Source organism: Cornus florida, unplaced genomic scaffold (assembly GCF_030987335.1).
Source record: "Cornus florida cultivar Cherokee Brave unplaced genomic scaffold, ASM3098733v1 CherokeeBrave_3.0.0_Hap2_Chr03, whole genome shotgun sequence".
Lineage (NCBI taxonomy): Eukaryota > Viridiplantae > Streptophyta > Magnoliopsida > Cornales > Cornaceae > Cornus > Cornus florida.
Window position 1 is genome coordinate 50,758,396 of NW_026775573.1, and position 144,179 is coordinate 50,902,574.

Below are 144,179 nucleotides of genomic sequence, written 5' to 3' on the forward strand. Positions count from 1 at the left end.
TATAAATGAGCCAATAAATATGTCATTATTTATTTAGCATACTAATAGACATTATTTTCATTTAAATTATCCTTAAATTAATATAATTTTGAATTTTAAAATGCCATGAACTACAAGTTCGATTCAAATCAACACCAAGACGTACTTAATTTTTTTGAATTTTCATATATTATCTAGACACTATATAAATATCTATTCTACTTTTTTTTTAGTTGATACTCACACACTTGCTTCAGCGAAATTGTTTACACCTAACCGGAATCGATCATGAGACCTAATACTTCATGAGCCACTAGAACCCAAAATTTTTCCAACTAAGCCAAGCCCCTTGGAGTTCTATTATACCATTAGAATGTGTAGTTTTTTTTGTTTTTTTTTTGTTTTTTTAATTTTTTATATACATTTTCCATGCACATTTTGATCAAATAATATTTTTGGTTTTTAATTGAAGAAATTGGATTAGCCCAACAATTTGAATGGGTCAATAATTATTGTAATAGTTACGCGTCTTGTAGTTGCTCACTAACCTCTAGGAATTGCGTACTAAATATAATATATTAAAAATAAGATGAAATTGAATTTGCAAAAAATTCAATGTATGATACATGTACAGATGTACTCAGTACTCTCATATTTCAGACTTTACTCCCGTTTCATTTGATAAGAAGAATGAGAGGTCAAATGGTAAAAAAATGAATAAGACATTCTCAAGAAAAGTAAGATATTCTTTACTTATCTTATTTACTTGAGTGAAAGGTAAGAAAAAGAGTTAAAACACCTTCCATTGTGTGAGAATGAGATGACAAATTTTATATCCTTTTACACCACTATATCCTCATTATTTTAGTTAATACATATATTATGTAAAATATTGAAGAGTGATAATGACACTTTTGGTAGATAGTATAGTTATTCTTGCCCTCTCATCTCTCCCGTCCAATTTTTGACCAAATAATGAAAGTATACTTTTGTATTGATGCATTGTGCGCGATCAGAAACCACGTTGTATATGGAAAAAACAAGGGTAATTAGAGGGGGTACTGGTGTGATACTGATCGAGGGTTTCTGACGATCGAGTTCTAGATCAATAAAGAAGAAAAAAAAAAAAAAAAAACAAATGTAAATGATTTTTTTAAAGAATTTGTGTCATACCTTTTGAATTATTCTGAAACGAATCATACCATGTGGTGGAGTGGGTCGTTACAAATGGTATCAGAGCCTGACCCAGCCGGAAGTGTGCCGACGGGGACGTCGGGCCTCCAATGGGGGTGGATTGTGATGACCTTGTGGGCGGGTGTGCCGTGGGCGGGTGCGAGAGACACTGTCAGGCTACCACACTGGCGAGCGGCGGGTGCACAAGTCCCACATCGCCTAAGTAGAGGAAAGGTGAAGTGCTTATATGTAAGTGCATTATCTCCAATTGGTATGACGCCTTTTGGGATAAAGCCCAAGAGTAAAACCGTGCGGGCTCAGGCCCAAAGCGGACAATATCATACCATGTGGTGGAGTGGGTCGTTACAAATGGTATCAGAGCCTGACCCAGCCGGGAGTGTGCCGACGAGGACGTCGGGCCTCCAAGGGGGATGGATTGTGATGACCTTGTGGGCGGGTGTGCCGTGGGCGGGTGCGAGAGACACTGTCAGGCTACCACATTGGCGAGCTACGGGTGCACAATCCCACATCGCCTGTCAGGCTACCACACTGGCGAGCTACGGGTGCACAATCTCACATCGCCTGGGTAGAGGAAAGGTGAAGTGCTTATATGTAAGTATGTCACCTCCAATTGGTATGAGGCCTTTTGGGGTGAAACCCAAGAGCAAAACCGTGCGGGCTCAGGCCCAAAGCGAACAATATCATACCATGTGGTGGAGTGGGTCGTTACATATTCACTTTTCATGAATACTCCAATAAATAATAATACGATATTAAATACAATAATAAATTTTACTCATTTTATCCATAAATTCATAAATGAAATCATTAATTCAAATTTTATAATATATAACCGATTACAATAAAATATATTCTGTATACTATACTTAAAATTTATAAGGGTAAAGTACAGTCACACCCCTGAAATTTGGCAAAAGAATACTAATAAAAAATTTACCTATTTTTTGAACAAAGACACTCCTTCAAGGTTTAAAAATGGACAAAGACACCCCTTTACATGAGAAATTGATCAAATTACCCTTTGACCGTATAGGACACTTTTTTAATTTTACAATTTAATAAATGGGACCAATCTACCCTCATCAACAATTTATGCATAAAAAAAAAAAAGGGAAAAGTGCAAAAATAAAAAAACCTAAACTATGGTGGTGGGTGAAATCGAAGGCAGTGGTGAATGGTGGTGGGTGAAATCGAAGGGGGTGGGTTTTTTCTTGGGTTGTCTTCAATTAGGTGGCAGGTAGAGGTTGGGGAATTGGGTGTGGCTGCGTCGATGAGGGTGGTGGCGGCTGTAGTATAAAGTTGTTGCTGAAAGCAGTGGTGAGTGGGTGAAATTAAAAGCAGTGGTGAGTGGGTGAAATTAAAAGCAGTGGTGAGAGTAGTGATGGGTGAAATCGAGGGCAGTGGTGAGTGGTGGTAGGTGAAATCGAGGGCAGTGGTGAGTGGTGGTAGGTGAAGTTGAAGGCAGTAGTGAGTGGTGGTGGGTGAAATTGAAGGTAGTGGTGAGTAGTGGTGGGTGAACTGTTGCTGTAGTATGAAGCTCTCCGTATTAATGAAGATACCTGTGTCTTCTCTTGCTCGTCGGCCACTGTCCGAAGCCCCCTTGCTCGCCGACCACGACAGAGCTCTCCACCATCTGAGCCGCTGCAGCCGAGCCTATCACCCACCGCTGCGCCAACCATGCTGCTGTGAACCGCCATCAGTTCTGTCCTCGCTACCTTGCCCGCTGCCTATTCCACCAACCACATGACCCAGTTCTATCCAGCGAGCCCCAAGTCTGGCAAAGCCTAGTTCAGACCGATGAACCCGAAGCACGAACAGTTTTCGCGACCCATATGCTTACCCATCATCTCCGGCGAATATGAGAAGGAAGAGATTGAAGAACCAACACAATCATGCTTCGATCCGTGTTCAGACCATCATCATGCTTTGACGGGTGCTTCGCCGGAGTTTGGTCTCTGTTGTAGAGCTCGTCATTGCTCGAACCTTGTGGTTCAGTTCACTAAAGCCTCTCGAAATGTCCCTACCATCATTAACCTCATCGATGCCTCTCACCTTACCAAGAAATCCCCAATTTGCATCTACTTCCTCCACCTCGTCGAACTCACCGGTCATGCCTCTGCCATGCTCATTGTCCATAACACTTGTAAATCCGGCCACCCCACCTAGTTGCCCAAGCCCAGCCGACCACATCATCAACCTTCGATGACTTCGAGCATCACGTCGGATGCATCTCCATTCAGCCCCTCATAGTGGGATTTTGCCTCTGATTCGTGATTCTCATCTTCGTACATAATCGGTAGTTTTAGATCGGTGGTGTAGGGGAACATGGGTGGCAGTGGTGTAGGGGAACATGGGTGGCGGCGGCAGAGTGAACGTCGTCTGTATGTGTATATATATATATATATATACTTAGAAAAAGTCACTTGCAAATGCACATAAATAAAATTTTGTAAACATTATGAAATATTTTATTTATATATATCACATTATTAATAAATTTATAAAATCATAACAACCTTCAAGATTTAGTTAAAAAAAATAACTTTGAAGAGATAAAAGAGAGTTTGTGTTTGTTTGCTTATACATATCAAAGAAAAGTGTAAAAAAATTGCCTTTAAAAATAAAAAATTATGATATAAATATATTAGAATCAACTTTATAAAATTTCAAAGACATTAAAATCTAAGTAAAAGGACAACTATTTGGATTGTAAGGTCAAACTCATGTTACTCCACTTGATTGGTAAATATTATATATAAAATATTAAATATTGAAACTTTGAAGAGATAGAGAGTTATGGTTGATATGCGTCAAAGGAAAAAAAAAAAATATATATATATATATATATATAGAGAGAGAGAGAGAGAGAGATATATATATATATATATATTTCCTTGAAAATAGGAAATTAAAATGAAAAAAAAAAAAAAAATGAAGTTTTGGAGAATAAGAGTAAAAATGCTACACACATTTGAAACAACACAGTCCATTTATTAATTTGCAACAGAACAAACAAAGGAAAATTGCAATAAAGAATGATACCTAAAGTGGAGATGTTTTTCTTAGCGAATGAGGATTTGCAAGTCGTGGTCTGGTGGACTTATAAAAACATAAGATTTGATGATAATTTAAATATAATTTTAAAATTTTGATCAAATAACATATCACAATAATAAGCCATTCTTTAATATATATAATTTATAAGTGGGTCAAATTTACAAATTTATAAAATCCTTTTAATACTTATCGTTAGAAAAGGAAATAAAAATTAATAAGAAAAAAAAAAAAAAAAAAAAAAAAAACCAGACTTGAGAGAGAGGTTGATTAATTTTGCACCCAAATGTCTAGGTTTCAAGAACTATAGTATATTGTATTAAGAGATGTTGGAACGAATGATTTGATTAAATACTAATTAAAAAGAGATTTATAAAAGACACAACTCCTCAATTGTAACAGATTTGGTATTACGAATGTACAACTCTTAAATAGCATTTAGTATCAAACTATTGAGAAATAACAATAACAATTGTACTTAAATACTAATTAGGAACAAATTTTTAAAAGTCACCACTCTTCAATATTAAGATATTTGAAAACACACAACTCTTATAGCAATTAATACCCAAACTATTGGTGACTCTTAAAACATGAAAATTAAGTTACAAAAATAATTATTTATTAAAATAACTGCTTTAAATTCTAAATAATCATATTAATTCAAATAACCAATAGAATGAAATCTAAAAAAACACAACTCTTAAATAATAGTTAGTTAGCAGTTGTAATAGACAACTAATAACCTAATTTTAAAATGTATATAAATTTTATAAATCCAATAAAGCTATAGATTTATAATAATAAAAAAAATAGTTTAAATGTGTATAAATATTAAAAATTTATGCAACATTGGTATTGATCAATAAGATTGGCAAAGAGAGAAAAATGATTCACCGTTCACTTTCGAAACTATTTATATAATTAATAATTCATAAAATATTTATATAATTTATTCTCATAGGATTTACAACATAAAATAACTAAAAAAATTATAAAAATAGTAGAACAATAAACATTACACAATCGTTTCTTTGTTTCAATACTTTAAAGATCTCATTTGCATACTCTGCCATTGCATCTCCTTTTGTAATGTGAGCAATTTAAAATTTTAAAAAGAAATAAAAAAAAAACTGCCATATAAATTTTATACGCAATAAAAGTACGAAATAATAAAAAATTAAAGATCTTATGTCATGAGAAACTCATCTTCATCTGTGACTCAATAGTGTTATCTATTTTCTTAAGATGGATAAGGATCTATTTTCTTAAGATGGATAATGTTAATATATATTGTGTATCATCAAAAATCATCTGAAACACACAACGTAAAATTCTAGTAACACATGAGAAACAAATTTCTTTATTAAAAAGATTGGAAGAGAAATAAAATAATGAATATAAATAAATATTCTACATATATATTAACAAGAAACATACCTTCCAAAAAATAAGGCTATGAGTTGCAACTTGCAATTGATGCATATGAACCAAATTATCACTCTCGTGTTTCAAAGTTGTAGTTTGAACATTAGAAAAAACCTCTGACAAGAACTTTTTACGTAGACAAATAGAAAGGGACATATAGTTTGCAACATGAGTTCAACTTAGACATCATATATATATATATATATATACACACACACACACACAAAGAGAGATATACAAATATATGAAAAATCTGAATGTAAAACTGACATTGCATGAGTTGTAACCAGCAAAGTTCTACCGTCATGAAGTTCTTCAAACAACAACTTAAAACTGAAACAACGCTAATAAAATATTAAAATTGAGTATTGTATATAAAAATTACAAATAAATTTAACAATTGTAAAGTTTCAAACAACATCTTTAAATTGAAACGACGCTTCTAAATATTAAAATCTAGTATATAATATTATTACAAAAAGTGTATATAAAAAATACAAATAAAATACACTTTTATAGGGTAAATAAATAAATATATATATATATATATAGAGAGAGAGAGAGAGAGGGGAAGAGGGTGGTGGCGGTGGGGTAGTGAACGTTGAGAGAGTGGGGGAAGAACTAAGAAAGTGGTTTTTTTTTTTTTTTAATTTTTTTTTATGCATAAATTGTTCATGATGGTAGATTGGTCTAATTTATTAAATGATAAAGTAAAAAAAGTCTCCTGAATGTTTAAAGGGTAATTTGGTCAATTTCTCATGTAAAGGGGGGTGTTTGTGTCCATTTTTGAACTTTTAAGGGGTGTCTTGGTAAAAAAAAGAGGTAAGTTTTATCTGGGTATCCATTTGCCAAACCTTAGGGGTGTGACTGTACTTTACCCAATTTATAATTACAAAACTACCCAAGGGTTCCTAAGAGAGTTCCAAACGTAGTCTTTTCAGAAAATAAAATATTTAGATTTTTACAAAAATAATTATTTATTAAAATAATTGCTTTAAATTCTAATTAATCATATTAATTCAGAAAAGAATGATTGATAACCATTAGAATGAAATCTAAAAAGACACAACTCTTAAATAATAGTTAGTTAGCAGTTATAATAGACAACTAATAACCTAATTTTAAAATGTATATAAATTTTATAAATCCAATATCGCTATAGATTTATAATAAAAAAATAATAGTTTAAATGTGTATAAATATTAAAAATTTATGCAACATTGGTACTGATCATTAAGATTGGCAAAGAGAGAAAAATGGTTCATCGTTCACTTTCGAAACTATTTATATAATTAATAATTCATAAAATATTTATATAATTTATTCTCATAGGATTTACAACATAAAATAACCAAAAATTATAAAAATAGTAGAACAATAAACATTACACAATCGTTTCTTTGTTTTAATATTTTAAAGATCTCATCTGCAGTGCTCTGCCATTGCATCTCCTTTTGTAATGCGAGCAATTTAAAATTTTAAAAAGAAATAAAAAAAAACTACCATATAAATTTTATACGCAATAAAAGTACGAAATAATAAAAAATTAAAGATCTCATGTCACTCATCTTCATCTGTGACTCGCTAGTGTTAACTATTTTCTTAAGATGAATGATCTATTTTCTTAAGATGGATAATGTTAATATATATTGTGTATTATCAAAAATCATCTGAAATACACAACGTAAAATTCTAGTAACACATGAGAAACAAATTTCTTTATTAAAGAGATTGGAAAAGAAATAAAATAATGAATATAAATAAATATTCTACATATATATTAACAAGAAACATACCTTCCAAAAAATAAGGCTGTGAGTTGCAACTTGCAATTGATGCATATGAACCAAATTATCACTCTCGTGTTTCAAAGTTGTAGTTTAAACATTAGAAAAAACCTCTGACAAGAACTTTTTACGTAGACAAGTAGACAGGGAGATGTAGTTTGCAACATGAGTTCAACTTAGACATCATATATATATATAAGAGATATACAGATATATAAAAAATCTGAATGTAAAATTGACATTGTATATGTTGTAACCAGCAAAGTTCTACCGTCATGAAGTTCTTCAAACAACAACTTAAAACTGAAACAATGCTTATAAAATATTAAAATTGAGTATTGTATATAAAAATTACAAATATATTTAACAATTGTAAAGTTTCAAACAACATCTTAAAACTGAAATGACGCTTATAAATATTAAAATCTAGTATATAATATTATTACAAAAAGTGTATATAAAAAATACAAATAAAATACAATTTTATAGGGTAAATAAATATATATATATATATATATAGAGAGAGAGAGAGAGATAGAGAAAGAGAGATAGAGGGGAAGAGGGTGGTGGCGGCGGTGCTGCGGTGGGGTAGTGAATGCCGAGAGAGTGGGGGAAGAACTAAGAAGGTGGTTTATTTATTTATTTTTATTATTTATTATTATTTTTTTTTATGCATAAATTGTTCATGAGGGTAGATTGGTCCAATTTATTAAATGGTAAAGTAAAAAAAGTCTCCTGAATGTTTAAAGGGTAATTTGGTCAATTTTTCATATAAAGGGGGTGTCTTTGTCCGTTTTTGAACTTTCAAAGAATGTGTTTGTCAAAAAAAGATGTAAGTGTCCTTTGGGTGTTCATTTGCCAAACCTCACGGGAGTGATTGTACTTTACCCACTTTGTAATTACAAAACTACCTGAGGGTTCCTAAGAGAGTTCCAAACGCGTCTTTTCAGAAAATAAAATATTTAGATTTTTTTATTATGTTCGGGATTATATTTAGATTTTTTTTTTTATTGGAGTGTCCCTTCCTTCTTACGGAACCGACCAACCAAGGGTGACACCCATATATCATTCTGGCCCGAACCTGATTGCTTGAGCCGACATATCCCACACCCGCCCTTTCCCCGTTTCAATTCATACCGTACCCGTCCCATTAGGGTGAGACCGGAATCACGGACCCAACCCTCCGACAGGCGGCATCTCTCTCTAGTATTCCGCCCGTTCTAGTCTTTTGTTGTGGCTGTACCAAAACGTATAAGAAGCACTGAAAACGCTCTGCAACTGAGAGGTACACTACCTTCATCTATTTTTGCTTCGACTAAATTAGGGTTTTCTAATTGTTTCCTTTGTTAACTTGCGTGATTGGTAGGATAACTGTTGTTCAATACGTTCAATCTTTCGATTTATGTTCGTCAATACAATTCGCTCCCTTTGCATAATTTTTTTGTTTATTTTTCTTGAAATTATGCTATTTTTAGGTTTTTTTTTTTTTTTTTTTTTTTTTTTTTTTTTTTTTTTTTTTTTTTTGTGTTTGGCTGATTCTTGGAGTGTTCAAATTTGTTTCCCTTAGAAGTAGGTAAAGGTATTTAACCAAGAAGTTGCAAAGAGATATATCCCAATTCCCAAGAATTAAGCATTGATTTGTAATATAGTGATATCTGTTTCGGGAAAGCTAACTGTTCTGTTGGCAGTTCAACAATATTTTGTTTTCTCTGAGGTAAGAAGTAAAAATATAATGTAAAATCATGTTTTATAATTGATTTTGAAATTGGGTTATTGTGAGCAAAAAATTTGCATTTGAGTCTTGGCATAATATGTGTATACACATTGGGCTCAAAACACTGGTACCAAGTTCCAAGTACTATAATCAGTGAAAACGTTTACAACTTGAAACACAATGTTCTAACATGCTTTTATGGTTTCATTGAAGTTCAATTTGAGTTTCACGTTACAAGACCCATCCAAATTGTTCCAATAGCTTCATGGTAAAATCGCCACAGTTGTAAACAGAGTTTAGGTATATGAGAAATTCATATTTGAAATAATTTTTGTTAAACCCTTGAAAGGATAGAATTCAATGGCTGGTTCAAACATCTATTATTGAATTGATCACGTGCTTCTTTTTTATATTAGACAGAAACAAGGTGTTGGAAACTTCTTCCACCCACTGAGGTTACTAATTTGATGATCGCTAAAAACTTTGCCTCATTAGGAAGTAATTTTTTTATTTTAACTTACATGCCATTTTGTATTAATCAAGAGTAAACATTTCTTAAAAATAATTGGTTGAATTGTTTCTGTAACTCTTTTCCGGCATAAAGAGAAGCAACTCTTTTTCATTTTGCTACCCTGTCTCCCTTCCCCTTGCCCCTCACATCAAGTCAACTTATTTTGACAGGAAATATTCTTGGAGAAATTTCTAGTGAGAAAAAAAGAATGAAATAAATAAATTTAGTTGTATCAGTACAATCCTTTCTGAAGCTAATAGAACTGACATGAAATATTTTCTCTAAGATTTATATTAGGTTTATGTGTAGTCCACTCTACCCAATACAAGGCAGGACCAAATGGATTTTCTTTGAAATTAACCTTCTTTCTCAAAGTATAATAAACAGCAAGAAGAAGTTCCTTGCACAAACAAGAGCCTTGGCTGAACAAAAATTGGCTCAGATGCAGAGGACAACAATTATGCTGATGCATGTACTTCTCTTTGTCATGGGCGAAACATCTAAAATCAACTTTCCTCAATTTTATGTAAGAATTTACCCAATAAGTTAACCGGGAGCATAACCATCAGATATGACTACCGACAAATACTTTAAGTTACTAATCAGATGAATTTTATTTATGCTTGTTTAACGAGTTAGTTATATAATAGACACACCATTTTTATCTGAGAAATGACTTCAACAAACAGCCAAGCCTTAGGAAAATGATTTATACCACTTTCCTTAGTTCCACTGGTCCGTAACTCTATAACCAAATGGAAAGCGTTGATGGTGGAGGTCCTTTCTGACTTCCAAGGGACACTAATCATCTTCTGCTCCTCTTTTGATCATATATCAATTTTCAATACTTCATTGGTGTTTCTTCAAGGGCACTAGTATGCAGCTTTATGTAATTTTACTTACTAGTTTATTTACTTCCTTGCTTGTTGCAGTGTTTGCTGCAGGCTGAAGTTGTTTGCATTCGTTGTGAACTCTTGGAGGCCAAGTATCTGAACAAAGTTGGCTGTATCTGCTGCTTTAGGATGCTTCTGTGACAGAAGAAAGTTTATCAATCAAGTTTGTTAGTAGTAAAGCATGAAGCGCAAACGTGGGAATAAGAAAGGCAAACCAAAAAGGCCCACTGTGGTGGCTGCGAATGAGGCAATTTTAAATGTTGTCAGTATAAACACAGATGATAATTCTGGTTTGGATGGTTTTGAAAATGATGAATGTGACTCTAGAATAGAGGTTGATAAACCAACTACAGTAGGAACTAATAAGCCAGAAAAACTTGCAAGTATTAATTCTGATGGACAAATTGATAAGACAGCTGGAAAGTTGGTTTATGGGCGTGTTAAAGTGAAAATTAAGACTTCAAAAGCATTGGACTCTCAGCTTACTTCTTCAGATGCACCTACACAAAGTGATACTGATAAAAGCAGTCAGCAAGTGGGTTTAGAAAAGCCTGGTGTAATTAGTGAGAAAATGGAAGACAGTGCCAACTCATTGTCTGAAATAAATACAACTGTTTCAGGGAATCCTTCTAAGAAAGCCGGGAGCATAAAGATTAAGTCGTCAAGAGGTTTTGGTTCTTCAAGCAAAAGTCTAAGTAGTGATGCTGCACTGGTGCAAGGTGAGAGGACACAGCGAAAGGAACCTGAGTTACTTCGTCAGGATCCTCAGCACAAGAAGCAAGAATTAAGTGCTTCCCTGTCGGTGTGTTTGATGTTTATAATACATTCTGTTACACTTCTTAAATGATGTAAACCTGAACTTTCTGTTGCTGATATTTGTTTGAAACATGCTTATTGTGTACTTATTTATCCTCCTATTCCCTTAACATAGGTTATCAAGAAGGTTATGAAAATGGATGCAGCTGAGCCTTTTAATGTACCCGTAAATCCTATTGCACTTGGAATACCTGTAAGTCTGAATTGCTCTATACATTCTATGGAAGTGTGTGTGTGTATTTTATTTATTTATTTACTTCTTTTTTCGTTTTTTTTTTTTTTTTTTTTACTTTTTATGGTGTTTCATTTTATGGTTTCATCTAGAGCTCTCCTTAAACTAAGCCTGCAATTCAAATGGGTTGAGGGGTTGAATCAGGCTTGGGATGAAGGTTGGCTCAATTGAAGGTGTGAAACCTTCAACCCAAGCCCAATCCAACAAGATTTCAACTCTAGCTCCCCAACCAAGCCCAATCTGCACTCCAATGGTTGAAAATCAGGTTGAAAGTCGGTTTGGATTTATTTCCCCTTCTACATCATTGTGCTTTTATCATTACACCAAGCAATGACACCTTAGGCATATATGAGCATATGTATAGATATTCATGTTAGAAGTGGATTGGGTTTGGATCATGCAGTATATCAGCCCATCTCCAACCCAAGTTTGGGTTGGGATCATCCAAGGCCTAACCTAAGCTTTAAAAAAATTGCTGTTCCCTGTGGAAAATTGGGCTGGATTCAAGTAAGCCTGCCCAAGTCACCCATACTATTTTTTTTTTTTTTAAAAAGAAAGATAAATAAAGCTCCTGAAAGTTATTAGGCTTTTTATCTTTCAGGTATTACGGTTCATCAATAAGTTGTGAAGTATTGTATTCTACTACCTACGCTGGCCTATGTCTGTTAAACTATTTTTGCATAAAACGGGCCTATCTATACTTTGGATATTTCTTCTCTTCTCTTTCTGTTTTTATTTATTTTTTTAATATATTTTTAAATTCATTATGAATTGGGTTTGTTTTAAATAAAGGAATGATTTGTTTGCTTATTTAAGTCTCCTAACATTTATTACGCTGCCTACAATCATGAGGTAGTCCACAATGCTTTATTATACTTTTCCTGTTATGTTAAACTAATATTATTGAACTCTTTTTTGTGCCTGAGACCAGGACTATTTTGATGTCATTGATACACCAATGGATTTTGGCACAATATGCAGCAATCTTGAAAATGGTGTTAAATACATGAATTCAGAGGATGTGTATAGGGATGTGCAATATATCTGGGAGAACTGTTACAAGTATAACAATAAAGGTGATTATATTATGGATCTCATGAAAAGGGTGAAGAAGAACTTCATGAAGTATTGGACAGCAGCTGGGTTGTACAATGAACAACCACATGGTGTTATTGGTGAGGGTTTCACGGTTTTGGTCTTCCTTAGTTATTGCATCTTTTTACGATATCCAGTATTTGGCTAATGGAAGACATTGACTTATTCATTTATTATTATGGATAAATTTTTGTAGGGCAACATAATATGAGTCTTTTGATTCGCGTTTGGTCATTGGGCAAGAAATTTACCTTTTCCAGATCTTTTACACTTTCTTCCTCGTGTAGTTTTATGTTTTCAAAGTTCTTGTGTTTTGTATCCATTACTGATAAATGATATTATGAAATATGAATATGAATATGCTTATTGATATACATAAACATTTATTTTTTACTTATAAAAAAAAAAAAAAAAAAAAAAAAAAAAAATAGACATAAACATCATTTAATATCATTGATGTCATTCGCCCAAGTTCGTTCAAGTTCTTATGAATTAAAATTTACAGTAGAAAGTATATGAATTCTCTTGGGATGAGATCAGATATAATAAAAGGGACTTTTTGTAACTTATAAATACCTTTATCCATTATTGGCCCCATTAATCAAAGGAGTTGGGACGTACAGACTAGGTGCGGACCTAATTTTGGGCATCCCTTTGCACAAAGCAATCACCCCTGTTTTTTTTTTAAATTTATTTATTAATATACAAACTTTAATTATTTTCTTGTGCTTTGTGCTTGTATAGAGAAATAATGTACAAAGCAATCACCGCTGATTTTTGTAATCTACAAACTTTAATTATTTTCTTGGTGCTTTGTGCTTGTATAGAGAAATAATGTTTGAATAACACTGCATCGAACAAAATAGTGTCAAACTGTCAATAATGTTGATATATCTGTAGGTACACCTTGTATCATGACCATGAATCAGTACCTTTTTGCTGATCTACTAGAAGTTTGACAATTGTAATATTGGAAAAAATATTTGATAATGGCAATTCTCATCCATTGATGGTATGAGTTACAATGTATAGTTTTTACCATAGCTTGAATAGATTCTGAAGAAGTGATGTATGTATAATGATTCCCATATAGGTGCAAGGATTATACTTTTGAAGTCCGTAGGAACTCTAGGTTACATTGATGGATTGAAGTAGTGAAATGGGCATCACTTGCTTATACATGTTGTTCTTGTGTTGTATTTGGACACGAGGATGTATATATGCATAAGATTCTACTGAGATGGATGTATTTGATATGTGCACTGATGCCTCTTTTTTGTCCTAATACATCTCCCCCCAACAAGTAATCCACACGGGCATATTCCAAGTGGAATTTGCACTTCCCCTCTCGGGGATGGCAGGAGATACCACAAAAACTAATAGTTGGTGGTAGCAGTCTGAATTTAATTTATAATTCTTTCAACAATTTCAGATATTTTCATCTTGAATTCCATTTTACTAATATGCACGTTTTTTTTGCTATATTTTAGAACATTAATCTCAATTCTGGTATCTCCATCAGTTATCTGGGTTGTTTTTGAATCTTGATCTCTCTGTTGACTCTAATAACCTCTTTGATAGTTGCCTGTTTTGTTGTTTACCTCCGTCAACACCCTTTACAGAAGCATGTTCACCCTCCAAATTGCTTCTGGTGTCCACAGTAATAATTTGTAAAGTTAGACGTTTTGCTCACCCAATTTTTGTTTGAACATGAATGCTACTAGGATTGTTATAATTGCCTGTTGTGGTAACAATATGCTATTCTCACCTTACATGCTTGTCTTCATCTTCGTGATAGCAGTATTCTCTTCTTACTAGGTGTTGAAACCATTCAAGCAAGAGACATTGCAGCTTCCAGTCATGTGAAGATGCAGGTGAATAGTGGTTACTTAAAACAGAAGACACGGAAGCGCCATGGGTATGCATCTGTAGGTTCTTTTAAATAAATTAGTTTTCCATTTTGATAATTTATTGCTCTTATTTTATGAGGTTACTTGTGGTTGAAGCATTCATGATGATTGAATTAACACTACTTCTTGATCACTGTAAATTTCTTTTCTTTTTTCGAGTTTGACGTAAGAATAGGTTCTTATTAGATTCCTTCTATATTAACTTTTCTTTCATAAAATGTATTCGGGAGAAAGAGAACAACAAAGTGGATTTGCTTAAGGTGGAAATGTTAGGGTTAATGGTTACCATGGCTTCTATGTTTCCTAGTGATAACAATTCAGTAAGAAAGCCTCTCTCTCTCCTCTTTAAATATGTGGTTGGATCATAGTGTATCTTAACTAATATTCAGGAAGATGGATCCTGTTATGGAATATTGCAGTATTGGGTTGTTGATATGGACATCCCTTGTTTTTAATGAAGATGACCTCCTCTTATGAAGTAAAACATGTCAACTAGGAATCAGGTAAATTATTATTACATTGATTTGGAGTTTTTGTTGCCTTACTAAAGAGGGATGCTCTCTATAAAAAATTTGACTAATCTATATCACTGTACAATATAAACTCTCAAACTAATTCCTGGATACTTTTATAATGTTTGGTTCCGATACTACCTTTGAAGTGTTAGTGCACTGTCGTAGAACCATATTTCTAGTATTTAATAATTCATCAGTGGTTTTGTTCCTCAATAACTTGAGTCATTTTCAGTTCTGTTTTTTATTGTTCTGTACTGTATATTGCAAAATTATAAATTTGTACTATAGTTAAGCTTTGGTCACTTGAGTAGTTGATTATTTTGTGGAGTTTTAAGGAATCTGTAATTATTGAATCTGCTGTAGTTATGCATGTGTATATTTCAAGTTTGCATTTAGTTCAGTGAAAAATCACTTTTAACCTATTTAGGAAAAAAAAAAAAATCACTTTAACCTACTGATATATTTATCAAAGTTTGTGGAAGTTCAAAGCTGTTGTAGAAAGTAGTAAACTGCTGGCATGGGATCAGCAAAGGTGGTACATTAGATTATTTTTTTCAGTTTTCTATATGCTTGGTTGGATTTTTGTTTGTAAAATTTTCCTTCTTCCCTGAAACCATTGAATGCCTACTACATTTTTACCAATATTGTTTTCCGGCACAGGCAGTTAATTTATTTATTCATTAATATTTAGCTTCTCAAGTTGTCAACTTTTAACAGAGTTAAACGACACAAGGATGACTGCCTATGTGCTATATGTGTAATGATGCGCCGCAGGCAAGAGCGCGAAGAGAGTACTCAAACTGTTGAAGATCAAATTGGTGCCAGTAATAGTCATCTAGCTCAAGAGGTGATATATTTTAATCTTTTACCATGACTGTATTCACCCTATTTTGGTTGATTTTTAGGATTTTCTATTTGTAGATTTGCAAAGTGGGAACTGTCAGGAATACAAAATCATCATCATCATCCTTGCTTTTATTCCATACAAACGGGGTCGGGCACATGGATTCTCTTTTTCCGGTCTTTTCTATTATAGGCCATATCTTCTACTAGATTTATTTTTTTGAAATCATTTCTAATCACTTCATTCCATGTTAGTTTTGGTTGACCTCTTTGTCTCTTTCCCTCAATGCAAATCAATCTTCCTCTCCTCATGGGTGCAATCTATAGGTCAGCGTAAAATATGCCCATACCACAGTAGTCTACTCTCTTTTATTTTCTCACTTACAGGCGCCACGCGTACTCTCTCCCCAATCCTTTGAATAGCAATCCTATATTTCTTAGTTATTCCTAACGTCCATGTTAACATCCACATTCCTGTTTATCTCTTCATTTTACTTATCAAAAATAACATCCACATTTCTGCCGCATGGATGTGTTGTTCGTGTTTCTTTTTTAGTGCCCAACATTCCGCACCATAAACCAGTCTGATCATTGTCCTATATACTTTCCCTTTTAATTTAGTTGGCATTCGTTTACCGCATAGAACCCTGCTAGCATTCCTCCACGTTGTCCAACCTATTCCAATTATACTACTCACATCATCTAAGAAGCATGGACATGGACACGACTCGGCACGAATATATGCCAACATGTCAAATTCTAAAAAAGTAGGACATGGTCACAGCGTAGACACAACTAATATAAATATAAAAGTTCATCTGTATATGTATTGACTAAGACAATTAGAGAACTTCAATTAATTGATAATTTTTATACTAAAGTCACATAAGTTAGAAGGGGAAGCTATTTGAATATCAAAAAGAATATATTATATTAGATATGATATATCCTCTCTTGTCTTTGTAGTTATTTTTTTTGTTCATATTACATACTATGACATATGTTTAATGGTAATGTTTTTTTTTTATTTTTTATTTTTTATTTTTTATTAAAAAAAGAGGTTGAATGCTTTGATAACCCCCCCTCCCCTCTCGGAATTGTTTGCACTCAAGAGGATTCGAACCTTAGAACACTTTGTTATATGTTTATAATGTTGTTTCTAGGGCTGTCATATCTTTGTTTATAAAAGACAAAGAGAGGGATATGTTGTCGAGTGTCCGGAATGTGTCGACCAAGTGCTTGAAATAATAAAAATAATTTTTAAATTATGGACATGGTCATGAAGTGTTGGAGATGTATCCAGGAGTGTCCATTAAGTGTTGGTGTCCGACAAGGATATGGCACCTCATAGAAGTGTCCGTGCTTCTTAGTAGATCATCATCAATCTCTCCATTCTTTGGTACAATTGATCCTAAGTATCAAGAATAATTACTTTGATTTCAGAGTGTAGCGTTCTTGATGGATATATGTTTGACAGATCTGATCTGTTTAGTATTGTTAATCATTTACATGCTATATTGAGAAGAGGGTTTTAATCTGTCTTTTTCTTATAGAAGTTCACTTTTTCTATTTTTTTCTTTTACATTTTCTGTTTAAGGAAACTTCACCTGTGGAAAGTCCTTACGATGAGGACATTTCATCAAATATGGACAATTCACTAGGCCCGGATGCAGATGCTGACTCGGAAGGAAAAGGCGAGGAGGTGAAGATGGAAACCACTGAGCAGCTCTATAGCCCTTTACAGGACAAGCAGGAGATTGAGATGGAGATCCAAACAAAAGGAGAGGGTGAAATATCTGAGCATTCACAACTTGGTGATAGATCTGGAGAGGAGCATGATAGACAGTATCAGACACAAACGCCTGAATCAGGTGGATATATCCAGACTAGCAATCAGAAAGAAGAAATATTATTGCAGCATGACGAGAAAACTGTAGCAATTGAGCCACAGAAGGAAAAGGTATATCTTCTTTCAGCCGATCTTTTCCAGCACCACATTATATGTTTTTCAACTTAAAATAAAGATTACAGGTTGCTTAGCTTCTTATGATGTTGGGTGTAAGAAACAAACAGTTTAGTAAAGCGTATTATTCTATTGTATGTCTACAATTTACAACAGTACAAGCATATTTATATGCCCTAACAAAAGGCTGATAAAAGACAAAAGACTAAACTACCCATATAAAAGACAATAGACTAAAGTACCCATAAGAACTAAAATGTGCGAATATTTTAGCAACATGAGCAAAAGTTTCTTCATGGTCAATACCATACTCTTGGGTGAACCCCTTTGCAACAAGACGGGCCTTGTACCTCTCAATAGAACCATCAGACTTGGTCTTTATTTTATGGATCCACTTGCCACCAACTGTTTATCAGGGGGTAAAGGCACCAAGTCCCACATGCAACTCTTATTCAAAGCAAGGAGCTCTTCGTCCATAGCCTGTTGCCAATGAGAATCAAGGACAGCTTCGTTATAGGAATTAGGTTCAGAAAGAGAATGAATAGATGCCAAAAAGAAACAAATATATTCTCTAACACGCCCCCTCCTCCTCCTCTCAAACTCACGATGTGACACTGAGAAGCATCAAGAGTTTGTTAAGAAGAAAAGAAAACGCATATAGTGCGGGACTTCGTGAAGAAGTCAGCCAACTGCATAGTAGATGAGACATATGGTAGAGAAGTAGTGCCAAGTTGAAGATGATGGCACACGAAGTGACAATCAATCTTAATATGTTTTGTACGCTCATGAAAGACAGAGTTATGAGCAATCTGAATGGCGCTCTTGTTATCACTGTACATAGGAGTAGGACCAGAAAGAGGAACACCCATATCAGCAGGCACCCTTCTGAGCCAAACTAACTCTTCTAGGCACGATACTCAGCCTCAGCAGAAGAGCGAGCAACAATTGTCTGCTTCTTGCTTTTCCAGGAGATGAAAGAATCACTCAAAAAGACACTGAAGCCCGTAGTTGACTTACGATCAGTTGAGTCTCCAGCCCAGAGAAAGCTTGAAGTTCCAATGCAGATGTAGATGAAAATAATAAACTGTGATGTAAACTACACTGGAGATGGCGCAAAATGCGAAGAATAGCAGTCAGTGAATAGTAGTAGGAGAAGACACAAACTAACTTACAATGTGTACCACAAGGCAAAAGCATGTGGGGTTATGTCACTGGGATTTCGACTATCCCATTAGATACCAAAGCTGAAAAGTACTCTGAATTTCAATCACTTGGATAAATAATTCTGTGGATCACTTGGCCAAGCTTTCCACCGCTATCCTATAATTCTGTGAATAATGTGAAAACAATCACTTTTTAGCTGAGTCCCCATATCCTATAAATTGATAGATTGACGAATCCGACCCCTAAGCATGTACCCGTGCCCGACACCCGTACTCGAGTCCGGGTAACATAGCTAACTTGTAAGATTGAGGTGGAATAGTTTGAATTCCCTTCTCAATACTAGTTAGAAGAGGACGAAGTAGCTCCACCAAGATATAGTTGCTCTCTTAGAGCATCTCCAATGCATAAAGTTATTTGTGCATGCCAAATCTATATTTTGAGGAGTGCTACAGTATCAAAATGATATATTTTAGCAATTCTACTCCAATAGTGCGTTGCTATTTTTTGACACAACCACATTTTTTTTTCAACAATTATTCCCAATTTCCATTTTCAACCACCATTCTTTTTCCATTGCAAATATAGATAGAGATGGACAGAGGAAACATAGACAGACCCAACAATTCTTCCTACCCATCATTCCTCCAATTCTACACAAGAAATCTCAGGTTCATCTCATTTTCAACCCCAAAACCACTACTCATCATAGCCCTAACACAAGTTTCTCACATCCAAGCCTCAATAATCTGCTCCAAATTGCATAAATTGCAGATAAGAATCCGAAGTGGAGGCCACGATTTTGATGGCCTTTCCTATGTCTCAGATCATGAAAACATTGATAAAATTAGATGGACAGACTATGTAGCGACTAAATATGACAACAGTAGAAAGAAAATTCAATTAATATGATTATTGAAGTCAATATACATATGGGAATTTCTTTACCCCAGAGACCCAGAAACAAACAGATTGATGAGAGAGAAAGAAAGAAGCTAATCATCATCACCGGTCGAGGGAGCCACGATCGAGGGACCCAGAAACAAACAAACTCCGGTCGATTTTTGATCATCATCGCCGCCGCCTTCTTCACCGGAGTGCATGCCACGACCCAGAATGACGGCGACTGCAGAGGGAGCCACGATTGGACAACCCAGAACCACGATCGGACCACCCAGAACCACAGACCACCCAGAACCACGGCTGAGCAGCACCTTGGAGTCCTCCAGTGGGCCCAGATCGTCGAATCTGCCGCTGAAGTACAGAATCCGGTAACGGTAGAGGAAGAAACAAGTGTTGCAGATGAGAGGGAGAGAGAGACGACAGAGTTAGCGATATCGAGGAACAGAGAAAGCAACAGGGGATTGAGGGAGATAGGACGACGTTGCAGATGAGAGGGAGCGCGATATTGAGGGACAGAGATAGCGATATTTGAGGGATTGAGGGAGATAGGAAGAAACGGTGTCTTTGGGCCATTAAACAGACTTGCCAAAAAAATTTGGCAGCTCTCAAATGTGAGAAAATTTGAGATTTTCAAATTTTGAGAGGCCAAATGAAAGGCCATTGGAGAGCTTTTTTTTTGCCCATCTCTCAAATTATGAGTTTGAGAGCCCAAAATAGAAGAGCATTGGAGATGCTCTTACAATACAAGAGTCATAATTTTCTCCATGGATGAAAAGACACTATTTGAGTGGTAATACCATATTCCCCTTAAAAGTCTTCAAACATCCTAAAATAAAAACATTACTCTAATAATAATAAATAAATAAAAAATCTAATTCCATCTATCTTTCCCACACCTCCAATAATAGGTGCGGTTCATGTGTATTTCAAGCTCTCGGACCATGCTCCGTTCTCCATCACCAAGTCCTTAAGTAAATGCTGGGATGTGGTTTAAGATTAAGTATAGTGCAAGATTTGTTGGAATGTGATTCTTGTCGCCGAACTTAAATAGTTTGAAACAAGTTTTGTTGGTTTGAACTAACAGCAGCCAGCCTAAAATTGTTGATAGTCACTGACATAATCAAGCACTAATATGCTGTGAATAGATTGGCGTATGGGAATGATTACTAAGACTGGTGGGAGCTGTCCCAGTTAGTGGAAAGGAAATTTTCTTGGCCACCCTGTGGGTGACACTGAGTGAGCATGCATAAAGAATACTGCACTAGTGGTTTATAATAATGATTGGAACTAGCCTCACTATATCTGATATTTGGGGTTAATTACCCATTCCTCAACCTAAAACCGATGGAATGCTATTGCTTTCATAATTTTTTTATGACTTAAGAGTGACTGAACAAAGAACCCAATCTGGTTATGGTTAAAAGGTTGACCGGTCCCTCTGATATCAGCCAACACGCACCAGCTGTTGTAACAGTTTGGGTTTCAAAAGAACCTAATTGTTTGTGAATAGCTTGGGCTTGGGTCATTAAGAGCTCAACACAGGCTTGAGTCGTTAAGTAACCAAGCGGAACTCTAGCTCATTCTTTGGCTCCTTTAGTAAAGGAGTCAAGTATGAAAAATATGCGGTTAGCTTGTTTGAACTTGTGAACATCATAGCCTATTACGCTAATTTTTGGTTTTCACTAGCATGATATTTAAATGCTCGTCACACATCAGTTTTTTGTCCAGAAGTAAAGTGGAATGCTTAAATTCCAGTGCTGTCCTCTGTTAACATGGCATGAGATAGTATCTCTATATTCCCACAGCATGAAGCATTATTTTTTCAAAATTTGAGACATTACCAATATGTTTGTATTTTGTAACTGCAGAATGTATTGATTTTATGATTTGTTCTGGTTACAGAAGTTATCAGAGAAGAGTCAAAAAGCAAAATTGTACGAAAACTTCCGCTGTTTGGAAAATCCTATGCTTCTGAAGGTGTGTGGAACCCTCTTTCCTGACGATCGTAAATCTGTCTGGACTGGACATCATTCATTGGCTCGAAATTCTGGTCCTGATTCTGGTAGTCGAATTCATGCAGCTGTCACAGCTTTAATGAAGTAGGTGTTAATATTATGACCATTCTTGGCAGCGTTTGTTGAGTGGATCCTAGATAGATCATATATAACTACATTCAGCGGTGGATAAAATCTGGGAAGAACTTGATAGTATGATTTTGGATGTGTGCTATAGGAGATTGATGCAAATTACAATCCTGTGAACTGTATGATTCTAATTTAAACTTGATTTATACTCTTTTCTCGGGTGATTCCTGTTGAGGGTTTGAATGGAATGTTGTAATTTACATGTTTCATTAAAGAAAAATGCTTGAATATGATTCATAGAAGATCTTTACTAACTGATTTTGTGGGTGTGTAACTGCAAGTGTTAAATTGAACCACCAAATTTATGTCCTCCCCCGTTTGGGGAGGTTGATGACTTGATGCCTAACTGAGAAATTGTGATGATATAGCCGATGGCTCTTTTTCATTTTTTTATGGTTTTACTGCAGAGCATGGTCTACATTAGAAAAAGTCTCGACTATAAATCCTAATTTTCTCCTTGGAGTTCCAATATGATAGCATTGGATCTTGAGGTTTCCTAGGGGTTTATATATCAAGATTTCACTCCTACAATTACTTATTCGTTGAGAAAATAATCCATGGGAAGGGCTGATTTGAGGATGAGGAATTAGCATACCGATTCGCTTTTGGGGAAGCTTAATTCATATGACATTAGCTATCGCGAAGTCCAGGGCCGACTATCAAACGTCGTAAGCTATTCTTAAATTACTGGTAACAAATATGGACTATGTGCTGCATGGTTAGATTCCACTTGTATATTGGCGGCAGTTGAATCTAGATTATTTTTTAAATTTTTTGAATATTATTTATTTCAATATATATATATATATATATATATATATATATATAGAAACATGAACTTTCTTGCATAAATTATTTTCTAACTCTATATATTTTCCTAACATTCGTAAAACTCTCCTTCTATAAGAAAATATAATCTCTCTCTCTCAAAATTATTTCATTCTCTCTTAAACAGAGCACCCGAAATTAGTTAAGTCCCAAGAAATTTCAAGTATCAGAAGAGAGCACAACCTGGGAGATGCAACTTGACCAATTCCAATTTCTTCAAGAAGATCAAGAGAAAAAATTAAGAACCAGCGACAATTCGGTATAAATAAATAGAAATCATAAAAAATGAAATATGAAAAATATAAAGAAAATTAAATAAAAAATTACTTCGCGTATTTAGAGGAGGCCACGTCAAAGCAATATTAGGAAGTTTGGATCAATTCCATGAGCATTTTCATTTGTATGGACTTGTTTATTTTTTATATGTAAATTTTTACACTTATATATTCCTCCTTCGAATTTTAACTTTGTGTACATATATAACATGCCATTCCTTACTAGTTAAGTAATGTTGTCTGAATCTTTGTATAAATAGTTGGGTATATTTATGAAAATGGAATAAAAGATAAGGCTTGTGGGTGTAGGAATAAAGTGTACAGAATGGTGAGACATGAGAATCGAGATTGAAGAGAGATATATCGAAAAAGATACATGGTGTGTGTGTATATATATATATATATATATATATATATATAATTAATTAATTAATTATATAGAGTATTGTTATGTGGGCAGAGAAGGAAAATCATATATGAATTTAAGAATAATTTTGACATTTTGCATTTTGTTTTTTTTTTTGTTTTTTGTTTTTTTTTGTTAATGATAAAGTAAGGTTAATTTAGTAATTTTACTGCCAAAATTATGATTTAATTTTATTTGTACAAATTGAAAATAGTAAGGGGTAATGAGACATTTTGTATATTTATTTTTTTTTTTTTGAAAATTTAAGAAATATCATGCTAGAACATGAAAGAAAATATCAAGATTTGTTTTTCATTATGTGGTAGTCTAAAACTTGAGCGCTTGGCGTTAAAGAACTAGAGCATGAAAGAAAATATCTTTGATTTTCCTTTCTTATATCATAGTGTAGAACTCCCGCATGAAAGAAAATATCAAGACTTGCCTTCAGTAAATTAAAAAATTTATACCAGGTATTGACATTCCCACTTGTAACATCTACACTCACTCTTTGTACTAGAGCTTTACCACTTGTTGACTATACGTGATACCTCTTTTCCTTATACTTGTTTACTAACCTCTATTCCTTATATAGGCATCTTCCTCCCGAATGAGCCAGTAGAATGAATAACAATCAATGGCATCTGGATGTTTTACAATCAATTAAAATTTACAAAACTCTTTCTCTAGTCTTCTAAACTATTTTATAATCAACAAATTCCTACAAACTCTTTAATGCTCTAAAATCCTCCTTCACTCTACCATACTCGACAATGGAGACGTCATGCAAAGTCCTATTTGTTGGACTGTTAGGAAAAAAAAAATTGAAGGACAATTGAGAACACAAAAAATAATTAGATGATGAGATGAACTTAGTCGAGACGTGTGAACACACTGTCCTTAAGAATAGATCCGCCTCTCTAAGACCATGTCTCTTTGTAACAACGTTCCACCTTTAAGATATAACAATCAAATCCTCAAATGTACACTCATACTGCAGAGGTAGTCGGACAACTTCAATATGGTCTTTTGGTGAATGGAATTGCAGAACAAGAATAATTGTAGCAAAGAATGGTATTTGGGAAAACAATGGTAGCCAAAGCAATATTGAACACAACACTCAGCTGTGACATCTAGGTTATGAGCCTTGCGAGCTACCAAACTACTCTACCCCATTCTAGAGAGAAGAACTGAGAAGTAAAAGACAAACAAGGATTGAGTGTGCCCCTGTACCATATTTGTACAATTAGAACAAACCATTTATTCATAATGGTAGAGGGACCTCTATGATCGATGATCATAGAAAAGGGGTATTTTAATCCTTATCAATTTGATCTTCTTGTGCATGGCAATAAACATGCAAGAACCATATCACGAAGTATGTGTCCGGATAGTCCAAAGTCTCTGTTGGAAATCTTATCTATAAGTTGACTCAACGATTATGGCAGATTTATTGGGTCTTCAATATAGGCTAATTTTTAGGGATTTTATTTTTATTCTGATTTGATTTGATTTGATTTTATTTTATTCTCTTTATTTTGATTTGATTTTATTCTCTTTTCCATATTTGTAATTTTCCGCTGGTATATAATGATAGTCTGGTTCTCAAATTGAGTACTCCAATTTTACCAAGTTACTTTTTGGTATCAGAGCCTCAAACCTACGCCTCCCCCATCTCTCTCTCTTTCACCGCCTCTTTTAATATATCTCTCTATCTCGTTATAGCCCTTTCCCTATATATATATATTTTTTCACAGACCTTCTCTCTTTTTCAGGTCGCTGTTGCGACAGTCCTAGGGGGAGTCAATCTCCTCTAGGTTCGACCCCTGTAGGGGTATTCCCTTAATCTTTTTCATGCACTAAGGGTCAGAAGACGTGTTTGTAATTTTTTAGGGCTGCCGGGATATTCGGCAGCATTTTCGGATCAGACCGCCGTATCTCCGGCTTCTTGGTTTGATCAAAATCAGGTTTATTCCTCCTTTATTTGAAATTATTGGTAATATGTTGAATTGATCTATTTAATATTATGGCTGAATCAAGTAATAATAAATAAACTCTCTTTTCGGCGCAACACACACCGGCTCAACGAGTTACTAGTGTGCTGTTGAATGGCCGTAATTTTGCATCCTGGGCTCATTCCCTCCGCCTCTATATTGGTGGAAAAGGCAAATTAGGGTGGATTTTGGGTACTGAAAAGATGCCAGTTATTAAAGATCCTAAAGATGCTCAGTGGGATATGGACAATTGCACCATTTTAGGATGGATGTTTAATTCTATGGAGGAACGCATTTATAATATATTCATATTTTATGACTCTGTTAATGACTTGTGGACTGCTTTGAATTAAATGTATGCTCATTCTAGGAATGATGCTCGTATTTTTGAATTATATCAAGGTATTGCTAAGGCCTCGCGGAAGGCCTGAATTTGTCTGTAACTGATTATTTTGGGTATTTGAGATCTCGTTGGGAGGAACTAGCTCAATATGAGCCTCTCAGTGAATTTCCTTCTGAGGCAACCTCTCTTCTTGTCAAACGTCTTGATCGTCAGCATACCTATCATTTTTTGATGGACGCCTAGAATTTGAACCACTAAAGTCTCAGATCTTGAATGCATCACCAATGCCATCCCTGTTGGAAACCTTTGCTACTGTTGATGGTGAAGCACGCAGGCACCGTTTAATTCAGCCCTCAATTGTTCCTGTACCAGTGTTTGAGCCTGCTGAGGATAATATGGCTTTTGCAGCCAACTTTGGATCACGAGCTTCTGAAGGTCAGATTATTTGTCACCATTGTGGAGGGGTTGGACATGTTAAGGCTCGTTGTTTCAAACTTCATCCTGAACTGAAGCAAAAATTTTCTAGGAACAATTTATCTGGAACTGGTTCTTCTTGTACTGCGGCTGTTGCAGAAACTCCTGTTACTACCGGTGGGTCTACTGTATTTCCTGGATTGAGCCAGCTTTAGTCTTAGATTAGGCATATCTAGGACCAGCTTGGCTCCCTTGCTTCTAGAGTTAGTGCTCCTTCAACTGCTCCCACTGCAACTATTGCTACAGGTACTCCTACTGCATTTCATGTTAAGGCCAAGCAGCCCACTTGGGTTCTGGATTCTGGGGCCAATGATCACATGACTGGTGATTTATCAGTTTTTTCTTCTAATATCATACCTGTTACCCAATCTGTGTATCTTGCGGATGGCTCTACATCTTACATTCATAGTAAGGGTGATGTTTGTCTGTCTCCTGATATTACTCTTTCATCTGTCCTTTATGTACCTAAATTTGCCTTTAACCTTTTATCTGTTAGCCAGCTTGTAAAAAATCTCCAATATGCAGTTATATTCTTACCAGATCACTGTTTGTTGCAGGACCTTTGTTCGAAGAGGATTTTTGGCAGGGGTTATAAGCGTGATGGGCTTTACTACTTTGGGGAACCACCAGGAACGAGTCTTTAAGCTTCTGTCCTACCTACTTCTAGTGTTTATGATGTTTCTTTTCGCATTTTTTAGTCTGTGGCATGCACGTTTGGGGCATGTAAACTTTCAATATTTATGTCTATTGTTTCCTTCATTAAATAAAGCATGTAAGGACCATAAGTTTCAATGTGAAGTTTGTGAGCTTTCTAAACATACTAGAACTAGCTATATTTCTCATATGAGTCGTACTCCTAGTATGTTTGATCTTATTCATTCTGATGTCTGGGGCCCTTCCCCAGTTACTGCTTTCTCTGGACATCAATATTATGTGACATTTATTGATGATTATTCTCGTTGTACTTGGGTTTATTTATTGAAAAAGAAATCTGATATGTTTCTTTTATTTACCCAGCTTCTTCAAATGATTAAAACCCAGTATAACACTGTTGTCCGTAATATTCGTTCTGATAATGGACGAGAATATGTTTCGAATGAGTTCCGGTCTGAACTTAATAAAAATGGGATTTTACATCAACTCACTTGCCCCTATACTCCTGAGCAAAATGGTGTGGCTGAACGTAAAAATCGTCATTTTATGTCTGTGGTCCGATGTCTTCTGAGTGGTATGCATGTGCCTAAATTCTATTGGCACATGGCTGTTCTTACAGCTGCTTTTCTGATTAATCATACTCCTAGTCGAGTTTTGGGTGGTAAGGCACCACTTCAGATTCTCCAGCCTAATTAAACATCGTTTCACCTTCTGCCTCGAGTTTTTGGCTGTACTTGTTTTGTTCATAACCGTAGTCCTTCTCGTCATAAACTTGATGATAAATCTATTAGGTGTATTTTCTTGGGGTATTCTGCTATGTCAGAGGGCTATCGTTGTTATGATCCTGTGACCAAACATATGTATCATTCTCTTGATGTGACATTTCATGAAACTGTTCCTTTTTATAGTACTAATTCTGTGGTACATGATTCTCTCTCTTGTGATCTAGAGAAGGAGATTTCTCCTATTGCCTTTCCTGTTCCTCTCTTTGAAAATCACACTGTCTTGGAAACTCCTTCTCCATCCATACAGGGTTCCCCTCCACCTTTGCAGGTCTACTCTCGTCGTCATCGCACTCAACCTCCCCTGCCAGAATCATCTTCAGAACCAGATCCAGGTAACTCTCCTTCTCCTATTGCTCCTACAATTCCTGAGCGTACCTCTCGTTATCCTACCAGTGATCGTCATCCTCCTAATTGGTATGGTTTTTCTAGTAGCACTAACCACCCTATTTCCCAGTATGTCTCCTATGATAGTCTTTCAGGTTCATATAAATCCTTCCTGGGCAAGATTGGGACCGTTTCTATTCCTCGATCTGTGTCAGAGGCCCTCTAGGATCCCAATTGGGTGTCTGCCATAACAACAGATAAGGATGCTTTACACCATAATAATACATGGGAACTTGTTACTTTACCTTCTGGGGAGAAAACGGTTGGCTACAAATGGGTCTTTAATGTAAAGTACTTAGCCGATGGTTCTATTGATTGGTATAAGGCTCGGTTGGTGGCAAGGCTTTACTCAGATTCCGGGCAAAGACTTTAGTGCTACTTTTGCTCCTGTGGCTAAGTTGACGTCTGTGCGACTGCTTGTCTCCTTGTCTGCTGCCCATTCTTGGCCTCTGCATCAGTTAGATATCAAGAATGCATTTCTTAATGGGGATTACTATATATATGGATCCACCCCCTGGATTTCGGGCTGAGGGGGAGTATGCTGAGAAAGTCTATAGGCTACGGAAGTCTCTTTATGGTTTGAAGCAATCTCCTAGAGCTTGGTTTAGTCGTTTCAGCGATGTTGTTTTATCTATGAGCTTTGTGCGCTGCCACTCAGACCATACTTGTTTTATTCGACGTCGCTCTGATGGTCGTTGCATTATGTTATTGGTATATGTGGATGATCGTTGTGGAATTTCTTTAACTCAAAGGAAATATGTTTTGGATCTTCTTCAAGATACTGGCATGCTTGGGTGTCGACCCGCTTCCACTCCTATGGACCCCAATCTTAAACTCTCTGTTGAGTCAGGGGAATTACTTCCAGTTCTATCCGTGTATCAACGTTTAGTAGGTCGTCTTATCTACTTGACTAATATAAGGCCCGATTTGACATTTGCTGTTAGTGTGATTAGTCAATTCATGCATGCCCCTCGCTCAGCTCATATGGATGCAGTCTACCATATTTTGAGGTACCTTAAGTCGTGCCCTGGTCTTGGTCTGTTCTATGCCTCAGGAAATCAGTCTGGACTCTCATGCTTTACTGATGCAAACTATGCTGGATGTAAGACAGATAGACGTTCTACCTCTGGCTTATGTACTTTCTATGGTAATCATCTCATATCATAGAAGAGTAAGAAGCAGGCTGTTGTTTCTAGATCCTCTGCTGAAGCTGAATACCGAGCTATGGCTCAAGGTACTTGTGAGCTCCTTTGGCTTCAATCAATTTTGGGAGAGTTGGGTCTTGTACAGAAAGGTTCTTCAAGGCTGTTTTGTGACAATAAATCAGTCATTATGCTTGCTTCTGATTCTGTTTTACATGAAAGGTCGAAACATATTGAGGTAGACATTCACTTTATTCGAGAGAAGGTTCGATCGGGTATCATTAATCCTATTTTTGTTCCTTCTTCATAACAGACTGCAGATGTGTTCACAAAGTCTGTTGGGCTTTCTCTTCTCCAGTCTTCCATAGTCAAGCTGGGCTTAGTCAACATATTTGCTCCAGCTTGAGGGGGAGTGTTGGAAATCTTATCTATAAGTTGACTCAACGATTATGGCAGATTTATTGGGTCTTCAATATAGGCTAATTTTTAGGGATTTTTTTTTTATTCTGATTTTATTTTATTTGATTTGATTTTATTCTATTTATTTTGATTTGATTTTATTCTCTTTTCCATATTTGTAATTTTCCGCTTGTATATAATGATAGTCAGGCTCTCAAATTAAGTACGCCAATTTTACCAAGTTACTTTTGTCTCGATAGTTATCTCTTGGTATTTTGGTAAAAAAACCAACCTCGATGAAGGCATGTGAGTGCACTATTCCGTGTTGGGGATTGTAACTTAGTATTTTGAATGAACACAAAAAACTCTTTGGCTCTTTGGCATATATATTGTAAAAGATTGAAAGATAATGTTTTCATGTATATTTATAGCCAAAAGATACAAGGGCTATGTGCATGAAATTAGGACAAAACCAAACAAGAGCTTGGTCATACTCTCCTCCAGTGAGAGTGTGTGCGTATTGATTTTCTTTTGTTCTTTCGAGTCGTGTAAGTGGGTTTAGTGTTTGTTTTTCTCTGGTTTTATTAGTTGTGCAGCTTGGAGGTTTGTTTGTTTTGTTCTAGGAGCTGTTTGCCTGGGGGTTGTCTGCCGCTCCCTTGCACTTTGTTTTTTGCTGTTTTTGCTGGTTACTTTTTCAGATCTTGGTGGGTTTTCTTCCTATTTTCTGAGTTTGTTTTCTTGGGTTGGGTGTTTATGTTTTCTATGATCTAATTCTGGAGTGTGTTTCATCGCTGGCGATTTTACGTGTCTATGGTTCCGGGTTGGTCTCGGTGGTTTCCGGTCATGCGGTGGTGGTCTTCGGTGGTTTTGCGCTGGAAGATGGTTGCGTCTTTCAGATTGCTACCTCTTTGGTTCAGGTGGCCACGTGGGTGGCTGGGGTTGTGGATGAGCTTTGGCTGGGGTACGTGGTTGGTGGGTGGGTGGTGGGCCCTTTTGGGAATATTTCCTTTATGGTTGCAGATTTCCCATTGTTCTCCACCTCATTTGCTTTTAGTGGCACTGCGAATACACGTGGGTCTCTTTGTTCTTTGTGTCCAATTTGTGGTGGGGATCACTATGCTCTCTCTAGACGCTTTCTCTAAAGGCCTCGTCGTCCCACCTTGGGTTTGGAGTTGGTTGACATGTGTTTTGCTACGGTACTTTTTATCTCCAGTTCTAGATTGTGCTACGTGGATCTGTTATTCTTTTTTTGGGTGTTGTATATCTGTTTTTCCCGGCTGGTTTTTCCATTGTTCTTTGGTTACTGTCTTCTCTAGTAAGCATCGAGTGAGTGGTTTCGTGAGTTTCCTTTTTCTTGTTGCTTTCTTTGGGGCTATGGAGGTTCCGTTGATTGATCAAATGCGTGGGCTTACGCTTACCCGAGGAGACGGAACCTGTGCTTCTTTTGCAAGATGACACTGCCCAGGGAGTAGCTGTATGCTGCGATAGTCAGTTTGGTAAAGTTTAGGCTTCTAAGACTATTACTTTGGTTGGGGCTAAGTATACTTTTGGCCGCTTGTTTCACAAGTTGTGGACTAAGGCGACTTCTGACTCTTCTTCCGCCCGTCTGCCTGTTTATAAAGTGGCGCGCAATCTGTTTCAACTTTTTATTTCGGATCGGGCGAGTCGGCATCGGCTTCTTCAGGGTAGTCCGTGGCTGTTTGATGGGCATTTACTGGTTTTGCAGGAGTGAGGGGAAGGTTTATTGTCTTCTGAGGTGTCTTTTAACTTCTTCCCTTTTTGGATTCACTTGCTCGATGTTCCTGCCCATTATCTTTCGGCTAGTGTTGGGATGAGGATTGGGAATTTTATCGGTAGGTGTTTGTCTGTTGAACTTAGGGATAAGGGTATGCTGGAAAGTGTCGATACTTTGTTGATAGCTAGTAGGGTTCTTCGTCTCAAGGTGGTTTTGGATGTAACTAAACCTCTTCGTTGGTAGGTGCAATTACAGGGACCGTTTGATGCGGATTTATGGGTTTAAGTTCGTTATGAAAAACTCCTGTCTTTTTGTTTTGCATGTGGGGTCATTGGCCACAATTGGAAGTCTTATTCTCTTGGCACCTCTTCGACTACGCCCGAGAAGTAGGAGTATGAGCCTTGGTCAGGGGGTGGATGGGTATCTGGGAAAGGGTCTCTGGAATTTGGCCGGGGTTCGAGGTGGTTCGTTGGAAGCTGGGGTAGGGAAACGTTGGATTTATGTGGAGGGCGATAAGGCTGATCAAGGCGCAGGTCCAGGAGATGGCGGCTCTGTTCTTAGCTTTTGTCTGCTTCGGATACAGTAGCTTCTTTTCATGGTGTGCCGGGAATGCTTTCTAATGTTGGTGCGGTCGCTCAAGGGCCGACTGATGCTAGGAATGTGGCCTCTTTTTTTCATTTGGCTGGTGGGGATCGTGCTGGTGTTATAAGGAGTGTACCACTTCTATCGTCGTCTCCACGGTCTCCGGTCGATGCTGCTGCGCCTAGGCAGGGTTCCCCGCAGTGCAAGGGTCTCTTTCGCAAAGTTTTGTGGCTTCGGTGCATGTGGAAGAGCCTATCCAATGCGTGCCCTCTGTTTCACCTACTTGTCAAGCGTCGTCAACAACTGAACCGGGTTCGTCTTTGGTCCGGTCTACTCATAAGCGACGTCCATCGTTGGCTAGTTCTATTTCTAGGTCTCATAAGGTGGCGGGTAAGAAGCCAAAAATTTCGGTGGGCCATGTTCCGACTGGTATGTGTCATACTGTTACAGCGACTGAATTCCAGTGTGGTGCCCGTGGCGCTAATGACTTTTCTGCATATGCTCAATCGCTTTCTTTTACGAGACAGCTGGTGCTTTTGGATGGCGCTACCATGCCTCCTCCTTCTGTAACCCACTGATCGTTGTGGATCTGTTTTTGTGCTGTTTTGTGATGGGTTTTGCTGGGTTGTTGGTTTGTGTTTTGTTGGGTTGTTATGCATGGTTTGTTGCCTTTTGTAACTGCCGTTGGGCTTATGTTTACCAATAATAAAAAATAATAATAATAATAAAAAGGACAAAACCAGTTGTGGGAACGTTGACTTAGGATATTAGTAAAAATGCTGACTTAGGATATTAGTAAGAACGGCATATGTATGTTATATCCACATATTTGGGAAGACGCAACGATAAGAAGATTGAATAGTATTTGGTCTCTCAAATAAAAAATAAAAAATAGAAAGAAAACAAAATTGAGGTATTTTGAAATACCTAAAATATACAATCCCCTACATATTTCAAATTACAGAAGTAACTAAAGAATTAATCAGGGGACCATAAAAATCCAATGCATCAAAATTGGTGTCTTTTTGGATTATGAATTAGCCCTAATGTTAGTCATGATTTATAGAAAAATTGGTGAAACTATGTTGTCAGGATATTTCTCCATCAACTACAGAGCCCCACGTGCACATCTGATTAAAGAAGACGGCCCAAACGTTCAATCCAGAAAGTAAAAGCCCAACTTCGAAACTAGCCCAAAGGATAAGGAAACTCCACATGCCACAAAGACCCAAAGGCAATTATATAGCCCACATGACCTAAAGCAAAACCTTGACCAGCACGATGAAGAGTAACGCACAAACATGATAAAAAAGGCAAGATATCAGACTGTATTACAATCCAGAAAGGAAAGCCCTGAGAAGACTCCTTGACTTTTACAATATACAAATATAAGTATGAGCAAAAGACCCAAATATAGGATAAGCTGTTCACGGCCATCTGACTCTTCTGTTCTCTTTTGAATATTTCTTTTTAGCATTCGTTCTGAATTATCCAAGTGTTCTTGATTGAGTGTTCGTGTATTGAAGTTCTTAGATTGGACCTCGGCGTTCGGTCCGAGATTTTATGCACCCACATATGTTTCTGTGAATCAAGATTTCTTATTGTGTAAATTAAATAACTAACCACCCAGAACGTTATCTCTTTATATCGAAGATGTTAATAACGAGTTGGCGCGAATAGGCCTTGTGCCCTACTTGGATTTTCAAAAGAGCGGCCCCACCTTCAAACTTATATATTTGAATCCATCAAGTTTATACCGCAACTAGACACACCACCCAAGAATTAATTAAGAATTTCAATTTAACCTTTTACTTTACAATATTTCACTAACTACACAATAACAAAAGATTCTCAAGAAAATTTGCGCTCTTCCTAATCAACTAGTAACTTGTATTAACTCATATGAGCCTACTTCCCGGGATCTCCATTCACACTGGTTGGGTTACCATCATTGTTGACCTTTGTTATAGCCATAAGCCACATCCCCCTCAATGTTATTACTCACTAACTTCTGTCAAGTGGTTTTGTCACTGATCGACTAAATTCATCTCCAACCTTATAAAATCTAGGGATATAAGCCCAGTCTCAAACAACTGTCTCACAATATTATGTCATGGGCATATATTCTTGTTTTTCTCATTGTATATTTTATTCTTTGCTTTAGCTATTGCAGCATGGCAACACACAGGCGGAGCCAGTCTAATCTATATATGAGATTTCTAAGCCACTCAACCTCAAACCTAGCCTTTTCTAAGGCTATTAACTCAAATTCCATAAAGGATCAAGTTATGCATGTTTGTTTCGAATTTTTTCAAGATACTGCACCCGCATTGAGAGTAAATAAATACTCACTTGTGGATTTCATCTCATTTGAATCAGAGATCTAGTTAGCATTACTATACCCCTTGTACATCGAATACCTCTCAGATATCTGAGTACTCGAATACCTCTCAGATATCTGAGTACTCGGTAAGAGCTGCCTAGGGTTCCTTATTAGGATTCTGAGTGTCTACTCGATCTACAATCTGCATATGCTATATCAGCTCTACAAAAGTTCATTAAATACATCAAACTACCAACAATTGGAGTATACTTAGATTGTAACATACCCTATTTTAAATTTTTTTAATTAGGAGTTAGCATCATAAGGTATGGAAACATTTTTACATTCAAAATGATCAATTTTCCTTAGTAACTTTACAACAAAGTGCTCGAGATACCATGATACCATCAAATGTAGTATTTTTTTAATTCCTAGAATTATATATGTTTCTCCCAAATCTTTCATATCAAAGGGAGAGGCCAAAAATATTTTAATTTCATCAACTATCTCAATATTAGTTCCCATAATAAGCATGTCATCCACATATAAACATATAATCACACACATGTTATTCACAAATTTACAATATATACATTTTACCTGCCTCATTAATCAAGAAATCATTTGATACCAACACGTCAAATTTATCATGCCATTTTTTGGGAGCTTGTTTTAAGCCATATGATAGACTACTAATTTACACAATTTATGCCATTAGGCAATCTCCGTATATTGTTTTCGGCAACCCTGCACAAAATTTTGGTAGATTAAGACTAATAATTATTAAAAGATTTAACCCTGCAAAATCTAGTACTTATCATCAATAAAAGCGTAGGGAGTACCAAAAAAAAAAAAAAACGAATGCCAACTGAAATGATGCTAAATCTCGAGTCTATCTAAATGCACTTTGAAACATCGTCTACCTAACGAAGAATATCAACCAAGAGAATCAATTTTCCGGGACTGCATGAAACCTGGCCTTTTGCTGATTATATATAGCATAAATTGTAAACAGATTTAGATAATGTAAGAAAATGATTCTCCGAGACAAACGCCCTTGCCCTTTCATAAACAAAAAAAGAAGTCAAGTTCTCAAACTCCAAACAAACGAAGGTGATCCTTTCTTTTTTATGGTACATGCACATTATTACAAATCCAAATAAACAACCACATTTTTCGGTACCTATTTTATGTTTTGTGCTAACTTACTAATGCCATATCAAGTCATAATAGGGTTCACAAGTATCCATGCCTTTTTCTTCTTGAGAGATCTCTTTCTGTAACCATGTAAGTCCCAACCCAGTGTGTCGTCATAGGGTTCATACTCTGGACTGTTGAGAACTTGGGTCAATAATGCATCTTCCCACAGAAACTGTAAAATTGGTATAGATGCCAATGAATTCGTGATGGAACACAACTACAATCCACCATTCCGCCATTGAAGTAGATAAACTTATACTAAATAATTCACAACTTCTCTGAAGGCAGATCGAACTTCACATTGCCAAGGTACAATCTGCCATTTCTCCATTGAAGTCGATAAACTTTTACCAAGTAACCCACAACTTCTCTTTACATATCTGAAGGCAGATCGTATTTCACATTTCCAAGGTAAAGGCCACATGCGGGGGCCATGGGACTGGCAGCAGTCACTGTCTTTGCATTCAGGATGCGTTCAACTGAAAAGATTCGTTAAATTCAAAATGCAAAATTAGTCCAAAACAAGACTCAAATAATAATACTCTGTATATACACAGGATAACAAAGAAATATATATATATACATAATTTTATATATATATATATATAACCATACAAACCATCAGGAATAGTCAAATCTCCAGTGCCAACAGATTTGAGAACACCAACCAGCAATCTGACCTGGAAAAAAATTAACTGAAACCATAAAAACATACATATCCCAATAGATTTGAGAACACCAAGAAGCAATCTGACCTGCAAAAAAATTAACCGAAACCATAGAAACATATCCCGGGAGCCCAAACCTGGTAGGGGGGCCGGTATTAAGGCATAAAAAATAAATTAAAAAACAGCAAAAATTAATTTTTGAAGGGTTATTTCTCTTTTTTACGCAGCCAAATGGTTACATAGTACATCCTAGAAATTTTATTAGATATGCTAGCTGACACCTTCATTCATAATGGTGGGTTACATTGAATCTGAAACACATAACCACTCTATATGTCAATTGACCTAAAATGTATGTCCTTTTTTTTTTGGGTATTTTGTCTATGTATAACATAATCCAATTATAATTGAATCAGTGACCCATGAGCAACTATAAAAAAAAATCATTTAGAAGAAAGAAGCAGCTAACTGGTTTCAAAAATGTCTGACCTAAATATATGATCATATATGTCTTCCAAAATAAGAAAAATGGTTAAGATGGTTTCGACATGTGCAAAGAAGACCCTTAAGTGTGCCGGTTAGGAAAATTGACATAGTCCACATTGACGGTAATACTAGGGGAAGAAGAAAACCAACTTCTAAATGCTACATATCTGTTCTTAATCAAGAGAGAAACAGAGAGTGCAAAATTGTATTCTCTTTGTATATAAAAACAACTTACCAAATCTAATAAGCCTATGTAGGCTTATATATGTTACAAGGTTTACATAATAACACAAACAGCATATTAACTAAACATAATTACATAACGACCCACTATTATATATATAACTTCTAACACTCCCCCTCAAGCTGGAGAATATATATCAAATAATCCCAGCTTGGAACAGATAGTTCTTAATCGATTATGACCCAATGCTTTGGTAAACATATCAGCTAATTGATCTTCAGACTTCACGAATGGAGTAGAGATGCTCCCACGTAATATTTTTTCTCGAATAAAGTGACAATCAACTTCAATATGTTTGGTCCTCTCATGAAACACAGGATTTGATGCAATGTGAACTGCTGCTTGATTATCACAGAACAATGGAGTAGGAGCTTCAACTGTCAACCCAAGTTCTTTTAGAAAATGTTGTATCCATGTCAACTCACTAGTGGTATGGGCCATTGCCCTATACTCAGCTTCAGCACTAGATCGAGCTACCACCGTTTGCTTTTTACTTCGCCATATAACTAGATTTCCTCCTACAAATGTGCAGTAACCGGTAGTAGATCTCCTATCTGAAGGAGAACCGGCTCAGTCGGCATCTGTAAAACCTTCCACCCTGAGATGACCATTTGGCTTATATAGTAACCCAAAACCTGGAGCTTGCTTGAGATATCGGAGAATCCGAAGAACATCAATCCAGTGTGGCATTCTAGGGGCTCCCATGAACTGACTTACAACACTAACAACATATGAAATATCAGGTCGAGTGATAGTGAGATAAATTAATTTCCCAACAAGGCGACGAAATCTGCCCGAGTCACTAAATAGATCACCCACATCAGCTACAAGTTTTGTATTTGAATCCATAGGAGTATCAACCGGACGACCACCTAACATACCCGTTTCTTCTAATAAGTCCAACACATACTTTCGTTGGGATAAACTTATACCTGTCTTGGATCTAGCTACTTCAATACCCAAGAAATACCTAAGTTTACCCAAGTCTTTAGTGTGGAATCGATATTGCAGAAACAACTTCAACTTAGCAATGCCTTCAGAATCATCACCTGTGATCACAATATCATCAACATACACCACAAGAATTATGAAACCAGCTTTAATGCGCTGGTGAAATACCGAATGGTCAGTCTGACACCTCTAAAGACCAAACTTTAATGCCGCCTCAGAGAATTTTCCAAACCAAGCCCGTGGAGATTGTTTCAAGCCATATAGAGCCTTTTTAAAGCGACAAACAGTGTGAAGATACTCCCCCTGAGCAACAAACCCAGGTGGTTGCTCCATATAAACCTCTTCTGCTAAGTCACCATGCAAAAAGGCATTTTTAACGTCTAACTGAAATAGAGGCCAATGCCTATTAGCAGCAAGAGAAATCAAAACACGAATAGAGGAAATCTTAGCAACAGGTGCAAACGTCTCATCATAATCAATACCATAAGTCTGGGTATAACCTTTGGCAACAAGACGTGCTTTTAAACGCTCAACGGACCCATCCGGAAGATACTTCACAGTATATACCCAGCGACAACCAACAGGCTTGACACATGGAGGTAATGGAACAAGAGTCCACGTGCCATTCGTATGCAAAGCATCCATTTCATCCTGCATTGCTTTCCTCCAACCCGAATCAGACAAAGCATCCTGCACAGTCTTAGGAACAAATGTAGTAAACAACTGAGAGGAAAAACATGAGAATGATGGTGATAAGGAATTATAAGAAACATAATGAGCAATGGGATGTTTAGTAGCACACGAGCGAGGAGCTTTACGAAGTGCAATCGGCAAGGAATCAGACACAGTGGAATTTGTCGGATCCAAAGACTCTGAAGATGATGGAGGATGCACGACAGCAGATGGCTTTGGTCTTCGTTTGTACACCTGTAACGGGGCAGATGAAGGAACCAGAGATTGAGATTGAAGAGAAGGTGAGGCAAGAGGAACTGCAGAAGGAGGCGACTCAAGATTGATATCAAGAAGTGAATCAGTATCTGAAAAATACGGGATGGACTCAGAAAATGTGACATCCGCGCTAATAAAGTACCGTTAAGAAACAGGACTATAGTAGCGATAACCTTTATGAGAGCGAGAGTAGCCAAGAAATACACACTTTGTGGCACGTGGGTGTAGTTTATCAAAACCAGGACCAAGATTGTGGACATAACATACACATCCAAAAACCCTAGGAGGAAGAGAAAACAAGGGAGAATCAGGAAATAAAATAGAATGTGGAGATTTGCCATTTAATATAGATGACGGCATACGGTTAATAAGATGACAAGCTGTAAGAACAACATCACCCCAAAACCGTTTAGGCATACGCATATGAAACAAAAGAGCACGAGTTACTTCTAAGAGATGTCGATTCTCACGTTCTGCAACTCCATTTTGTTGTGGAGTATAAACACATGAATTTTGATGAATAATTCCTTTATCACTAAGATATGTATCAAAGGGAGTTGAAGAATATTCCTTAGCATTATCAGAACGTAGAATACGAATTGGACATCCAAATTGAGTTTTGATTTTTTTGCGAAATTTTTGAAAAATTAAAAATAACTCAGAACAATCTTTCATTAGAAACAACCAAGTCAAGCGAGACTAGTCATCCACAAATGTCACAAAATAATGAAATTTATTGATTAAAGAATGTTTTATTGGACCCTATACATCCGAATGAACCAAATGAAAAGGACTAGAAACACGATTATTAACCCTAGACTTGAAAGACACGCGATGGTGCTTACTAAGTTGACAAACTTCACATGACAAGAATTTCAAATAACTAAGACTAGGAACTTGACGCTTCAAAACTTGAAGTGACGGGTGACCAAGGCGACAGTGCCACTGGAATGGAGACAGAGAAGACTGAAGAGCCACAAGAGAAGGTTCGAAATCAAAATAATATAAGCCACCGGCTTCATGTCCCGTACCAATCTTCTTCTTCGTCTTGAGATCTTGAAACACACAAGAAGTAGGATCAAATATAACAGAGCACTGGAGAGATTTAATAAGCTTACTGATAGACATTAAGTTAAAAGGAAACTGCGGAACATGTAAAATAGACGAGAGAGACAATGAATCACTAAGTTGAGTTGTCCCCAAACCTGAAACCTGAATGGATGAACCACTAGCAAGAGTAACACTTTGAGAAGTAGGTACAGAATGAAAAATCAGATAGAAGAGAAGAACATTCGGTCATATGATCAGATGCTCCAATGTCTATGATCCAAGGACTGCGAGTGGAAGACAATAGACATGTGTATGCAGTACCTGACTGGGCAAAGGTAGCCGTGGAAGATGAATTAGATACTTGCTTATAAGAAAAAAACTGAGTATACTCATCCCGTGGAACATGAACTGTATCTGATTCAGCTACATTGTGCGATCCAGAAGCGACATCATTCGGAGAAGAGGAAACTTGATTTGCATAACTAGATGGTTTCCCATGAAGGTCCCAACAAAAGTTCACAGTATGATTAGAAAGACCACAATGAGTACACTTTCTTAATTCCTTGCCACGGCCACGTCCTCCACATGAATCACGACCACCACGGGCGGAGCGTCCCCTACGACCTCCACGGTAAGTATTATGTTCACCCTTTGAAACTACCAATGCTGAATGCTCACCACTCTGTCCAGTATTCAAATTTGAGGTATCACTTGCTAGTGTAGCACGCTGAAGTTGAGAAAACACCTCAGCAAGAGATGGAAGTGTTGGACTGCTCATAATCTGTGCACGAAAAGGCTCATATGCTGATGATAAACCAGTAAGAAAACGGACAACATTAAAGTCCGCACGCTGTTGTTGCATACTGCGAACATCAGCAGTGATGGGCTGATACATATTCAGCTCTTCACAGACTCCCATAACTTTGGAATAATACTCTTCTATACTTTGAGTACCTTGTTCAAGATTGAAGTACTGTTTACATAGCTCATAAACACGGGTGATATTACCTGTCCCAGAATATAACTGCTGCAATTTATCCCATATCTCCTTGGCTGTATCCAAATAAAGTAACGTTGAACTAATTTGGGGTTCAATACTGTTTATCATCACAGAGATGATCTGAGCATCTTCCTTTTCCCATGCATCAAAGGAAGTATCAGTTGCCTTGAGTTTCTCTTTAGTCAAATGAGAACCAAGACCTCTGCCTTTGAGAAAAATGGCAACAGATTTGGCCCACAATATGTAATTCTTCCCATTGAGCTTAACTGAAGTCATGGGAGAATTAAGACTATTCGTGGGTGAAAGCAAATCTGAACTTGAACTTGAGGCCATGTTGAATCCAACAAAACAGAGAAGAAAAAGGAGAGAAAACAAAAATTCTGTATTCCAGCCGAACCTGGAAGCAGGTCTGTAACGGGTCGGATTCTGAAACCTGGTCGGATCCTGGCACGGGTCGGATCCTGGTACGGGTCGGATCTTGGAACTGGACCGAATCTGGACTATCCCTGATTTAGTAAACCGGGATTGGAATAGCACAACCGTGTTGCCAAACACGGGTCTTCTTCTTCACTCTGTAACAAACTCCGGTAAACAATACGGCGGAGGCGACGGCAACCCAACCACGAGCAGCGGCCGAATCAACTTCCGGCCGAAAACCGATCTCACCTCTGCAAATCGAGACGAAGAAGCTTCTGCCGGCGACGACAAAGAAGCCAGAGATAACGACCACCAAAGAGGAGCTGCCGGTGACGATGAAGAAGGCAGAAACGACAAACACACTTCAGATCTGATTACGGTGAACAAGAAATTGCCGACAGAGACATCAAAACCACATTCACGATCTGAATCACGATTTGAATCACGATTGGAATCGTGATTCACCACCAACCCACCTACTAACTCTCACACTCATGATCATTGTGCTCTGATACCATGTTCTTAATCAAGAGAGAAACAGAGAGTGCAAAATCGTATTCTCTTCGTATATAAAAACAACTTACCAAACCTAATAAGCCTATGTAGGCTTATATATGTTACAAGGTTTACATAATAACACAAACAGCCTATTAACTAAACATAATTACATAACGACCCACTATTATATATATAACTTCTAGCAATATCCATGAATGAAAATATAAAACAAGTACCTATGGATCATGATTCACAATACGAATTTGTAGTCTTTAGCAAGTGTATGATGTAAATTTGTAGGTGGGCAACAATCACGCCACAGTAATTCCATGATAAATGTTGAAAAAAAATAAAATAAAATTCCATGCGTTGGTAAGAAGAGGTAAGTTAGTATATCTTTTCCACCTTGGTTCTATAGGAGCAAGTCAGACAGATTGAAAAACAGAACCATCTGATTTGATTTGTTCTCAATATCCATGTGGATTGTTGTTGCATATTCATCTCCTGTTGCAGCTGCTACTGCTCTTTTCTTGATTTACCCAATTGGTCAAGGAAGTTTTTCTGATGGTATGCCTCTGGGATTCTCAACATCTGTCGGTCCAATCAACTAGTAATCGTGATAGAAGCAAAGAACTGAGATTGCTCCATCTAGCAGACTTGGCCTAATAACTATCCTATAAAAATCCTAATTTAACCTATTTATTCAACCTGATCCAATTATACTACTTATATTCTTATCTATTTCTTCCTTTTATATTACTGATCTTAGATCATTATATAATCAACATTTGAATCTTTATTAAATGTACATTCATATACTTGGTTTTAATTATACAAATTTTCAATCCTTTTAATTCTAAATAACTCATTTCTCCACATTTCTAATTTTATTACTAAGTTTTCTTAATCCAACTTAGTTGACCAATCTAGACCAACCACATAAAATTTGGGTACCGAAGTTCCGGTCTTGCCAATGACTATAAAACCAGGCCATAATGCCTTCTGTTTCTAGCCCAAACTCAACTTTTTGCTACCTTCGATCCATCAGACCAAATGCTCATTCATATTGGCACATCAAATGACCGAGTGCACAAAAGTAAATTTACCTGAACAGTGACTTTGAAAACCAAAATGTAGACGGCATAAGATATAAACAGGATTAGATGGGGAAGAAGCATAAGACCAACCTGATGGTACAAAAAGGAGCGTGCTCTCACAGTTACCACATAGCAACGGTATCTTCTCCTTGTGCCAAATCCTCGAGTTGTTTCCCCATTTGAGCCATCTACCTTATCTTGATCGGAAATTGAGGAATTGCGAGGCAGATCAGTCTTTACCTTGTTATAGCTTGCAAAAGGACCTCCAGCATAACTGCTTTGTTCCCTCTCTGCGAATGATGGAAAATATGGAGTTGAAACTACCTCAGTAACATTGAGTTCATCTAAAGTTCTGATAGGTGACTTTGCCTGTTAACCACAAAGAATTGCAGTGTCATAACTCCTACATTGCAAGAAGATTCGCTGTACAAGTTTAAGCCAAACATCAAAGCCAGCAGACAGTAGCATAATCTTGTTAAGTCAGGTTTATTAATCAAATTTTACAGTAATACCCGAAATACAAAATTTTAATATTACTATATTGCTTTAGAAGGGGTGCTCGGTGCAGTGGTAAATCTTGGGCAGCCAATTGTGAGAATGTGGGAAGGCAGCCACATAGCATTTGAATGCCAAAGGTTAGGTCCATACCCAATCCGTCCCTCCCAACACCATAACAGCAACTGATATAAGGTAATGGCCTTTTTATCATATTGCTTCATAATTTTTTTCACAAAAATCCTGAAAGTATATTTAGGTAGATGAGAACTACAGCTGTTGAAAAAAAATCATTACTGTTGGGGTTTAGAGAGGCTTTGTGAAGGAGGCAACAAGATCAAGTGAAAATTGGGAAATAAAAACAGAATTGGCTTGAAGAACAAGATCGCTACTTCATCTGTTTCAATCACAGCTTAGGATAACGTAGGTGAGACCTAGGGCTTAGAATCTACGTAGGTTAGTTAATTGCATTGCCTTAGGCCTAGGTGGATGGTTATACAAGCTTGAAGTGTTTTTGGATGTTTTGGGAACTTCCGAAAAGTTAAAAGTTATTTTAGATTTGTAAATACAAGTTTTTTTGGAAGAAAAAAATGCATTTATGCACTGGTAAATTTATGAGTCATGCAATGTGATATGATATTGTTAGAGAGTTGGGTTATTGGGCTGTTAGAGTAGATGGGTTGTTAACATGGCATCAGAGCCAAATGTTTTGAGTTCAAACCTCACCGTCACCCTAATTAAAAAAAATTGAAAAACATATGTTGGACCCAAAAGAGGCCACACGTGTTGAAGGATTTATATATTTAAGTTACACCCTCTCTAACAGCTTAAGCTTTTAGAGTAGATGGTAGTTAACAGATATCTAATTCAAAATTTGAGTGAAATGGATCTAGGCGGATGAATAGTCCCCTTAATTTAATGCTTACATTGAACAATTATCATACACAATCACACAAAGAAAGCAAAATTAAGATTAAATAAGCAAGAACAAAGAGACAATTTTTATAAGGAAAACCCAGATGGAAAAAATCATGAAACACTGGTTCTGAGCTCATAACCCACTTGCTATGAAAGGAACAACCTTACCATGCTACTACAGACTCTGAACCCAAAAATCACTAGGCAATTGCCGCTAATGCACAGAGTTATCATAGCCAGTCCCTCACCCTAAAGATACATATCAGGGGTACCAAATAAATTTTTAACAAAAAAAACTAGTGGTGTCAGAGCTTTGAAAGGTTTCATGGACATGGGGTTTATATAACTAAATATATGAACATTACGTAATTGTTGGGAGGTTGAGATGATCAAATTTTTTTTTTTTTTTTTCCTTCCTTTTTTTCACAAATTCAAATAAATTATCATTATCTGATTATCAAGAATTTACATATATATATATATATATATATATATATATATATTATATCCATTTGGATTTCTTTTCCCTATATCGTTGGGGGAAAAAGTTCCTGGCAAGTATAGGGGGATGCCTCCTACCTATGTAGACGCATTTATCAAATCGTGAGCGCAAAGAGGGTGCAAAACAGACAAAATCGGAGCATAGGCTTAAGGGTTAACTGGCTAAAGAAAGTAGAATAAGTACAGAATTTAAGTGTTAATTAAGATAAGAATCTGTGATATGCATTAATTATCTGCTTTCTTACCATGCTCCAATTTAAGTATGATTATTAAGGCTAATGATAATGTGATTACTTATTGAAACAAGACATCTGGAGTTGGTAGATGCAGGGTAAAGGAGGTGGTGGACGTGTTGGCGCTGGTTGTGGCGAAGCAGGTTGTGGGATTGGTGAGATGGAGGAGGCTCTTTGATGCCTAATCCTGATGGGGACAGGGTCCCATCACCCATGTCATCTCTTATTAGAGAGAAGAGGAGATTGGGGACAATTGATTTTACGGGGGCTGCAGATCCACTTGGTGTGAGAAGTGGACTGAGGTGCAAAAGAGGAGGATAGCTGCTTTCTTTTTGTCTGGTGATGCGAGCTGATGGTGGCAATCAATGATTAGGACTAGTGGGGATGTCGCCAACATGAACTGGGAGGAGATCAAAAACAGATTTTACAATAAGTACTTCCTATGTGCTGTGAGAAAGAAGCCTATAAAAAAAAATAAAAAAAAAGTACATGGTGGTAGGGTTTCATTACTGTCAGCCAGTACGAGGCCAAGTTCACAGAGCTCTCTCGATTTGCCCCATATATGGTGAGATGAGATCAACCGAGTTAAGAAGTTGGAGCAAGGTTGATTCCTAACATTAGGGAGATGGTGGTTAGTCAGTGGTTGACCATTTACTCAGCTGTTGTAGAGCGCGTGATGGCAGTTGAGCAGGACTAGCTAAATTATCAGAGGCAGAGGGACCAGAAACTTGAACAGAGAGGCAAAGGGAATAGTAGTTCTCAGACAAAACAGGAAGATAGTTCTGACAGAGTCAGAGGAGCATGGTCAGCATTGGTACAGAGGGAATAACTTTCAGAGGCCAGAAAAACGACAGCGCTCAGTTGACTCAGAGCACACTACAGCCATTGTGCCAGCCGAACCAACCCAATGAGTGGAGCCTAATCGATTTGTGGGGCATTGCTACAATTGCAGAGGGAGATGACACATGGCCAGAGACTAGCACAAACCCTGCATGAACTATCTGCCACCTGGTTAGAACGTGGGTAGGAGCAAGGGAAGGCCATGGTATTTTCACTGGCTTGTGGTCTCTCAGTATGTAGACATGTTCCAGGTGATACCAGGATTGCCCCCAAGGAGGGTGGGTTGACTTCTGTATCAATCTTGTGCTTGTTACCTCACAAATTTCAAGGGTGACTCCTATGGAGTTAAAGGACTGAAAAGTCAAATTTAGGAGTTATTCGGGGTGTCATCAGACATAGTCATCACCTTGGGTTACGCCTATTTTGTTTGTAAAGGATGGGTCACACTGATTATGCATTGACAATCCTGGATTGAATAAGGTGACAATCAGGAATAAGTATCCTTTGCCTCACATCAATGATATGTTTGACCATCTCCGAGGAGCACAATTGTTCTCTAAGATTGATTTGAGAACAGAGTATTACCAGTTGAGGGTTAGGGAGGAGGATATCCTTAAGCCAGCATTTAGGACTCGTTATGGTCTGTACAAGTTTCTAGTCATGCCTTTTGGCCTACCAAATGCCCCAACTGCATTCATGAAACTGATGAATAGGGTGTTTCGGTCATTCCTATATCAGTTTGTGGTGGCGTTTGTAAATGATATCCTGATCTACTCCAAGACTTTAGATAAATATGAGCAGCACTTGGAGATAACACTAGAGACATTGCGTGAACATCGGCTTTACGCCAGATATTAGAAATGTGAGTTTTGACAGGAACAAATTCAATTCTTGGGACATGTGACCTCGAGTAGTGTAGCGTCAGTGGATCTTGCCAATGCAGAAGCCATGTTGAATTGGAAAGTCACTAAGATTTGGAATTTCTTTTGTCTGGCCGGATATTATCAACAATTTGTTAGGGTTTCTCGAAGATTGTAGCACCATTAAGTCGGTTGACACAAAAGTTTGTATGAAAGGACAGTTGTGAGCGAGCATTTAATGAGTTTACATCTAGGTTGACCACGACACTTGTTCTCATTATTCCCATCAGTGATGAGAGTTTTATTATCTATACTGATGCACCGCACCAGGGCCTGGGTTGTGTAGTAATGCAATAGGATAAGGTGGTGGCTTACGCATCCCAACAGCTTAAGCAACTTGAGTAAAACTATCCTATGCATGATTTTGAGTTAGCAGCCGTTGGCCTTCCATTGAAGTTGTGAAGGACTTATTGTATGGAGAGAAGTTTGACGACACCTTCTTGCCGTACAAATAATGGAGTTAGCAGCCATTGTCCTTGCATTGAGGTGTCCTAAAACATCTCATCGTACAAATAGTGCCTCCATATCTTCAATGCAAGGACAACGGCTGCTAACTCCAAATAATGTGTAGGGTAGTTCTACACATGTGGCTTAAGCTGTCGGGATGCGTAAGCCACCACCTTACCCTGCTACATTAGCAACAACCCAGGCCATGTGAATAAATGAGCAGCCGAGCCGAGCCAGCTCGAGCTCACTTGAGCACTGAAGAGATGAACTTGATCATGGGCAGTCAAAGCTTGATCAAGATTGAGCCGAGCTCAAGTATCCCCATGGCTTTGACAAGCCTAGCACAAACACTCCAAGGCTCGGCTGGGCTAGTTTGCAACCCTATTAACAAGGGATGAAATCATTTTGAAAAGTTAAATGTTATAGGTGAGTTGCATATAATAGAAAATAATGGGGAAAGAAAATTCATGTAGCCAATCCCATTCATATGGTATTAAGATAAGGAGGATGATAATGACAATGATTTATTATGTCAATGGAACTCTTGCTTATGGTTTAAGATATTTTATTGAGTTCAACTGTGACCATGCGAACTACATCAATGTGAATTTATACAACAAAAGGCAAAATTAAGCTTCATGTCTACAACAGAAATGGAGTATGATATTGTAAGAGGTTATTGCACGCTTCTTTAGATGAAATAAACGCTTGCAGACTACAGAATTGAACAAGTCACTATAGCTATGATAATAATAATGCTATAAATATCCAAAGACCACCTCTCCCTTATAAAGACTTCCTTAACTAGGGAACCTTCTACATATCCAGAGAAACTCCTGTCTTTCATGCGATGCCCACCATTAAGAAACATGAACCATAGCATTTTTTTTCCCTTTCAACAAGTTCACCCCAACTGCTACACCATTCAAAGGCAACTTGCACTACCACACCGGTTTTTTTTTTTTTTCCTTGAACTCAAGGCTAAAATTTGTTAACCCTAATATAGATCTGAAAGGTGTTGATGACGTCTAATCACTGTAATATATAAACCAAAACAATGACAAATTTGCTCAATCAGCACTTGCAAAAAAAGCTCACAACATTGCATATGTGGGCAGAAGTAGGTTTCTATCATATAGAGTTGTGGCTGCAACATGTCAATTTCACAATATGAAATTAAAGGAATTATATCAGTAGTTGACCAAGCCAAACCCAATATAGCAGGATCAGTTTCACTAAGCTGAACAACTTGGCCATAAGACCGAAACCAAATATGTATTTGAGGCCCAGGTGAGACTTCCGAGTGGAGTTGGGGCCTGGAAATTTATTTGGAAGGGGTGGGAAGAATTTTCCAAACATATTAGCTTTCAAGTTAGGGATGGTAGAGAAATCCGCTTTTGGAGGACACGACATTGTGGTGTGGTGACCGTTCTCTTGCGCTCACTTTCCCAAGACTCTTTCGGATTGCCTCTGATCGTCAGGCTCTAGTGGTCGACTGCTATCATCTTGATTGTAGGAGAATGGTATGGGATGTTCGTTTCTCGAGGCATTTTCAGGACTGGGAGCTTGAGGATGCTACTGATTTTTTGGAGTTTTTGTATCGCCAGGAGATTGTGGGAGATCTTTCTGACTCTTGGGTGTGCCTTCCCTCTTCTCAGGGTCGCTTTGATGTAAGGTCTCTATATAGGTGTCTTTCGGATACACCGGGCCCCTCCTTTCGGGATATTTGGGGTTTGAAGGCTCCTCTCGAATTGGTAGTTTTTGCATGGACATCCATCTTGGGGAAGATCTTGACCCAAACCTTAGGAGGAGGCGGCAAATTGTGGCTAATTGGTGCTATATGTGCAAGAATGATGAGGAAACGGTTGATAACCTTCTTTTGCATTGCCCAGTGGCACGGGATTGTTAGATTTTGCTGCTGGGATTGTTTGGGTTTAAGTGGTGTTGGTCCCAGCCTTTATCTAGGGTGTGTGCTCACAGGTCCATTACTATTGTATTCCATCATTCAGTTGATTTTTCTGCTATAAGCCCTTCAGATTATATACATGATTTTTCATTCATGTTGATATCTTGCTGTGAACATCACGTATATAATCTGAGCAAGTTTATATAGTTGATTTGAGACTGTTCAAGTTGAGTTTCACACAAAGAAAGGGTTATTTCTGGATTTGGCCTTATATACCTTAACAGTTAGGGTTTTCTGCAGAAACCAAGCCTGTATGTGTGTTAATATTGATAAACCTTGACATACTCATCATGGTTAACATCAGAGCAAGTGCATTTTGTTAAATCAAGGCTGTGGGAACCATGTTCAGGTCTGTATTGGTGCTGCATTCTATTTTGACATCTCAGACCTCAGATTCTGAAGAAACTTGTTGAGTACTAGTACTGTTTGATACTTTGAGCTCTATATTCCCTCTGATCTTGTGTAATAGCCATAGTATATTTGTTATACATCTTTTATAATGTATTTGAAGAGCTGCGAGAGCTTATTTGGTCCAAGTAGGGGTGCTTAGGACAGGGGGAGTTCTGTGTGCACATTGTGTGAGCTAAGGTGTGGCAGAGTGTGAGACAACTGAGTGTGTATCAACTTGCAACACAACAAGGGGATTTACATTGGGTGTGTACCCAAGAACCAAGGTTTTTGATCCCTATTGAGAGGGGTTTTCCTTGTAAAATCTGTGTGTCACTGTGACTGTGGAATACTATCAAATACCTGTGACAGATTAGGGTTTCATTACCTTGTGATATTTGTGTGCATTCTTAACAAGCTGCGGTGGTTTATTTGGTTGAGAAAAGTGATTAAAAGTTTAAAAAAGTGGAAGAACCAATTCACCCCCTCCCCTTCTTGGTTCATCAAGTGGATTATGCCCAAGTCTTCCAGAGGCTTGGAGAGGTTGTATAGTGAGGGTTCAAGTCCGTGATTTCTTAAGGGTTATACCTTTATGTGTTTGGTGGTGCTTATGGCTTGAGAGAAATAGGAGATCTTTCAAAGGAAAGGAGAATCCTATTGTGTCTTTGAAGTTCTCCATTATTAGCACCCTTTTTTGTTGGGTTCTAGGAAGAAATTATAAATCCATATAGGAGTTTGTAGATCTTTTGGGTTCGTTTACGGTTTAGAGGCCCTATTTGGCCTTGTATAGCTTTTGAGGGATGCGTTCTCATTTTGAAGATTAATATTTACTTATCACTAAAAAAAAAAAAAAAGGGCCCAGTGAGATAAAGCTGATAACTCACCCTTCAGATATATTTTATTTTATATATTTTTTAATAAGTAAGATTACCTTTCAGATAGAAATAGTCCAAGGAAGTTCCATATCTTCCTAAAATTGCGTCTAACGTATCAAATTGACCCCTTTTGGAGGGCACATTCTTCTAGAACTTGTCTATTATCTGTTGTACAATATAGTATGAGTTGTCACACGTGTATGTGTATTATTAGATGTCACAGTGTCACACTTACACCTGTACAGTTAGATTACATTGTATATTAGGGTTTAATAGGGTTGACTTGTTCTCCACTCACCTACTCCTGTAGCTTCTCCATCCCATTGTATTATTGTATTATTAACTCATGGGCGACGAGTGTATACGCGAATTTCAGGATGAGTCTTAGGCAGGATGCAGAAGAAAAAATTGGTGCAGGTCAAGCCGGAGGTGAGGAAGTCACCGGAGGACTGATCGGAGACATAGAAGAAGATGAACCCTATAAAACGGATGTGCCAAAGAATGAAACATCTTCGAAAAAAGTGACATCAAGAAGAGAGTGAAATATTCGACAAGTGCTAGGATAATGGCAGCGATACCCTTTCAACATAGTCGAATAACCTAAGAAAATGCAACGAATAGCTTTGTCATCAAGCTTCGTACGAGTAGGACGTCAGTCCGGAACAAAATAAGAACACCCGAAAACACGAGGAGTGATAGGGAAAAGGGTACTATCTGGTCACCAAAAATGCAATGGAACCTTACCCCCTAAAGCACGACTAGGGGTTCGGTTAATCAAAAAAGCTGCAGTGAGAACTGCCATAAACTCCAATAAGACTAAGGAACCTGCATACCACGTAAGAGGTACCGGACAACACTCATGAGATGACGGTTTTTACGTTCCGCCACCCATTTTGTTCCGGTGTACAAGGGCATGTCAACTTACGAAGAATACCCAGTTGATTAAGGTGAGACCGAATGCCATCAGAGATATACTCTTCCCCATTATCTGACTGGAGGTTTTAACAATAGTATTAAATTGGGTTTTAATCATTTGCAAGAAAGAAATAAAACTACCTAATACCCCAGAGCATGATTTAAGTAAATAAACCCAAGTACAACGAGAGTAATCACAATAAAACTCACATAATATTTATCACTAGACTAAGAAGTAACAGGGGAAGGTCCCAAACATCCGAATGAATAAGATTAAATAAACACGGACTATGATGCATGCGCAAAATATAAGAGGTGCGTGTGTGTTTAGAGAGCTCACACAAAACGCACCGAAACGGATGGGTTTTACAAGCAGTTTGCAATGCAGGAAATAAAGATACTAAATGCTGAAAATTAGCATGTACTAAATGAGCATGCCATAAATCAAATGTCTAGGTTGTAAAAGAATATCTTCCATGGTCACGTAATACGAAAGCATGTGCAAGTATTGAAGATGTACCAAAGATATACAACACATCCCTCTCATAACCCCCTGCCAAAAATCCTCTTTGTGAAAAACACAGTGATCAGGAAAGAAGTCTGAGCAGGCCAAATAACGAGTTAAGCGGCTAACAGATAATAAGTTAAGGGAAAGGTTAGATGTATGAAGAATAGATTGTAAAGATAAATCAGGTGATAAAGGGACAGTACCCTTACTAATGATCGGTGTAAAAGAATCATCGGCAAGGCGTACCTGCCCAGAGGATGCTTACATGTCTGAAAAATACCCGAGACTCACCAGTAATGTGATCGGAAGCACTAGAATCAATGACCCAAGTTGGAGAAACAATACTAGACTGAGAGGCATGCAATTTAGATGGGGTACCTGGGTGAGTTGCCACAGATGTAGCTGAAGGGGTACCTAAGTGAGCTGCAACAAACGTAGCTGAAGGGAGAGCTCTCTGTGATAAATGATCTCGGTTAATAGATTTAATTTGGGAGGCTCGATGGGTGGTGCGAGCTACATGTGCTCACAATTTCCACATCACCTAGGTGTGAAAGAGTGAAGTGTTATATGTAGGTTCATCATCTTTCTATGATATAACGCTTTTTAAAGCCATGATGGCTGTGAACCTATCAGAACTCCGAAGTTAAGTGTGCTTAACCTGAACTTTCACTTTTACAGAATATTACTGTTAGTAAACTCTCACTTTTATAGTATTTAACTATTACTAAACTTTCTTTGTTATAAAATCACTGTTAGTAAACTTTCACTTTTATAGAATTTCATTGTTAGTAAACTTTACTGTTACAAAATTACATTGTTAGTAAACTTCCACTTTTATAGAATTTCATTGTTAGTAAACTAGTAAACTAGTAAACTTCCACTTTTATACAATTTCATTGTTAGTAAACTTCCACTGCAATAGAATTTGAGTGCTAGAAGATACATACAAAAACCAAACAAGCAAGTTGGGAAATTAAAAAACAAATGACACTTCAATCAGGCGCGCTTTTGTTGTGCTTCGCGCACCTTATTGAAGTCAATAGCCCAGGCGCAAAAGGTGCACCTTGATACACCTCACGCCCCAGGCGCGCCTTTAACAACTATGCGCGTAAATAAAGTCAAACTCCATGATTCGTGGCTATCAAATCTCTATTACTACAATATGTCATTCCATAAATTATGGCTATCATATCTGCTAACACTTCCCCTCAAGTTGGTGCGTGGATATCTGAAATGCCCAACTTATTCAATGCATCCTCAAACACAATCCTGCTAATGCCCTTTGCAGAAATGTCTAAGAGCAAATATGACTAGAGATGATTTTCTCTCAAATGAAGTACCAATCAACAAATCAAAGTGTGTCCTCAGACCATAAACAATCAATGTCTCCTCACACCATATATAACCAACCATGTGTTTTGAGACCATAAACAACCAAAAAATGTCTCCTCAGACCATTTTCCTTCATACACATGTTTAAAATATGTAGAAGGAAGAATAAAAAATGTCTCCCTAGACCACAAATCATTAACAATGTCTCCTCAGATTATTTACGAATGGGTGGTGCCGAACTTGCAATGCCCTCATTGTAGTTAGACCACCCTGGCTCTGATACCAAAAAGAAAAAGAAAAATGAGAGAATTGTGTAAAGGCTTGAATAAGATTAAATCACTCACAACTCTAGTATTTATAGAGAAAAAGAGCACATGCTCATATTACAAGTAATAAAATTAAATCAAACCACAACATAATCTATGGCCAGACATATGCATAAATAAAGTCAAACTCCATGATTCGTGGCTATCGAATCATAGCTATCATATCTGCAAACAAATTGTGAGGCTCAGTGGTTGGGAGCAGGCCTGTGAGAGGCAAAGCACTGGTACGAACTACGTGTGCTCACAATTCCCACATTGCCTTAGTGTGGAAGAGTGAAGTGCTATATGTAGGTTCATAATCCTTCCATGACACAATGCATTTTAAAGCCGTAATAGCCGTGAACCTATCAGAACTATAGAGTTAATCGTGCTTAACCTGGAGTAGTACCAGGATAGGTGACCTCCTGGGAAGTCTCTGGTCCGTTGGAGCCAAAAGCAGGCAATATTGTGTCTGGTGGGGTGAAGCCCGTTACACAATTTGTGTATACAACTGACACATATCAATACATCCAGGCAGAGGAGCAGTTAGCTCATCAGTAGACTCGGAGATAGCAGTAGAAGAAGAATTTGTTATAGTGTTGCTAGCTCTGAGGAGTGGGTAGAGTTGGAAGCACCGGAACTTAGCACGACCAGTCTTCCCACAGTGTGCATAGATGGTGGAACTCCCCCGTCCATGATTACTACTGCCACGACCACGACCACGAGTGCCAGACAATCAAGAAGTAACGGCTACTGTCATGAGTGTCGGGCGTAGGAAGTGCAACAGGAGCTATCGAAGATGTAACTTGGCATCGATGATCATCCCCATCAATAATAGCAAAGGCCTCAAAAAGAGGGGGTAGTGGTGTAGTGTTCAGAATTTGAGTGCGAATGGACTTTGGACGAAGTCCCAAAAGGAATTGATAAGAGTGATGCCTCTCATCGCCATAATAAAATTTGTAGTCTTTCGGGTGCAACTCATAGATCCGGGCATCATTACAGGCATGGGCATAAGTCTTAGTAAGGGCAGTCCATAAAGGGTGTACAGCTTCGTGATACATGAACATATTATAAATGCGCTCCTTCATAGAGTTGAATAACCACCCAAGAATGGTACAATTAATCAATTATCAATGTCCCCCTGACTAAATGTGGGTTCAGTAGGTAATGGCTTTTTAACAATGCCCAATAGATATCCAGTTTTACCACGACTCACTAAATAGAGTCTAACTGATGTTGCCCAAGACGAAAAAACATTTCCATCTAATAAAGCTATAGTGATCCTTTTGGGCTTGGGAACTATGCCATATGATATGTTATCCTTAATCTCAACAGATGCCATACCATGTTGCAGATTCCCACCAAATCGAAGATCGCAAGCACTGCTATCCACAAGTCACAAGGCCTAGAACAGTCCTATGTGCAGGCCGCCAAAAAAAAAAAATATCAGTCTGTAGGTCTCAATGGTTAGAAAAGACCTGTCCAGCAAACTGCATGGGATATCGAAGTCTTCCAACTGAGCTACTCTATCTGCAAGAGTGAAAGTAAGCCAGATAATTCGTCAATCGCATGTACTAAACTTTGTGGAAGCAACAAAGCATGAAAACAGGCCGGGCGATTCGTCAATGGCACATAATGACCGAGCCGGTCATTGGTTTAGAGAGAGGCCCTCTATCGCATGAAGCAATTAAGGGAAAAAAGAATACCCCCGAAGGGATTTGGTATGCTTGGGTGAGGTATAGTTGTTGGTGACTGAAATTTAATGGAGACAGAAAGAGTTGAGGATGAACCAAGAGGATGTGAAGCAGGGGTGGGGTTGGTTGTGAACTTGGCTCTAATACCAAGTTGAATGTGAAAGGCTATTATAAGCCACAAATTATCATTAGCCATACTCCTAATTTATATTACACACTGAGTATTACATAAGTGGAAAGTAAATAAAATCACTGATCTTATGCCTCTAATTAGGCAGATTATGAAAATAACATCGGATCAGATCAAATTAAGATCAAATCAAATCAAACCCCTAAAGATACTCCCAATACAGATCAAATCCCTGAATTTACTCCCAGTAATAACGTTAATGAATATCTCTAAAAACATAAAATAGAGATGGCCAAATACGCTTTAATGGAATTAAAATTAAACCAAAATGTTCCATGCAAAATTTTTGAAAAACAAACTTTACAAGACTCAGAAAACTAGAAAATAATCAAATGAAGCATCATGTTGCATGCATTTGAAAAATAATTATGTTTCTCTACATCCATAAACAACAATAACATAAGTAATTTTAACCATCCAGGAGATGAACAACTACCTCGCAAGAAGCTGCCCTGAAGGAACTGAAATCGTGGTGTCCAACAAGAACTTTGCATGCTTTCTGGATAATAATCAGCTAACTATTAATTTTATTTTTTTGTAAGATCAATAAAGCATTAAAGTAAACTTGGAAAAAATATAATAGTTGAAAACAGCTAACCAACCTGCATAGCTAGAAGATCCAGCTCCTCGGGTACATGCCAAGCCCGGTCTTTCTCATAGATTATCAAAGGCTCTGGCCCAGACAGCAAGCGATAGAAGTACCTAAAGGAAATTTGTTACACTATATATTTAAGAAACATTTAAAATGAAAGCAAATGCAAAATCAAAATATCAGAAATAAGCTGAGAGTTGAGAAATTATGGGCATGGGGAGGTCAACCAGTGAATGCATGTAGCATTTAATCCAAACTTTAAAACCTTAACTTCTGTATGATCATTGATGTCAAACACTAGAAGGTTATACAGCCAGAATTATCACACTAAAGCAATTCTTTCTAGTAGATATGAACATTCTATGCAGAATAGCGTCTAGATGTGATAGTCTTGCTTTTAACAAACCATAAAATAAGATATAGAATGTTATAAAATAATTGTTTAAAAGAACAGCAACTCTACCATTAGAAATTTTATACAGATGATACATATTTCAGTTATAGTTGTAATTTGTATTCCCATAATTTGAATGTTGATACTTACGTGCGCTCTTGAGCTTTATATCTTGCGTGAAAATTAGCTGGAACAGATCGAACATCAATCACCATTATATCACCTTCATTCTTGTGATGCAAAACCAGAACTAGAAATGTGAGGATCTCAGCATGAAGTTATGAGATGGGTATGAGAGAGGTAAAACTAAATTATATGTAAAATTTTAGGTATGCAGATTGACCCAGGTTTCAGGACAATGAATCAAAACTAAGTTTCAACCCAAATTCTTAAAAGCAATTTGAACATAATAAATTCAATTGTATTATGTCTTGCAGCCAATCTCTGTTCAGCCAACACATCATCAGTTTATCATAGAATGAGCCAAAACCATGACAAGATTGAGTTGGTTCAAAATCTCGGGTTGTTCTCCTTTTGATGCAACAACTAATTAAAAATGCAACAAAATGAGAAACAGCGTATAACTAGCATAACCCAACAGAAGTATGAACTTTTAAGTACTAATTAGTTTACTAAGAAATTATGATATTGCTTCAAGATTTATGATAATTAGAGCAACCATGTGGATAAAATTGTTAACTTTTTTTTGGACAACAATGAAACCTAAGGAATCACTTAATAACTTTGACCAAACTTGTAACCAACTTCAAGTGTGCCAGTAAATTTTCCTTTCAACATTAAACAAAAAAAGGAGATTGTCAGTTTTATAGATTAGAGAGAGAGAGAGAGGATGGCTGAGAGAGAGAGAGGATGAAAGAGGCGCAGCCCTCACTGTTTTCCTCATTTTCATATATTCCAAACCCTTACACATAGTACAGCATATATATATATACAATACAAGAAAGGCCTATGTACATAATGGCCACAAATCCTATGTCTAATTACAATATGATCCCAACATAAATACCTATTTACATATAACTATTCTAACACTCCCCCTCAAGCTGGAGAATATATATCATATAATCCCAGCTTGGAACAAATTGCTTTTAACCGATTATGACTAAGAGCCTTAGTAAACGTATCAGCTAATTGATCTTCAGACTTCACAAATGGTGTAGAGATGTTCCCGCTCAATATTTTTTCGTGGGTGAAGTGACAGTCAACTTCAATATGCTTGGTTTCATGAAATACTGGATTGGATGCAATATGAACAATTGCTTGGTTATCACAGAACAATGGAATAGGAGTCTTGACTATTAACTCAAGTTCCTCAAGAAAGTGTTGTATCCACATTAACTCACTAGAGGTATGAGCCATCGCCCTGTACTCTGCTTCAGCGCTAGACCGTGCTACCACTGTTTGCTTTTACTTTTCCATGTAACAAGATTTCCACCAACAAATGTGCAGTAGCCTATAGTAGATCTCCTATCTGAGGGAGAACCAGCCCAGTCAGGATCAATGAAACCTTCTACCCTAAGATGTCCATTTGGTTTATATAGCAACCCAAAGCCAGGAGCTTGCTTGAGGTATCTGATAATTCGAAGAACTGCATTCCAATGTGACATCCTAGGAGATCCCATGAATTGACTTACAAAACTAACTGCATATGAGATATCCGGTCGAGTGATAGTGAGATAAATTAATTTCCCAACAAGCCGTCGATATCTGCCAGGATCATCAAATAGATCACCCTCATCTGACAAGAGTTTTGTATTTGGATCCATAAGAGTATCAATAGGACGACCACCCAACATACCTGTTTCTTCTAATAAATCCAACACATATTTCCTTTAAGATAAACTTATACCTTCCTTGGATCTAGCAACTTCAATACCCAAGAAATACCTGAGTTGACCCAGGTCTTTAGTGTGAAATTGATTTTGTAGAAACAACTTCAATTTTACAATACCTTCAGAATCATCACCTGTGATCACAATGTCATCCACATATACCACAAGGAAAATGAAACCAGCTTTAGTGTGCTGGTGAAACACCGAATGGTCTGTCTGACATCTCTTAAGACCAAATGCTAATGCTGCCACAAAGAACTTTCCAAACCAAGCCCTTGGAGATTGCTTTAATCCATACAAGGCCTTCCGAAGGCGACAAACGGTATGACGATACTCCCCCTGAGCAACAAACCCAGGTGGTTGCTCCATATAAACCTCTTCAACTAAGTCGCCATGTAAGAAAGCATTTTTCACATCTAATTGAAACAACGGCCAGTTACGATTGGCAGCAATGGAAATAAGGACCCGTATAGAAGAGATCTTTGCAACAGGGGAAAAAGTTTCATCATAATCAACACCATAAGTCTGGGTGTACCCCTTTGCAACAAGACGAGCTTTCAAACGCTCAATAGAACCATCATGGAGATATTTGACAGTGTAGACCCACTTACAACCAACCGGTATGGAACCAGGAGGTAAGGGAACAAGATCCCATGTCCCATTATGATGAAGAGCATCCATTTTTTCGATCATGGCTTGTCGCCAACCAGGATGAGAAAGAGCATCCTGCAAAGTCTTGGGAACAAGTGTAGCAGACAGTGTGGATAAAAAATAAGAGAAAGTGGGTGAAACATGATTATATGAGACAAAGTTAGAAATAAGATGTGCGGTAACACAAGATCGAATACCTTTGCGTAAGGCAATAGGAAGATCATCAGTAGCAACAGGAGCCTCAATAGAAGTAGACAATTTGGGGGGGGGGGGGGGGGGGGGGGGGGGGGGGGGGGGGGTTGTTGCTACCTTTGATCGTCAAGTATACACTTGAAGTGGCAGTGGCACTTCAGGTGGTGATGGCACTTGAGGTGGTGGAACATCAGCAGATGAGGGTGACACAACAGGCAATGGAAGCAACAACTCGGTATCTAAGGACGAACCAGGTGAAGAAAAATAAGGAGTGTCCTCAAAGAAGGTAACGTCCATGCACACAAAAACACGACGAGTGCTAGGATCCCAACATTTATAACCCATTTGAGTCCGAGAGTACCCAATAAAGACACTTAATGGCACGAGGAGACAATTTATTAGTGCCAGGGCGTAATACGTGAGCAAAGCACACACACCCAAAAACACGAGGCGGTAATGCGAATAACGGCCGGGTAGGGAAAACAAGGGAATAAGGACATTTCCAATTAAGAACAGAAGATGGCATTCGATTAATTAAAAAACAAGCAGTTAAAACAGCATCTCCCCAAAATGCCTTTGGAAGATGCATATGAATCATCAATGTCCGAGCTATTTCAATTAAATGCCTATTTTTCCGTTCGGCTACACCATTTTGTTGGGGAGTATAAGAACAAGAAGGTTGGTGCAAGATGCCACGAGAGTCACAAAAGGTAGAAATTGCACCTTTGACATATTCCATAGCATTATCAGATTGTAGAGTTCGTATAACACAACCAAATTGAACTTCAATTTCTTTTAAAAATAATTGAAATATGGAAAAAAGTTCAGAACGGTCTTTTATTAAAAACAACCAAGTCATCCTGGAATAGTCATCAACAAAGGTAACAAAATAAGAAAAACCTGATTGACTAGGTTGACGAGTAGGACCCCAAATGTCTGTATGCACCAATTCAAATAAAGAAGACCGATGATTAACAATACGAGGAGGAAAAGACACTCTATGGTGCTTCCCCAACTGACACGACTCACAATTTAAAGTAGACACCGACTCAAGGAAAGGTAATACAGACTTCAAGTATCGCAACGAGGGATGACGTAACCGATAATGCCACTGGTATACAGACATCTGGGAATGTAAAGCAACAGCACTAGTGGAAGGTGTGCAATCCAGATAGTATAAGCCATTTCTGTTAGTGCCCCCACCAATCGTCTTCTTCGTGTTGAGATCCTGAAAGACACAAAACGAAGGATAAAATGCGACAAAACAATTGAGTGCCTGAGTCAGTTTACTGACAGATAATAAATTAAAAGGAAATTTTGGGACCAATTGCACAGAAGATAAAGAAATGGATGGGGTTAGTTTTATTGTTCCCTGGCCAATAATGGAACATGTTCTACCATCAGCCAAAGTAACAAAAGAGGGGAAACGAGACTTCTGAAAGGTAGAAAATAGAGATTCATCACCTGTGAGATGGGTAGACACCCCAGAGTCAATAACCCAAGGGGAGGCTGAAGTCTGTAAATCGGACAAGCATGCGATAATACCTGATTGCGCAAAGTTAACCATATCAGTAGAGTGGGGATGTGTCCGGTTAACCAAGGCACTGAACTCAGCTCGGGAGAGTATCGCACTATCACTAGTAGGTGCAGATGATGGCAATACAGAGTTTGGAGCAGATGGGTGGTGGTGGTCAGGAGGGGGATAAGACCCAGCACTATCAGAAGAAGCCACTACTTGATTTGCCCATGCTGGTTTCCCATGGAGAGCCCAACAATGCTCAACAGAGTGGTTAGTACCCCTACAGTGGCTGCAGTAGCGAGTATCAGTACGTCCACGACCACGGCGACTGCGACCTCTATCACGGCCACCACAACCACCACGAGAACCACTCGAAATTCCTCCATACCCTCTGTTGTTATTGGGAGCATCACGGCCTTTAGAGGACTGTGGAGAGATAGAATGAACCATCATAGCTGAATTTTCTTTCACTGTGGACGTCCCATGTGATTGTTCTGAAACACGAAGCAATCTGGCATAAATGTTACCCAGAGATGGGACTCCTCCATCACCAGCAAGGATGTGATCTCGAATATTTTGAAGGCTAGGGTGCAAACCAGCAAGAAAAATAGAAACTGAAAATTCCTCACATTGTCTCTTGAGAACGTCAAGATCAGTAGTTAAGGGATGGTACTGATTCACCTTATCTAGCAAGTTTTTGAAAGTACTGTAATACTCACTGATGCCTTGAGCAGAGGGATCAGATTGACGAGAATGGAACATCTTCTCATATAGGCAATATATGCGAGAGACATTTGTGTCCATAGAGTAGGTTTCTTTAACTGCATCCCATATTCCCTTTGCAGTGGTGAGAAACGTAAAAGTAGATGCAATAGTAGGTTCCATACTATTCCACAACCAGGACATAACCATATAGTTATCAGCTTCCCAATCATCATATGTTGTGGATGTTTGAGGTGGAGGAGCTTGTGTAATAAACTTCAGCTTTTGTCGGGCGCCTAAATATGTCTTCACTGCTTGAGCCCAAAGTAAGTAATTTGAATTACTCAATTTCATAGTTGTAATTTGCAGCCCGACACGATCAACATGTGTTGCAGGAGTTTTATTTCAGTAGACTCAGAAGAAACAGTTGAAGAATCCAACTCCATGTCTCAAATGTATATGTAAATTGACCAGAGAAGAAAAAAAACTTATCTGGCCCAAGTTGAAGTCACTGCTGCCGAATCTGTCCCGAGCGAAACAGAAACAAAAAAAAAAAAAAAATAGAAGAAACTGCCGGAATAGGAAGAAAGGGTCGAACCAGACTCGGATCTGAGCCGAATCTGAAAACGGGTCGGATCTGAGCCGAATATGAACACGGATCGGATCTAAAATAGGTCGTCGGATTTGGGTCGGATCTGAAAACGGGTCACTAGATCTGGGTCGGATCTGACAACTGGTCGGATCTGGACCGGATCTGAAAAACGGGTTTAGGTGAACCTGGATCGGGATAGCCTTGCGCCTGCAACCAAACACTACCCTTCTCCTTCTCAATCAACGCCGGCAAGAGCTAAAACCTACTGCCATCAACAACGAGATCCTCACCAACACAAGGCGAAGCCCCAACCACAAATCTCGACTGCAGCAAGGAACCACACTCACGACAGCCACCGGCGTCAGCGAACAGCGAACGGCGAAGTCGTCCAACAGAGGCCGGATCGACGATGAACAGCGTTCCCTTCACAAGCTAGTACACACCCTACCACCGCGGTAGCGACTTCAATAGCCGGATCTACGCTCTGATACCATGTCAATTTTATAGATTAGAGAGAGAGAGAGAGAGGATGGCTGAGAGAGAGAGAGAGGATGAAAGAGGCGCAGCCCTCACTGTTTTTCTCATTTTCATATATTCCAAACCCTTACACATAGTACAGCATATATATATACAATACAAGAAAGGTCTATTTACATAATGGCCACAAATCCAATGTCTAATTACAATATGATCCCATCATAGATACCTATTTACATATAACTATTCTAACAGAGATTATACAGAATCTATCCCTAACCTTTGATGTTCACTTCCTCACATTGGCAGTTAGTTTTCAACAGATGAAGAAAGAAATTGACTTGAGAATGATGACTAAAATATACCATATCAATAAAAATATTGTCACGAGAGAGCTAAAAAAGAAAGAAAAAGACAAGGCAATATGTCGATGGATGAAGAAAGAGGAAGATAGGTTAGGGAGGGCACAGAAACGTCTTCTAAGCCTCTCGCTCACAAGAGATGACGAAAAAAAAAATTCAAAAATAAAAGAGAAAAGAAGAGAAGATAGAGATGGCAATGAGAGGGTTGACAAAAGCGAGGATTGAGAGAGTATAGAGCTCAAGCACCTTAAAGAGTCAATATGATTGAGTTTGTAGGCGTTAGAAGGCCCTAAACACCAAAACTCCCTTCTAAAATAAAAATGCCCAGAATAAAAAATAAGCCCCAAATGCTTTTCATTCAGTTTTTTCTTTTTGGCAATTATAAGCCCCAAATTCCATTCCAAAAGACCTTTCAACTTCCTAAAGGGTTATTTAATGTGGTCCTCATTAGTTGAAGGTGCTGAAAATGGTAGACTGCAAACAAACCTAACCATTGACAATATTTGCACAAAGTGGTTGCACTAAAAATTTATGCATTCTCATGCTTAAAATTTTCTAAAAAATCCATGTCCTACTGTAATGCCTGGAGAACTAGGCTTAGCTTAAGAAAATAGGTTATAAAGGTGAATGAAGACTTTGTTAGCCAGCATCACAAGCAAAATTTTCGTATGAAAAGACCAAACAATATAGTATCAAGAAAAGGTTATACCAAAAGGGTGAAAAAGTGTATATCAATAAATATATGGTAATCAAGTAAAGATGTTGCAATTTATTTGAAAACATGATGGGTGTAAATAAAAACTCCCGTCCTACGGTAATGGCCAGAGAACAAGGCTTAGCTTTCAAAGATAGCTTACAAAGGTGAAGGAAGCTTTTGTTAGCCAGCTTCGCAAGCGAACACCCTTGCTCACCAGTCATCCCGGAGGGAAGAGAAATTGAAAAGGAAGGGCACATGAGTAGACTTCCATACCTCTTGAACATAAGATTAAAGAGATAGAGATATGGATGAGGCATGAGAAAAGTGAGAGATTGGGAGAGGTAGAGAGCTCGGGCCCTTTAAAAACTGAATACCACTAATTTTGTAGGCATTAAAATAAAAAATCAAAATTCCCTTCTAAAATTAAAATGCCAACATAAAAGATAAGCTCAAATTCAATTCCTAAACCTTAAAACTTATTGAAACCCTTCAAGTACATCAATATTCTAATGAAAAAACTCCTAAAAGGCCTCTGATAAGTAAGAAATAACATGCCATATGTGTGTGTGTGTGTGTGTGTGTGTGTGTGTATTCTAATAGACTTGGACAGCAGAGAGATAAATTACAAGATCAGATTGTATATAAGCAAATTCTAAATTTGAGACATCTTAGACAATTGAAACCAGCACCTGTAAGAAATGATTAACAGCTTTTCTAACCACTGCAGGTTCGTGAGGTGGCAACTGCATGTCAACAAAATTTAAAGTATTTTTTTTATAAGTAACAAAATTTCAAATAATCGGTAAAGCATTCACATATTAAACAAAAACTCTATAATTTTATTAATTAATTTTAATCAAGCAACTAACGAGTAAATCAAGTGACAAGAGAACATCACTTCAACAACCGGTTGTGTGTGTGTGTGTGTGTGTGTGTGAGTGAGAGAGAGAGAGAGAAGGGGGGGGGGGGGGGGGGGCGATACTGAAATGGAGCATTATTTTGTTAATAAAATGTAAGCATACCAAGAACCAAGCCAATTTTATCAATGCAATAGTCAATAAGTGATAATGATAAACTACTTCTAGACATGCATTGGAAGTTAAGCATCATAATACACCCCATCAGTAAAAAGGAGGAGAGAGGGAAGAGGGGGGAGAGAGTAAATTAATAGTGAATCAGTTTTGGTATAAGTTTCCAAGTCAGAATTTAAGTAGTCTCAGAACAATAGAAATGGTGGGTGTCCTAAGAGGTTGTGCCAAAGGAAAATCTGATTAGAATTGGTTTTGTGGGCTGAAACCAAGCCTTGAGACCTTTGACTATCACTCCTCCACTCGGTCTCCAAGTAGTAAAGTGCATCTCTCAGCTTACCATATTCAAATCCTTCGTGATCTTTCCAATAGATAACAGATTGTAATTCAAGTTTGGGACATGAAGAACCGAATTTAAGGACAAGGTGGGTGAAATTTTCACAGTTCCTTGACTGGCTACAGATGATAACCATCAGCCACTTTTATTTTCTGTTTTCCTGAGCATGGTAAGTAACTAAAAAAATAAAGTGAATTGCTTGTCATATGGTCTGAAGCACCTGAATCTATGATCCAGGTGTTAGAATAATTGCTAGAGGAAATTAATGCTTTTGTACATGATTGAACCATGGGACAAGAACCTGAATTTGGAGTTGAGGTTGTGTTTATGTCCTCAAGTTGGTTCAGCAGTGTCCTAAGCCTTTCAATATCAGCCTTGTTGAACCCCGACGTCTACTGATTTTCTTCCACCATGGTGGTTTGATTGGCCTGCCCTGGTTTTGTTGCATAATTCCCTCCTTTGCTGCCAGGACTTTTCAGGTTTTGAGGATTCCTATGTAACTTCCAGCACATCGCCCTAGTGTGTCTAGACTTGTGACAGTAGTCGCACCACATCTTCTCTTTGTCTATTGGTTTCTTGCTATCTCCTGCATTATAGCCTGGTTTGGACACTGCAAGTGCTGAATTCTCGGTAGTAGGACCTCCTCCAGAATTACCACCCATTAGTTCCTTACAATTCTCTTCCCCTCGGATATGAGCGAAAGCTTCATCAAGGTCGGGAAACGGATCTTTACCCAACACTTGGCCACATGCCTGATCGAATTCAGGATTTAGGCCCACCATCAACTGAGATACCCGCTCCTTTTCCAGCATATCTTTCATCTTCTTCGTGTCTGCAGCTGATTCCATATCTACATTTTGATAGAAATCCAGTTTCGTCAATAGCCCTTTAAGAGCTATATAATACTCTGTGACAGTTGAAGAACCTTGCTGGGTTCTGATAATCTGCCACTTTGGTTCAAATATTTGAGAGGCAAAACCTCCCTTGGAGTAGGTTCTTGTGACTGCTTCCCAAATATCCTTGGCAGTGGGCAGGAGAACATCACGACCAGACCAAACTTATGGAAGTGGATAGACATTTCATCAAGGAAAAATTGGACTCGGGACAAGTTTGCACTCCATACGTTCCATCCTCTAAACAAATTGCTGAATTTTTCATCAGATTGTTGACAAGCTTGGGATGCAAAATATCTTTGCACCAGCTTGAGGGGGAGTGTTGGAATAGTTGACTTATTATTCTTTCTGTAAATAGGTTGTACAGATATGATTGTAATTTAGATCCTTATTTTTAGCTCTTAATTTAGGAGACTAAGGAGAGTTACCTAGTTTAGCCAAACGTAGGTCTACTCTTGTATTTATTTATATTTGTGTTATTATTCTATAATAAAGTAGTGTGGTTCATTCTTCACAAACTGGCATAGTATCAGAGCCAAAGGTCTCGAGTTCAAACCTCGTCACCCTAATTAAAAAAATTTAAAAACAGATGTTGGACCAAAAAGAAGGCCACACGTGAGGAGGCTTGTTGAAGGATTCAAATATTAAAGTTACACCCTCTCTAATAGCTTAAGCTTTTAGAGTAGAAGAGTTGTTAACCCCTACCATCCCGAGCCTTGAATATGATGTGTTTAGAAAATGCATCCCACCCCCTCCGAATGAATTTCTAAACACCCACACCTCCTGGGATCCACACTGTGAGAGAGCACCAGCCGCCTCTCTCCTCCCAAAAATGACACAAGATAACTCTCCTCCAAAGGCTATGGTGTTCAACACCAAATCTCCACAACCACTTGCCTAAGAGAGCCCTATTGAAGGGCACCAATCTCCTGATACCCACACCACCTAACTGAAACGGTCCTACACACCTGCTCCCAACGAACAAGATGATACTTGAACTTCTTTCCCATACAGCCCCCTAGAAAGTTGCGCTGGAAACGCTTTTTCCTCTCAGCCATCAAGGAGGGAATCTGAATCAAGGAAAGGAAATAGGTAGGAAGGCTCGATAATGTGCTCTTTATCAAAGTGATCCTCCCACCCTTCGAAAGATACTACTTCTTCCACCCAAAAAACCTCTCAAATCTCTCCACCACAGGATCCCAACCACCCACTCTTCTTGATGATTAGTCCAAGGGTAATCCCTAATAAGAGATAGGAAAGGAGCTAACCCCACAACCAAGGATATTCGCAAGAGAAGCAATATCCGGAACCTCTCCTAAGGGCACAACACGCTAACTTGCAAGTGAGAAACTGCCTGAAAGCAAATCAAGATACACCTCAAGTATCTCAGTTATGAGACATCATCATCACAAAACACCAAAGTATTATCAGCGAACAGCAAGTGGGAAATCTCCAACTGATGCGCTGCATCCCTGCCCACGCTGAATCCTCCGATGAAACCCAACTCTACTGCCCTCTTCATTATTAGGGTTTGTGTGCGTCGACAAAGCCAATGACTGTAATTGGACATTTAGATTAAATAAATACTGACATATAATATTAGTGAATGCTTGTACTGAGTAGGTCAAGAGTTGAACTAGGTGTACATTAATTATTATGATGGGATGATTTAGTGTACATGGAAGTAGGCTTGTGCATAGGAGATATATATCACCGGGGTTCATAATTATCAATGTTCGCACTCAAATGAATAGAATTGGGCATTCTACTTTATGAGTGTATTATACATTGGGTTCCTCTTTGTAGAAACACTAAGTGGTATGGCTTATCTCAATGAACCCAATGTGTTGGTGTGTGGGACACACTTAACGGATCGAGGATCAGTTGAGAATCACGAGTAATTTTCCTTCTCCGTACTAAAGTAAATGGACTCTTAATCCTAGGAGATTTATGGACTGCTAATTATAGTAATATTTGCTTTGATTTACTTGAGTAACCTACGGGTTAACACACTTGGGCATTTTGGGTAAGTGTTATTATAAGTCTGTTGAACATACTTTTCAAGATAGAATTTATGTGGTATTAATATTTTGGTTTGGTTTGTCTGATCACAAAAAACTGGTCAGTTGTATTTAATAAATAGTTTTTGTATTTCTTTATTTATTAAATATATTATTTTATTTGAAAAAGAATTTATGTAATCAAACGGGTTTAAATTTAGATGGCAAAAATATGGATTAATTAGTATATTGGATTGATAGAATTATTTATCCAAAAAAATAATTAGCGTGGAGGGGTTAGTTTGCAATATTAATTACCTTTGGGGCTTTTATTAATTATTCATGTATCCTTGAGTGCAATTATTTATTTTTAGTAAACTAAGAAATAATTAATAAAAGAAGTTTAATATGCTAAGAGCTAGCAAGTTATTATACTACCCTATTGAAGTCAGAATAAGGATAAGCCTATCAGATGCCACTCCTAGCCTAACTTGGAAAGCGAACAATTGGTCAAAAGGAGATTTTTTTTTTTTTTTTTTTTGACAAGTAAAGATATATTAACAAAAGCACTATGAGGGGAGCGAACCCTTAACAAATCAAACAAAATACGCAAAATGCGCCATTACAATGATAAGTTGTCAACAAAATCCAAAAAGCTATCCACATATGGGCAATTTTTCCCATTAACCCAAGAATAAAGAGAATGCAAAATATTTGCCTTAATAATCCACACCGGCGACTCCTTTCCCTCGAAAGATCTTTTGTTCCTCTCGTGCCATAGCCCCCACCAAATACAAAGAGATGCAACCCTCCACGCCTTCCTAACCCGACTACCCATTGGTCTCCCTCTCTAAGCCTCTAACATATCCATCGTGTTACTTGACACCACCCATTCTACCCGAAAAACATTCAGGACCAAACTCCAAACATCCACTGCCACTTTACAGTGCAGCAAGAGATGATTAACCGACTCGCCCGCCTTCTTACACATGCAACACCAATTAACTGCTATTTGGCGTCTTTTTCTGAGATTGTCAAGAGTAAGACTGCTACCAAGCACCACTGTCCACGTGAAAAAAGCCACCTCCAGTGGAGCTGAAGTCCTCCATACAGCCTTCCAAGGAAACCGTTGCTTTTCGAATTCGTAAGACTTTGATAAAACAGCCTCACCTTAAACACCCCTCTAGAATCCCCCATCCACACCATCTCATCCCTACCTTCCCCCTCCACCACTTTACTATAAATTAATCCATTAAATCGGTACTCTCCATCAACTCCCAATCATTAAAATTTCTGCGAAATCTCACATCCAAACTAGCTCTCCCATTCTCTAGCCTAAAATAATCTGCCACCATCGCACGCTTCTCCTCAACCATCCTAAAGAGTTTAGGAAACCTACAAGCCAACACTACATCCCCACACCAAACATCCATCCAAAACCTCACATACCAACCATTCCGAACTCTAAACCGTATCCGCTTAGAGAATTCGTCCCAACCCCTCCTAATACCTTTCCATGAACCCATACCTGCTGATGAAGACACACCTCTAGACATCCAACCTCCCTCCTCTTCCCCAAACCAACAAGCAATAACACGCCTCCAAAGCACAGACCTTTCGCACCCAAATCTCCATAGCCATTTCCCTAACAGAGCTTTGTAAAACATTTCCAACCTGCGAAGCCCCAAGCCTCCTCTTTGAATCGGGGTGCACAAGGTGGTACTTTAAACTCCCCCCCCCCCCCCCCCCCCCCCCCCCCCCCCCAACCCAAAATTCCCCTGAATCTTTTTTTTTTTTTTTTTATAAGTAAAAATATATTAGAAAAACGTTCAAAAGGGGAACGTGTCCCTAATACACAAAAACGAAAGAGCAAAAGCCAAACCTACAGACCAACAGAGTCCAATAGAACAAAAAAATCATCAATCGAGGAGCAAGGGCTGCCTCTAACATAACAGAAAAGAGAGCGAAGAATAAGAGACTTAAGGTTTGCAAAAGACGATTCCTTCCCTTCCAAGTTTCTGTTGTTTCGCTCTCTCCAAATACACCACCAAACACAATGTGGGGCGACCCTTCAAAAATCACAAGCATGACCAGAAACAGGGCAGCTTCTCCAAGCGTTAATTAATTGGAAAGAGTGCTTAGGCATTACCCACTAAACGCCAAAAATACTGAATATGAGATTCCAACAATCAGATGCAACAAGACAATGCATAAGAAGATGGTCCACGGACTCACCATCAGCTTTACAGAGACAACACCAGTTAACAATGGTATTACCTCTCTTACGCAGATTATCTAATGTTAGAATTTTTTCCCAGGTAGCAGTCCAAACAAAGTTCCCTTGAATCTTATTAAGTCTACTAATCACTGTTCTAGGGATTGGAAACAAAGACATAAAATATGTAGGAAGGTTAAAGAGGGTACTCTTCAGCAATGTAAGTTTACCCCCTTTCGACAAGTATTGCTTCTTCCACCCAGATAACTTCTTTTGAAAACGTTCCACCACTAGATCCCAAACGGCAACTCTCTATTGCAACGCCAAATAAGTAAATGGAAAAGTCTCCACTCCGCAACCCAAAATTGCTGCCAACCCATGAATATGATCCACCTCCCCTACTGGAACAATCACACTCTTCCCAATATTAATCTTCAACCCCGAAACCACTGAAAAAACACACCTCAAGTGTCTCACTTGATTCACACTCGCATCACAAAAAACAATAGTGTCGTCAGTAAACAGCAAATGAGATGTAACAATCTGATTTGGCACACGCCCCACCGAAAAACCTTGAATAAAGCCCAGTACCTCTGCCCTTTTTCATGAGTCTACTAAAGGCTTCCATTACAATAATAAATAGAAAAGGGGACAATAGGTCCCCCTAACGTAAACCTCTCGAACTTGTGAAGAAACCTGCTGGTGACTCATTCACTAAGATAGAGAAATGAGCCGTCGAAATACATTGATGAATCCACCCTCTCCAACACATAAAATAAGAACACCCAATTCATATGTTCATATGCTTTTTCAATATCCAATTTACACACAATCCCCGGTTCACCATTTTTGACTCTTGCATCAATACATTCACTAGCAATAAGAACCGGGTCGAGAATTTGCCTTCCTCCAACAAACGCATTTTGAGACTCCGAAATGACCCAATCCAACACTTTTCTTAACCTAATAGCCAGAATCTTCGCAATAATCTTAAAAACAGAACCCACTAAACTAATTGGTCTGAAATCCTTAGTTTCAACAGCTCCACCCTTCTTAGTATATGAGTAATGAAAGTGGGCATTCAAACTCTTTTCAAAACAACCTTCCTTAAAAAAGGCATGCATTACTCTCGTCACATCTGCTCTCACCACCTCCCAATTCTTTTCGAAGAACGCAATTGTAAACCCATCCGGCCCCAGAGCTTTATCTCCATCACAGCTCCTAAGAGCTTCCAACACTTCCTCCTCCCCAAAAAAACCTCTCCAAACCCACTCTATTCTCATCAGAAATTGTATCAAACTCAATATCATCCAACCCCGGCCTCCAAGAGACAGACTCTGTGAACAGCTCTTGATAAAATGCCACAAACCATCCGGATCTCCTCTTCAGTTTTAGCCATGACACCATCAAAACTTATCCTCCCAATGTTGTTCCCTCTTCTATGAGCGTTAGCTAATCGGTGAAAAAACTGAGTATTTCGGTCACCTTCTTTAAGCCAAAGGGCTCTCGACTTCTGTCTCCACGAAACTTCCTCCATCACTGATCACTGCAATCTCTTCAAACTCAGCCTTGCACTCCTCCCTTCTACTCCTCTCCAACACTGAAATCCCCTCAGCACCTTCCTTCCTATCCAACTTTTAAATTTCCCAAAGTAGCTGATTTTTCCTCCACTCCAACTTACCAAACACATCCTTATTCCAGACCTTAACGTCGCACTTTAAGTATCTCAGCTTAGCTGCCAATTGAAAGCTTGAATTACCCCTAACATCATAAGCACCCCACCAGTTCATGACCCTTTCTTTTAAGTCATCCACTCGTAGCCACATGTTTTCATATCTAAAAGGGGATCTTCCTCTCCTAATCCCTCCACAATCAAGCAAAATAGGAATGTGATCAGAGATTGCCCGCACGCATGCCACTTGTGACACATCAAGAAAATTTCTCCTCCATCTCCACTGAAATAAGAAATCTATCCAGCCTAGAAAAAGTAGGATCCCGCCCACTCGACCATGTGAATACGCCTCCCACAATGAGAAGATCCAACAACCTGTTAGCTTCCACAAACTCAGAGAAGTCAGCCATTGCTCCATCCCACGCACCCCTAGAAGATCTCTCACTCGTGTTAAGGACAGCATTAAAATCCCCCCCAACATACCACGGAACCACCCATCTGCTTGTAATGGTACCCAGTTCCACCCACATCACTCTACGCTCCACATCACCTACAGGCCATAAACACCCGAAAAACACCACTTCGAACCATCTTCCTCAAACTCAAAAAGTAATGATAATGAATGCCTCCCTTTCCAAACATCAACCTTCGACACCCATCTCCTATCCCAAAGAATAACAATTCCCCCAGCAGTCCCCTCTGCATCAATAACCTCCCAATCCACAAATCTACCCACCCACAAACTTTTCATAACCTTAGACTCCTCCACACCCAACTTGGTCTCCTGCAAGCAAACCACATGCACTCTCCATTTCCGAACAAAGCCTTCACCACCTTCCTCTTCCTCGGGCCATTTAATCCCCGAACGTTCCAAGACACAATATTAAGCTTCACTGACAACCATTAAGTCTTCCACTCCCCCTCCTTCCCCCACTCCTCTTCACACTCCCTGCTCCACTCCTTCCCTCATAATTAACTTCAGAAAACAAGCCTTTCAGCCCTCTCACCCCTTTCAAAATAGTCAAACTCTTCTCCTTCTTCCTCACCCATTCATCCTCCACTGTTTGAAACAACTCCTTCACTTGCTTATTCTGCCCTTTCCAAGTCAACCCCAGAAGCTTGCTTTCCTCTACAATACCCTTCATAAACTAGTTATCATCAAAACCATCTAAGTCCGAGAGTCTCTGACCATCTCTGATCACTGCCAAAGGAGTGTGAAATCCTAAGAAGCACGGACACGGATACGGGACAAGGATACGACACGACACGGACACGGCGACACGGCAAATCCAAAAAAATTAGGACACAGACACGGCGAATAGTGTATATATATATATATATATATTTTGAGTGTTACTATTTTTCATCAACCTCACAATGGAAAATATATATAAATCATAACTCATAACTAATAAATTATAAAAGAACAATGTTGCAGAGTTAGAAAACCATACTTACAGCAGTCAGCAAAGAATGAATAAATTCCTATTTGATCACAAATTCACAAGTCACATGCAATAGCTGAAATTAAATCAAAGATGAAATCCTATTCATTTACAGGTCAATAAGTCACAGACTCGCACCAGCTGAAATTAAAGCAAGAATAAAGACAACAGAGAAGAAGAAGAAGAAGAAGAAAGAAATTAGTGTCTGTGAAAAAAGAAAAACACCACAGAAGAAGAAAGAAAGATAGGTTTGTGAAAAAAAAAAAAAAGAAGAAGAAAAAAATCTGGGGTTTGTGAAAAATGAAAAAAAAATAAAACAAAGAAGAAGAAAGAATCTGGGGTTTTGAAAAAGGAAAACGAAAAAAAAAAAAAAAAAAGATGAAGAAGAAAAGAAAGAAACTAGGGTTTGTGAAGAAAAAGAAAGAAAAGAGGAAGGAGGAGGAAGAAAAGAGGAGGAAGAGCAGAGAGAGAGAGAGACTGACCTGGAGGCTGGAAGGAGTAGATTTGATCGGTAGCAGGAAGTTGCAGAGCTTCGTCACTTTGACAGAGCAACCCAGACGTCTTTTGAATCTCGTCTTGTAATAGTGTAATGAGTAGCCTTAAATATCTAATTCTTTTGTTTAAAATTGCATATTAAGCTTGAAAGTTTAAAATTATTATGTTCTGACCACATAAGAAGTAAAAATTATTAAATAACTTCATATATTTATACTTTAACCCAACTTTCTTTCAAAAATTATCTTTTAGACCCCTAAAAATAAGACACGCGTGTCGGACACACACCCCTAGCGTGTCGGACGCGTGTCTGCGGAGTGTCCGTGCCGTGTCCACGCCGTGTCCGAAAATTTAAAAAAAATAAAAAATTCCAGACACGTTTTTTGGCGTGTCCGACACGTGTCGGGGCGTGTCCGACGCGTGTCCGTGTCCGACACGTGTCGGACACAGATTCTTTGCCTATTTTGGAGTGTCCGTGCTTCCTAGGTGAAATCCCACCATAATCTCTCCACCCTCAGCCCCGATGTCCCATAAAGGATATGAATGTCCCACTGCAACATCATTGTCATCTAAATCATCCTTTTCATTGCCTGCGCTGAACTCTAGTTGCAAACATTCAGATCCATCATCAATCAAAATACGCCTGCACCCACCCTAAAATAAGCATTCCTTTGTTCTGTAGCACTCGCCATCAGCTTGATCAAACCCCTCTCTTCAACTGAGTGTTTATACCCTCCATCCTCCCTGACTGAAAATACTGGACCACTCCCCTCACCATTCACTTCAGGTATCGTCGCAAGCCTCTGAACTACCGCTGGCCTCCCCCTTCCCTCCCTCTCACCCACTATCCTTACCACCCCAGAAGAAGGAATAGAAGAAGAAGAAGCATGTGTAGAGAGAGAAGAGTTCTCCGAGTTCAAGGCAGAGAATATACCTGGGCCACTACCTCCAGCAACAATCCATTTCTGCTTCTAAACTCGTGACCATTTTTTGCCTATCAAAGGAGAATTAGAGTTGAAAAAGAGAGTGGGGGTAGTTAATTCCTTATAAATAGGGAGACGTGGCCTTTGGGAGTTTCTTCTACTCGAGTTGGGAATTGGGATCCAGTGATTAATGGATATGAGAAAAGATTAGTAAGATGGAAAAAGCAGTATCTATCTAGGGGGGGGGAAGTCACACTCATTAAGAGTACTCTCTCATCCCTTCCTACCTATTTTTTATCTTGTTTCAAATTCCATGCTCTGTTGCTGAAAGGATTGAAAAAATTCAGAGGGATTTTCTCTAGGGTGGAAAGGGAGAGGAGTTTAAGTATCATCTTGTCAATTGGGATCAAGTCTGCCAACCGTTGAGGTTAGGTGGGTTAGGCATTCGAAAAATTGTTCCTTTTAATCGAGCTCTCTTGGGAAAGTGGTTATGGAGATTTGGAAGGGAACGCCATCGTCAGTGGAGAAGAGTTGTCTCGTGTCGTTTTGGTGAAGAGAGTGGGGGCTGGTCATCTCTTCCAGTCACTATTACGGGAGGCGTTGGTGTGTGAAATTCATTCGGAAGGGTTAGGATGTTTTCTCCACACATATTAGATTCAAAGTTCGTAATGACAGACATGTTCATTTTTGGGAGGACCTTTGGTGCGGCGATCAGTTGTTGTCTCACTCCTTTCCTAGGCTTTACAGTATTGCAGCTAATAAGCATGTTTACGTGATTGACTGTTATCAACTTGATAACAATGGAGTTACGTGGGATATGCGGTTTAGGCGGCCCTTTTAGGATTGGGAAATGGAGGAAGCTTGTGTTTTTTTGGATACGTTGTATAGACAGAAGGATATTGGCAGAGCGTGTGATAATATTTTGTGGGTTCCTTTAGCTCATGGTCGGTATGGTGTCCGCTCTATGTTCATCTGTTTGTCCAATTTCGTTGGTCCTGAGTTCCCTTGGAAGTCTGTCTGGCGCTCTAAAGCTCCTCTTCGAATCGCATTCTTCGTTTGGACTGCCACACTGGGGAAGATTTTGACATTGGACAATTTGAGAAAGAGAGGCAACATCATTGTTAATTGGTGTTGCATATGTAAAGATGATAGTGAATCCGTGGATCACATTCTTTTGCATTGTCCTGTCGCGTTTGATTGTTAGAGTTTTATTTTTAGCATGTTTGGCGTTTTTTGGATAATGCCTAAGCACTCCTCTCAATTGATTAACGCTTGGAAAAGGTGTCCTGTCAAAGAACAAGCTCGGGATTATTGGAAGATTGTTCCACATTGTGTCTGGTGGTGCTTGTGGCATGAGAGGAATAACAAATCCTTTGAAGGAAAAGAATCGTCTTTAGCTACTTTAAAATTTCATATTCTTTGTTCTCTGTTCTCTTATGTAAGAGGAAGTGCATGCTCCTCGATTGATGATTTCTTTGATCTCTTGGATTCCATTGGTCCTTAGACCTTTTTTATTCTTGTATTAGGGACACGTTCCCTTTTGAACACTTTTCTAATATATTTTTACTTATCAAAAAAAAAAAAAATAGGGAGACGTGGCCTACCCTAAGCACACAACTTGTCAGAAAGTTTTTACGTAAAATCATTCACACATATTCTCCATTATTCCCTAGTTCGTAGGATCTGAAGTCCACTCCTCATCTGCTCGTGGTTTCCATTCAAGGCCATAGGAGTGAAGATCAGGAGGTGGATCCAAGCCAAAAACAGAGGAGGAACATTCAAGCAATCAAGTTCAGATTGTTTGTGAATGACAATATTTGAAGGTTGACAATTATTCAATTGTCTCAACGTGAGTTATTGAAACCCTCTTCGGTACACTAAATGTATTAATTATATTGATTTTAAAGCCAATAGAGACATTCCTGTTTGTTTTTAAAATACTTGGAAAGAAATTGCTTCCGCTTTATCTTGGGCTACTCAATTCGTTTTAACGAATCAAAGTTTCATGGATCAAATATAAACAGTTTATTGTATCTTGTTTTTATATGCAAGTTTCTATTTGGATGATTTAGCTTTGTTGTGGATGACGACTTTCTGTGGAGACCCATTAGGTTTTATTTGTTTTATTATATTCACGCCATTTGTAAAGGGCGATTAACTTGAAAATTTCCTATGAATGGGCAAGTTAATTGGTATTCCTAGGCTGTTTTATTTTATTCTATATTATTCTGCATTATGAAATTGTAATAATGGAGGCTGTCAAAGACGTACGTGAATCAAGGTGAGCCCAAACCTAATTGCATGGAGATCATCACACCATGGAGATAAACAAGAAAGAATCACAGAGTCCTGGGTTCGTTGCATGAGGATTGCATGGCGTACTTCAAACCAAAGATACATGACTTGCATGCATCCATGGAGAACCCTAGGAAGCACGTCAATGGATATACACCAAAAGGAAGGACCCACATTGGCTTTTCTCTCTCAATGCCGGCGTGTCGCTGCTCCAGCAGCAGCATCGGTGTCACTGCATCAACGGCGACGAGCCATCGCTGCCGCAGTAGCGACTATAAGTCGCTGCTGGCAGCTGGTTAGCGACAATCAATATTGTTGCATTGATATACTCATCACCACACCATTATGAACTTGACTGATGATTTATAAGTAGCATGACAAAATAATACATGGCAGAGCCAAAATAATTTACAAATATTAATAGTAAAATTCAATCACCCCCATAGAAATATATAAAAAAATATTTATATTCCTTGCAGCAATTAAAAATCAGTTTCATAAAAGGGTCTCAAATTGATGCATTACACATATGAAGTGAATAAACCAAAATGGAACATGTTTAGTAAAATAATGCAACTATAAGAAATTGCAGTTATACCATGAGTCTAAAACTCTAATCTACTTAGCAACATATGCAAATCTTAGAGCAACGAAAAGGTGAAACAAGTTTTAACTTTGTAGGTAAGTACCACTTCACCAGGTTTCCTTTTACTTATGCGTTCCACGTCAACATGGCAAACATTTGACAAGGCATGTACTCCTGCATCCTACCAGTAGTACAAACTAAACATCAACGTCCAAATCATAAATTAAATAACATATGAAAAAAAAAAAAAAAAATGTAGACATATAGTGACAAAGATCAATAGAAAAATATTGTGTTGCATGCAAATTTATCAATTCCTAAAATGAAATAAAAAAATAAAAATCTATTGGGGCAGCGAAAGCGCGTGAAACACAAAGATCCAACAAAAACCAACAAAGCAATCACACACAAACACAAGACATACATGGTTCAGCCAAAACCTGCCTACATCCATGGATGAGAAGATTCCATTATGATTTGTAGAGATATTACAACAATAGAGTAACAACACCTCATGTATCACTCCACGAGCCTATCTCCTCGCTGACAGTGTCACCGGTGTTTTTCCTACCCTACCAACCCGCATGCTACCTCTACCCTCCCTCATGAGACTACATCTCTCTCAATCTCATAGGTCTCAACTCACAACAAATGTACCTATTTATAGAGTTACAAGCACAATTCCTTGTTGGAGAAGGATTACAATTCCTTATGGGCGAAGACTTGCCAAACAAGAAATTAGCTAACAGAATACAACTCTAGAATAGAATCCTAATTAGAATAGGAATTTGAGACACAATTTCCAACAATCTCCACCTTGGCTCAAATTCCATCCAGTCAATCGTCACTTCCACAGCATTGATAGGACAATTCTTTTGCAGCTTCAATCTTGACGATACTCCTGCAAAACTCCGATTGTCCACATTATATATTGCTCGATCAATCAAACCTCGAAGGCTCCACCTTGATTACTCGAGCTCCATGCCATGTAACCAAGCCGATTGACTCCACCTACAACTGAAGCCTGTTGCAGTACATGTTGAGACTTCTTGTGTTTTCTGGATCTCCTTCACCTTTGCCTCTGATACCAATTTGTTGGGGCAGCGGAAGCAAGCAAAACACAAAGATCCAACAAAGCAATCACACACAAACACAAGACATACATGGTTCAGCCAAAACCTACCTACGTCCATGGATGAGAAGAGATTCTATTATGATTCGTAGAGATATTACAACAATATAGTAACAACACCTCATGTATCACTCCACGAGCCTATCTCCTCACTAACAGTGTCACCGGTGTTTTTCCTACCCTACCAACCTGCATACTACCTCTACCCTCCCTCATGAGACTACATCTCTCTCAATCTCAAAAGTCTCAACCCACAACATATGTACCTATTTATAGAGTTACAAACACAATTTCTTGTTGGAGAAGGATTACAATTCCTTAGAGGCCAAGACTTGCAAAACAAGAAATTAGCTAACATAATACAACTCTAAAATAGAATCCTAATTAGAATAGGAATTTGAGACACAATTTCCAACAAAATCAAAGAACATATATGGCAGTTTTGGGTAGATAAATTAGTTTTTAGACACATCATGGATCACAAATAACTTAGTCAGTTTTCTAAGCTTAACATTATAAAGAAAGGGAAAAAAAAAAAGGTTAGTACAAATTTATTGTTTTCCCAGACATGTAGTACTCTTAACCTGCCAAGTGAAAAATTGAAGATCCATTATTTAAGTTGAATAACAAACCAAACAGCTTAAAATGCTATAAAGGACTACTTACTTTAACACGGAACTAATTAAGGAACAACAAAAGCTGGTGCTAGCCACTTGGAGTTAACTGCAGATCCTATTTTGCAAGTACAAGGTACCTTGTGCAAAAAGAGGCCCCAAGCAAATAATTGAGAATTTCAAGGTTCATCTTCATTGGGTTGATTAAAGGTACACTGATTGTTAATTGAGAATTTCAAGGTTCCTCTTCATTGGTTCGAATAAAGGTACACTGATCATCTACCACTTTACCTAATCAAATTCATTGTATTCTCTTGCTATCATTTCCTATACCTCTCAATGAGAGAATAATTAACATGGGTTTTAAGATAGGGTAGCCGAGATTGAGAAATGGAAGCAATAGCAGACCAGATTAAAATGTCAGAAAGATGGTAAGATCTCAGGAATAGATATAGGACCAGATGTTGCTGCAAACTCAAGATTGCAAAGCCAGAAAATAGTGCTGTCCTTCATCCACTGCAAATGGGAAGATGCTGGGGAGAGAATACAGTCTCTCCCATCAATTATAGCAAGGATACTTCGCCCAAAATGGCAATTTCTAAACTGGTCCTAGATGCAAGTTTATCTATTTGGTTTCCTTGAATGACTATACTTGCGTTGACTGACGGCATTTATTCAGTGAGGTCTTTAGATAGGACTTCTCATTTGAAGGGTATGTAGGATACATACTGTCACGCCCCAAAAAAAAAAAAAAAAATTCTTTCTAGGTAAAGTGAATTTTTTTTATAAATATGAAATAAAGTACAAATGGAGCAACAAGGGCATATACCCTTGGATTATAAGACTAACAGAAAACATCCCCCTAAGGAGGCATAGCCTCCACACAAACAACAGCTAACAGCAAAAAATAGAATCTCAAAACAACAGCAATGCATCTTGTAGGCTTAGACCAGGTAAACAAGCAACCTCCCACCAAATCTGTTAGCCAACAGAAATAGGATCTTTACACACACCATTATGCAATATAGCCTTTCTTTCTCCCCAAATAGCAGTAGTGAAGATCATAACGCAGACCTTGGACCTTAGATTTTGCTGCTCAGAATACACAATGAACCACTGAATCAGCTGCTGAAAAGAATAAGATTCAGGCATATTCCAATTCAACAGGTCTCTAATCCATCTCCAAATCTGCTAAGAGTAGGTACATGAAACAAAGAGATAATCACGAGAGTCTTCATTTGTATAACAAAGATGGCAGATAGCACCCAGCACAATACCTCTTCTCCTCAAATTAAACCAAGACAGATGTCTATCATGTATCACCATACAGCAAGTGACACTAGTTCGAGGTCTGCAAGCAGTCCAACATAATTTAAACCATGGAACCTTAGGATAGTCAATTCCATGATTTTTTAAAGGTGAACTTGCCCCCATTCCAAAGAACCCGTTTCTTCACCAGAATTAATAGACATAGAGAGACAAAGTTCCTCAACTGATTGACAATAGGACAATGGACTTCAGGTAAATTCCAGGTTCCATTTCTGATAATAGATGAGGCTGAATCAGATTTAGGAAGATCCAAAATCCTACAAATCCTATGAGAAAAGCACTGGATAAGTGACTGCCCATGACACCAAAGGTCCAAGAATAATTTAATCAATTGGCCATCACCAATCTTGTACGAAATATGCTGCACCAGAAGAATCCTCATACCCAAAATATTTTTCCAACAAGTTGAATCATTAAAAGTTGGATTAACAACGCAAAAGATGTCAGCAAATTTTTGTCTAAAATATGCTACACAGAGGCAGTCCTTGGATCTCACAAAATCCCTAACAAATTTGGAAGCAAAGGCTGAGTTAATATCTGATATTTTTCTTAGGCCCAGACCCCCCTCTGACTTAGGAGAGGTCACCATACTCCATCCAAGAGCATGAGTCTTCTTCCCAGCCTCTGATTGACCCCACAGGAAGTATCTGATCTTCTTCTCAAGAGTTGAAACAATGCAACTAGGAAGCATAAAGGAAGCAGACAAATGATGGGTGTAAGAGTAGAGAACTGTTTTAATGAGCTCAAGCCTACCGGCAAATGATAAATTAAGTGCATTCCAAGAATTAAGTTTAGTGGTAAACTTATCTACCAAAGGGCTGCAATCAGACCTCCTAAGTTTATTTGAGCTGAGAGGCAATAAAGATATTTATTAGGGAGATTAACCATATTAAAGTTAAACAAGACTTCAATTCTTCTCTTCCAACACAGGACATCTAGTCCAAGTACCTAAACTTGGTGCATGACTTTAGTCCAATACCTGAGATTTTTTACGACCATCTAAAATAACTCGATATATTAACACCACCAACTAAACAAAGACATTAATCCTCAAATAAACCGATATAACTAATAATATTCAAATCTCATTACCAGCACCACACCACAAGAGTCACTCATGTCGGAATGATAAACTGGAACAACTAAAACAAAAACAATTGAGTCAAGCTCTAGTCTTTCACGTGCCTCTCTATCACGTGCTAATCATCGAGTACCGATTTTAAAGGGGTGAGGTCACAAGGTCATCAAGAAAATTGCTCAACACCACCATTGCTCAGCAAATTGATCTTCCTTTATATTCCCATATATAAAAGCAACTCATATAAGGTATAACTTAGCTCAAGTTATTTAATCAATTCCTATATATTATCACCGTCGGTTTACATAATAATTAATATCTAAATAATTAATATATATTCCAACCACATTTGGCATCAACTACAAAATTCTTACTCAATCTCCTCCATTCATATAATAACAATTAGGGTAAATTACACTGACACCCCTTCAGGTTAGGTCAAATCTCACATAGATGACCTTCCGGAAATATATATATATATATCACATAGATGGACATTTTGGTTTTAACTTTCAATTACACCCCAAATTACTTTTTAGGCTCTGACACATGCGAATTGACTCATTTGCCCCTAATTTTTTAATACAATTTAATACAAAATATCTGTAATCTTTTTTATTTTTTTGATAAGTAAAAATAACATTAAAAAAAGACGTTCAAGAGGGGAACGTGTCCCAATTACAAAAGTGGAACCGGGACTAAGGCCCCAAAGAATCCAAAAAAGTAATTAAATCATATAAAGAAGAACAAAAGCTCCTCTTCACATAATTGAAGAGAGAACGAAGAATGTAAAGTTTGACCGTTTCCGTAGGCAACTCTTTTCCTTCGAACATTCTGCTATTTCTCTCCTTCCAAATGCACCACCATACACAATGTGGTACAATTCTCTAGAAATCGCGAACGTCTCTTCTCACTCAACAACCTCTCCAAACATGAATCAATTCCTTAGTAGATCGTGGCATAACCCAACACATGCCAAACAACCTAACAATAAGATTCCAACAATCAATCGCCACAGGGCAATGCAAAAGGAGGTGATTAACGGACTCCTCATCATCCTTGCATAGACAACAGCGATTAACTATACAATTGCCCCTTTTTCTCAAATTATCAATTGTCAGAATCTTTTCCCACACAGCAGTCCAAACAAAGAAAGCCACCCTAGTTGGAGCCATAGACCGCCAAATAGTTTTCCACAAGAAGTCTCGATTAACAAAATTTGACAATCATAAGAACAAAGATCTAACTTCGAAACGACCATGAGAAGAGGGAACCCAAATTAAAACATCATTACCTCTGCCAACGCCCTCCTGTTGATACAGAAGATCCAAAAAAACACATACCTCGTCCATCTCCCAATCCTGAAAAGAGCGCCGAAAATGCACATCCCATATAATCCCGCTGCTATCAAGCCGATAGCAGTCGACTATGTAGGCATGTTTATCAACAACAATACTAAATAATCTTGGAAATGTACGAGAAAGTGGCTGATCCCCACACCAGAGATCTTCCCAAAACCGAATGCAACGTCCATCACGGAGTTTGAATCTGATATGAGCCGAAAAAACATTCCATCCCTTCCGAATAGCCTTCCACATCCCTACTCCTCCCACTAGGGTAACCGGACGCGTAGACCAACCTCCAGCCTCTTCACCAAACCGACAAGAGACTAACCTGCGCCATGGTCAATGTCTTTCCCTCCCATATCTCCATAACCACTTACCCAAGAAAGCTTGATTGAGGAACTAATCGTCTTATTCCAAGTCCACCCAATTTCACAGGCTTACAAACTTCCTCCCATCTGACAAGGTGGTACTTGAACTCATCGCCCTTACCACCCCAAAGGAAATCCCTTTAAATTTTTTCAATCCTGTCTACAATGGAACAAAGGATTTGGAACATAGAAAGAAAACAAGTGGGGAGGCTCAACAAGGTGCTCTTGATATGAGTAACTTTACCCCCTTTTGGCAAGTATTGCTTCTTCCAACCTGTGAATCTCTTTGCATACCTGTCAATCACGGAATCCCAACTCCCCACTAAACTTGAAGAGACCCCTAGGGGCAAACCCAAATAAGGAATAGGGAATGAGCTCACCCTGCATCCAAGGACTACAGCTAAAGAGGAAATATCCAGAACATTCCCTACTGGGACAAGCACACTCTTTGCCACATTGACCTTTAGCCCGGAAACTGCCTGAAAACAAGTCAGAGCACACCTCAAGTATTGAAGTTGAGACACATCAGCATCACAGAAAACCAGGGAGTCATCCGCAAAGAGTAAATGGGAAATCTCCATCTGATGGTCTAAATCTCTACCCACTCTGAAGCCCTTAACAAAACCAAGGTCCTCTGCCCTACGCATCAATCTACTTAACCCCTCCATAACAACAAGAAAAAGGAAAGATGACAAAGGATCACCTTGTCTTATACCTCTAAAGCAACCAAAGAAACCAGCGGGAGAGCCATTCACAAGAACTGAAAACTTGACAGACGAAAGACAGGTCTCAATCCATTTTCTCCATTTACTTCCAAACCCCATTCTTTGTAACAAATAGAGTAGGAAATTCCAATTCACATGATCATATGCTTTCTCAATGTCAAGTTTGCATAGAACTCCAGGAATACCACTCCGCAATCTGGAGTCCACACATTCGCCAGCAATAAGAACTGAATCAAGAATTTGTTGTCCGCCAACGAAAGCATTATGGGAATCTGAAATAATTCCATCCATAACTTCCTTCATTCTTAAAGCGAGCACCTTAGCAATGAGTTTGTAAATGCAGCCCACCAAACTAATAGGACGAAAATCCTTTATATCTGAAGCGCCTCCCTTTTTTGGAATAAGGGCAATGAATGAAGCATTAAGCGATTTCTCAAAGACGCCAAAAGAATGAAACTCCTGAAAAGTACCCATTACCTCATTTCTTACAACCGCCCAACTTTCCATCAGAAATCGCATAGTGAAGCCATCAGGTCCAGGAGCTTTGTCCCCATTACAGCTTGAGAGAGCTTTAAGAACTTCTTCAGTGAAAGGATTCTCAATCCTATCTCTATCAAGCTCAGAAATAGCCTCACCATCAAGTTTGGGCCTCCAAACTAAAGGCTCTGTGTAAAGCTTCTGATAAAAGGAAGCAATACCATTACGCACCTCTTCCTCTCTCCACAACTCCTCACCATCCACCCGAATTCTTCCTATATGATTACTCCTCCTATGAGCGTTAGTTAACCGGTGGAAGAATTTTGTGTTCCGATTACCTTCCTTTAGCCAAAGAGCCCGGGATTTTTATCGCCACAAGATCTCCTCCATACTAGCGATCTCAGCAAATACCGCCTGACAAGAGGCTCTTCTGGAATGAAGAGATTCCATATCCCTTCCGGCCTCCTCAAGACGATCAATCTCTGAAAATTCAGCAAGTACTCTATTCTTCCTCCATTCCAAATTCCTGAAGACATCCTTGTTCCACTGCTTAAGAGCTAATTTGAGAGCCCTCAACTTCTTTGTAATTGTGAAACTGGGCGAACCTGAAGAAGTGACTCCTTCCCACCAAGAACTGACTTTTCCTTGGAAATCATCCGCACGCAGCCACATATTCTCGAATCTAAACAGGGATCTTTGAGAACATAAACCCCCGCAATCCAAAACCAAAGGCACATGGTCAGAAGTGACCCTTTCTAACACCGCTTGAACAACATCTGGGAATTTCTCTTCCCAATCCCCAGAAATTAAAAATCTGTCCAGCCTTGATAGAGTGATTGGATCCCTACCATTGGACCAAGAATAAGCTGCTCCTTCCATTGGAAAATCAACAAGAAGATGCTCATTAATAAAATCAGAAAATTAATCCATTTCTAGAGATCTTCTTCCCCCTATAGACCTCTCTGACGGGGACCTAATAGCATTGAAATTCCCTCCCAGGCACCAAGGGAAAGACCACAGTCCTTGGACATGGCAAAGCTCCTCCCAAAAGATAGGTCGAACATCATCAACAACCGGTCCATAGACTCCGGTAAAAACCCACTTGAAGTTTTCCTCTTCCATCTTAAACATGCATTATTTGCGTAATAAAACCGTCACCCACCATGGATTCCGGCCAAAGCTTAGGCAGCTGCCTTGGAAGCAGCTTCGATTTGTATCATCATTAACATCAAATATATGTATGAGTTGAGATGTGTAATCAAATTTCTTGATCAATACCTTCATTGAAAAGGGAAGTTCCAGCACCGTTAGTTTCTTGTTGTTGCAAGAGAGAACGAACCTGGGATAGCCACAGTGGTCTAGTTATTGGTCTTTGATCTTGAATGGGAACCTGATGGCTGGGCATTGAAAAGAAGGGGATGAGAATATTGATGCCCATTTCAATCTCACTAGTCTACCACAGGGTCATATATATCTACATATATACACATATACATACACACAGGCTTCTTTGATTTTTGAGATCATATTTTCTTTGCATATGTATCTTTGATTGTGGAGGATCTAGTGTTCTTTCCATATGTATATGTGTGTGTGTGTGTGTGTGTGTGTCTACATACACATATGCATATATGTCCCTTCCGTTAGCTCTAGATATGTGTATGTGTATATATATATATATATATTCTGGACACATTTAGAATGGAATTCAAAGGCTTTTTATTAAATTATCGTTTAATCTATATTCTAAATTCCTATTATATACAGCCACGGAAAATTTTTGCCAATAAATATCCTAAATTCCTAAGCTATTAAATTTTAGGATACTTTAGTCATTTAAAATGGTTTCTTGGGGTAGTTTAGTCATTTTATATATAAAACAAAGTCAACACAAAGTCAAAAGGGTAGTATTGTCATTTTACATATAAAAAATGCTCTGACACCATTAAAAAATGACTTTTGGGGTGTGAGTGAAACACGAATCAACTCTTCAAAATATGAGTGCAAGTTAAAACCAAAATGTTCATTTATATGAGATTTGACCTAACCTAAAGGAGTGTCTGTGTAATTTACCCTAATAATTATCTCATAATTATTATATCTCATTTCGTTACAAAATAATTAGTATATTTCAACCTAATATAATAATTAATACCTCATTAATTATTATGTTAGAACATAAATTTCTCAATTACAAACCATTAATTAGTTAACCATCTCGATAAACTTCACTAGGTTTCCACCAAGTTACAACAACTTCCTTAAGCTCAATGAATCGATTACTTAACCATCCTGATTAAATTTTATTTAAATTCCACTTATTAAACATAAGCCCTGACCTCCAATAAATCATGGTGGCTCGCTTGCAAAGCCATGAGTATAGAGGATCAAACACACCCATACTCCAGCAAGGTGGTGTGCATCATATAGTTCTGGACTACCAAAAACAAGGTTGGATCATTTCCCATTTCTTAACTAAGTTTGCCTTCAGGCAGCCCATTGATGAGGGTGGGGGATTGGGATCCTGTGATTATGCGGTTTGAGAGAAGACTTACTGGATAGAAGAAGCGGTATCTATTGAAGGGAGGGAAAGTTATGCTTATGAAAAGCACTTTGTCGAGCCTTCCTACATATTTTCTCTCTCTCTCTCTTTCAGATCCCTTCCTCAGCGGCCGGAAGCATTGAGAGGTTGCAACGGAATTTCCTATGGGGTGGCATGAGAGAGGAGTTCAAGTTTCATCTTGTTCTCTGGGAGCAGGTGTGCAAGCCCATTCAACTAGGTGGTTTGGAATTAGGAGGTTGTTGCCCTTCATAGGGCTCTTGCCAAGTGGTTAAGGAGATTTAGAGGTGAGCGTCATAGATTATGGAGGAGAGTCATTTTGTGCTGCTTTGGGGGAGGAGGGGAGCAGTTAGTTCAGCAAGAGGTGATGGCATTTGGAAATTCATCGGAAGGGTTGGAATGAATTTAAAAATCACATTAGATTCAGAGTTCGTGACGGCTAGAGTACCCTTTTTGGGAGGACCTTTGGTGCGGAGACCGTTCTATTGCTTGTTCCTTTCCCAAGGTTTTCAGGATTGCAGCCGATAGACACGCCTTGGTAGCCGACTGTTATCGTCTTCATAATGGGAGGATTATTTGGGATGTGCAATTTCAGAGACATTTTCAGGACTGCGAATTGGATGATGTTTCTGCCTTTTTGGATTTTTTATATAGAAAGGAGCTAGACGGTGGAGGGTTGGATTCTCTCATTTGGATGCCCTCCTTCAAGGGTAGATTTGATGTCCATTCTCTGTTTTGTTGTCTATCCGGTTTTTCAGGGACCAACTCCCCTAGAAGGTGGTTTGGCATTCGAAGGCCCCCCTCAAAGTGGCCTTCTTTGTTTGGGCGCAATGTGGGGCAAGGTTTTGACGCTTAATAACCCGAGAATGAGAAGACAGGTTACTGTTAATGGGTGTTGCATGAGTAAAATGGATGGGGAGTCATTACCTTCTTTTGCATTGCCCTGCGGCTCACGACTGTTGGTGTCCTATTTTTGGCTTGTTTGGTGTCCAGCGGGTTATACCTAGGTCTACGAGAGGATTGATTGATGCTTGGAGAGGATGCCTCATGGGGCCCCACGCCCATGATTTTTTGAGGGTGGCACCCTTTTGTGTTTGTTGGTGCATTTGGAAGGAGCGGATCTTCTTTTAGGGCATTAAAGTTTCTTATTGTTAGCTGTCTTTTTTTGGGGGTTTGGGGGTTTGGGGGTTTGGGGGAGAAATTGGAAATCTATAGAGTTAGTTGATTTTTTGGGCTCCTTGAGTCCTTAGGTTTCTTTGGCTTCGGCCTTTGTGTAGCTTTTGAGATGCATTCCCCTCTTGAAGGTTTTCTAATAAATATTTACTTATCAAAAACAATAACAATAATAATAATAAATAAGAGAGCATGAAAGAATAGGAAGAAAACCAATTCCCAGCAGCTAACTTGAACATGGGTTGTATGAAACAAATCTAAGATTTAACTGAACAAAGTGCCTTTCAATATATCATCAGACATAATGCCACACGATCAGGCACTGACTAATATACACTGCCTTGCATTCAAATCTATGAGTCTCAAGAACCTTATTATTCAATCCACAGGCCAAGGTCGTGTAGTGTACAAGGGAAACATTTCAAATCATAAGCCGACATGCCCTTTATAAATATTTCAACTCTAATCTACATCTTATCCTTGTGGCTCTTTCAACTTGATCAAACCACTTCACTTATTGGTACAATAATCTTTGTTAAATACCTCAATTAGTGCCTAGCTTCTTGTGGACACACACATGCCTTATCATGAATTTTATAGGGAATCACTCATCAACCCCCCCCCCCCCCCCCCCCAAGGAATTATTTGCACGTATGACAAGTCGAACCTTAGACCTATACTTCAGGAGGCACCAGGGTCAAGTGACTTACCCACTTGAGCCAAAACATTTCTTTACCATCATAATCATTTTCGGAATTTCTGTCCATCTTGATAAGGCATCTAAAATCCCAAAGCACTTCAACACTTTGTGAATCTAAGTCTAAAATTATAAGCAACTATCCTTTTAATGTGTACTTCATTATAGATAACATCATAACAAATTCATTATAGATAACATCATAACAAATAATATAAAAATTGGTCAGCTTTAGGTATATTGATTCTTGGGATCAAATTTCATCCATCTTGTTTCTATGCCAACCTTTACTTAAGTCAGGAAAAGACCACTAGATTCTGAAATATCTGGGCAAAATCTGAAACTATAATATAATTCTGATAGTGTGCCCGCATACCAATCAACATTGAATTAAGACAGAATAGTTTTAAAAATTCTTGTAGCTCAATGACATTTTTCAACTTTTTATGTACTCAGGTGTATTGTTTTCTAAGTAATACGATATCTGTGTCCATTCAAGGGAAATTTTTTGAGTTAAAGTGAATTTTTTATATGCACAATTTCAATACATCCATTATTTATACATCTACACAACAAAAATTCAGAAGACCGTCATCAATGAGAAGCATAGTTCTGGTCCACAAAGTTCCACAGATTTTTTTTCTCAATTAGGTGACTACAGTAGATCAGTACGATACTAGCATACATCTCCTGATAATCACCATGACATTTTCATCTAAGAAAAACATGTTTCTTTCAAACAATTACTTGAATCCACAAAAGAAACTAAGTTCGTGAATTCTAGCTACATTTCTCAACCAGTCAACTACTGGCAAATCAAAGAACATCAGATTGTGTCATTTGGGTGGAGGTGGATTTTAGTTATTTATTTATTTATTTATGTGTGTGTGCGTGTGTGGTGCTGGTGGTGGGAGGGAGGATCAGATTGTGTCAGGTAGGAAACTATTATATCAAATTGTATAGTTAATGATACATCATGAAGAAAAAAAATTACAATATTAAGTTTTTCCAAAAATGAACAAAAAATTGACTTACAGTTCGACTTGAACAAAAGATTGAAACTGGCTGACCAATAAATTTACGAAAAGCTTCCTGCATGAAACATTCCAACTTCAGCAACCAATTTAATCTTAGAAAAATAAGCTTGAAAAATAAGAGAAAAATAGGACAGTCACATATGCAGAATGTTGAGATTCCGCTGAAATATGGATAGGAAAGAAACCAACAAGTGTAGAAGTAGAACATATAAAATGATGGTAAGTGAACATGACCTGTTATGTGTTTACCGGAAAATAATTAATTAAGTAATAATAATAATAACAACAACAACAAGAAGACAACATTAATAACAACAATAAGACTAACTACTACAACAACAATTATCATCATCATCCTTGCGGCCTTGCCTTACTCCCATATGAATCAGATCAGCCACATGAATCCTTTTTTTCTATTCTTTCTAATTACAAGCCATCTCTCCTGTAATATTTAACTTTTAAAAGTCATTTTCCATAATTTTATCATGTTAATTTGAGTCGCCCTCTCTGTCTCCAACCTTCTGTGTAAATTAGTCTTCCTCTCCTTATTGGCGCATCTATAAATCGTCTTCATATATATTCATATCACTTGAGTCTTCTTTTTATTTTATCACTAATAGGTGCTACCCCTAATTTTTCCCTCACTTTTTGATTAGTAACCTTCTAGTCGCGACTCATACCTATCTTCCATCTTAACATCCTCATTTCTGCTACATGATTTCGTAGTTCTTGTTTAGAATTCATTCCATGTTGCGCTCAGCCCGTTCTCGGCATCATGAAGGTCATGCTACTCAGGAGATTTGGGTTGGCAAACAGCTGATATTCTTGGTAAAATTTGAGAAGACGTTCACTTCCTTAACAAAACGATATCCTTTCTATTGAAATCATTTGCTTTACGATACAACCAATCTAATGTAGAATGCCTTCCCGTAGCTTCAATACCTCTCCGTGTAAGTAAGCAATGAGGAGCCGTGAACCTCTTTTGGTGAAACTCAAGGATGTGCTTATTCACCCCTTTTGAGTCTGCTTTCCTCATTTCTGAATTTAGCTATTTTAGATGAAGATGTAAGCTATTGTAACACGAGGCAGTCATTACACCATTCGTGCAGGTCCAACTCTCAACCCTCCTTCAGCTACTGGAGGATAGGGTGACTAACACAACACGGAGATCGAGTGTTACGTGGTCCTGTTGACATGCCTTCTTTGTCAGTATCATATAATAATGGTTTAGTTCCAGAGAATGGTTCCTTTTCCTTTTTGTTTATTTAGATTTTATGGTCTGCAACTGGGTGTTTCAGCACTATTTTGCTACTGCTAAAACTGTACTAGGACTGGACTAGGACAAGTCTCCCAGCCGATTGAATTTCTCTTTCTCTTGACTCGCAGCCTATAAGGTGGTGAATTGAGCTTCTTAGCAGAAAATAGCAATGACTAGTCTTACAACTTTCTCTTAGTTCAGGTCTTCAAGGTAGAACAGATTATAGCCAATTGAAAATGAAACAAGAAATAGGGGGGAGCCCTTGTACCCAACACTCTGAACCATATAAAATAGTTGGCCTAATAACTGTTCTACAAATTTTCTTTAATTTATTTGTAATTCTTTTATTGTCCAACCTGCTCTTATTCTACTAACTATATCATCATTTTATATTGCCATCCTCCTGTATTATTGATCTTAAGTACGGTCATTGTGGATAATCCTTTGGTTTTGAAATGTGCTCATTATATTGTCAATATCAGACTTCACTAATTTACATTCAATATATTCAGTTTTAGTCTTACTAATTTCTAAACCTCTTGGTTCTAATGTATTTCTCTATCGAAAAACAACATACACTGTGGAATGTCTCCTTACAACTCTTTTGCGATTTTATTTAAAATTATTGTAAATATATAGGCATAATACTGACCCCTGGTGTAATCCCGTGTTTATAGAAAAATCACAAGTCTCGCCACATGTAGTTCAAACACTAGTTTTTGTATTTACATACATATCCTAAATAATTTCTATCATTTCTATAGAAAGTTGTTTCTAACCAACCAGATTCTCTCTCTCTCTCTCTCTCTCTCTCTCTCTCTCTCGCTGCACCCTATCATATGTTTTTCCTAAATTTATGAAAACCATATGTAGATTTTTTTGCTCATTCCTACACTCTTCAACTAAGTAAATAGCTTCCATTATGTACCTTCCTGGCAAAAATTTAAATTGCCTTGCTTAGTTTTTGTTCCATTACAATTTTTCATACTTCATTGTATGACGCGTTGTAATAATAATAATAATGCATGTTTATATATCAATATATGATTTTTTTTTTTTTTGATAAGTAAAATGTATAAAAGGCGTTCAAAAGGGGAACGCGTCCCAAGCTATACAAAAAACTGAAACTATGATCTCAAGGAACCCACAAAGTCCACAATATCCTCAATGGAGGAAAAATCTCTCCCCCAACCCCAACAAAAAAGAGTACAAATAATAGAGAATTTCAACACCCCAATGGAGGCCTCCTTCCCATCAAAAAATCTTCTATTCCGCTCTTTCCAAATGCTCCACCAAACACAAAAGGGGGTTACCCTCCAGAAGACTCTCGCCTGAGCCCCCACCCATTGGCCCCTCCAAATATCCAGCAAATCCCGAGATGTCCGAGGCATAACCCAATGAATACCAAACAAATAAAAAATGAGACTCCAACAATCATGAGCCACAGGACAATGCAGCAACAAATGATCCACTGACTCCCCATTCAACTTACAAAGACCACACCGATTAACAATAATATGTCTTCGTTTCCTCAAGTTATCCAAAGTCAAAATCTTGCTCCAAGCTACAGTCCACACGAAAAAGGCCACCCTAAGAGGCGCCTTAGACAACCACACCATCTTCCACGGGAAGGAAGCGCCATGAAAACCAGAAAGGCATACAAAAAAAGACCGGACCTGGAACATCCCCTGAGAAGAATGCACCCAAAACAGGGAGTTAACACCGGTGCCCTCCACATCCTGTCTGTATAAGAAAGCCAACAAGCCAGTGACATCATCCAACTCCCAATCCTGAAAAGATCGCTGGAATCGCACATCCCAAGATAACCTCCCGCTATCAAGGCGATAGCAGTTAGCAACCATAGTATGTTTGTCAAAAGCAATCCTGAATAGCCTTGGAAACAAAAGAGCCAGAGGCCTATCCGTGCACCAGGGATCCTCCCAAAACCGGACAAACCTTCCATCCCGAACTTTGAATCTAACATGTTTGGAAAACTCGTCCCATCCTTTTCCAATGGCCCTCCACACCCCTACTCCACTAGCAGACCTGACTGGCCTAGCTGACCACCCCCCTCTCTCCTCCCCAAAGCGACAGGAAATAACCCTTCTCCATAATCTATGCCTTTCACTGCCGAATCTCCAAAGCCACTTACCAAGGAGAGCACTGTTAAAGGGGGCCAATCTCCTAATCCCAAGCCCGCCCAACTGAAGAGGCCTGCAAACCTGCTCCCACCTAACAAGATGATACTTAAACTCCTCTCCACGACCCCCCCAAAGGAAGTTACGTTGCAACATCTCCAGACGGCCAACAACCGAGGCTGGAACCCGAAAGAGCGAAAGAAAATACGTTGGAAGGCTTGACAAGACACTTTTCACTAGCGTAACTTTACCACCCTTGGAGAGATATTGCTTTTTCCAACCAGCTAATCTTCTTTCGACCCTCTCAATCACCGGGTCCCAACTTCCCACCCTCCTGGCCGAGTCCCCCAGCGGCAAACCCAAATACGAGACAGGGAAACGTTGTGTCCCACACCCTAAAGCAACGGCCAGAGTATCCACCTCCTGAACCTCCCCCACAGGGGCAAGCACACTCTTACCCACGTTGACTTTCAAACCAGAGACAGCCTGAAAGCAAACAAAGAATATATGATTTAAAAGAGTAACATCAACGCTACGGCCCTTCAAGAATGTAGCCTTAGGACTTGCTCTCTATGCACTTGCATATGGAATTGGGACTGTGGGGCACAATAACTTCGGATTCATCCGAGTAACCCTCAATGCCGAGAATTCTTTTACATAATCACGAAACGTGCTCTCGCTCTTGTGAACACTGATTATAAGGTAACATTTACTTCATGTTTCAACACATTATTTTGCCCGTTTAAAATCTGTTGAAATCTTTAATAAATGTGTTGAAACACGAATTAAGTGTGTTGAAAATGACCTGCTACAGTAGAAGATACAGACTTATCACTTTAACACCTAACGTAACGTGGCCAGAGAGAGAGCTCGTTATAAGGCATTCTATCTTGATATAAAGACTTCTGTTCCAGTAGAGTTTTCAGTTTGTGACTCTGGCTGTTGTTTTTCCTATTTGCAGTGCCGGGGTACAAAAGTCTCTTGAAGCGGCGGAGCAAAGCGTCCTGAAAAAAGTGTCTAGCTCTCACCAATTATTTGGAAAATTTCGAATGAAAAATGAATCACCAGATGGCAAATGTCAAATTTCTACTCCATCCCATTCATGGAAGCTTTCAGCCACCCTCTCTCCAACTTCTCGGGTAAGCCACTCAAGGGATAAATTAATCAGATGAACTACCAAAAGCTCCAGTCTTAACGCTCCTACTACTGCTTTGCAGCCTTTCCTTAGGTTCGTAGAATCGGGTTTCCTGTTTTAAGATCAAAACAGCCTTGGAAGAACTAGAACCCCAGTCTGCTATCTTGGCTCTGCATAGCAGCTCCTTCTTGTTCAGGGTAATCAGAAATTTGGTGGTTCGAGGCCTTCATCAAGCTGTGGGGTCACAAGCCATTCAAAACAATGTAAGCCATTCAAAACAATGTAATTCGTCTGTTATCTTCACTCTCGCTTGCTTCGTCCAAAGTGAATTCATCAACACACGACCCAAGAGAGAAGGAGATTGGCTATGTTGGTTCAAGAACACCTAAAAGAGATCAGGGCAACAAATTGCACATAGGGTTACAGCAAGAAAGAGGCAGATCCAGCACGGAGGAGGGTCAATCCTCCTCCCCCATAACGCCGGCAAGATCTCCAAGCCGGAATTTGGCCTCTCCTAAACCTAGATATAACAGCTTTTTTGATGAATCTCAAGAAAAATTCAAGAACTTACACTACTATCAAGAATGCCGAGGTGTGAAGGTATCCATTACAGAAGCAGATGAATCATCTGTGGTGGGTTACGTAATGGGTAAGAAACCATACTACCCATATTTCAAAGCCTTTGTGGCAAAATACTGGGCCAAAGATTTCACTTTGGTTTATCTCAAAGATGGTTTCTTTATGGTACGTTTCAAGGATGCAACTGAGGTTCCAAAAGTATTATCCAGGGTTCATACGTTTGAGGGACGGCCGATTATTCTAAAAAAGTGGAACAAGAACGTTAACTTGCAGAAAGAAGTATTGGAAACAGTCTCTGTGTGGCTGAGAATTCATGACTTACCGGTACACTGCCGGAATGAAGTTTCTGTCTCTAAAGTTTGTTCTTCCTTTGCAAAACCTATATATATGGATGATCCAGAAATTCATAGAGACAAAGGAGAGTTCGTTAGGGTTATGGTTGAAGTTGATGTCAAAGAACAATTACCAGACGACATGGTTGTGGATATTCACGGCATTGACCGTCATGTTGATTTGGAGTATGAATGGAAGCCTGTGATTTGCAAGTTGTGTCAAAGAGTTGATCATAGTGAAGACAGATGCCCACAGAAGGTTATTCAAAACAAGGTTAAGACTAAGAAATCTAATGAACGTTGGGTGGTTAAACAAAAAGGTAAACTGGTTGATTTAGAGAATGCTGAGAAGTTGGTTGTTGATATGCCAACGAGAAACTTGAAATCCTCTGATGTGGCAACTTCAAATACTTTTGCAATTCTGGATGAAGATATCAATCCTGAAGGTACAGTTGTGGAAGAATCTGTGGAGTTGGGTGTTCCCATGAGCTCTAATGATAAGGTTGTTGATGTTGAAGACGATAAGGTTGCAGATATCACTAATGACGATATTGTTGTGGAAGAGAGTGTTGATTTGGCTGATCCCAAGAGTCCTACTGGTACCTTGGAAACTATGGCTACAAATTTGGGAAAAACTCCTGATAGTACTAAGGCTGCCAAAGTTTTTAATGACAGTAATGAATCTCCAAGAGCTACAACGGAGGAGAGCAAGTCTGTCAGAGATTTTAATGGCCAAGAAATTACAGAAGATAGTCAAGAAAGTGGGAAATTGTCTAGACAAAGAAAGAAGCCTTACATCCCCCCTTCAGATAGAGTGACTAGAGGAATGCAAACTGGCAGTGGTTTACTGTCAAGCTCTCGTCAATGTTAGGAGCTTGGAATGTGAGAGGTCTAAATAGACCTCCCATGCAAAAGGAAGTAAAGCAGTGGATCCTTGATAACAAATTTTCCTTTGCTATCCTTGTTGAAACTAGAGTTAAGGAGGGAAAAGCTCCTATAATTCAGAAGAGAATATGCCCTCAATGGAATTGGCTAGCTAATTATAAGTCTAGCTATTTGGGGAAAATCTGGTTTGGTTGGAATAGAGGCTTGTTTGATGTGGTTTTAGTGTATGAAGATGCTCAATCCATGTTGTTACAGGTGAAACATATGTTGTCTGGCAGAATTATTTTTATTACAGGGGTGTATGCTGCAAACCGAGCTAAAGATAGAATAGACTTATGGAAATCACTTCAAATGCAAGCTACTAAGGTCTCAGGTACTTGGATTGCTTTGGGGGATTGGAATATGGTTCGATATAGTCATGAGAAGAAAGGCGGTTTGAGGATTCCTCAAAGCAAGCTGGATGAATTCAATAGTGTGATCTTTGATGTTGGTATGGATGATCTCCCTATTAACAATGGGGAGTGGTCTTGGTGTAATAAGCAAAATTTTCAATCCAAAATTAATGCCAAGTTGGATAGGGTGCTTGTTAATGACTTGTGGTTGCAAAGGTTTAATGATTTTAAGGTGTCTTTTACCCCTGCGTACAATGGTTTTTTGATTGTTCCGCAGGTCCAAAGCCTTTCAAATTTCTCAAAATCTGGTGTCTGCAGGCTGAGGTTGATCAAGTGGTTAGAAAGGCATGGAATATTGATGTTACAGGGAGTCCTATTCATGTTCTTCAAAAGAAGCTTAGAGCTGTGAAGATAGCTGTTAAAGAATGGAATAAGGATAGGGGTACTTCTTCAGAACAAGTTCAATTAGCTAAAGATGAAGTGTATTCAATTCAAATGGATTTACTTCAAAATCCAGATGATCAGGCTATTATAAAAAAGGAGAGAGATACTACTGGCAGGTTACAAAGCTCCTTAGATCTTGATGAAATTGTGTGGGCTCAAAAGTCTCGACTCAAATGGTTACAAGAAGGAGACAAGTGTACAGCATTTTTTCATAATGTTGTAAGGCAAAGGCGATGTGCAAATTCAATTACTCAGTTGCAAAATACCACAGGAGAAATTTCTGCAGATCCAAAGGTGATCAAGGAGTGGTTAGTTCAGTTTTATACTGAATTATACAAGAAGCAAGGGGAGATTTTAGCTGATATCAGACCTCCTAGGAAAGTCTTATCTCAAGAGGATACTGATTTATTGGATTGTGTTATCACTGCAGAAGAAATAAAGACTGTTTTTATGCACTTCAAACCTGATAAAGCACCAGGACCTGATGGATTTCCAGCTCGTTTCTTTCAACATTTTTGGGAAATTATTGGCCAAGACCTCATAAATGCAGTGTGCTACTTTTTCAATTCTGGTACTCTTCCTCAAGGTATCAATTCTACTTTTCTCACTCTCATACCTAAGCCTAATCATGGAGATAAGATTGCAAACTACAGGCCTATTTCTCTCTGTAATCTTGTTTACAAAGTTATTTCTAAGGTGTTAGCAAATAGGTTAAGTTGTGTTCTTCCCACTTTAATTGGTCCTGAACAGTCAGGATTTATTAAAAACAGAAGGCTCCATGATAATATTCTTCTAGTTGCAGACCTCATTAAGGGTTTTGGTAAGAAAAGCATGGACCCATCAATGGCTTTGAAAGTTGACCTGAAAAAAGCTTATGACTCTGTGGAATGGATTTTTATTCAAAATATGATGCAGGCTTTTGGTTTTAGTGATAAATGGATTAATTGGATTACAAAATGTATATCCTCTCCCAAGTTTTCTATTCTGTGTAATGGTGTTCCAGCAGGCTATTTTCAGCTTCCAGAGGTATTAGACAAGGGTGCCCTTTATCTCCTCTTTTATTCTCTTTTGTCACTGAATACTTTACCACTTTGATGGATTATGCTATTGAAGAAGGCAGGATCAAGTTATACAAGGCTGTGGCTCAAATAAATCTGAAGATTTCTCATGCTTTCTACACAGATGATTTAGTAATGGTGGTGAAAGCTGATATTCCTACTGCAAGGGCCATTGTTGATGTGTTTACCCAATTTCAGGAGGCTACTGGATTGCAAGTTAACAAAGAGAAGAGTACAGTTATATTTTCTAAAGCAGTTAGAAGAAAACGAAGATTGGCTAATATCATCCAGTTTCACACTGAAAACTTCCCTTTCAAATACCTTGGTCTTCCTTTGTCTAACAATTGTTTGAAAGCAGGTGATTTCAGGGCTTTGTTTGATAAAATTAATGTGAGGTTGGCACATTGGAATACCATTAACCTGTCTATTGCAGGGAGAATAGAATTAATCAGATCTGTGCTATATTCTTACTTATATCACTGGGTTTTTGGTTTTAAAATCCCATGGAAAGTGAAAAATGAATTGGAAAGGAGATTTAAGAAGTTCTTGTGGAGTGGAAAGCAGGACATAAAGAAGATATCTCAAATCAAATGGAGCCAAGTCACATTACCTATTGTAGAAGGGGGGTTTAATATCCGAAGGATAAAAGATATTGATGAGGCTGCGAAGATCACTCTTTGTTGGGATTTTGTGCAGAAGAAGGATAAATTATGGGTTAAATGGTTACATGCAGTGTATTTACAAAAAGCTTCATTTTGGAATGTTGTTCCAAAGGGCACTGATTCAGCTATCTGGAAACAATTGGTGGAGATTAGACAACTGGTTTTGGATAATCTTGATTTCAAAATAGGGAATGGGATGGAATTTAATTTGTTAACTGATCCTTGGTGTGAGAATCAAACATTGATTCAAAAATTTGGAGCTGCTACACTTCGACAGGTGGATAGGAGTTTTAAAGCTGCTGATATTCTGAATAATGGTGATTGGGATTTTTCTGCTGTTTTGCCTGAGGTTGTAAGGGATGCTATTCAGAGGATAAAAATTCATGCTGGAGAGGATAGTATTGCTTGGAAGCATGGTAATTTTTCCTTGAAAGCCGCTTGGAATGTCTGTAGATCTTCAAGTCAAATTCTGAGTTGGAGTTGCTTAGTTTGGAAACACTGCAGGCCCAGAATTGCTGTGGGGGTTTGTATCATTTTACACAATAAAAATTTGTCCTTGGTTAACCTGAAGAAATGTGGGATTACACTTATTGCCATCTGTCATAATTGCTGGCAACATGAAGATACAAATGATCATCTTTTTTGTAATTGCAACTATGCTAAATCCATTTGGCAAGAGCTGTTTGGGTTGTTACAAATTGACATGCCTGTGTGTAATACTTTACATCAGTTTGTGGAATGGTTCAACTCACAATACACCAAGAAATCTATTAGATCGAAAATTCTCAGTGGTATTTTTGCAACAACAGTGTGGCAAATTTGGAATGTGAGAAATGTACTCCTTCATGATGGTGTTAAGGATCAACCTTCTTATTTGGCTAAAACTATTGTGTGGGAGGTTTTGTCTTACTTGTCCCTTAGTTTAGATGATTTGAGTCTTGTATTTTAATCATCTACATTTTTTTCAATCTTTTTAGATTGTTTTCGCCAGTTTACTGGTTTTGGTCTTTTTTAAGACTTGTTTTGTAAAAGGAGGTATGCCTCCTTATGCACTTGTACAGTTCTTTTTTTCTTTATATATATAAAAAAATACCCCATTCAGGAAAAAAAAAAATGTAACTTGTAGTCTTGGATGGAAGAAATTGAAGATAAGGAAAACAATTGGTCACATTTATTTCACATATGAATCATTAACACAGCTATAAGTCAGTCTAATTTTGCTTAAATTGTTTAGTCATGTCAAAATAATTAAAGAAAAAAGTTTCTTTTTAAGTTCCTTTTTTCCCCCAAAGAAAAACATGCACTGATTTGGCAAATAGATTCCATCACAAAAAAATTTCATTGTGAAATTTTTCCGATGATTCTCCTCTAAAGCCCCACTAAACCAATTCTTTCTTTTAAATGAATAAATAAATAACTCTTCTTTTTTTTTACAAGTAAAGATGTATAAAATGCATTCAAATGGGCCAAACAAACAAAGGGGGACCAAATAAGGTCCCTAACCTCTCAAACTGTCAAAAAAATCAACTATATCCCCCAAGGATTTACAATTCTTTCCAAGAAACCAACAAAAAAGAGTACTAATGATTAGGAATTTCAATTCCCCGATAGAAATCTCCTCCCCGTCGAAGGATCTCCTATTCCGTTCCTTCCAGAAGCACCACCAAACGCACAAAGGCACTACCTCCAAAAGACACAAGCTTGGGACCCCACTATACACCCTCACAAGCCTCCATCAAACCAAGCGTGGACCGGGGCATAACCGACAGAACTCCAAATAAGGACTAAAGCATCACCCAACTGTCCCTAGCCACAGCGCAATGCAACAATAGTTTTTAAATCTCTGGGAAATAAAAGGTACATCATGAGTCACTATGTCATAACCCGCCTTGTCCCGTGCAGATATTGTCTGTTTTGCACACTCTCCTCTCGGTGCTCACGGTTTTGCTCAAACGCGTCTACATGATTAAGGGGTGTCCACACCTATTCTACCACCCCGGGCGATGTGGGACGTCACAATCATCCCCTCTTGTGACCCAGCATCCTCGTTGGCCCGCATGGGCTTGTGCACGTCCCCACATTTCTGGCTGGGGATTGGCTCTGATAACTTCTGTCACGATGCGCCCCACGCTATGTGAATATTGTCAACTTTACACACTCTCCTCTCGATGCTCACAGTTTTGCTCAAAACGCATCTACATGGTTAAGGGGTGTCCACACATATAAGCCTCAGCAACTTCTCCCCCCTAGGCGATATGGTACGTCACACTATATGTTGTTTGAGCTACATATGGTCTTTATAGACCAAGAAAAAGAATATGATAGGGTATCGAGAGATATAATTCGGTGAGCTTCTCAAAGAAAACAAATCCCTCTCAACATGATAAAGATTATTCAGGATAACTATTTAAATACCGAAACTAAAGTCCGCACTACATGCAATGGGACTAGAGATTTTTCTATAAACACGATGTTGCACCAAGGGTTGTACTAAGTCCATATTTATTCACATTAATTATAGATGAGGTCACAAAAGATTTACAAGAAAATATCCCTTGGTGCATGTTGTTTGTTGATGACATGTGATAAGCGCTGAAAAGTGCGCATTTAAACTCCTTAATCTTAAATGCTCTAGGACCTTATTTTATCTTATCTTCCCGTTTTAGTACTAATTTATGTTTTTGTCTATTTTCAGGTCAATAAGGTTCAAACGGGCTAATTTCGGTCCATTAAGGCCTTTTTGGAGTCAAACTAAGTCTTGGTGAGAAACTGGAGCAAAAGGAGGCTGATGCTAAAAACTGCTTAGTTAGATCGATCACACTGTGAACGATCGAAAACCTGATCGATCACACTGTGAACAATCGAACCCTAAACGATCACACCATACCTCTGATCAATCACACCATACCACTGATCGATCACACTATTGGTTGGATCAATCGAACTGTTCGCAGAAGTTATAAAAAAGTAGATCGAAAGCTCATTTCGAACCAACTCGGGGTGTGCTTGAAAGAGGAGATCCTAGGGCCGAGTTCTCACATTTTTGGGCTCTAAAAGCCTTGTATATAAGAGGGATTGAACCATTTTTGTGGAGAGATTCATATTTTTACATTGTAATTTCTATATTGTTGTAGTTTCTCTCTCTAGAAAGTTAGAGATTAGGGTTAGAAGAAAAGAGGGAAGTGGAGGCACATCTCAAGAACACATCTCTAGATCCACATACTCTCTATCTCTAGAGCTTCAAAGAAGAAGAAGAAGAAGAGGAAGGAGAAGATGGAGCCATATTTGGAGCTTGCCCTTGAGGGTTTCATGACCTCATCCACCTCCTCCATGATTGGCTAGATCTACAATTAGGGCTTGGATGAGCCCTAAGTCTTGTGTAATCTAAACTCTTGTATTTCTATTTTTGGGGAATTATATATATTGTTGTGATTAGTGGTTAGCCTTGTGATTGTTGATTCAATTCTTCCTAGTGATTCTCTATTTTAATTACATGTTGTCTTATGTGTGATTATTTGGGAATTGATCTCTACACTAGATTCTCTATGTTGGTTGCATATCTATGTGTGATTAATTAAGGATTTAGTGATGGCTAAGCATGGTTTTCATTGAATGGGTTTGTAAATTAATTTGATGGATTATGCTTACACTTGATGGGTTGTTCTACAATTTAATTCATGCTTGTAGGTAGGTAGACAATCTATGCTTGGTTTGATACTCCACACTTATTATTGCAAATTCCATGATTCTCTAGATTGATGTGTGCTCTCATTAGATACATTTGTTAACTAATTGATGGATTATACCTTTGTCTTGGTGGGTTGTTCTACACTTAGTTTACTTGTTGTTTAGGTAGACAATTCACTCTTACATTAGATAGTTCACGCTTTTACATGCAAACTGTGTTTATGTTTGTGGCCACATCTTGATTGCAACAATGTATTCCCCATTAATGGAAAGCAAGTGGTTAATTACATGAGCTTAGTGGTAATTCCAACACCCTAAGACCTCTCTTCATATCTCTTAAATCCCTATCTTTCACTATTTTACTTTAATTGCATTTTAATTTAATTGTTTTATAGAGTAATTAATCAACCAAACCCTCCTTTGCAATCTTTTGATACGCTAGAGTCGAAGTTAAATTCCAACACGTATAATCCCTGCGGACAATCCCTACTCGCTATACTTCATTAGTTGTAGTAGTGGTTTTTATAAATGTAAATTTGACTAGAAAGGCTTCCGAAACCACATTCATATGTTGACCTTGCGAAGCAACCTCTCGCATTAAAAAGACCATTTTCTAAACACATAGGAAGGGGCTCGTCAAAATAGTACTATTGGACGCTTCTAAAGAAAACTTAGCAATTAAATTTAAAAGGTGGAGAAATAGAATCAAAAGGATTAAAGGTTAGTGGGACTAAAACTGAATATATGGAATGTATATTTAGTAAAGTAGGGAGGGCAGGGATTCCTCCAATCAGATGGAGATTTCCCATTTTCGGTGTGCCTTGGTGGTGCTTTTAGGTAGTCTCTAGTTGAAAGCTAATGTTTGGAAGAGTGTGTTTCAGTGTGGGAGGTGGCAGGGATTTCTGCATTGGCTGATATTCTAGGGTGTGGAGTTGGGTCTTTCTTATTCAGCATCTGGGCCTGCACTTGGGCTAGACACCAAGGAGAGTGCGTGTATGGGATCCAATGATGGAGAGGTTTAAGAGGCTCGTGGTCTAGAAGAAGCAATCTCTCTCGAATGGGGGGCAGGTCAGTTTGATGAAGAGCACATTATCGAGCCTTCCTACTTTCTATCACTCTTCCAAATTCCTTCTTCAATGGTCAAGAGGATTGAAAGGCTCTTGCAGAACTTTCTTTGGGATGGTATTGATAGGAGTTCAAGTATCATGTTATGAGTTGGGAGCAGGTTTGTCGATCGATCAGGGTGGGAAGCCTGGGGATTAGGATATTAGTGCCTCTCAGTAAGGCTCTCCTGGGTAAGTAATTGTGAAGATTTGGCGTGGAGAGACAGCCTTTGGAGAAGGGTTATTTCCTCCAGATTTGAGAAGGTTAGGGGCGGCTCATGTTCTCTTAAGGTGAGGATACCAGGAGGGGTGGGTGTTTGAAAATTCGTCAGGAAGGGGTGTGATGAATTCTCTAAACACATCCGATTCAAGGCTAAGAGACATTTGATTTTGGGAGAACATTTGGTGCTGGAATAGGGCGCTGACATGATCGCTCCCCAGATTATTCTGGATATCTATGGAGAGACATGCCTTCGTCACTGATTGTTATCCGGAGCTTGACTTGGGATGTTCAGTTTGAGAGGCATTTCCAGGACCGGAAGATGGAGGACGTATTTGAGATCTTGGCATTTTGTACCGGTAGGAGGTGGATAGGAGAGAGGCGACCTCCTGGGTTTGAACGGTTTCAGCGCAAAGGAGGTTTGATGTTCACTGCTTCTATGGGAGCCTTTTGGATTCTTCTGGAATTGTGTTCCCTTGAAAGGCTATTTGGGCACAAAAGCCCCTCTTAGTGTCTGTTTGGAGTCCTTTGGGTCATGTATTGCTTTCGAGAGGAATGATTGAGGTTTGGAGAGATTGTTCAATGAGCTCCCAAGCTCATGATTTTGGAGGGTGGCCCCCTTGTGTGTGTGGTGCTGTTTATGGAAGGAACAGAAAAGGAGGTCCTTCGATGGTGAGAAGACTCCTATTGGGGCGCTAAAATTCTCTATTATTAGTTCTCTTTTTTGTTGGGTCTTTGGGAGAAACTGTAAGTCAAATGGAAGAGAGTTGATTTTTGGACATATTGAGAATTTAGGGGACCTATTGGTCCTAGTGTAGCTTTTCTGGGATGTGTTCCCCGTTTGAATGCTTCTACCGATACTTATTAAAAAAAGAAATTTAGTAAAGAGTCAGATATTAATGATGTAATGGTTACATTTAAAAAACAAAGGATTATCCAAAGTGAACACCATCGATATTTAGGGTCTAATATAAAAGGATGGTGCAATAGATGGTGATATAATTAGTAGAATTGACACAAGTTGGACAAAACTGAGGCAATGTGACAAATGAATACCATATAAACTAAAAGGATAATTTTATACAACAGTTATTAGGCCAACTATTTTATATGGCTTTGAGTATTATGCATTAAAAAATAAGCAAGAATAATGAATTATAGCAGAAATGAGGATGTTAAGATGAATTATTTTCATAATGAATTATGCTAAGAATGATGTTTAGGAGGCCTTTTTATAAAATCTGGGGACTTTCTATAAAATCTTACTTATCAAAAAAAAAAAAAGAAGAAGAAATCGCATCAACCAATCAATAGAGATTAGCTATGTTTGATCCCTGGGTTTAGTGAATGAAAGTTATTTTTAAAAAATTAATAATAAATCGTCATATGTAATGAAATTAAAACTTTTACATTTTCATAACTATCGAGGCAAAAGGAAAAGAAAATAGCATGAAAAATTAAGAAACTTCCCCTGTTGATTTTCTTTGCATTGTTTTTTCCCCACTAATCCTACAAAAAAGAATTTCAACAAAAGAAGAAGAGAGGAGAGTTTTGACCTCGAGTACACCAACGACTGTTCTGCAATTAGGTTGCTGCTGTGCCCCAAAAAATCGAGTCCCAATGTATTCGATTGCCACCAAATATCTCTGAATCCTAGGGTTTTGGTTCATGCTTTTCGACTGCTTTTCTTCTTCTGCGTGTTCCTCCTCCTCCTCTACTTTTGCGACCTTTGATGGACGTTCAGGAGATACAGGCCGTTGATCAAGCGAGTGTTTGGGGTTTGCAGAGATCGACGGCGATTGTTTGTTGTCTGTCATTTGGTCCAACCAGATTTCCCGCCTCCAACTACTGGATTCAATTCAATTATAATTAGGGTTTTTTCTTGCTCCGAACGTTAGAAACAATGGGTTTTAGGGTTTAGGCACTGTATGGATTACAGGGATATCTTGTCCAGGGTCCGGACAGGTTCATACTAGGCCAGTGTATCTTCGTAAACAGCCAATCAGACCGATAATTGGGTTGATTTCTAGACTCCAACTGATTTCATGCTGGTAACTCTTATCCATAAAATATATATATATATATATATATAAATTAAGGATCTTTGTTGTTTGGATGTAAAATATTTTTTTAAAAAAAATATTTTTTTTTATATTTATTTTGTCAGTGTTTGACAAAGGTTTACGTCAAGATTGAGGTCGAATTCATCTAGCCGACATGTAAAATAACTTGTCAAAAATTTATGAATATATTATTTTTGTTAAATTTTAATATTTTTTTTCTTATTAAATATTTTACGACAACCAAATATTAGAAAATTAAAAAATATTTTTTAAAAAATATTTTACGTCCAAACAAACGGAACCTAAATGTAAATATATTAAAATAAATTGTAAACAAAATTTTCAAGGAAATTCATTTTCCAAATGATTGATATATTTTATAAGTCAAGATATCATAACACTTTTAAAAAATAAAAAGTTTGCATAGAATTGCACTATTTTTAAAAAATAAAAAATAAAAAAAAATTACCTCATCTTAATAATGTTTATAAACAAAACTCTTGTAAAATCATGTGGGTCAATCCCTACTCTCGAATTGGCCTCATGTTGGTTACTCTTACACAAAAAAAATAAAATAAATACATGTAAATATACTAAAATAAATTATAAACAAAATTTTCAGGAAATTTATTTTCCAAATTATTGATATACAAAATAAATTAAGATATCCTAATGTAACTACCCGCCCATGTCGTTTAAACAAAATAAATCAAAATAAATAGGAGAGCTATTGGGAAGTACTCGTCATTATTCTTACCACGTATAGTCTATGACTCTATCTAAACAATTTGACTTTCATCTCGTTCGAACTCCTACAAGATTCAAAGTCCCATATATAAGTCGCTTCCTTTTTCCTTTTTCTAATTGAAAGGTTAGTTAAACAATAATGCTACATTTGGTGAGCATGAATGGAATGGAATCCAAGTGAGAATGGAAAAAGAATGGGAATGGAATGGAATGGTCATTCTCATTCTATTATTTGGTTGTAAATATGAAATGTGTAGGAATGGAATGATAATAACCATTCTAGTGTTTGGTTGGACCAATTTAAAATTTAGAATGGAATAAATTTCTAATTGAATTCTCCAAAATATCCATATTAGTAACAAATAAATTAAATTAAATTAACAAAATGATATTCACTAATAAATTTTTAAAAATAAATGGTGGCAGTGGCGGTGATGGATGGTGGAAAGCGGTAATAGTGTAGGTGGTGGTGTTGGAAGGCGGCGGTGGTGGCAATGGTGGAAATTGGTGGCAGCAGTGTTGGTGGAAGGTGGCAATGGTGTTGGTGGAAGGTAGTGGTAGTAGTGTGGTGGTTCTGGTGGAAGGAGATAATGGTGTGACTGTGGTAGTGGTGGAAGGCAGTGATGGTGGTGGTGGAAGGTGGTGATGATGGTGGTGGTGGTGGAAGGCGGCGGCGGCGGTGGTGGCGGTGGTGGTGAAAGGTGGTGGTGATGGTGGTGGTGATGGAAGGTGGTAAAAGACGATGGCGGTGGTGGAAGGCGATGACGGCATTGTTGGTGGTTGTGGAAGGCGGCGGCCGCGGTGGTGGTGGTGAAAGGTGGCTGTGGATGTGGTGGAAGGCGGCGGCGGCGGCAGTGGTGGTGAGTTATGGCGGTGGCGGTGGCGGTGGCGGTGGTGGAAGGTGGTGGTGGTAGTGAAAGGCAGTAGCAGTGGTGGTGGTGGAAAGCGGTGGCAGTTGTAAGTGGTGAAAGGCAATGGCAATTGTGATGGTGGAAGGTGGTAGTGGTAACAATGGTGAAAGGCAGTGGTGGTGAAAGGTGGCGGTGGTGGTTGCAGCAAACAGTGGCGGTAACGGTGGTGAAAGGCGGTGGCGGTAGCGGTGGTGATGGAAAGTTGTGGCAGTGGTGAAAGGCAATGGCGGCGGTGGTGGTGGAAAGTGGTGGGCGATGGTGAAAGTCGGCGGCGGTAAAGGTGGCTGTGGCGGTGGTGGAAGGCGGCAGCGATGGCGGTGGAAAGTGGTGGGCGATGGTGATGGTGGTGGTGGAAGGCAGTGGTAGTGGTGGTGGTGGTGAAAGGCGAAGATGATTGTGGTGGAAGTTAATGGTAGTTTTTGGACTTGGAATATGAGGGTGTTTTGGGAAGTCAATTTTTTAAAATAAATTACTTGGGAATGGAATGGCCATTCCATAGGTTTAGTTGTGGAATGGATTTTCATTCCAATAGAATGGCCATTCCCACTTTAAGTTGTATATCAAACAAAGGAATGGTTGGAATGGGCATTCCATTCCATTCCATTCCTCTACACCAAACATAGCATAAGAGAGGAACAACAATACATGCATAAACCACTAATTCAATAATATATTAATGTAAGACCAATTAAAAAATATCACTAAAAATGATAAGGGTCAATTATGAGAGCTTGGATCCTCTCCCTAGCGTAAAAAGAGTAGAGGTAAATAACTAAAACCGTATATCTTATTTACTTTTTGTATACTGAATGTATGTGTGTATATAATATATAATTGATTATTTTAAGAGGTGTGCCACTGTCCTTTCACAGTCGCTGTGAGGAATAGTTAAGTATACAAAATTGAAAAAACATATATAGATTATGAGATTTTAAAAAAATACAAAATTAGTTATATATATATATATATACACACACACATATATAGAGTCCTAAATGCTTGCTCCCCATGAAGCAAAAAAATTAATCCACACTTTCTATATAGACCGTTAGATCTAACGGTCATTTTTCAAACCCACCTTTGACCTTTCCTTTTAACATAAAACCACTCTCAGCCTATTTTTAGTTTCTATATTTAATTTTACCATTACCACTTATGTAACAATAAAAGGTAATTATCAATTCTTTCTCAATTTCTTCGTGGGTTGAATTGGAATCCATGAACATAAGTATGGACAAATGATTACTCTCCATGGATAAGGTTGTGAGAAAAACTTCACCCATTTTTTTTGGGTTACCTTGTTGTTTTTGAAGTGGATTATATAGTCTCACCATAGTCAGTACATCATCATCATCCAATAATCAAACTCACAAATTGTAATACCCCTACTTTTCAAAAAGATAAAATGGGAATTAAATTTTCAATATTAATTTGTATTTAAATTTTTTTTTTAATTATTAGACTTATTTGTTTAAATTAATTGTTTTATTTGCCAAATTGATTTATTATTATTTGTGTGTATTTAATTGAATTGCTGAATTGAGATTGTTTTAATTTAATTATTTGATAGATTGTTTTAATTATATTATTTGAATTTATTTAAATTAATTGCCTTAGTAATATGTAACTGGTTGACTGTTTATAATTATTTAAATTGTTTTAAATTATTGGATCTTAAGTTAGGGTTGTGGATTTTACGTATTGCCGACTTTGCATTAGTCGGTTCTTTTCCGGAGTGTATTAGGATTAGGGTTATAGATTTACTGAGTCTATAAATATGTTGTTACATTAGGCTTAGAGTTTTGAAAGAAATACAACCTTAGTCTGTTCACATAAAAACAGACTGTTCACCTAAAACAGAGTCAAGGAGGGGAGTTTGGTGTATGCTACTGGGTTGAACTAGGAGCAGCAGAGGTCGTTTAATACAACCGACGTTGCCCGAGTTGATAGAGACGACAGTTAGAGATTTTAATCTAAAGTCTCAAAGGCAAGTATTTGTTCTTCTCTTTCCCTTAAACTTGTGATCTGTGCATACTTAGATGGACTCCAGGAGTTTAAATAAATGCCTAAACAAACGTTTATGTATGCTTGACTGATAATTAGACTCGTTGAATGAAGCTGTTTCACAAAATTCTTAAAGTCTCTATTTGTTTGGTTCTTTTTGTTTATGCATTTAAGCTTTGCTATTTGAGATTAATGATGCATATGGATGGCTTGTAGTTAGTCTGGAAGGTTAATTGGATGTTAGAACAAGAATTTATTATAGTGCAGAGGGCTGGAACATCACCGGAGTTGAAGGAGACGAAGCTGAAACAGACGAGGGCTGCTAAGGGAAGGGAGAGCAGTCTCCCAAAACCTTAGAGCAGGCTCACAAAGAGGGGGAGCTGGCTCTAGAAGCATTGGAGCCAGCTCTTAGGGACCTAGAGCCTGCTCTAGGTCATTTAGAGCAGGCTCCCAATTTTAGGAGAGCCTGCTCTCTCCTTAGGCTGCAACAGATTTGATTTTAGGGACTGTTTGGCTATACAGGGTATTTGCACTTCGTTTAACTTGTTTTAAATGATGCTTAGGACTGTAACAGACCTGTATTATGATGAAAAAACACTAATTCATAATTGGATTAGGGAATGGAGCAAGTTGCAGTTAAGGAACAATAGTAGAACGCACACTGTTTTGGTTATTTAAATTGTTTACTGAAACTTGAAATGGAGAAGGCTCTTTTATTTCAGAGCCTTCTCTTTCTCTTGTTAAGAAGTAAAACTGATACTTAGGGTCCGTTTGGCTAAACTGGGGTTTGTCTAAGGTTGTCTGGATGCTACTAAAAAGTGTATATCATTGCTAAAGACTTATAAAAATATTAGGAAGCATGGTTATATTCAGACATTGCAGATAGAAGTAACCTAAGGTTAAAAGTGAACTTGTATGAGGATGGTTGGATTATAAGCTTGTAATTGCTTATTGTTTTAGGAATTTAACTTATCTGCATGAACTGGAACGGTTAATTATATTCTCATCTGTGTTATAAGCATGTAATGGTTTAAATGCATGTATGCTTAGATGTAAGTAATTGAGGTTTAAATCTGCTGTATTTTGTATCAGTTAAAGTACTGTTTGGAGGAGTTAATTTCTTAATCATATTTTACAAATTTAAAGGACTGGAATAGGATGTTTAAATCTTGTATTGGATGCATAACTTGGTTATATACATGTTACACTGTATTTATGCTTGTTTTGGAAGGTGGTTGATAGATAGTTATACTGTTTTTGTTAACTGTGTTAGCTGGAGGATAGTATGCACCGGTATGGGACGGTGGCATACTAAGTATGGATTAGTTCAGTCACTAAGCCTACCTAATTTGGATTGAGGTTCGGATTAACAATAAAAGTTAAGTCCGACTTCTGTTAGTGTCAGGTTAGTAAATAACTGAATGACATAATTGGATTTCTGGGATGAATTGTTGTACAGATATCAAGTCACTATATCAGATGGAGGATATTTTGTATTATGAGGACACGGACTTTATATATTTATGTTATGATGTCATGGTATGAGTTTGAGTCTCATGACCATGGTTAGGGTGCCTATATTGCCTGGGATGGATAGCTGGACAGAGGTGTTGTTCCCGGGTAGGTCTAGGTACACATGACCACATTATGTGCGATTTGCATGGTACCTCTACTCAGGTTGAGACAGGCCTATTGGACTAGTAAGTGTCCTATAGTGTGACTTATACATATATGGACTACTCTAGATATTGTTGAGTCTATTTAGGATGTATCTGCGTATCAGGTTTATGTATGGATCGTAGTAGAATAGGACTTGCATGTGGGCCTGACCAACTCTCTTATTTTTCAGGTATTCTACAGTACCAGGCTTAGAGCTTGATCGTATTGATGCAGATACAGACACTCACTCTTCCGGTTACATATGATTTCCTTTATATTTTAATTTTGGATTTAAATTCTATAAATTTATTCAATGATTTGGGATTAGGGGTCCACTAGGTGGATTCCCGAGTTGTACGGATTTAAATTATATTAATTTATTATTTAAGGTTGAGAATTTTTATTTTAGTTTTTTTTCAGCACATTATTCTTTTATTATTAATTCAGTTTTTATTCCTGCTTGTTTACATATTGATTGTTTGGTATCCCTCGAATCTGTGCTCGGACTTAATCACCCGTGGCTCTAGAATCGAAGGGTATCACACAAATTCAATAATGAATTTCACCAAATGCTCAACTTCAAATTGAAATAGAAAGAATTTTTGTTCAAACTTTAAATGAAATTTTCTTCAATTTAAAGTCCAATAAATCAATTCGATATTCCAAAATGCAATATTACAGTATATTTGTTGGTAAATTTCCTTATACTAGAGAAGTATATTAATTTACTTATACTGAGAACAATAAGATTTTTTTAGGAAAAGGCTATAATATCATATTGTTGTTGCAAAATTGAAAGATACTAGTATTGTTTTTCTTTCAAAGAAACATCTAAAATAAAAACAAATTTTTAAGTAAAATATACTGGTATTATTTTTTTTCAAAGGTTTCTATTTTTATTTTGATAATTAACTTTTATTGTTAATAGGTGATAATGGTAAAATTAAATATAGAAACTAAAAATAGGGTGAGAGTGGTTTTGTGTTAAAAAGAAATACCGTAGATGGGTTTGAAAAATGACCATTAGATTAAATCTAATGGTCTATATAACAAAATGTGAATTAATTTTCTTACTCCATAGGGAGCAAGAGATCATGACTTTATATATATATATATATATATATATATATATATATATATATATATATATATTTCTTTTTACAACTATCCTTGGTGAATGAATTATTTCTTTTCTTTTTTTAAAATCCATTTATACAAGGATAGTTGTAAAAATAAAAAATAAAAATAAAAAGAAATATATATATATATATATATATATATATATAGAAAAAAAAAAGTAATTAATGCATTTAAAACTAACCAATCCGAACAGCGACGGTCCTTTCATAATCGTTTGCGCGACTGGAACTAACACTCTTCTTATTTTAAACATTTATATGGTCCCACCTATTTTGAAAGGAAAATGCTACTTTTGTCGACCACTATTCACCCGACATTAACTGACAATCACTTGTCATAGGCAGATTGGTACAATTCTTCACACAACTTTACTATCTCTCATCTCTTTCAATCCTCTTATCTTTCTCCCTTCTCTCTCCTACGGCGTTTCTCATCTCTCTCCCTTCACAGTCCAGATGAGTCTGACAATGCCGACCTCTCCACCGTCGCCCGGCACGCGTGCCAGTTATCGGTCCAGATGAGTCCGACGCCACCGTTCACCAGATTCACCATCTGACCGGTGATGAGGTTAAGGATGAGGAGAAGATTGAGGCGGCGATGACGAAGGCGAGAGAGAATTCCGGCGAGAAAATTGGGGTTTTGACTTAATTACGCAGACTCGTGTTGTATTTTGCATTGTAGATTTGCTGGTATAAAGATAAAGATAGTAGTGGTGGGGGTTGGGTGGGTGGGGTCTCATCGAGGTGTCACAATGGTAGGTTTTGGCAAGGTGTGGATGGCGGTGCAATGGGCGGCGGGAGGTGGTGCAGGTTGTTTGTGTGGTCTGATTGATGAATGGATTTAGTAATTTTAATGTTGTAAGGCTTAAATTGATTGGGTCAGATTGAGGTGCATCTCTATCTTATTTGTTTCTTCAGGCGAGCCACCTCCACTATCTTTTCCCTTTCTTTACACAACTTTACTCTCTCTCATCTCTTTCAATCCTCTTATCTTTCTCCTTTCTCTCGCCTGCGACGCATCTCATCTCTCTCCCTTCACAGTCCAGATGAGTCCGACAATGCCGACCTCTCCACCACTGCCCGCCACGCGTGCCAGTTATCGGTCGAGATGAGTCCAACAACGCCGTTCACCGGATTCACCATCTGGCCTACCACACCAGATTCGTTGTTTTTCGTTCTAATTGATCTTGGGTCTGAAAATGGGTGGTCTATTTGTCATTTTTTTTTTTTTTTTTTTTTTTCTGTTCATCCTCTTATTTTCCTCATTTTTCTAGTGGATTTGGATTCAGTTTAGTTTACTTTCACGAACTGCGTTTTCAATAACTTTATTTATTTATTTTTTTTGTGATTGTCTTTTGATCCTTAGAAAATTTGTTTGTCCTCATGAACTGATTTGTTCCACTTTTTCCCTTCATTTCTCAGTGGGTTTTTTATATTTGAGGCATTGTGTTTGGGAGCTTAGAAAATGGAAGTACAATAAAACCTTGAAGAACAAGCTTCCGTACTTAACATGTTAAAGAATTGAAGGAAAAGAAGATAAGCCACACCTCCAATTTTCCATTGAAATAGCTATGGACACAGGACATTGTTGAAGGAAACATAAACAAGAACCATACTCCAAATTCAGGATATGCTTCATTTATTTTGCCTGTTATTGTTCTTTTTGTCGTAATTAGAGATTGGTTCCATGTTGACAAAATGTTACGAAGAATTGAAACATTTATACTTGCTGGAAAAAAAAATGTAAACATGCGTTCCACGTTCTACTTCTTATGACTATCTCTAGTTTACCATCTTAGTCAGATATATTTGCAAGTCTTCCTAATGAATGTTCAATGCCCATATGTTTAGTTTTAATGTCAATATGTTTAGTTAACCATGGTAAACATTATTTAGACATTTGAAAAAATGTACAAAACTGAAAAAATTAATGAGAGAATAAATTTGTATATCATTGCAGAATTGGCAAATACCATTAAGATATTTGCAAAAATGTACAAAATTGTACTCAAAACCAGTCTATCCAAAAAAAAAATTAATACAATGAATACATTTGCATATCATTGCAGAATTGGTAAACAGCATTCAGACATTTGCAAAATTGTACTCAATGTCTGTCTATCCAAAAAACTTAATGAGAGCATACATTTGCAACAAAACTTCATCACTAAAAATCCGTATCAAATCCGTTGTGCTGGATTCCATCCCAAAGAGAACCTACAAACAAAAGAAATCAATTAATTTCATATACCTTCACATTTTGATCACTAGTGTACTTCTTTTTAACTAGAACTAAAATATACCTTCGTAAGTAATCTTAGGCTCAGTAATTTTTTCACTGGAAATGTGGTTGAAGTTATGATTTTGCCAAGAGGAGTTACCCATTGACATGTAGTGTTGTGGATACACCTATCATTACTGAAAACAAAGAAGTAAGAAATAATGTTTTAAAGTCATTGTAGGATATGACCAAATTGATTTCTTAATTATCTGGAATGACTTATCTGCATAATTGCAATAATTTATAACTACCCCTGAATACTTGCCGTTCCAAGTAGTTGGAGCAATCTACTATACCAAGAAAAAAAACCGCATTTGAATCAATACAATTATGCAACGGTAAGTTAAATAAATACATGATTGCTAAAATTAAGTTTACCATGTGACTTTCTTGAGTCGAAATTTTCTCAACATGTGAGTCATCTTTTTCACCAAGTGGCTCTCTTGTTATTCTTTGAGAAATCTATTAACATGCATTCAAACAAAAATTTAATAAATGAAAAATACAATATAACTTGATATTAAAAACTAATTCAGCAACAAAAGTTTTCCAATACCTTCTTTCCTTTTTTAATTATTTTGTCAACCATATTTTCTTTCTGTTTTAAAAGGGCGTGCACCTTTAATAGAATAAGTAACCTGCTGACATCATTCAAAACTCCATGGATTTGTCCACTTCCACAAACTGAGTCCATGTCAAACAATTTTTCCTTTAACTCTTTCAACAATTCTATTAGAAACCCATACTTATCATCAGAGTCTGCTCTAAGCTCTTGAAGTTCATGAAAAAATGGATTCAACTTATTGGCTCGATGCCTTTGCTCACTATTACTAACATCAGCATAGGTATTTTTCACAGAAGTGTACCCACGCTTGATATCCTTTCGCCAACGTTCTAAAATATAATGAGATGGAACCTCATTTACCTTTTCTTTTATCATCACAGAAATTGCATGTTTACACAAAATGCCTTAAAAGTCAAATAAATGGCATAAGCGTTGCACTTTACATTCAGTTTTGTAGTAAATAACTTCATAATCCACCGCTTTCCAACATATTCCACCTTCTCCAATAACACTTTCTGTGACTACAAATGCAGACATTGACACGTCTCTGTTAATGTTAGAGACATTACAATACATTAAACCCCTCAACTCATCCTAAAATAACTTAAACACATTATGCGTCTAAACTTCTTGAAATTGTAGTTCAATAGAAAACTTAGTTATTGTAGGAATGGTGGTACTAAAAGAAGCAAAATATGCCTTATTTTCTTTCTCAACCTTACTTTTCAAGGCATTGTCATATTGTTTAACAAATTGCTTCAACATAGTCTGTGAGTGAATATACCCATCAAAAAAAAGAATCCATACTTTCACTTCATTGGGTAGTTGACATTTCTGCCCAAAAGGTAGTTTTCACAAATACTGGAACCCAACCATGATGATCCCCATATAGTGACTTCAACCATTTATTATTCTCAAGATTGAATTGTAAAATCATTTCTGTCCAACTAGTTTCAAACTCATCAATCTTAATCGATTCATACATAATGTTTTTCAAGGTTTTTTTTAACTCAAATAACCATGTATAAGTATGGATATCCCCATTAGATAGCAAACCACAACCAAGTAATATAGATTGTCCATGATGATTCACCCCAACAAATGGGGCAAACGGCATGTCATACCTATTCGTAAGGTAAGTACTGTCAAATGTAATAACATCTCCAAATGATTCTTATGCAGCACGACACCTTGCATCAGCCCAAAACACATTTCTTAAGCACCCTTCATCATCCATGTCAATCATGTAAAATAAATTTGAATTTCTTTTTTGCATGCACAAAAAATAGTTACAAAGGGCTTCGGCATCTCCAATCCCAAGTCGAAGTCATCTTGTTTTTTCAATGTAATTCCTACACTCCTTTTCACCAAATGTCAAATTTTTATACCCACTAGCTTCCATAACCAATGCATGAAAATTTTTATTCAGTTTTATACCAGTTGTATCATTTAATTCCAATCTTCTTTTGACATAAGAATCTAGCACCTTATTACATCTAAAGTGCCGTACTTTTCTCGGGCTTAATGCATGATTATGATCAAGGTAAACACAAACAATAATGAATCTTCCATCATCTTTAGCTGTAATATTGATTTTGGCCTTGCAATTGGTCTTAGTTAAAGGCCTTGGGTGTAAACGATCTTTTGTAGTTGAGTTTGGTTTTCCATATCTAGCACATGCAAGTGAAAAATACCTTAATTTTCCATCTCTTCCATTCTTTGCACTGATTTTTATTACACTAAAACATTGACTCTTTGCATAGTTGTTATAATAACTACGAATTTCTTCTTCAGAAGGAAAAACCATCCCAACCATAGGTTTTTCCACTCATCCCCAGGTAACATTCCTTCAATCTTCTCCCCACCATTGAAGTCTTCATTTGAAGTGACTTGCACATGACAACCTTCTTCCATTTCTAATAACATGTTAGAGCACTAGTTAAGCATATTAGACCATTCTAATATAACCATAATAAATCCAGTTTATTTCTTCTTTCTTTTTTTTCACATTTTATTTTAGATAATACACAAAAGAAAGGGACAAATTCCATACAAAACTGAAAATATATTGAGTATTATTAAATCCATACCTGGTATAGGTGTTTTTGAGATAAATTTTAGATTAAGTTTCTTCAAAAACGTGGTTTGCTCGAAGAGGTAAAGCAGATTGAACAGACACTGCTCACCGGTAGGCTAGCTCCTCGCCGATACAATCTGTGCCGCTCCTCGTCGATACACTATGTCACTCCTTGCCATTTCAGTTACAGATCTGGTGATTCGTTGCCGCTTCGTTGCATTGTGTTGACCTTAAGGATTTCATCCAATGACAATCTAAATATTTTGATGATAATAAACCATTAATGGTGTTGAAGGACTAATGTTTACATTGAGTGTCATATAGATTATTCATATTCAAAGAATGACCTCAATGAAGCACTAAAGATCATTCCAAGAATTCCATTACTCAAGATCACATCTATGGAAAATAAAAAAAAGACAAGGGAACACAAAGTTGCAAGGAACAAAATGCAAAGTCCATTCAAAGATAGTTTGGACTACAATAAGCAAGAAAGCAACTCAAAGGAAAGAAGAAATCAAGTATACCTCAAAACCTAAACGATTATGGCCAAAGCATGAAGAAAGGGGTAGATAGGATGGTGAGTGTTTAAGATTCAATGTCAAGGTATTTATGAATTCATTTGAAGCTCATCTCTATAGGACCATGCATATCATTACATCATTCATAAGTTCCTATGACCATTAGCAATAGACTATGAACTTCATTCACATCTAATTGACATATGAAGTCATTGCTAAATAATGAGTTAGTTCAAGCTTGCTTAAGCTTTGAAATGACTCAATATTTAAACTAAAAATTCTAGGACCATGCACATTAATCATAAGATTTATTTTGGTCTCTAGAAAGTAAAAGTAAAGACATTGAACTTAATCTTTCATCTTTAAAGCCTTTGTTACCATAATTTGGTAAATGACTCTAAGACACAATGCACATGATCTTTACCATCCTTATATGTCCCTAGACCCTTAGAAACTGGACTTGAACTAAATTGAACCATACATCAAAGTCCTAGGTGTTAGAAAGATGATTATCTCATAAGAAGTAATTTTTGGCCCAGAAAATATCCAGACCAGTCTGTACTAAAACTGCTATAACTATTTTTGTAAGTGGATTTTTTAAGAAAATCTAGTGGCATTAGAAAGCTGACTTCGAGCCCTTGATTTTAAACTCAAATTTTACCTGAATTAGATTTAAATTGACTAAGATATGATCATCACAAAATGCATGTTTCTGGTCTGCGAAATTTCTAACTAGGTTGTACTAAAATGGCCATAACCATTTATGTGGTTGGAGTTTTTGAGTAAAGCCAATGGAATTAGAAAGTTGACTTCAAGATGATGAATTTAGACTCAAATTTCACCTCATTTGGAGTTAAATAGACTGAGTTATGTCCATTTAAAGTTCTACCCATCAATAGATCAGCCTCTATTCAAAGTAGAACATGCTCCTTTCTGTCCGGTAGCCATTTTAGTTTTCACATAGCAATGGAGCCACCTCCATTCAAGGTAGAGCATGCTCCATTCAAGGTAGAGCATGCTCCTTTCAGTCTAGTAGCCATTTTAGTTATTACACAGCAATGGAGCCGCCTCTATTCAAGGTAGAGTATGCTCCATTCAAGGTAGAGCATACTCATTTCAGTCCAGTAGCTAATTCTGGCTCAAGAAACAATTTTTTTCAGAAAAGAGCTGACTCCACTAAGTGTGGAGCTGCCTCTTGGATGCAATGGAGCCTCTTCCTCTTTTGGATAGAGCAGGCTCCTTCTGTGGATTTGAATCCCAACGGGAATTTTTACATTTAATGTCCGCCAATCACCTCTAACAGCTATATTAAGCTTCATATCTCTATAAATATAGATGATTGGTCTGCTAAATATTCACACCATTTGAGAGACATTATATTGCATCAAAGAGAGCTTTTGTTCTCACATTTTCTCCCCATCTCTCTCATTCACTCATATACTATTTTGAGAGATTCAATTAAGCATTCAAATGGCTTTTGCTCTTGCTTAAATTTTTATAGAGTTTGTGCTCTCTCATACACTTGAGAGATTATAAGAGCTTATATTCTTCACTTATATCATCCTCTATCATTCATGATGCGACCCGAGCGTGTGTACAAAATAATGCACAACATTTTGAGTTTGGAAATTAGTGTTAAGTGGACATCATACTTTATATTTATAAACCGCTTAACACCTATACTATGTAGTATGAGTGAGAAGGATCGTCCCAAGGGATTGAGGGTCGTATTAGGTTGAGGAATCAAGATTAGGGTTAGTAGGTCGAGTGATCAAAGTAGTGGTTGGTTGGTTGAATTACACTAGATGCAAATTAAACTAAAGTAAACAATAATGCAATAATGAGAATAAAAGAGAGAGAGATCTTGGGATTTAGAGATCACCACTAAGCATAGCTTTTCTACACCCTTAATGAATGATTAATGAAGCGAAAAACATGTATTAAAACAAAGTATGTATGTGTGGTTGTTCCAACAAGCATGAATGACAAATTAAGCATATATTGTCTAAACAACATGGTGGATAGCACAACATATCAAATTAAGTCATTAATCCTTCCTTTAGGCTCACAATCCAAACACATCACAAGGTTAGATATAAATGTTACTTGCTTTCATAAGTATGGAACATCAATAACAAGCATGGATTGTCCTCCTATTTAACATCTAAACTACAACTACACTACAATTAAGCTAATGACATGAAATTAAACTAATTAAACTAAGGGATAGGTACAATCCATCAAGAAATGAGTATGAACTATTTAATAAACTACAAGAATACGTCATTAAGCACTATGTCTTGACAATCTCTAGATCTATAGTATTAATACACAAAGACATGCATCAATAACACAAGAAATAGAGACAAACACATGAGCATCTATTCTAGCATATATAGACATATGGATAGAATGAAATGATCAATTGAAAGCATTAAACCATACAAATCATTAAATAAACAAGATCTATATATATAAAAGTGTCAAGACATGTATCACAATACAAATCCCTCAAAAATACATAAATCAAGAAGTAGAAAGCATGCTTAGGGCTAGCTCTAGCCCCAAGAAGATGTCTAGCCACTTATAGATGATGTCCTCCAACCCTCAAAGGCAAGCTCCATGGAAGAAATCTGCTCCTTGGTTGATGAAGAGTCTCCAATGGTGTCTCTAGCTTCCTCCTCTCCTTTGTTTCCTCACTAAGTATTATCTTCTCTAAGTACGTGTATACGTGTAAAAGTGGCTCATATTCCTCATATAGGTAGGTCAAAAATACCCCAAAATGAGCTGGGCTCGTACACCAATAATCCTCTAATGATTGAATATGAGATAACTTTTAATGAGCTAGAATTTGGATTTTTCTCGGGATTTGGGAAGTTCAATCGATCGAACATGTGGTGAGATCGATCGAACATGGCTGAGATCTATCGAATTGAAGCTGGATTGATCCTCAATGGCAGCGCCTTTTTGGATAAAAACAAATCTGAGATATTTTGAAGATATTTTTGGGAAAAGGACAAAAGTGGTTGGTAGGGTGGTACAGCTGGATAAGATCTGGCATGTGGATAAGGACAAGAAAATTTGATCGATCAGAGAATGATGTTGGATCGATCGAACTTTTGGGATCTCTGAAAATGACATCATAGCCTGGGTCTATCTTGAAGTGATGAGATTGATGAAAGTTGGATCGATTGAAATTTTCTTGAGATCGATCGAAGTTGCTGAAATTCCACCATTTGCTTCCTTTTGCTCTACTTTGCTCTTTTCTTTGATTTATCCCAGAATTGCTTCAATTATGCCCTTATTTGGCTGAGTTAGCTTATTTTGGGGATAAGTACCTGAAAATGGAAATAACACGAAATCAATACAAAACAGGAAAATAAGATAGATAAAGGTTCTAGAATACCTAAGCTTAAGGGGTTTAAATACGCACTTTTCAGCGCTCATCACACCCCCAAACTTAAATATTGCTAGTCCTTAGCAATGAACTAGAAAGTAAAGGAATTAAATGAACAACTATACAACTATGAACTAGAAAACAATAAATGGATAACGCCACTTTCGTTGGGAACACGATTGCATTTAGCATATGTAACAAGCCTTTTAAACCCCTAGGTTACCCCTAGTGGACGAGTGAAGTCTCGTGAGGGTTTCCAAAAATGATACCCACAAACATTAAGCTCATTATCACAAAAGAGGCACCAATATTGCAAACAAGTATTGGGAGAAAACTACCTCAAGTATGCAATTTTTCAAACATTTCCGAGCAATCTTCCAAAATTTGAACATCAAACAAGCAAATATGGTCCTCCACACATCAAGAAAATGATCATGCAAATCAAAACAACTTTAGAATCCTTTTTGAGTGGACCAGCATCAAATATGTTACTATCTTAGCCAACTAAAGAATTAATCACATACTTACCCTCAAACTAGTATACAAATCTAGTACCGATCATCAAGACAAAAAGTGGACCTTTTATTAAAGTTTTATTGTTCTAGGTGCGCTTATTCTTTTCACTCAATTTTTTTTTTTTTTTAGGATCAAAGATGGAAGCATGGTGCAATGTAGTGATCTATTAAGCTTTTTAGCGATCCATGAGGTCGAGCGTTAGGTCAATGATTCCCAAACCAGACGGCTTTAGGGCACTAGGTGTTTAAACACCCCTAAGGACTTACAAGCTCAAATCAACTAGGCTACAAATCAAGACAACCTTCATTTAATCATTTCCCACTTCTCACCTTTTGGGAGAAGTTCTCACTTATTTTATTGCTTTTGCAACTTTTTTTTTTTTGAATAAACAAGTTCAATTATTAACCTAAAGTTTGGGCCCTCCACCTTTCGGCGCGAGAAGTTCAGTGCTTGATGAGGCTAGAATCCCGGCTACTTAGTGAAAAGGGGTTGTTATCCGCCTTTATCAAGAATGAAAGCTTTCAATGCACTACTAGCTCAATTGGGATATAACCAATTCAATAATCAACAAAGCATATATCCCACAAATGAATGATAGTGTGCACCTGTGCTAGTGTAGAATCCAAGAGTGAATCTCAAAACAATCACAAAATCAGGATGATGTGGACCACAAGTGCAACCATGATATCAATCTTTCGAAAAATTTACTCCTAAATGGCATCCACAAGGCATACAAGGAGTATTGGACTCTCAAGTCAAGCAATTTTTAAATTTTAAGCAATATAGTCCTCAAAAGATCAAAATCATAGCTAGTTATGGACCAATCATAGAAAATTCACAAATACATAAGTCATGCTCAAAATTTTGAATTTAAAAACAAATACTGCAAAGCACCATTACCCCCAAACTTAAATGACACAGTGTCCTCAATGATCAAAGAGAACAAAAGGGAAAGAGTATACCAGTGCAACTAAGGCAAAGAATGGTTGGGACAGAAGTATCCAAAATGGGTGGCATAGCGCCCCCAAACTTGGGATTAACTGTGGTCCTGAAATTTTGGCACTTGGATAAAACTCATTAGATAACAAAAGGGATAATAACAGTGCACAGTGGACATGCAAGTGTAAATGGGATAGCAACTGAAAATAGAGAGAGGTATAAGGGTGGTCCTGAAAATCAGAAAGTACTCTCTCTCTCGCTGATGTCATTGGGATGCACCTGATGGAGTCAAATAGATAGATATAAGAATATGAAAATAGGACATCCATAAAGAAAACATATATAAACCAAAAATAAAGTACAGTACATCCAATATCAAAGCCGACAGACACGGCTGCAAAAATAATATAACAGTATCAAAAATATGCTACTATCACAGATCTGTGTCCTGTAGCTTTGGAGGGCAGACGTGTGGACACTGGCAAGATCTGGACAATGTGTCCACAGTGATGCGGATCGGGTAGCCATCAATGGTGGTCCGCAACTCCGCCAGGTTACTCGGGGCAGGCCAGAGGTTCTGGAAGAACATCTAGACCAACATCGGGTACACTGGGTATAAGACAGGGGCTAGTATGGCTGAGATACCCCTCCAAAAATATCATTATATGCTGACCGGGTAAGCACCGATCGGGAAAAGAAGTTTGTGTCAAAGACCGACTCATGCGCCACTGAAATGTGTGAGTATCTATATAATGGTCGGTCTAGCTCCTAGGCTAGCGGTGGTAGTGGAGATGGTATATGCTCAGCCTCAGCATCACCGTGTGAAGGAGATGCTCCGTCTGAAGACTGTAGGCAGTTGTCAGCTGGAGACTGAGGTGGAGTGGGCTCCTGGGCATAAGATGGACTGGCCTCATCATCTAAACTTAGCCTACCCCTGCGGTGATAGTGTCCGCGAGCTACAGTCTTGACCCTAGCCATAGCCTGCAAAATAAAAGCAAAACTTGCAATGGAAGTCAGTGCCGATATAAAGAATTAAAGCATAATTCATAAAGTCATGTATGTCAAATAGGATAGACAAAACAGATAGGAAACATGAATCTATGCAAGTGATAAGGAATAAGTGATATGATGTGAAATACGCTAGACAGTATAAGTATGGAATGCATCCAATGTGGAAAACACAGGCATTGAGCATGTATGAGATAGCATAAAACACAAGAGATGGTGTGTGAGATGTGTGAAACAAATTTGTGAAGTTCGATCGATCATAAAAATGTGAGATCGATTCAAGTTCGATCGATCAAGAATAAGTGAGAATGATCTGTGACAGATCGATCGAATAAAAAGTTCAATCGATCGAACTGTGAAGTGAAACTCAAAAAGTCACAGATCTGTGACGTGGATGGCACGGGGCCCTCACGAACATGGTCGTGGGCCCATCTACACAACAAATCATCAAATTGGGTCACTTGGTTCGGCCCATATTCCAAAAAAATAAAATCAAAATCACAAAAATACAAAAACATATATACATATATATACAAAGAGCTCAAAGCTTCATCAATGGAGTTATTTATCATGAAAACAACTTAGATCTACCATTTAGAGCATATATGCATCAAATCTAAGCTTGAATCAAATAGGTGAGGGTCGGATCTCACCGGAATCAAGAGAGAAGTGGAGATGCAAAGGAGGTGAGATTCGAATCAAGATCCGAGAGGAGAGAGAGTGATTTGACGCCTGGGATGCTCAACGGAGATGAGAAGAGTTGGGATGCAGCGGCAAAGGAGAAACAAGGGTTTGAGATCGATTCTTGTTGAATCGATCGAATGACCCTGAATCGATTTTAAAAACATTCCCTTGCCTGTTTGATCGATCGAACTGAATCCTCAGATCGATCGAACTGACATTGATATCTCCTCTTAAGTGACAAAGTATTTTTGTGATTTTTGAAAAAGTAAAAATAAAGAAAAAGAAAAAGAAAAATATTTTTAGGAGTTTTTTGAAAAATATATTTATTTATTTAAATTACTTATTATTTATTTATTATTTTATTATTAATTATTATTATTATTATTATTTTATATATAAATATATTTTTGGAAAATAAAAAATAAAAAAAAATAAAAATAATAAAACACACACACACACACACATATATATATATATATATATATATTTAAATTTAAAACAAAGTCAAAACAAAATGAAAATTGAAAAACAAAGAACAAAGATCGATCTCCTCAAGATCGATCACAGAATACCTTCGATCGATCGAAAATGCATAGAACTTTTAAACAACTGGGAACCAGATTAATTCAATGCTTTTAAATACTGATTAAACATGTATAAAAGATGTAATTAAGACTTAGTTTAATCCTGGAGTCTATCTAAGCATGCACAGAACACAGATTAAAGGGATAGAGTAGAACAGAGACTTGCCTTTGAGACTTAGGATCAAAATCTATACGCCGTCGTTCTAGATTTTCCGGCAAATCCTTCGCCGTTAAATCCCTCTGTTTCTCCTTGGTTCCACACACTTACCACCCCTTCAATCCTTCCTTGGTTCAGCTGTAGCCTAAGGCAAAACCCTAGACTTTCTCTCTATAACTCCCTCTGTATTTCTGTATCTCTATCTCTCTGCTTTACAGAACAAGCTTACGTCTTGTTATTTTGTTAAAACCCTAACCCACCGTATTGCTTATATTCATAAGCTTAAACAATAAACCCTAATCCGTGTATAACTATAAAACCTAGCTACAATTTCAATCAGCCCATCCGTGAAACCTAAAACCCTAAATAATTAAACTGTTCACAAAACGATTTACAGTTACCAATTATTAAAACAATTAATTTAGTTAATTCAAATAACACAAATAAATAAATATAATTAATTTAATAATACAAATAGTTCAAGTCATCAAATACAAATAATTCCAATTAAATAAAAATCAATTACTTCACCACAATATAAAACAACTAAGCACATAATCAAATAAAACGACACAAAACGACACATGACCAAATAAAATGCACTTAAATAATAAATTTTAAATACCAGAAATATCCTTTTAAAATTAGGGATATTACATTCTTCCCCCCTAACAAAAGAAATTCCGTCCTCGGAATTCGCTCTTATCTTCTTCCAATATTTCAGGAAACTGGGAGCGATTGACATCCGCCTGTTCCCAAGTGGACTCAGCCTCATTGTGATGACTCCACTGAACATGCACCAAAGAAATAACCTTATTACGAAAGATTTGATCCCAACGGTCGACAATACGACACGGTGGCTCCAAATAAGTTACATCCGGCTGCAACTCAATCTCCTCAACATCGATATGCTGATACCGATCCTCATCTCGCAGAAATTTCCGCAACATGGAAACATGAAATACATTGTGTACGCGATCCAAATTATCCGGAAGTGCCAATCAATAAGCAACAACTCCAACTCAATCTGTAATCATAAATGGACCGACAAATCACGGAGACAACTTCCCTTTCTTCCCAAAGCGCATTACACCCTTCATATGAGACATTTTAAGTAGAACTTGATCCCCAACCTGAAAATGTAATGACCCGGCCTTTTTCCTCCTTTTCCATTTTTGGCGATTTTCTTTTTTCATCTTTTTCCTATTTTATCTTTTCCCTATTTCGTCTTTTTCCCGTTTCTTTCGTTTTTCCTTGCATAACCTTACTTGTTATGCTTGAATTTGATTCCGGTTTTGCATGCATTCATGGTATTTAAATTCCATGACATCTACATTTTTACTTTTGTAGAAATGCATATTAAATGCTTACTTTCTTTGTAAAAGTCATGAAAACAAGACTTTTTGTAATTATCCATAACTTGAGGGGTTTTTTGGTAATTAAGTAAAGTAATTATTTTTCGTCTTAGGGACTATTTTGTAATTTAATTTGGAAGATACTTTCAAAAAGGACTTGTTTGCAATTTCTGAAAAGTGTGACAAGTGTCACACTCTCATTGGTCCACTTGTTGACATTTGTGTGGAAACACTTGGATGTCTTGGATGATGACATGTGGAGGGTGGAGATTCACCCACTTGTTGGTCTAGGATTGGTACACTTGTTGGCATGGATGGTTGACAAATGTAGGTTCAATATTAAGTCTTAGACGTTTACATAGGATGGTGACAATTGTAAGCTTGAGATTAAGCCTAGGAATGAACCATAGATTCATGACAAGTGTAGGTTCACCATTTAGTCTTGCATTATGTGTGTGTGAGAAGTAGTGTAAGAGCACATAGTGAGTGGAGGATTTCTAGCCCTTCCACTCACCATTTTACACTTTATCATTTTCATTTTCACTTGTCTTCAAGAACCATAACCTAGCCACCATTGGAGAAAAGTTTGGTTAATAGCTTTTTTCTTCATTTTGGCCTCCTTCCACTCACCTTAGACATAAAACCTTGGAAGACAAAAGCTTCCTCTCACTCCCCTCTTCATTAACCCTAAACTTATTTTCCATTTTGAGCTTGGTTGCTTATATTATAGAGATTCAATTCTCTATTGAGGTAGGGGGTGTTATCATTTATCTTCCAAGTGATTTTATTTGTTCCTATAGTGATATCTAAGTTATATGTTTGTCTTGTATTAAAATGAGAAATAAATGATTAATTGTGACTTGTATGTAATTCACTTTAGACTTAATAAATAACATGACTATGGCTTGATTCATAACTTATGTTAATTTGAGGTCATTTAGAGTTGTTTTAAAATCTAGAGGGATTAATGAATTAATTTAATTAATTTTTATTTATATGCTCCCATGACTTAAATCAAGTTTTGAAGTGATTTATATAATAACCATGACATGTACTACAACATATATTAAATTAAGCATGTTTGGATGAGAAGTGAAATCTAGGGAATTTAGTTGTTTTATTAAATTGTTTAAATTATGATTTTAAACTTATATCATACTTGTGAGGTTATGTTCTTGTTGTTGAATGATATTGTTGTAATTAGTGGCAAATTGCATAATGATCATTCAATATTTTTCATGCCATTTTAGTTGAGAACTTAGGGCATGTATTGTGCTTCCAAAATTGATTCGTGCATGTTGATGGCTTTACATTATATATATATATGTTATGTTGATACATATATGTAATGTGCACAAAATGTTGATTTTGGAAACTTGGGGATGTTGTTGTTATGACTATGGCTATGGCATGGTTCTAGTATGGGGGAAAGTCCCTCTACAAGTCTAGTGTGCACATAGATTGGTTACCTATGGGCTAGTAACCCTAAAGTAATCACATTGTCGGTTTGATCGGGCGTGACGTCCAAGTATCCACTTTGGTTTGATTTTGCATTTAAATTCCAAGTTGTTAATTTTGTAAAATTATATCTCATTGTGTTATGTTGAAAGTTCTATTGTCACTTGATAGCATGAATTAAATGGTATTGGATTGTAACTTGGTACAAAGATAAACCCATGCATTCCCTACGAGTAAACTTGTTTACTCACCCCTAAGTTAATAGGTGTTTTGCAGGTAAAGAAGCCTTAGTGTGGGATGCATAGCATTCTTAGACTCACTAGAGTTCTTGAAGTATATTTTGATGACATAGAATATGCATATGTTAGCATATCTTGTCCTACTTTTGCTTACTTTGATAAAACTTGTACTTATTGTCTAAGTTATGTAATGTGCACTTAAGTGCACCTTTTGACACTCTTAGAATGTGGTTGTAATGAGGCCAAGGGCCAAAGACACTTATGTGAAATGTATGCTAACTTTGAACTTCATTGTTGCCTATGGAAAATATGTGGATTAATGCATTGAAGGGTTCTATTTTGCATATGACATACCATGAGGCCATAGGCCATTGCAACACATCTATTTATCACATTACATATGCTTGCATGCTCACTTTGGCAAACAAAACCATCCTTGATGAAACAAAGACTCTAAGTAGCATTTTAAGGGAGTTTTACCCTATTCTGTTCTAGGGGAATTTCAGGGATTTCAAAATACGTTTTCTTCATTTTTTCCACATGACTCACATAGAAAACTCAATTTTGAGGGGGATTTCTTCTTTGTGTTTTTCCAGAAACTGCCATCTTGGTCCTCAAAAATCTATTTTTTTTCCGAAAAATCATTGCTGCCAGGTTTTTGCCGATTTTAGTGCAAATATACTTGGTACTATTCATCGACTTTTTTTGAAAAGCGTGACGACCGATCCGAAACTTCTGGGGCTCTTGTGGGTGTATTTTAAGATTGCATTTTCAATTTAAAAACCTTCCGAAGCCCCATTTCCTTTCTTTGGGCAGTAGCTTGGAACGATTTTTGACCTCTAGACCTGATTTTCTTGAGGGTATTTTGGACATTTTACAATGCATTTTTTTGGTTTCCATCCGCGTGTTGGGTAGAAAACTTAATTTTAGGGGGGGTATCTTCTTTGAGTTTTTCCAGAAAAGTCCGTTAAATGCCCGTTTTTACTCTCAGTTGCAGCAGTAGTGGGTTGATGGCACTGTAGCTGTCACGGCCTTCGTCGGGCTGCCGCGACGTCGATTTTGTTTTTGACCTTTCTCCCTCATCCGGACTCCAAATCAAGTGAGTTTTTTTTTTTTATTTTAAATTGATTAATTTTTCATTATCTATCCAACGGTGTACTCGGTTGCACCCAGATATTTCTAGATAATTACCAGTTTACCCTTTTAGCTTTATTGTTCGTTTTTCTTTGTTTTGTCGTTTCTCCTTCGTCCGGAATCCGGATAATGAAATTTTTTAGTCCATCATCATTAGTTTTTCATTGTCTTCCCAGTGGTGTGCTCGATAGCACTTGAATCCATTTTTTTGTAAAATGACCATTTTACCCCTAGGTTCCTTTTTGTCCGTTTTTGAAATGACACTTCCGTATTTGTTTTCCTTTGGGTTCCATGACCTCATTGAGGGTCACATTGGTGTCTTAGAGACGCATTGTATCTCAAGAGACTGTTGTTTCAACTTTCGCTTCCGTATTTCAGATCTATTATCGGATCATCTTTTGGTCATCACTGACGCACCAGATTTATAAAACTTGGGCCGTCACAGAAAATCCAAAGCACGAGTGCGACGATCCACATAACTCTTCTTCCTACTCTGTGTAGTATGCATGCGATCCCTAATAAGAGCAATCTTCTCAGAAGTATCCTTAATGAACTCAGGACCCAAGAATCTACTCTACCAACCTCCATCCAACAAACAGACGATCGACATGGTCGGCCATACAACTCCTCGAATGGTGCCATCCCAATAGTCTTCTGGAAACTTTTGTTATAAGCAAACTCCACAAGTGGCAAATAATCCTCCCAGTGGCCCTTGAAATCCAGAACACACGATCGAAGCATATCTTTCATGATCTGATTAACCCTCTCAGTCTGTCCATCAGTCTGAGGATGATAAGCAGTACTAAGGTGTAATTTTGTACCCAAAACCTGCTGAAAACTCTTCCAAAAGCCTAATACAAAGCTCGAATCCCTGTCCGAGATAATAGACAATGGAATGCCATGTAACTTCACAATCTCTGAAATGTAAAGTCTCGCCAACTGCTCCGAAGTGAAGTCAGTGCAAATAAGCAAGAAATGAGCTGATTTCATCAATTTGTCCACTATGACCCAAATGGAATTGTGATCCTTGAAAGAATTGGGCAATCCCTCCACAAAGTCCATTGAAATGCTCTCCCATTTGCACTCCGGTATCAGTAAGGCTGTAGAGCTCCTGGCGGCCTCTGATGATCAATCTTGACCATCTGACAAGTACTACATTGAGAGACAAAAATAGCAATGTCTTTCTTCATACCTGCCCACCAAAACTGCTGCTTTATATCCTGATACATCTTATCTCCTCCTGGATGAACAGAAAACTCAGAATGGTGAGTCTCAGTCATTACATCCTTCCTCAAATCATCAGCAAAAGGTACCACCAAACGACCCTTGTACCTCAAACCTCCATCAGTCCCAACATAGTAGAATGGAACCTCTCCGGAAGCTATCTCTGCAACTTTGTCAATGCACTGTTGATCCGTGAGTTGTGCCTTTAAAACTTTGTGAATGATAGAAGGTGTAACCACCATGCAAGCCATGAAAGCCTCCGACAACTTATCCACCGTCTTTAAAGCATTCCACTCAAAAGTGAATAGAGCAGAAAGACTACCAACAGGTCGGTGACTGAGTGCATCCACCACCACATTCGCTTTCCCTGGATAGTACTGTATAGAAAAGTGGTAGTCTTTTACAAACTCCAACCATCTGCGCTGTTTCATATTCAACTCCCATTGAGTGAACAAATATTGCAGACTCTTGTGATTGCTGAATAATCTAAAGGATTCACCCAACAGATAATGCCTCCAGATACGTAAGGCAAAAACCATTGCTGCTAACTCCAAGTCATGTGTTGGATAATAAAGCTCGTGAGGCTTAAGCTTCCGAGATCCATACGAAATCGGTCGCTCTTCTTGCATCAAAATACATCCAAGACCCTGCAAGGAAGCATCTGTGTAAACAAGATACTCGATCCCGCTCTGTGGGGTAGACAAAACTGGTGCAGAAGTTAACTTAGTCTTCAACTTATCAAAAACTGTCTGATAATGTTCATCCCACACGAAACGTACACCCTTCTTAGTCAGATGAGTTAGTGGTCCCGCTATCTTGGAGATCCCCTGGATAAACCTCCTGTAATACCCTGCTAAACTGAGGAAACTCTGAATCTCAGTAGGTGAAGTAGGCTGTCCCCACTCAACCACTGCTGAAACCTTGGCCGAATCCACCGCTATTCTCCTTTTTGACACCACGTGACTCAGAAATTCCACCTCCCGTTGCCAAAATTCACATTTCTCGAACTTGGCATACAACTGGTGGTAACGAAGCATCTGCAAGACTTTCCGAAGATGTCTTGCATGATCGTCCTCAGACCTTGAGTAGATCAAAATATCATCAATGAAGACGATGACAAACTGATCCAAATAGGCCTTAAAGACCCTGTTCATTAAATCCATAAAGACTGCTGGTGCATTAGTCAACCCAAACAGCATCACCCGAAACTCATAAGATCCATATCTAGTGAGAAACGTTGTTCTCGGAACATCCTGCTCCCGAACCCGAAGTTGATGATATCCAGACCGCAGATCAATCTTAGAGAAATACGTAGCTCCCTTTAAATGATAAAAAAGATCATCAATCCTGGGTAACGGATACTTGTTACGAATAGTAACCTTGTTCAACTCCCTGTAATCTATACACAGACGAAGCGAACCATCCTTCTTCTTCACAAACAAGACCGGTGCTCCCCAGGGTGAAGTACTCATACGAATAAAACCCTGGCTGAGTAGCTGCTGAATCTGATCCCCCAGCTCTCGCATCTCCACTGGTGCCATCCTATACGGTGCCCTAGCAATAGGCGTAGTGCCTGGAGCTAAGTCTATCACAAAGTCAATCCCTCGACTAGGCGGCAACCCTGGAATCCCCTGAAATACATCAAGGAAATCCTGTATAATTGGTATATTATCCAATGATACAGTAGTCCCCTCCTCCGTCTCCTCCCCCACATGGAACAAATAGGTGCTAATGACCCCATTAGAATGCGGCACAACGACGACGTACATGTCTTGACTAGGTATGGTGAAAATAACTGACCTATCATAACAATCAACTTGGGCATGATAATGCGATAAACAATCCATCCCAAGTATCACATCATAAGTGTGCATGTCCAGGACTAAAAGATTGGCTAGAAATCTGAGTTTACTAATATCTAGTGTTACAGGCCCATCACTCTCATGAAGAATGGCTGTATTGCCTAACGGTGTAGAAATACCATAAGATCTACTGCATGCCCGAGTTGTCATCCCAGATAAAACAACAAAAGATCTAGCTACAAATGAATGTGTAGCACCCGTATCAAACAAAACACGTCCATGTAAACCATGAATAGGAAAGTTACCCTTAACAGCCTGAGGTGCCTGCATATCCTGAGGCATGGGGTTGTACACCCTGCCATAATGTAACTGCTGCGGTACCTGTCCCTGAGGCTGCGGCAACGCTGCTAAAGCCGGATATGTCTGTCACTGAATCCGTGGAACCTGTGGAGCTGGTAGAGGCACTGGCGCACTCTGCCCCTGCTGCACATGCTATCTCTGTCCCTGTCCCTGTCTTGCTTTAGGACACTATCTGGAGGTATGACCATACTCTTTATAAGTGTAGCAACTATCCTGGAAAGTACCAAACGGCCTCCTCTGTCGGTTAGCCTGTGGCTGACCCTGTCCTGCCTGTGGTCCCCCATTCTGCTGTCGCTGAATAGGTGCCACATTCCTGGGAGCATCTGAACCACCCTTGTGCTTCTTCCAAGGCTGTTGTCCCTGGAATTTGCCCTTGTCATTCTGTCGATGTCCATTCCCATTCCCTTTCTCAGCTGACTAATTAGTAGAGTCTCTGTCACCCCGCTTCTCACCCTTGGCCTGTCTAAAGTCCACAGTCAACTGATACTACTGTAGAGCGACGTCTACCACCTGAGCATAGGTAGTATAGGCTGGACTACCTGTAATAGCTCTCTTGATAGACCACATCAGTCCCTTAACAAAACTGTTGTGCTTTTTCTCCTCTGTATCCATCTCCTCCGATGCAAAAAGAGATAAGCGCGTGAACTGCTGCTCATACTCCGCCACTGTCATGTTCCCCTGCTTCAAATTTAGAAACTCAGTCTTCGTAGCTACCCTGACTGCATAAGGAAGTACTTTTCTTCAAAACGTGCACTGAACTGATCATAAGTCAATGTCATCCTCTCCTCTGTAGTGGTAACTGACTCTACCACTGTAGTGCATCCCCAACTAGCTTGAAAGTAGCAAGTATCTGCTTCTGAACCTCCGTGCACTGAACCAAGCGAAGATATCGCTCGATGTCTTGTTTCAACTGGTGAGCTGCTCTCGCATCGGTGGAGCCTGTGAACTCAGGTGAGCTCCTCTTTGTGAAGAAACTCCTGGCCTTCTCCCAAGTATCAGTCTGAACAACCGGTGCTGGTAATGTTGCCGGCTGTACCTGAGGCTAATTCAGAAGTGCAGCTGTTACCCCTGCTTCTATAGCCCGAGCAATAAGGTCATTGAGGTGAGGAGGATACTTTGGATCTCCTCCCTGATCCCGAGTCTGCTGAACTTCTTCCTGCTCCTAATAAAACTGACCCTCATCCTCCTGACATTGTCTACGGGCCACTTCCCTTCGTCGGTGATTGTTCTGTCTAGTTCTTGCGTTAACCATTTTGTTAACACAGAAAGACAGACGTCAGTACGCTTAAACCGAACCGTAAAAGAATACAACAAATCCTAAACTTAAGCTCTATATAATAGAGAAAACGCTACGCGGAAGTCTTAATATGAAACATCCTAGAGACACTTGAACCTGGAGTGCTCTAATACCAACTGTGATACCCCTCGGATCCGAGACACGGGTTGATCAGGCCCAGGCCCAAACCCGAGGGAAATATCTAACAATTAATATTTAATGAACACAGAATACAAATTAAAATAATAAGAAATAAATAATCAATGGCGGAAACGAATTCTAGTTAAAAAATCCTTAAAATATAATTATTAAAATCCAAGCTCTAAAATAACTTCATTAAGTTAACAACTCGGGAATCCCTCAAATGGACCCCTAAAATAAAACTCAAACTGGAAAGAAAATAACTGTAATCCAAATCCAAAGCTAAATAAGATAGTAGTCCTACGTAGTTGGAGGAATAAAAGTCCGTATCTGCTCTGCACGATCAAGCTCTAACCCTGGAACTGACGCGTAACTGAAAAATAAGAGAGTGGGTCAGGCCCACATGCAAATCATATTCTACTACGATCCAAACAAGAATCCAATACACAGATACATCCTAGATAGACTCAACAATATCTAGAGTAGTCCATATATGTATAAGTACACACAATAGGATGCTCACTAGTCCAATAGGTCTGTCTCAGCCTGAGTAGAGATACCATGCAAATCGCATATAATGTGGTCATGTGTACCTAGACCTACCGGGGAACAGCAACTACAATCCAGCTATCCATCCTAGGCGATATACGCACCCTAACCATGGTCCTGAGACTCAAGCTCATACCATGGTACCATATCATATATATATAAAGTCCGTGTCCTCCCAATACAAAATATCATCCATCTAGTATAGTGGTTTGATATATGTATAACAATCCATTCCAAAAACCAAATTATGTCATTCAGTTATTTACTGACCTGACACTAATAGGAGTTGGACTTAACCTTTATGATTAATTCACACCTTAATCGATTGTAGGTAGGACTTAGTATTTGAACCAATCCATCCCTAGTATGCCACCGTCCCATACTGGTGCATACAGTCCTCCAATCCACAAAATTGATAAAAGTAACATTAATTAATTTATCAATAGTTCTCCAAAATATGCATTAGTATAGTTTAATACATATATAATGACATTAGGTATCCACTACATAACCTAAAAATCATGCTCCAATTATTAAAACTGCTAAAATAAATCATAGCGTCCCAATCCTCCAAAATAGCCGATAAATCGATACAATTATAACAATTTAAGTATCAATTAAATCTAAACTAAGTATAGTTAGATATAATTAATTCACCATACTTATACACTGTAAAAAAAATATGATTATATATAATTAGATTATATATAAAAATCTTGCCAAATTCCAGTAAGTAAAACTAACCAGACAGTGTGCAAGCTACCAGTTTTCTCATAGGTTTTTCTTGCTGTATTCTTCAATCCAATTATGATTTTATATTTTTCCATCATAATACCAATCTTATACAGTCCCATACATTACTTAAAACAATTTAAACAAAGTGCATACACCCAGTATAGCCCAAACAGCCCCTAAAAATCAATTATGTAGCATTTTAGGAGAGAGCAGGCTCTTTCAAAATTTAGAGCCTGCTCAAACTCACTTCGAGCCTGCTCTAATTCACTTAGAGCCTGCTCTAAATCACTTAGGGCTGGCTCCAACCCTTTAGGAGTCGGCTCTAAGGGTTTTGGGAGCCTGTTCTCCCTCCCTTAGCAGCCGTTATCCGTTTTCCCTTTTATCTTCTTCGACTCCGGTGAGTTCCAGTCTCTAAATTTAGTTTTATTACATATTTTAAGGTTCCATCCTCATCCTAGATTGATCACAAGATAGAATTATACAACTAAGAATTGAATTAAACATCAGTTTTTAAAGCAACGACAGTAAGATTCAACACTGAACTTTTAATCAACTAGGAACCAGATTAATTCAATGCTTTTAAATACTGATTAAACATGTATAAAAGATGTAATTAAGACTTAGTTTAATCCTGGAGTCTATCTAAGCATGCACAGAACATAGATTAAAGGGATAGAGTAGAACAGAAACTTGCCTTTAAGACTTTGGATCAAAATCTCTACGCCGTCGTTCTAGACTTTATGGCAAATCCTTCACCGTTAAATCCCTCTGTTTCTCATTGGTTCCACATACTTACCACCCCTTCAATCCTTCCTTGGTTCAGCTATAGCCTAAGGCAAAACCCTAGAGTTTCTCTTTGTAACTCCCTCTGTATTTCTGTATCTCTCTATCTCTCTGCTTTACAGAACAAGCTTACGTCTTGTTATTTTGTTAAAACCCTAACCCACCGTATTACTTATATTTATAAGCTTAAACAATAAACCCTAATCCGTGAATAACTATAAAACCTAGCTACAATTTCAGTCGACCCATCCGTGAAACCTAAAACCCTAAATAATTAAACAGTTCACAGAACGATTTACAGTTACCAATTATTAAAGCAATTAATTTAGTTAATTCAAATAACACAAATAAATAAATATAATTAATTTAATAATACAAATAGTTCAAGTCATCAAATACAAATAATTCCAATTAAATAAAAATCAATTACTACACCACAATATAAAACAACTAAGCATATAATCAAATAAAACGACACAAAACGACATATGACCAAATAAAACGCACTTAAATAATAAATTTTAAATACTAGAAATATCCTTTTAAAATTAGGGGTATTACAATAATCCACCACCCATATAACAATCCTAACCATATACACAATTAAAATAAAATTTGTGATCACACCTCCTTTTTTTCCAAACTCTCAATTTCATAATTCCCTCTAACTACCCATTACTAATTTCATACTTGAATTAGGTCAGCTAAGAAAATAATTTTAATTTATACAACACCCATAACTATGTTATACTTATTTCCAAGAGAAATGAATAATAATCATCACTTAAATAATGTGATACCCCTCGGATCTAAGACACGGGTTTATCAGGCCCGGGCCCAAACCCGAGGGAATATCAAACAATTAAAGTATTTTAAAATAAACACAGAATACAAAGTGAAATAAGAAATAATATAACAAGCTGAAAGAAACTAAAAGAAAAACCTTGTATCATAATTAGTTCAATCCGATGTTCCAAAACCTCTATAAGTTTATAACTCGGGAATCCATCCATCAGACCCTTTATTAAAATTCTCAAACCGAAACTGAAATGACAGAAATAAAATCTAAAGCTATCATAGAGAAGATTTCTACATAGTCGGAGGAATGAATATCTATATCTGCTCTGCACGATCAACCTCTAACTCTGGAACTGACGAGCACCTGAAAAATAAAGGAGTGAGTCAGGCCCACATGCAAGTCCTAATCTACTACGATCCAAACAGTAATCCGATACGCAGATACATCCTAGAAAGACTCAACAATATCTAGAGTAGTCCACATATGTATATATAGTACACACTATAGGACGTTCGCTAGTCCAGTAAGTCTGTCTCAGCCTGAATAGAAGGCAACATGCGAATACGCACCCGAAGGTAGGCATGAGTACCAAGACCAACTAGGGAACAACACCTATGTCCAGTTATCCATCTTAAGGGATATACGAGCCCTAACCATGGTCCTGAGACTCAAGCTCATACCATGGCACATAAAATAAATATATAAAGTCCGTACTCCTAATACAAGATATCATCCATCTGTATAGTGGTCTGATATATGTATAACAAATCCATCCTGAAACCATAATAGGTCATTCAATTTATTTGATTGACATGACACAAGTAGGTAATAGACTTAACATTTATGGTTAATCCATACCTTAATCCAAATTAGGTAGGACTTAGTGTTCTGAACTAATCCATTTCCAATATAGGTAGGTCTTAGTGTTTTGAACTAAGCCATCCCTAATATGACACCGTCCTATACCGGTTCATATATATCCATATAAGTAGGACTTAACATTTTTATGGTTAATCCAACTCATTCCAAATTAGGTAGGATTTAGTGTTTGAACTAATCCTTACCTAGTATGTCACCATCCCATACCGGTACATACAATCTTCTAGTTAACACAACTGACCTTACAATATTAAGTAGTCATCAACTATACTCCAGAATATGCACAAGATACATTTAATGCATATATATATAATAGGCATTCAATATAGAGCCTACAATCCAATTCCAATAATGCAAATCGCTATATTAAATTCAAGCATTTACATTCACCCACATAGTCCATGAATTGATACAGTTAACAGAAATTTAAGTATCAATTATACCCAAGCTAAGCATAGGAAATTTTAGTTAATTCACTATACTTATAATACTATGAAAATATGATTTATATATATAGTTAAATCATATATAACAACCTCACTAAGCTCCAGTATATAAACCTAACAAATTCTCCAATATAGTCCATGAATTGATACAGTTGATAGAAATTTAAGTATCAATTAAATCTAACTAAGCATGGTTAAATAAAATTAATTCACCATCCTTAACATACTGAATAAATAGATGATTATATAAAATTAAATTAGATATAAAAACCTTACTTAGTTCCAGTAAACAAAACTAATAAAACAGAGAGCAAACTACCCATGTTCTCTTAGGTTCATCGTGCTCTAACTTTTAATCCAGCTATGAATTTATATTTTTCTACCATAAAACTAGCCTTGAACAGTCCCACACATCATTTAAAACAATTTAAATTAATTGCAAAAATCCTGGAAATCAAACAGTTTTAACAAAATGCACGTTACAGTGCTTTTCAAGAAGAGCAAGCTCTAGAAAAATGAGAGCCTGCTTAATGTTTGCACCTAGAACCGGCTTTAGGATCTTAGAGCCGCCTCTAGGATCTTAGAGCTGGCTCCATGACACCTAGAGCCCGCTCTCCCCTTTGGGAGCCGGCTCTAAGAGGTTTGGAGCCTTCCCTCCTTCCTCTTAGCAGACCTCGTTCGTTTTAGCTTCATCTACTTCAGTTCCGGTGATTTACAGAACCCTCTGTGATGTTTTTAATCCTTGTTCTAAGCTCCAAATCAGTCCTAGGTTCCTCTTAAATCTCTTAGATCCAATCCCAACATGTATAGGATTTAATTTTTAAAACCACGAACACAGAACCTCTGCTAGGAATTTTTAAGCAAGTTTATTTTTACAGATTTAATTCCAATTAATTTTGTGCAATTAAATATTGTTCTATGGACATGTTTTAGAGTTCAAACTCAGTCCCAGATTAATTACGAGGCATCCAATTATAATACTAAGCTCAATTAGAACAATGCTTAATTGTAAACACAGAAGGAACAGATTACAGAATTTCAACGATTATGAAAAACAATTAAATACAGTGAGATCAAATAAATTCATATATGCATGGAAGACATGTAATTATGTTTGTTTCAATCCGTTTTAGCCTTTAAAAAAACCCTACAGTCTAACTAGGCATGCACAGAACACGAATTAAAGGGAAAGAGAAGAACAGAGACTTGCCTGCAATTTCAGATTTTGAAATTGTAAACCACCATCTTTGAGTTCTCCGTCAATGTTGTCGACTACAGTTCTACACCTCTGGCACTCTTGGTTCAATCCAGAAGCAACCCCGTTCCCTTCTCCTTGAACCTGTCTATTAAACCCTCAAAGATCTCACACTCTGTTGCTCTCTGTTTCTAGGTACGTGAACAAAGGTTTATGTATTTGTTTTTCTAAAACCCTAAACCCACATAAGATATATTTATAGAACCCTTTAACCTAGTTCTAATACGTTTACAACCAAGAAAAAAAAAACCCTAAAATCCACTCCCTAACTATGTCGGCGTGTAAAATAAACCCTAATAATACAAACACAAATAACATTTAAATGCAGACCCACATAGGCACGTAAATAATAAAAACTTAACAATACAATTCAGTGAATAAAACAAACCAAAAATACATTTTAATTTACCAATTAAAACAAAAACAATTAATACAATAAAATGAGCAATTAAAAAGATAAAAACAAATAAACAGGCAATTAAAACAATTAACTTAATAAAAACGCAATTAAATACAATAACTAAATTCCAGAACTGTCCTTTTAAAATTAGGGGTATTACATTCTTCTCCCCTAACAAAAGGAATTTCGTCCTCCGAATTCACTCTTACCTTCTTCCCATAATTCAGGAAACTGCGAGCGAATGACATCCTCCTATTTCCAAGTGGACTCGGCCTCATTGTGATGACTCCATTGCACACAAACTAAAAAGGATAACCTTGTTACGAAGGATTTGATCCCGACGGTCAACAAAACAATACGGTGACTCTAAATAGGTTGCATCCGGCTGCAACTCAATCTCCCCAATATCAATATGGTGATACCGATCCTCATCTCGCAGAAATTTCCGTAACATGGAAACATGGAACACATTTGTGAACGCGATCCAAAGTATCTGGAAGTGCTAACCTATAAGCAACAGTTCCAACGCGATTCGTGATCATGAATGGTCCGATAAACCGCGGTGCCAACTTTCTTTTCTTCCCAAAGCGCGTAACACCTTTCATAGGTGACACTTTGAGTAGAACCTGATCTCCAACTCTAAACTCTAAAGCACGAATACGCCGATCAGCATATCTCTACTGCCTACTCTGAGCAGTACGCATGTGATCCCTAATATGAGCAATCTTCTCAGTAATATCCTTAATAAACTCAGGACTCAAGAATCTGCTCTCTCCAACCTCCATCCATCAAACAAGCGATCAACACGGTCGACTGTACAATGCTTCCACAAAATCTATAGAAATGCTCTCCCATTTCCACTCTGGTATCGGTAGTGGTTGTAGAGCTTCTGGCGGCCTCTGATGATCAATTTTAACCATCTGACAAGTACTACATTGAGAAACAAATAGAGCAATGTCCCTCTTCATACTTGCCTACCAAAATTGCCGCTTCATATCCTGATACATCTTGTCTCCGCCTGGACGAACAGAGAACTCAGAGTGGTGAGTCTCAGTTATCATATCCTTTCTCAAATCATCAGTAGAAGATACCACTAAACGTCCCTTGTACCTCAAACCTCCGTCAGTCCCAACATGATAAAATGGAACCTTCCCAGAAGCTATCTCTGTAACTTTGTCGATACACTGCTGGTCGGTGAGTTGTGCTTGTAAAACCTTACGAATGATGGAAGGTGTAACCACCATGCAAGTCATAAAAGTATCCGACAACTCATCTACATTCTTTAAAGCATTCCACTCAGTGGTGAATAAGGCTGAAAGACTACCAACAGGTCGGCGACTGAGTGCATCCGCCACCACATTCGCTTTCCTTGGATGGTACTGTATGGAAAAGTGATAGTCCTTTACAAACTCTCACCATCTTTGCTGTCTCATATTCAGCTCCCGCTGAGTGAACAAATACTGCAGACTCTTGTGATCGCTAAATAATCTGAAGGATTCACCCAACAAATAATGCCTCTAAATACGTAAGGCAAAAACCACTGCTGCCAATTCCAAATCATGTATTGGATAATTAAGCTCATGAGGCTTAAGCTTCCGAGATCCATAAGAAATTGGTTGCTCCTCCTGCATCAAAACACATCCAAAACCCTGCAACGAAGCATCCGTGTAAACAAGATACTCGATCCCGCTCTGAGGAGTAGCCAGAACTGGTGCATAAGTCAACTTCCTTTTCAGCTCATCAAAAGCTCGCTGACAATGTTCATCCCACATAAACCGTACACCTTTCTTAGTTAGATGCGTGAGTGGTCCTGCTATCTTTGAGAACCCCTGAATGAACCTCCTGTAATATCCTGCCAAACCGAGAAAACTTCGAATCTTAGTAGGTGAAGTAGGCTGTCCCCACTGAACCACCGCTGAAACCTTGGTCGGATCCACCGCTATTCCCCTTTCTGACACCACGTGACCCAGAAACTTCACCTCTCGCTGCCAAAATTCACACTTCTTGAATTTGGCATACAACTGGTGTTCACGAAGTGTCTGCAACACAATCCATAGATGTCTAGCATGGTCGTCCTCTGACCTCGAGTAAATTAAAATGTCATCTATGAAAATAATGACAAATTGATCCAAGTAAGCCCTGAAGTACTCCTGCGAATAAAACCCTGGCTGAGTAGTTGCTGAATCTGATTCCTCAGCTCGCGCATCTCCACGGGTGCCATCCTATAAGGTGCCCTAGCAATAAGCGTTGTGCCTGGAGCTAAGTCTATCACAAAGTCGATCCTAAAATACATCCGGGAAATCCTGTACAATCGGTATGTTATCCAATGATACAGTAGTCCCCCCCTCCGTTTCCTCCTCCACATGGAACAAATAAGTGCTACCGACCCCACTAGAATGTGTCATAGCGATGACATACATATCCTGACCAAGTATGGTAAACACAATAGACCTATCCAAAAACAAATAACTTGAGCATGGTAGTGATAACCAATCCATCCCAAGTATCCTGTCATAAGTGTGCATGTCCAGGACAAAAGATTGACTAGAAATCTGAGTCTACCAATATCTAGTGTCACAAGCACATCACCCTCATGAAAAATGGCAATATTGCCTAACAATATAGAAATATCCTGAGGTCTACTGCATACATGTGTCACCAACCAATCCATGAGAATCCCATGTTTCAGAATACTCCGTAGAGTAAAACACATAAGGTAAAACGAAATGCTCCACAATTGTCCCATTTTTTTAGATTATGGTTCTATCATGGGAATGCCTCCTTCTAAACCAAACTTACCATATTTATTTACACCAGTTCTTTTGTAAACCTCTTGGTAATCATCCTGTCTCAACACGATGTACCTATCAACAAAATATTCGTTTGCCTATCCAAAACAAATCACTTCACTGTGATATTTCTTTATCATTGCATCATATATAATCCCATATAGTTTAATAAAACCATTCATGTATACAACATAACAATACTATCATAAAACACAATCAAGATAGCCAAAACCACTAGTTCACTTTATTAAGAACTTGACAAAACCATAAACTGTCAACCGAATAATCGTAATATATTCTTTAGCATAGTAGTGTATGACAGTTAAACAGTACCACTCATTAAATAATACTCCCACTCCTACTAGTAATGAAAATCCTATCACTCCTAGAAGAGCATTTATTCTTGAACCCCGGTAACCTCCATCTTGGACGTTCCGGTATCATCTCCATCCTGATCTTCTTCGGGGTCTTCCTCTCCGCTTGGCTCAGCTTCGAGCACCACCGAAGTTGTGTTGGGTCTATAGTACGGTGACCAATCCCGCACACAAGAAACCTTCCTTGACTTATACTCTGAGACAACACTGACTGGATATAAGTTCTTGGTCTCCAGCTTTGCCTTCTTGGTCGGCCTTCGCAGAGGAATCGTCGGAGTAACCTTCATCTTCTTCTGGTCCCTCTTTGCCTTCACGCTGACCACATCCTTCTCCTAGTGCCAAACATTCTGAAATTATAGAATAAACTTGACATCAGTACGTTCTTAACGAATCCTAAAGGAATTCAACGAATCCTAAACTTAATCTCTAATCAAGAGATAACGCTACGCGGAAGTCTTAAACGATAGAATATATCCTAGAGACACTTGAACCTGGAGTGCTCTGATACCAACTGTGAAACCCCTCGGATATGAGACACGGGTTGATCAGGCCCAGGCCCAGGCCCAAACCCGAGGGAATATCAAACAATTAAAGTATTTTAAAACGAACACAGAATACAAAGAGAAATAAGAAATAATATAACAAGATGAAAGAAACTAAAAGAAAAACCTTGTATCATAATTAGTCCAATCCGATGTTCCAAAACCTCCATAAGTTTACAACTCGGGAATCCATCCATTAGACCTCTTATTAAAATTCTCAAACCAAAACCGAAATGACAGAAATAAAATCTAAAGCTATCATAGAGAAGATTCCTACATAGTCGGAGGAATGAATATCTGTATCTGCTTTGCACGATTAACCTCTAACTCTGGAACTGACGAGCACTTGAAAAATAAAGGAGTGGGTCAGGCCTACATGCAAGTCCTGATCTACTACGATCCAAACAACAATCCGATACGAAGATACATCCTAAAAAGACTCAACAATATCTAGAGTAGTCCATATATGTATATATAGTACACACTATAG

General features: G+C 37.9%; 2 protein-coding genes across 4 annotated transcripts; one reads left to right on the plus strand and one right to left on the minus strand.

Moving 5' to 3' along the window:
* The first annotated feature begins 8,489 nt into the window (after positions 1-8,489).
* On the plus strand, positions 8,490-22,396 carry LOC132300495 (uncharacterized). 2 transcript variants are annotated; one of them, XM_059797596.1, is made up of 8 exons: positions 8,490-8,727; positions 10,600-11,362; positions 11,492-11,569; positions 12,540-12,783; positions 14,522-14,621; positions 15,846-15,975; positions 17,569-17,931; positions 21,904-22,396. In XM_059797596.1, exons 2-8 carry the CDS (start codon positions 10,742-10,744, stop codon positions 22,099-22,101), a joined length of 1,734 nt encoding a protein of 577 aa, XP_059653579.1. In that variant the 5' UTR covers positions 8,490-8,727; positions 10,600-10,741; the 3' UTR covers positions 22,102-22,396. The 2 variants fall into 2 exon arrangements, with proteins under 2 accessions (XP_059653579.1, XP_059653578.1); XM_059797595.1 differs by having other exon boundaries at positions 8,492-8,727; positions 21,901-22,396.
* A 13,105-nt stretch (positions 22,397-35,501) lies between these two features.
* On the minus strand, positions 35,502-105,932 carry LOC132300496 (uncharacterized). Of its 2 annotated transcripts, XM_059797598.1 has the most exons (10): positions 105,454-105,932; positions 90,003-90,059; positions 77,572-77,649; positions 64,269-64,322; positions 56,685-56,764; positions 56,151-56,250; positions 55,985-56,047; positions 43,113-43,391; positions 36,283-36,343; positions 35,502-36,142 (listed from the first exon to the last, which is right to left on the minus strand). In XM_059797598.1, exons 1-10 carry the CDS (start codon positions 105,712-105,714, stop codon positions 36,036-36,038), a joined length of 1,140 nt encoding a protein of 379 aa, XP_059653581.1. In that variant the 5' UTR covers positions 105,715-105,932; the 3' UTR covers positions 35,502-36,035. The 2 variants fall into 2 exon arrangements, with proteins under 2 accessions (XP_059653581.1, XP_059653582.1); XM_059797599.1 differs by lacking the exon at positions 64,269-64,322.
* Between the last annotated feature and the right edge of the window lie 38,247 nt (positions 105,933-144,179).

Coding starts and splice junctions, on each gene's coding strand:
- LOC132300496 (XM_059797598.1), bottom strand. CDS start 105,714: ATGACAGACAACAAACAATCGCCGTCGATCTCTGCAAACCCCAAACAC. Junction 56,765..64,268: donor CTGTTAATCATTTCTTACAG/GTGCTGGTTTCA, acceptor TTGCATCACAAG/AATGAAGGTGATATAATGGT. Junction 36,143..36,282: donor AGATTTGACTATTCCTGATG/GTTTGTATGGTT, acceptor GAATCTTTTCAG/TTGAACGCATCCTGAATGCA.
- LOC132300495 (XM_059797595.1), top strand. CDS start 10,742: ATGAAGCGCAAACGTGGGAATAAGAAAGGCAAACCAAAAAGGCCCACT. Junction 14,622..15,845: donor AAGACACGGAAGCGCCATGG/GTATGCATCTGT, acceptor AACTTTTAACAG/AGTTAAACGACACAAGGATG. Junction 15,976..17,568: donor ATAGTCATCTAGCTCAAGAG/GTGATATATTTT, acceptor TTTCTGTTTAAG/GAAACTTCACCTGTGGAAAG.